Below are 141,268 nucleotides of genomic sequence, written 5' to 3' on the forward strand. Positions count from 1 at the left end.
GGTCTGACGTGATTGGTTGGTTCGTTCCATGGACAGTGCATAAGTTCCAGATCTCTGGTGTATTCTCTCACTTTTTCTCTCATATAAGTACTTGTTTTTACCCCTTTCTTCTTTGAAAATTCAAAAACACCGTTTTTAAGATGATTAGACTGGCAATACTGGCATATCTTGTCACCACTGTAACTGCAGTACCAGTAAGTATCTTCTGTTTGTATTTTAGACAGACATGTTATCGCACAACTTATATCTTGGAAATGACAGTTCATCTTGTTTTTTGTCTATTGTTTATACTTTTTTACTCAGTTCAGTGCGGAGCTCTAACCCCACGTTTCTTCCATGCACGTGTTCATCTGGCCCAGGTCACTGGAGGCCCAGTTCTTTCACAGCCTAAACAAAGAGGAGACCTACCGGCCCAAAAAGACCCATCTGTGCAAACCTCTGCCACAAAACCTGGGCCTCAAGTAGTGGTTCAGATCCATCCCAGTGTGCAGCAACCCCAGCCTATACTACCTCAGCAACAGGATGCCCAGGGTGGGGGTCAGTTCCTGTTTCCCTTTCAGCCCCACGCTTGGGGACCACAACTGATGATGCCTTTCCACCCCAACACTCAGAGTCCTGCTCAGCCTGGACCTCTGCCTCAGCAACCTCAGGTGAGACACACAGGCTTGACTTAGTCATTCATGAGAAAGATGTTATTGTGTTTGATTTAAAAAAAAAAAGTATTGTTTGAGCGTTATAGAAATAGCATTGTGTTTACTCATTCTTTTACAGTATGTTTTGCCCTATGGATACTTCCCTGCGTTTTCACCACAGCAAGGGAATCAGATGGTAAGACAAAGCTGTATGTGTGGTCTGATTGTGTACATGTTACTGTAAAGGTACAGTTTCTTGATAGTGCAATAATTTGTGAAATATCTGTTGGTTTTCATCCAAAACCAAACATAATTAAGTTGAAACGTTTGGCCCTGAAGCATTCTTTGTTCATTTGCCACATCTACTGTAGGGATTTTTTTTTTCTGAAGTTCCGCTGTCAAAATATTTATCTTATTTATCAAACCAAAACTGCTTGTATCTATCCTTCAGTCTTCTCCTCCCAGGATTTTGATTTGTTGGGTAAACCTCTGACATCAAAACGAACCCTTTGACTCGATCAGATAGAGCTTGAGTTATGACTCCAGGAGGCTGCAATATTCAAAGAAGACTGTTGATTTATAACCGGGAAAAGAGATTTATTGACAATATATTGTATACTGTAATAGATTTTTTCCCTGACGTGTCATCAAGTTCATTTCAGCAGAATGGTCTCTAAACAATCTTTTGTCTAGAACAGCTACACAAACATAATTTTAGATTTATAATTCTGTTACTGTAGATTTCACTTACAAGTGCAGGAAATAGTTTATATAAAATATAATTTATTATAAATTAGTCATGAAAAGTCATAGAAATTATAAATAATTTAAAAATAGATATAGTATATTATAAATAGTAATGTAAATTAAGAAACATGAATGAATATACTGTTTGAATTTAATGTGACTTGTTTGCTCGTCTTCAGTTCTCCCCCTATGGAATGCCAGTGTTTTTCCAGCCACCCGTCTACCCACACTTCCCTGCTCCAACCGGCCCAGTAGAAACAGTCATGCCTCCCTCCCAACCTGAAGCACCAGCCCAGAATCCCCTGCCCGAGGAGCAGCCACAGCAGGTACCAGAGCAGGCCTGACCCTGCAGCTGCGTTTGGTTCCTCCTGTTTGTTCAAGAAGCAGGTCATGCTTTTAGATAGTATCTGTAAGATGAGGTGTTGAAAGGTATATTTTCTGTACCCACAGACTCCTCAATTTATCTGGATTCCACAACCAAGGGTAAAACAATAATATAATATTATTGATATTATTTGATCAATATCATGATACTGTACATTCTATGTTTGCAGTTCATTTTGTTTGAACGATGTCACTCAGTGGAATGACTCATTCTTGCGTTTACCTCCTAGGACCCTGTGTTTGGGGGACTGAGCTCTGAGGAACTTGAGGTGAGGCAACCAAGATCTTAATCAAGCCTTGTTAGTAATTGCAAAAAAGGAATTCACTGAACTCAATGCACTCATTGACACCCATCTGTGTTTTCTTTCCCTTGCTTTTCTCTCTCTCTTTCACCCTCTATCTGCCTTGTCTTCACTCTCTATTTATTTCAAAGATGGCAGACAGAATGGGACAGATAGGTTTATTTATGCCCAATATACAAGGGACAAACGTGGCCAAATCTCAGGCCCGGCAGGTGGCCCCAGCCAGTCTGCCTACAGGCACCATGGCCGTTAACCCGGGTCTGCAAAGCTTTAGTTTACCCTCTCCTGCCTTCATACCCACCATGGCAGCCTCACATGGGGGCCTCCCCACCAGACAGGCCACCTATCCTGGGGTAACCATTGGAGAGGTTCCCCTCCCTGGAGCCCTGCCGGACCCTCAGGCTGTACCAGTTGGTCTAGAAGCAGCCATCTTCCCAGCAGTGGTCGAGCCCAACTATCAATCAGTCGAGCCCACCGCCACATATTCAGGCATTTCTCCACCGCTCATTGAATCTGAAGTATACCTCCTCCCTGAGACCACGCCCACTGCGAAGTTTGCCGTGGAGACCAACACAGACCTCTATCCTTGAAGAAAAACATCTGAACAAGTAGATTTGTATGGAAACATAAGGGAATTTGATGTTAAAATATGTGTTGAGTTTTAGTGATACTGTAGTAATTGTAATGAGTATACTGTGTAACATTAGAGAGGTTTTGCTTGATGAAAGTTGTATTTCTTATGTTATTATTAAATGTTAGGAATTATAATAAATACAAAAGAAGAAATTCTTCAAGATTACACCTTTCTGATAAATGTCTTCTTTCTTGCATCTGTTTGAATGTCTGTGGCCTGAATGATGTACAGCATTTAAAACTTAACAAAAGAAAAACACAATGGCATATGAAAAAGATGTACTGCCCAATCAATCCTCTTGAGGACATGATATGTATGAATCCCACCCCCCAGGTAGAGCACTTTGAGATTAAGTACAGATGAAGATGATTGAAGAAGGAGATAACAAAATAAAACCACACATTCCTTTCCTGGTGTGTAAAACCTTTAATTATATGTTTCTCAGAACAAGGTTAATTTCATTGAAAAGAACCTCTATGCAAAATTATGAGGGTGGAGGGTATGTGCACTGCATATTAACCCCCCATGGTTTTGGAATGCAATGTCTCACATAGTAGGTTTATTTCTTGAATATGTCAGTGCTCAGTGAGTCAAAAACATTTAAGGTCGCTATATGTGAAAGGCTTTCAGTTGGTCATTGCTCAAAAATGTTAGGGAGACCACTATTTCAAAATTACCAAACTATGCTAGGTCCTTATGCTCATTAGAGGTCTATCCACGTGTGAAAACAGTTTTTCTCCTCTTGTCCCTAATCATTTATATCATGTCACATCTTGTGCATGTTTACAACAACTGATAGCATTGCTTCCCTCTAGGAGCCATCTAATAAAACACAGGATGAGGGACAGACCATAATTAATCTTTATCTCTATCTTTGGAGATCTTCCCTATTGATAAATTTCAGCTGCCAAAGCACATTTTTGCACAATTCAAAGTAAAAGCTTGGCAAGGAACCAAGGCCTGTCAAGCAGTTTTAGAGTGTTCTTTTGTTTCAGAAGAGAATAAAAAGGAGAGGACCTTTCCACTGTCATCACACTCCTCCTCAAGCATCCTGCGATAACCGTGTGCCTCTACACATCCAAAGGTAATGTAGGAGAACTCTCAAAGTTATGTCAATTGCAATCTTAAACAATGTGTGCTTGGTACATTTGGTAAACTTTGATACAGATTTAAAATATATAATGTCTCTGTTGTGTGTCATGGTACTCCTTCTAAAATTGTATTTTTGTGCAGATTCATTCAAAATGAAATCATTCCTTCTGCTGGCCTTTGTCATTGGGACTGCCATCTGCGTCCCTGTGAGTTCTCAATCCCGATAAAGAATCATTCAGAAATATTCGGTTTGCATTAATGGACATTGGTTTGATAGGAACAGGCAGTGTGAGGTTGACATTTATTTTTTTCATCTTTCAGCAAATGATGTTCATGGAGTTTGACATGCACCATGCACCTGCCCAGGTAAGAGAGGACTAACACTGGGATGTAGTGTATAAAGAATGCAGAGTGACTGTCATGGTGGGGATAATACATATTTTCATTTCCCTAAAATTGCACACCTAAACATTTTATATTCTCACCTCAAAACAGTAGTTACTCCATGACAAGGATCTGTTATTAAGCTTTCTCCAACAAAACAGAAAGAACAATTTGATACTCTGAAATTCACAGGAAATGATACACTTCAACTAAGTCTATCTGATTGATGTGTGTGATGATATGCCAATGTAAAGAGACAATTTAAAATGTTCTCAATCCCCAGGCCCTCCAAGCTGTTCCTGCTGGAGCAGGACCTGCCAGTCTGGAAGTGGCAAGTCTATAGTCCTCCTGGCTTCTTTCATTGGCTAGAATACAACTCTTTCATTAGCTAGAATACAACTGTCTTCACTTACTGTAAGCCATTTTCAAACCTGGTATGGTAACCCATCATTTATATTTTACAGCTCCTCCCTGTCAATGCTGCCCAACAGCCTGCCCGCGCACCTGTGAGTAACTATGGCAACATACCGTAGAGCCATAAGAAAGTTTCCCTCATCACGACAGAAAGCTTTCAGTGCGACAAAATGTGCATTTAATAATTAGGGCCGAAAGTTTTTCAACATCCATAAATGTGCTGAATTGAAGTTGGTAGTGAAAGCGATGTTTCTGTGGTTGTGTGTGAACGCGTCCTCTGGGTGGTCTTCATCCACAGACTCGTGGGTTTATCAAGCAGGAGATCCCCCAGCCCCTTGGTAGAGAGAGCATTGAGATCGTAAGTTCTGATGTGCTGTGCATGTACAGTAAAGGACAGACTATTGGTGTCCTTGGTCACCTGTATGTAATGTGTCTCCTCTCCTCTGCCCTCCCCTCTTCTCTTCTCCCATCCTCTCCTCTCCTCTAGTTCCACCCCTTCGGTTTCGCCCAGGCTGCCCCTGTTGCCCCTGTTGCCCCTGCAGCCCCTGTTGCCCCTGCAGCCCCTGCTGCTCGAGTAAGACTCTCATTTCTAGTCTCTAACATAGGGTGTCTCCTAGCTAATATACAGCTGATGATATTCATGCAGAAACACTGCACAGTGTTAGTCCAGTCTTTTATGTAAAAGTGTATGGTATGGGACCATTGCTCCTTACAGAAGTGTTGATTGGTTCATTTGTGACGTGTGTCGTTACAGGCTCCCAGACGTAAGTCTGATGATGATGAGGAAGACGATGAATAAAGATGTGAGTCCCGCAGGCACACACACACACACATACCTGGCATTGAAACCTTTCTGGCTCAGTCAGTGAAATCTTCTTTGTTGTATTAATTTTTTTTTCTTTTTCTGCTGTTCAGATGACAAATGACTGGTGATTGATCAACTGCGCCCCCTATCGAAACAAGACTGGAAATGTGTCCTTCTAATGCTGCTTTTATTTCCATAAAGTAATGCGGTTAATGCAGATATTAAACCAAAGCTAATTAAAATGGTCAAATGGTGCTTAAAACCTGGATTAGCTATTGTATAACCAATGTTTTTTGTATGGCAAGTTTGTTATTGATCTGATCGGTAATAAAACTTTTATCAACTTATCCCTTTGTGTTTGAGTAATATTGTGACAACAAACCCACGCACACAGATAAGAAAATACACACACATACATATATATATACACATAGAGATTGTGTGGAAAAAACGTATGTCCTTCTCCACTATAACGGTGTGACCATCAGCTTAGGTACCTTTAAGCCTCAGAGAGACTTTGCTAATATCTCTGTGTCTGAACTGGTCATTTTCATGCCGAGGTGTTAAATTCTCTCTCCAATCAGCTGGTTGTCTAATATTCATAAACCCAGCACCTAAACTGATGGTTGCATTGTTCTTGTGGAGACGGACATAACTTTCTTCCACAAGCGTCTATGTCTGTACAGTGCTCTCACCATAGTCCACCTAGTCTGTAACGAAACACATTTATGGACTGCAAAGCTGCCGTGAATGAGAAAGCATGAGAAACATTTCCCCAGGGCACTCACCTCTATGTATGCCTTCCTGATTTCTTCTGGGTGAAATTTAATTCTATATATGTGCTCCAGTATGATGCAGAGTAAGGCTGAAATGAGCCTGTGATACACATAATCAGCTGGGCACTGCTATTACTGAGACAGCCTACCTGACCACTGATCATTTACTAAAGCTCAGGACTAGACACCCACACTCAGTCGCAGGGTGGTGCCAATGTAAGGCCAACACCGATTGGCTGAGAATTCAGCCAGAACTATTTAAAAGCCCATGTTTCGGTGGACATAGGAATAGACCTACCGAACCTGTCTTCTTCAGAACCTGTACCAATAGTACTGCAGGTGATGTACTGAAAATAGAACCTAGCTTTTAGAACAAGGCCTTTATTTGAAATGCTTCAGAGATTTTTGAAAAAAAAAAGAAGCTGCACTGTGTTTGGTGACATGATCTTTGCTGATATTTTTTATGTTGATTCATGATGTTGATTAGGTTTCTTGTGATTGTGTCGTAGTGAATCCTGTGACCATGAAGCTGCTCATCCTGTGTATCTGCCTGACCAGCTCCATATCGGCTGTCCCGGTAAGTTTGACAAGATCAATAATACTACTAGCATCATTATAAATGAGTATATACTAACAATAATATTAAAGCCTCTCAACTCATCAACGTATACCATGTTATCAACTTAATATGTTCTGTTACATCAACAATGTAATTCATATTTGGGGCCAGATATCCATCAACAGAACCATACGCTGGGGTATCACGGCCGACCTACCTATCAGTCATCACGGAGATGAATGAACACAAATACAAAATTGTTTTTGTTTGACTGTAAACCTTGTGTCTTTTCAGCTTCCCTCTTTCTTTCACTTCATGCCTCACTTTGGGCCCAGACAGGCTGGCCCACCCACACAGGTACGGCAACAGGTACACTTGCTGGAGGTTGTCTAATTCTGTGTTCACATTCAACAGCAGATTCAATCGTTTTAGACCGTCCATCTCAACATGAATCTTTATCCTGTAGCGTTTTTCATATTATTTTAAAAGTTGAATTGTGATAACATCCCTTCTCTCAATCTGCAGGGGACGGATGTCTTTCCAGCAGGCCAGCCCATGCAGCCAGACATGAACGGGGCCATCAGCATGGAAATTGTACGCTGTCATCTTTCTTACACTGTATTTTATGTAGATGATGCACATACAGTATAAGCTCTACTCCATGGGCCCTGTCTATTCTGTTGATTCAACTTTGACTAGATGAGGTTGACTGGCAATCATTCCTCTAAAATGAGAGGTTTGTAGATATGAATTGCTGTAGGATACCCCTCATCCAATAACATAAAAGTTAATTGGGCTATGTAATGATTACTTACACTGAACCATCAAATGAGATTGGCATGCAAACTTGGTCATTGAATCAAGCTCTCTCCAAACAGGTGTTTCCAGGCAGATTCCCTGGATCTACAGGTGGACAAATGAATGGACAGGTGTGTAGCTGTTAACTGTTGGTTCTATTTTTTATTTTATTAAAGATTTTAATCTTCTGTATTTCTCTGTCTGCCATCCTTTCCTTCTCAGGCTTTTCTCAAGTACTCAGTACCTAAGGCACCGGGTCGAAAAAGTGTGGAAATTGTAAGTGTTTCTTGTTCTCAACGCAGAATTATATGGTGTAAGATGGAGTGAACCTCTTCAATTACAGGGGAAGTTAAAACCACAGGCACCGATGAAGATGTGTTCAGTCACAGCGGACAGCTACAGTTGTGTGATGTTAAGTGGGTTGCAGCTCGGCTGGGTGTCTGTGTGTGAAAATTAAACAACCACTGTGATGTCTTACTGCGGTACTGATCATGATGTGGTGCATGATGTGGAACGAGGTTTAACATTATAATTATTATTTTTTCTTTTAATTTTTCAGTACTACCCCTTTGACTTCACACAACAGCAGGTGAGTGTTTGAATTCAAGACATATTTATAACCTAATTTCAATATCTTCACATTTTAATATCTAAATATGAGCTCCTTATCTTCTTCAGATGCCTAACATCCCACAGCTGTTCCCTTATGATAACTCTCCCCAAACCGTGCCCCAGCAAGATCCCATAGTAAGTCTTACCCGTTTTTGCTATAATCTTATTTGTAAATGACAATACAACTTACAGTACTCTAACATACCACCCAGTCTTGTCACAAATGAAACAAAACATTTGACATACATAACTAAACTGGGGAGTTTTATCAGATCAGAAATTTCCAAGGAACAGAGAAAGGAAGATAGCGTTTTTAGGGGATTCAAAGTGTCCTCAGACCCATGTGTACTCTGCTGTTTGCAGGTGCCACCCTATGAGGCCAGACTTCCTCATGCCCAAGATCCTTTGCAGCCAGCCCAGCAGGAACAGCCACAACGGAGAGGCCAGGTAGGATCAAATGTACTTGCAGTACCTGTGGTCAATGTTATGTCCATATGTCCTGTATATGACAATCTACAAAGGAAAAATACTTGACATTTATGCATGCTATACAGATGTTACAGAACTCACTCAGCAAAAATGAACACATTCTTCAACACGGTCAAATGAATAGCTGTAGAACATATCTCATCAAAGGTCACATGACAAATGTTGCTCAATTTAACAATAACATTTTCGACACTATACAGGTGCCTATGCATCCGTAGGATGGGAATGAATTGTAAGTCAAATCGAATTACTTACTGTAAGTCGCTCTGGATAAGAGTGTCTGCTAAATGACTAAATGTACACTTCACATACAAATAGAAGTAACATGACAGTAACATCCCAAAAGCCCCTGGGAACTAACAACCACATTCTTTCATTTGTTCTTGTAGTGACTCGCAGGATCCAGAGTGCAGCGCTACAAAGAGACGAGTCATCTAGATATGTGTTTGTTTCTCATTCATCTGTTTGCAAAATGTCTATGGATGGAGTAATAATGTAGAGTCAGCTGCCTTGATAGGCTGTATAATTTATTCTGTGTAGGAGTAATCTGATTTCATACAAGGATAGAGAACTGATATACTGCACAGTAGAACACAATGTGTCTTATGTATTGTATTGTAAGTAGTGGTTTCTGCTGTGTGCTGCATTTAAATGTTCCCCTATTAGTAATGAAGGCAATTAAAATGTTTACAAGCAACCATTTCAGCTGTCTTTTTCATTTGTTTTAATATCATTGACACGGACCGTCTTGTAGATGATGTAAACATTTATTTCATGCAGTAGCGTTATGGTTGATGAAGTTTGGTAAAACCGACTGTAACAGTAACATTGCTTGAGTGGAAATATCAAATCTCTTACTCATATCTCGTACATGATTTGTATAGCAGGGGGTTGTTACAGTACAGTACTTAAAGAACTAGCTAACTAAAAGCAAAAGCAAGCAAAAAAACAGATTTAATATAATGGCTTTTTGGCTCTTGGAAGCCGTATTCCATGGATTTTCCTGCAACAGAAACCAAATGTTAACATGTTTTTCATCAAAATGAAACTAGCTTTAAGGTTCCCTTGCATGCTGATAGAAACAGTAAACATTAATGGGGAGGTTCCAATCCGGTCTTTAAGTAGGTATCACATAGATACATCCAGTGTCATACCTTTGCAGACAGAATACTGTTGTGATCTAGTCATCCTGGTCCTCGTCTTCTCCTGCAGGGGCCGGGGCCTGTAACAACACGTCCTTAGTGACAACAAGCTCTCTCACTTGGTCTCTCTTCAAAGAGAGACAGATAGACAGCAGGCGCCATCTTTCTACCCCATTTATGTGTGTGTGTGTGTGTGTGTGTGTGTGTGTGTGTACCAGCCCTAGTCAAAGTCCTCCCTTCAGTCAAAATTTAAAGCCAACCAATCCATCCGTTTGGTCCAAAACTCCCATTCCATATTAGCCAAAACAATACTATCAAACATTCATAGATTTTCTAATTTACACAATGGGTCTTTCATCTTTCCTAGAGGAAAGGTTCAGCACACGAGACTCAGTTATCCTTATCCACATGCAGAGTCTGTAATTGTCAGTTAACTTACATGAGCTTCTGGAGCCACAGGGGCCATTGGAACTATAGCCTGTCTGCCACCAAATGGAAAGATCTGTGGGAGGGAATGGAGAAAAGATTTGTCGAGTAAAACCCACATCACCAACAATGACAACTCTCCCCATAGTAGATTACAAATTACTCTGTATATTTTATTGGTTCTCTACCAGGTCAGGGGCGTATCTTACCAGCTCATAGCTAGCTCTTCCAGGTAGATGAGGCACTTCCTGTCTGATGAAGCCTTGGGATGGGAAGCCCTGTCAAACAAGAGGAGAAACATAAAAAACTAATACAATCACTTACTCTTCAAATTTTAACTGTAACTCTTTTCATCAACAACACACTTACGATGTTAGGCTGCTGCTGGCCTCCGAAAGGAAGGAGCTGAAATGGAGGATGAAAGAAAGATAGATGTGAGGTTCTGTAGAATGTCATCTGATTTATAATAATGTCATGTGATACTCACAAATTCCAACTCGTACTGTGCTAGATTCCCAGGTACTGCTTGCTAAATGTGAAATGAAGGTCAACATGACTGTGTTAATGTGATGAAGAAGTGCAGGCTTGAATATTACCTTTGTTTTTGTTTTGTTTTTCTCTTTTGCAGTTTCAATTGTAAGGTCTAAATCCTAGCATTAGATGAAGTAACTTAATTTTACTGTATTTTATTTTAGCTACACACATTTTATTGTGTGTAGCTTAGTTCCAGTGTGACTTACTTGAGTCTGTGGTACCACGTAGCGCTCAAATCCTCTGTAATGCCGGGCCTAGGAAAAGAAGTAGGCACACCAAATGTGATTATCCATACACTCCATTAGACTTTACAAACGTTCTACTGTAGAATAATCTACTTGTACTTACAGGGACACTGAGTGCTATGCCAGCAATGCATGCCAGAAGAACTGCGATGAAAGACTTCATGGTGACTTGGTGATTGATTCTACAAATGGGAAGGACATCTGATTAATGTCAAGAGAACAACTTGTTGTATAACGTTGCTAAACAAAATGCCATGTAAAATATGTGGCAAAAATGTAATTTCTGAACAAAAGAACCTTACTATAATCAGACTTCCAAACACTCCTAAAATCCAGATTAGTAGTTACAGAACATACAGTACCTGTGAGATGTTCACTGAAAAGATTCTGTTGATGAAGTCTGTGGAACACACTCCTATTTATCTAAATGATTGGGTTTCAATTTCATCCAGTAACGATGAGACAGCAAATAAAATCTGCATTATATTGTATCATGTCAGCAAGTTCATATAGTCATCAACGAGAATCACATATCCCACAATAGTTTTGAATGAATTAAGAAAATTATAGGTTCAAATCCTGTGTTATGGATTCCTTGCTGACATTGCAAGACTTGAAGTTTAAACCAAAACCTCTGTGTTGATAAGACATGTATTGTGCATATCCTATTTTTATTTCACTACAGTGTTTACTGTTATCTTACAGTAAGGGTTTGTACACGATGACAGCCATGTAGGTATATCTGCAATGAAAAGCTACAGTGAATGTTCTTAATTTGGCTAGTAACCTAAGGAGCCCCTATAAATGTGAACCTTGCCATCCTGTTGGAGAACACAGCCATACTGTTAGGCCACCTGACACTTAAATGCAAAAGATTAAGCCCCATTTGTTAATTTGAATTTACTCTCCTTAAGCTTGGAGTACAAAGTACAGATATACAAAGGGAGCTCCATTTAAGGCTGAGCTGTCATGACCAACTAACCTTAAGACAATGAGACAACATCTGCTTGTCAGACGAAAAGCAGAAAACTGAGAGATGCCAATATGATGATCAAATATAACTGATAATAAACTCTCATGAGGTTTCAGAATATCTGATAAGATGCTAATCTATCCTCCACCGAAAACACTGAGCACAGCATTTTCTGAAGTGGCAGAGGAACAATTAAGAATATTGTTCCTGGTTTGAAATTATGAAACTCATTCTTTCATTGTTTATCTGATCTGGAACCTCAGAACCACCCAACCTGCTTCCAACATTCCATATCACCTGGGGCAGTAGCGATACCCATCGAACAAGCCCAAACGAACCAGCGGGCTAGAAAACCCAAACCTAGACGCCAGTATGGGGGGGTGGGGTTAAGCTGTTAGTCTGTGTTGAGAACTTTGAGACATTCTTGCCCTAAATTGTCTGGCTGCTTCCAAGTCCAACAACACACATCAGTCACATAGCCATCAGGCAATAAGTCAATGCAACAGCTCAGGCTTTTTTTGGGAGGGGTTGACTTTTGGGGAGAGGGGGCGTGAGGTAGAGAGGACCTCAGGTGTGAGTGGCCGGGGAAGGCAGGGGGGGGGAAGGTGGGGGCAGGGGGGGGCGGGCGGGAGGGTATGTGCTACAGTAAGCATTCTTGTGTGTAATTAAACATAATGGGGGGCATTAAGCCTTCACGTCTTGCCTTACTTTTGAAGACTAAGGACATTTCATCAAACGACAGAGGCTTGCACATGTCACTGGAACACAATGATGTGATTGGCTGTCTCACGATGGTAGAGCAGTATAAAATGGCAACTATACAGAGACAAGAAATAGTTCACTTCTTCTCTACAGCCAGAGACCTCTGCAGCTGCTCTTACTACCAAGAAAAAGGTGAGAATTGTCATCCCATATTCTTTTGACTGATGCTTAAACTTGTGTTCAGTACTTTGAACCTACTATTAACCCAATTGAGTCGACTGGGGTTCAATGATATTTCATACTGTACTGTACTGTACATTGGGGTGGAATAAATCTGTTTAAATTTGCAAATATACTTATTAGTCTTTTTTTTTAAGATCATCATGATGAAACCAGTGGTGTTCCTGATGTGCTTGTTGGGCTCAACCTTTGCTGCACCTGTAAGTATTGTGGCAACCCTTTTAGAAGTTTAACTGTATACATTGTATATATTGTATATATATTCAGCTAAAAGTAAGACCACCTCTTTCCAATTCCACACAATGTCCTATATGTTACTCAGCTGTTACATCTGCTGAATCAAACCAATTCCCTGTTTTACTAGGCTCCTGAAAGCGGAAGCAATGAGGTAAAAAATAAAACTTTCCTGTGCAGAAATCCCTCCCGCTCACCTCCCAGCACTATATGCCAAACTGTCTCAGTTATGATATTCTCATGTCAGAAATGACTCAATAGCCTTAATTACATGTCTGCTGTCACGCCTTCTGGGTTTTTCCAGCAGGTTGCAGCACATGCCAACATGGCTCTGAGGATGATGGAGTTCTACAGAATGTACGGTTCCCTTCAGCAACAGGTTAGACGTCCTCCATGTTTTTTTTCTTCCGTTTAAGAACTTGAACAGTTAAGACACTTGACTTGTGTGGAACGTGTGAGTGTCCAGGGGGTTCATTAAATGGACAGAGATAACACAACATGTATCTTTCTTGAAAGACGCAACACAGATGAAGTATTCATAATATGTATTGTTCTTTCCTGTAGGGTGTTGGAGCAGCAGAAAACCCTGCCTTCCCTGCTGTTCCCGTGAGAAACCTCTTACGTCCTTTCACAAAAGAAGCATAGAACAAAAGACCACATTACACACTTTTGCCACAGAACTTTATAAAACCTACCCCTTTTATTTTTGTATTTTCTTGGTAAGATTACCATTATATTTCTTGGAAGATTTCCATTACTCAAAGGTACTGTTAAAGCAAATCCATACATACTTCTAAAGCAAACTCACTACAATGTGTCCATGAATCCAAAAGCTTTTTCTTCATTCATGAAAGTATAGGAGCGTTGGCAGGGGCCGACCTTCTAGAGCACATGCAGCACGATGTGTCCTTACAGTGTGAACAGTGTTGGAGGTTGAAAAGGGGGGCTTGATCACGGTGTCTCTCCTGCAGGGGAACGCAGCAGCAGCTCCTCCGCCCAGCTTCTTCATGCCGCCTCCCATGCCAGCCGGGTCCGACGAGGAGGGAGCGGTGAGTGCGCTCTTCTCACAGGGTTACATTCCACTTGATGAGATGAATTAGGCCCGTTGACGACATTTCTAAAGCGGTACATCAGGATGGTCCTCGTCCTGCTTTAAGGGAGGAAGGAGCGTGTGTCCGTATGAATGTGTGCACCTGTGTGCTGAATGTGGACGTGTGTGTGTGCGCGGGGCGCTCACGCATCTCTTCTCATGCCTTCCGTGTCTGTTCTCCAGCCCCAGTATGCCTATGGGTATGGTTTACCAGCGGGCGCAGCCCCAGCTGCCCCCCTGAACTCTGACGAGGTGGGAGAGGATGCCGCTGGCGCAGAGGCAGAGGCTGCCGAAGCCGAGGCCGAGCCCGCTGCGGCGGAGGCCGAGCCCGCCGCAGCGGAGGCCGAGCCCGCCGCAGAAGCCGCCGTCCCGGAGGCCGCAGCTCCCGTGGACGTGGTGCCCGCTCTCCCTGAGGTCTCCATGGACATTGCCGTTGCCGTCCCCGCCGGCGCTGACATCGGCGCCGCCGTGGATGCCGCCACCGCTGATGCTGTCGACTTCGCCGCCGCGGCCGCCGCCTCCTTCGATCCAGCCCTCGTCCCACAGGGGTCACCAATTGCCGTGGATATCGACACCACCGTGCTGGCGGTGGACACCCCTGCATTGGTGTAATTGCCACAGTTTCCAACCTGGGTGTGCTTCCCTGATGAAGTCATGACGACAATCAAAAACATCTGTGAAAAAAAGGGTTTGGAGGAAGGAGATGTTTGTGTGTCCCGGCTACTTCTGCTGGGAAGGAAAATATGTTTGTTTTGAAATTGGTCTGTGTGGAAAGAATGAGCCTGGACTGTCTTTGTCAAACACCACTGATTCAGTCTTTATCTTGTGTTCTTTTTTCATTCTTAATAAAATAAATCTTGCTGAGATACTGCATCTGATCTTGGTTTTTATTAACTCTCATCTGACACCTCCTAAACATCAAATCTGGTTCTCAGGTTTAAAACCTGTGGCTTTACAACTCCTCTATGTTGTTCAACAAGGAAGCCATAGAGTGCACTGTCTATGCATTCATAGTTGCCTCTAACCACAGATTTAGGTTCAGATCTTATTTAATCCCATTACTGATGGTAGTACACATTATGGTGGTGTAATCTGATCTCCAACAAGTGGGTAAAGGCTGAACAACTTGTCTGGCTTGTTTTAATAGGATCAGAGGGATATGAGAGGTTGCTGACAAGGCAGAGGGGGTGGCAGTGGAGCAAAGCCGGCCCTCACAGGGGATTAATCTTCATCTGTTCTACTCCTGATGAAGAACTCTAGGTGAGCTAGCACACAGATGAGGTGATGCTGCAGACACACCTGGCTCAGAGAGCATTTTCTATACTCTTCTCTCATAATTTTGGAGGTCTTGATAATGACTTGAATACACACTTCCTAGAGCATTCTCTCATTTTATAGCTTTAGATGTTGGATAAGAGGGTGAATTCAATTCAAGAGGTTGAGTAAGATGTTGATGTTGAACAAAAGTACCCCTTTGACCAAGATATGACAGCAACACTGGAATAACATAATAAGCATGGGAACAGGGTTCAATAGGTCTTCAAGAAAGTAATAAGTCATATTACTTTGAAAGTGAAACTATCACTTTGACCAAATTGTGACAACACAATACTGGAATAAAATAATAATGAGCATGGGAACAGGTTTTAATATGTCTGCAATAGGATTTGCTCTGAAATGTAATTCATTCCCAGGAAAGATACATTATATATTTTGGATGAAAGACCTGTTCAGTGTATCCACAGTTACACATTTAAAAGGAGTCAAATGATTTGCTCCCACTAGCAGTGTGTAATGGCTCTCTCTAGTACCAGAGGAGGGTGTAGGAGGATATGAGCACTCTCTAATCTACTTATGTTGGTCAGGGTCAGATGTGTCTCTACGACACTATATTACACAATGCTTGGAAGCAAGGACGTATTTTTATTATGATATGATCATCTAATTGGGGCTGTGAATGTTTTTTTGGATTGTGTTTAGAGTTGGTACACAAAGGTCATTTTCTAAGATTGCCTAGCTGAAGGACTATGGACCGTACAATACGTTAAATAAAGGTGAGTATTGTACATCATTGGTTAGAGTTAAGAAAAAGTTGTTTCTGTGCAATTATGTGATGTGCATCAACAATGACTTCTGTATTTGTTCATTTTCATGTGGGAAGCTTGGTGAGTGGTTATTCCTTGATAGTAATTGGCTTGATTATCCTGTAGAGTACATTATCATACTATTGCAGTGTTTGGAAGTGGTTTCAAAATGTCTGAGATACTGCTGGGTTTGATTGAACAGAACTTGTTACGTTTATATTTGGAAGGCTGGATCGTAAATCTGCAGTCATGGCAACCACATCGAGCACCAGGCGCTACCTGTCTGTGTCGTCTCGTGTCACCTCAGAGATGAACACTGACACAGAGGGGGACAGCACGGAGGATGATGTGTAAACAACAACACACCAGGACACACACTCTCATTCTACATGGTCAAGACCATAGGTGGAGGTTTAGTGGTCACACACTTCCCTACCAATGTCAAGTGACCATTTTAATGTCCCCTCCCCAAAATTTGCCGCAGGGCAGGGTTTCTGTTCACATATAGGATGATTGCAATTTTTGAACCAACCAATCAGGGGTGTTTTTGGACCACTTGGTGTCCTAGGCGAAAACTCTAAAGGAATCTACTGTATTTAGATATTTTTAGTCCAGGTGGGGGTGGGGTGCCCCCAATTGGTGCTGGCCCCCTTGCAGGTGGTGCCGGAGGCATCCTAGAAATACCACTCCCTCCAATTTTTCAAACCAATTCTTCACCCTTGGTCTGATTACGAATGTTACAGAATGTTCTTTTATTGTTAAATTTCAGTTATATGTTTCAGGATTCAGTTAGAAATTGTTGTTTTTCAGAGATCCGCAGCCTCCTGGCCCAGGTCGTCTGTTCAATGTCAACAACAGCAATAACAATGAGGGGTATGTACAGTATGTTATAATATAATGATAATACATTTAAACATTTCATGAGTGAGCTTCATTTAAACCGATTTCAATGTACTTTCCCCAGAGAAGAGAAAACAAAGAAGAAAAAAGAGAAGAAAGAAAAAAAGGAGAAAAAAGAGTAACAGGCTATTTCTGATTACTTTACCAACAACTTAGTTTAACATTTAAATACATGTGATGCTGTGACCCATTCACATGTGTCTCAATGGTTTTCTCAGGAAGAAGGAGAAGAAAGAGAAGAAAAAGGAGAAAAAGGAAAAAGAGGAAAAGGAAAGAGAAAAGGAGCAAGAGAAGGAAAAGGAGAAGGAAAGAGAGAAGGAAAAGGAGAAGGAAAGAGAGAAGGAAAAGGCGAAGTATGTGTAGCATATGAACACATCAGTGTTATATTGACACCATATATAAATCGTTTTCCATAATTCAGTGCTCTTTTCTGGCAGGCCCAAGGAGGTGTTTGTCATTAACCCTGCAGGCAGTTTGTACTACAACTGGCTATTTGTCATCGCAATGCCAGTCATGTACAACTGGACAATGATTATTGCAAGGTAGCCTCTTAAATTATTGAAAGCACGCATATCTAACATGACTGGTAAAGGTGTAAGCATGTGCTTGTCTACACCACTCCAATCATACTAGTGTTTCGCTCTTCAAGGGCCTGTTTTGAGGAACTCCAGCATGACTACCTTCTCACCTGGATGATTCTGGACTACTGCTCTGATGTCCTGTACCTGGCTGACATGGCCTTCAGGGCCAGGACAGGTGAGGGGGAAAAGCACCGTCCCATCGCAGATGTTAAAACCAGTCTGGATTCTGTTTCAATATAAAATGTCCAAACATCACGGTGCCTGTATTGAACTTATTCTAAAAAGCTGTGCAGTGATCAGTACCTTAGAATCACAGAGTTTATTGATTCCTTCGACCTCATGTGCGTTGAAGCTGTCGATTTTGTGTGTGACCCTGACTTTTGTGTTCTCAGGTTACCTGGAACAAGGCCTTCTGGTGAAGGATAAGAATCTGCTGCGTCAGCGCTACTTCAGCAGCCTACAGTTCCGTGTGGATGTTGTGTCCATGCTCCCCACAGACGTCTTCTACTTGTACCTGGGGCTGGACTACCCGGAGATCCGCATCAACAAGTTGCTGCGCATCAACCGCATGATGGAATTCTTTACCCGTACCGAGACCAAGACCAACTACCCCAACATCTTCCGTATCTCTAACCTGGTCATGTACATCATCATCATCATCCACTGGAACGCCTGCCTCTACTATTCCTTCTCCAAGTCCATCGGCTTCGGATCGGACGCCTGGGTCTACCCTGCCCTGGATGACCCAGACGAGCCGGAGTTCGGGGAGCCCATGAGGAAATACGCCTTCAGCCTCTACTGGTCCACCCTGACGCTGACCACCATCGGGGAGACGCCGTCCCCGGCCCTGGACTCCGAGTTCCTGTTCCACGTGGTGGACTTCTTGGTTGGGGTCCTGATCTTCGCCACCATCGTGGGCAACATCGGCTCCATGATCACCAACATGAACGCTGCCCAGACCCAGTTCCAGTCCCGCATCGACAACATCAAGCAATACATGCAGGTGGGACCATGGATACGATTTCAACTCAACGCCTAATATTAATGGCACATGTGCATTCCATGTTGGTATGTCAGTATTGTATGAATATGATGTATGAAACCTGAAGCAACCTGAATACTATCTGTTTCCTGACAGGTGCGTAAGGTCAGTAAGGAACTGGAGGACCGTGTCATTAAGTGGTTTGACTACCTGTGGAACAATGGGAAGGCTCAGAACGAGAGGGAGGTGTTGAGGTACCTGCCAGACAAGCTGAGGGCAGAGATCGCCATCAACGTCCACCTGGATACGCTGAAGAAGGTGCGCATCTTTGCCGACTGCGAAGCGGGCCTGCTGATTGAGCTGGTGTTGAAACTGCGACCCCAGGTGTTCAGCCCGGGGGACTTCATCTGTAAGAAGGGTGACATCGGACGCGAGATGTACATCATCAAGGAGGGCAAGCTGGCGGTCGTGGCCGACGACGGCGTCACACAGTTCGTCGTCCTGGGCGACGGAAGTGTCTTTGGCGAGATCAGCATCCTCAACATCAAGGGCAGCAAGGCAGGGAACCGGAGGACTGCCAACATCCGGAGCATTGGCTACTCTGACCTCTTCATCCTGTCCAAAGATGACCTGATGGAGGCCATGACGGAGTACCCGGAGGCAAAGGTCATTCTGGAGGACAAGGGCAGACAGATCCTGCTAAAGGACGGCCTCCTGGATCTGGACCCATCCAACATCATGCCCGACACTAAGGACCTGGAGGAGAAGGTCGACCGCATGTACAGCACCATGGAGCTGATGCAGATGAAGCTGAAAAAGCTGCTGGGAGACTACACCATCACAGACCAGGCCCTTGTGGATCGCATCGCCATGATGGAGCGACTGACCGGAGAGGAGGCGGAGGAGGAGGACGAGCAAGGGGAAGGGGAGGAGACAAAAGCAGAGGCGGCAGAAGAGAAAAAAGAGGAAGGAGTTGTGGAGGAGAAAAAGGAAGGAGAGGCAGAAGAGGAGAAAAAAGAAGAGGAGATGGATGAGAAGGAAGAGGCAAAAAAAGATTAAGAGGATAAAAAAACAGAGGAGAAGTAGAAGAAAGGGAGAATTTTTTGGGGAAGGAAGTAGCAATCTTCTTTCTAGCCTGAATAGAACTTTGTAAGACAAAAATAAATCTATGTCAACAGGGAATATAGCTGACTTTCTTTGTAAGAGTGTCTTCCATCGGACAATGGAGTAAGACAGAGACTGAAAAACACCAGAAAGTCAGATGAGAGTCAGAAAGAATCCTTCCAGTAGATAGATAAATGTAAACCAATACAACAGTGGTGGGGAATATTGTTCAAGTACAACTTGGGAAATGCCATCATTCGATTAAAAACTGAAAATATTTTGTTTTTTGTTCTCTGTTTTTGTTCAAATTAATCATGCTTGATCTGTGTGTGAATCTGTGTAAATCCCAGCTCAGTAATCATTGTGCCATGCAAACAGTGACAGACCCACTCTTCTGATGATGCAACTCTATCATGCAGTACATGTGTTCTTCCACAGGGTTGTGGTAGAGGGCAGCTTTATTTTCATCCTTCTCTCGGTTTTATTGATAAGTGTTGCATGCTGGAAATGTTATCAAGTAGTACAATGAAGCACAACTAGAGTATTGATCAAACTAAACACATATGTTTTATTTTATGCTCATAGCAGCCTGTACTGTACAATGAGATGTCATACCCAAGGCTAGATCGGGGACATTTTGCCTTGAGCAATCTGTTTTGTCCTTTACCTTTATAACCCTGTTTTGTCAGTGAACCACACACAGACATACAGTCTTTCTCTGTCAAAATCAGTCAGTCCCATGTTATCTGAGGCTTCAGTATTGAAAGGCATTGTGCGTCATGGGCTATTCAGATCGGCGGTCTCAAAGATAACACTTCAGACCTTTTCCTGTCAGGCTCTCATCTCAGCTTCCCTTTTAAAATTCCTACATATCTTTCCTGATTGCTGGCCCAGCTGTTGTGTTCTGTAAAATTCTCCCTATGCGCTTTGTGCCAGAGGAAAAGTTGAAAGGAGTGTGCCTTGTACTTCAAGATGAAAGGCAGCATTTCAAGCTTCTTGTAGGATGCTTCTTCTTTTGCTCCGTTCATGGTAATAGTGTCCATTGTTGTGTCTCGCTCTCACTTCCATTTTGGCAATTCTCTGTGATTTATTGTTGAGGGATTGGAGAGGGATCAGTTGATTGGAGCAAGAGAGAATACAATTTAGAAAACAATTACTGGGGATGACAGCCTTGACATAGGCCATTCAATTTTGTGTCATGTTTAAAATTTCACAGGAAAAGCCCAATACACATCTCATTAATTATACTCTCTTCGTCCACAATTGCCCTGTCATTCTTCATGGAGACACATGCAACCCGCAGGTTTCCAGACATTACCCCAATTGTGTGTGGTAATAAAGATGCAGGCGTGCATGCCATTCTTCAGTCCACTTCCTCCTCCCTCACGTGTGTTTCTTTGACTGGAGGACAAACATGAGTCTTTCTATGGAGTACAAAAAGTAATCTCTCCAGAGACACAGTTATCTGATTACATTCCCACTGAAAAAGAGGAGGAATAGAGGACAGTGCTGGCCTTCTCACTATCAGACCTCCCCATCTGATCCATGTATGTATTCTGGTGAAAAGCTTTCATTTAAAGTAACCGGAAAACCTTAAAACATGGATTTGAATCTGAGATTTCCTTCTTCTTCTTTGTCTTCACAAAACCCCTTTTCACTTTTCTCAGATATGAGATGTATTATTGATTTTGTTGGAACAAACTAGGCGCTTCTCTGCTGGATTCTTGAATCGATTGTATTTTAAACAGAGCTGGTGGCCCACCTACCTGCTCTACTGTTGTGGTAGTCAAGCAGATGGATGTCACATGTCAAACTTTATATGCATGCTAGCTTTGGAAGTTCACCTTACATGCCTCCATAGCCTGCTACTGTATACTTTAACACTGCCGAAGGGCTGGGTTTTGTGTTGTGTGGTAATCAAACCAAGGTCCGGGCAGACCCCTGTGGTGCAAACTGAGGAAGTAGGGAAGTGATTTCTTTAGAAAAAAGGAAATTTCCCAAAGGGCAAGAACTGTTGGCGGGGAACAGCACTGGCACACACAGGCTTTGTTCAATAGGTAAAAGAAAGATATTAACCACACACACACGCACACAGCATATTAGTTAATTTGGCTGATATCAAATATGAGTTTCAGTTATTTTGAACCTTCACCCATTCTCAGGTGGAGTTCAGTGTGGGAAGCTACAGTAGGCCTACAGAACAAAACACCAAGGGAGAAATCGTCCTTTTCCTTGAAAACCCAGAGTGACAACCATGAAATCTCTCGCCATGCTGCTGTCACTCACATTTAACAGAGCATTTCTGAGAGGGAGGATGGAAACCGTCAGATTGGCCCAAGGCCTCCTCCACGGGTCATTCTAGGTGTACCAGCAGGTGCAATTTGCAGAAGTGACGGGAGCATTGATTGGATCTCATTTCACACACCACTAGGTTGTTACCACCAGTAAGCACAGACAAGTATATCAAATCCAGACACATTTGTGGAAGGTGGTTTGGAAAAACATGTGCGTGCTTGTGATCTGTGTAACTGTATGTGTTTTGTCGATTACTGTTTAAAACGGTATCCACATTGAACGTTCTTTGAGGAATGTTCTTGCAAATGTTCTTGTTTTCGAAATAATATCCACTAAAATAACATTAAATTTATCACATATACAGTTTAGACATTACTAGTGTTTTAAATGACTATTGCAACTGGAAATGGCAGAATGTTTATGTAATATCTACCTAGGCTTACAGAAGCCCATTATCAGCAACCATCAGTCCTGTGTTCCAACAATACATTGAGTTTGCTAATCCAAGTTTATTGTTTTAAAAGGCTAATTTAACATTTGAAAACAATCTTGCAGTTACAGCTGAAAACGACTGTGCTGATTTAAGAAGCAATAAGACTGCTCTTCTGTAGACTAGTTGTGTATCTGCAGCAGCAATTGTGAGTTCGATTACAGGCACAAAATGAAAAAAATAAAAAAAACTTTCTTCTGAAACTCAACAGGCAATTATTGTTCTGAGAAATTAAGGTTATTCCATGCAAGACATTGGTAAGAAGAATACTGAAGATTTTGTACAACACTGTGTACTAATCCCTTCACACAGCGCAAACTGTCTCCAAGCAGAATAGAAAGAGGAGTGGATGGGCACGGTGTCCAACTAAGCAGGGGGACACATGTTGCTTTGGCAAAACATGTATGTCTGAGTTTTAAAGAAAAAGTTATCAGATTGGCCAATAAAAAAGAAAAGATCATGAGGGGCAAAAGAACACCGATACTGGACAGATAATTTTTTTTAAGGGTTATGGACACCTGAGTTTGAGGTGTTTAGATGACAAAAGACAGTTCATGAATATCAGACCAAATGAAAAGATGCTGGTGGAGTATTTGATGCCATCTGTCAAGCGTGGTGGAAGCAATGTGATCATCTGGGGGTGCTGTGGTGGTGATGAAGAGGGAGATTTGTACAGGGTAAAAGGGATCTTGAAGAAGGAAAGGTATCACTCTATTTTCCAATGCCATGCCAAGCCTATCCAACTTGTGGGAGGTGACATGGAATTTGACATCACACTGTTGAAATGATGAAGATGGGTTATGATGGATTTATCAGGTTTAAAATTAAACTCTCATCCATCTTTTCAGTATATTTTATATTACTGGAAACCATATGTTAAGCTGTTGACTGATTATTATTAATACCACAAACCGGTAGAAGATATTAAGACCAAAGTGTGAAGATCTGGATATTAGGGGCTGAGGAATGCGGGAAAAGACTAGTTGTAGATATCCTTCTTCCTTCGCAAGTAAGAGGCCCCTGGCTATAAATTAAGTTGCATGTTTATGACCCTACGCCCACACTCTTGTCTGCAGCTGCAGGGTACTGGGACAGTACCACTAGCCGTACATTTGGAGAATTGTTGTTGTATTAAAAAAACACCTGTAATCTGAATCCCCAGGACAATGGACCAATTGCAGATCATTTTAACAAATTGAAGAAAAAAAAATGCCAAAGGTCTGCAAATCTGTAATTTCTTTTTTTTTACAAAGGCAATGTAGACATTTTACTATTTCAATTTCAAATTATTATTTCTGACCAATTTCCTTGTTGTGATGTACAGAACGGAAAGCACTTGTTGTTCATCACCCACCAATTAAATGTTCAAAAACCTGATGAATCTTTAATGAACTCATTAAGTTTGAGTTTAAGTATACAGGCTGCACAACCAGCCTGTCTTTTTATGTTGGCACAGACAAGAGCAGGTAGGAAGGAAGGGGAAGCCCAAGAAGAGAATAAGCTTGTCCTTAATAAAGGCCACGGGAGACATTTAACAGCATGTCCAAATTCCCTACGCTGCAGGATTAATCTCTTTCTCTAACAGACACGAGAAGAGCCCGCAGCACATGTTCTGTTTGCTCCTTGGCACACGAGCAGACACCCTCTTGAGCGGCTCATTAGCCTCATTCCACATAGTCCGGGCTGGAAGACTGCAAGGTAGCCCGCCTACAGGGGACCAGTCTGGGGTTCGTAAGGTTGTGTGTGCGCTCCATACAAACTCAGACACAAACTCCTCTTGAGACCTACTTAGCATATATCTCAGCCACCCCGTGTGAGCATGTGTGAATGACTGTGACAGCGTTTCACTGCCTTAATTAGAACAGTGGGCTTACTGCAGTATAATAGATCCACCAAGGTCTCTTATAACAACACCCACTTAAACCATATTTTCCAGCTTGTTGATGTAACCATTGATTCTACATGGTTCCCTTCCACTCCTCACCACATTTCTGCAGCTCTTTTTGTTTCGTTTTTACAAAAAAAAACTTTTGTTGCTATTATTGTGCCGAGCACAGTGTGATTGGACATTAATGTTGTATTGATGTGGAAGAACACATTTGATGTAAGCAATAAGAGGAAATAGCCTTTTTAGATTTGCTCAAAATATAGGTCTATATTGTCAGAAGGATTGAGGAGGATATCTCTGTTGTAAAAGATCTTATGGTGAAACAACATCTAACAATATCTTCCAGAAGAGAAGCAATAAAAAAGCTAACAATCATAATATTATTAATGGGAAACTACATTTAATCTTTTCAGAAATGCTATGTTGTGTGGGTCACCCATCTAATCTATCAATCATTACAAAGTCATTCAACAAAGCAATTTCATTTGGTTTTTTGTTCTCTTGACATACTCGTTAGGAAAGATTTAGAAACACACATACATATCAAATTCAAGTTTTTTTACTGCCTGTCTTCAGCCATTTCCACCAGCAAATCCTTTCCTGAAGCTAATTCCTCTGGCCATGCTTTTGTTTTTTCCTTACTTGACCCATGATGACCTATACAATCCTCTTCTTCTCCGGTGCGGTGGACCGGTCTGGGATGCCAGTTAATTGATCTTACTGAGCTGGTCAGAGCCAAGGCCTTGAGCCAGTGAGTGAAATACATTTCTGTGCTTGGCACATTGTTTTTGTCACCCTTAATTAACTGCCAGAACCTGTGAGTTCACCCAGCTCAACTCTTCAGACTCCTACGCTAGGGAAGGTACCAAGGTTACTGTGAGATCTTGCTGTGACAGAAAAAGATACAAAATGACAGGATGTGATTGAAGAGCATGTGTTGTCCATTTAAGTGGACATTTATTTGGGGATGTCTGTGAGCTCTACACAAACTGGGGCAGGCATACTGCATGGATATTGTATCACCTTCTGCACCCTCTACCCTGCTGACCTGTGCTCTGTCTGTGTCATTCTGGGTCATGTAGTCTGGCAATACCCCAGGCCTTTTGTCCCATCCTCTAAGGGATGGTACAACCTGAACACACTCGAAAAGGGTTAGCTCTGTTGTCTGTTTAATCAATCAGTGCCCACTCGATCTGCAAAAGAAAAAATGCTGACATGGGTAATGTGACACCATACAATCTCTCTGTTCATTTATCGATTTCACTTTGTGTGTACACGTTGGGTCATGATGTTGACTCATCTAGCAGTGAGGGCTCCACTCATATTTAACCAGCAAGGGTTAGAATCAATAAATGAATACATAAATGGATGTGGAGTACATTTCTATGGATAATTCTCAATTTGAAATACATCTGACCTCCAGCAGCCTACCAATTTGTTACCTCAATACCCGAATGTTTAATGTTGATCATGATATTAGTATCACAGTATTGGACCACCTTAATTAACCCCAATGTTTGGTCCACCTTAATTAGCATTAATTTCTAGACTTTCTACTCTGCCAAGAATGACATATTATTATGACAGTAGACATCAAAGGCCACCAGAGTCAAATTAAATTAAATTGTGTAATGTGTGAGCACACTTTCGACAGGCTGATCATGCATGGTGCATACCTGCAGGTGTAAATGTAGAGTATCAAAGAGGCTCTGTTGTATGGGCAGCATGCCAGATCTACATACAGCGTGTAATCGGTTTCTAGGCATGTAATACATACCTCACACACGTCTCTCCCTCCTCTCTTACTGGAACTTGGCCTGTTATTGCCAGTTCACCATATAAGTCAGCACCAGCTCCCTGCAGTCTGATGCAGCCAGGAAGCCTCATGTGGTGTTTCCATCTTAAAGTCTGAGGGTATTGGACCAGTAGAAGACAAGGTGGTGTTGGTGTGTAAATGTGGACTTAATGGAGTTTGAAAATGCTGTTGTGACAAACAGCATCATCTGATAACCCAAAGGATTGGAGGTATAGACGGTTACTTGTGCATTCCAGAAGTGTTTCTGGAAACCCTTTTGAGTGGCTTCCTCTTTGGTTTCGGGAAGTTGAGGAGGGTCTTATTCCTCATGATGTTCTTGGCATTGATCCTTCAGTGTAGGCAGTGGTTCCAGCAGGCAGGAAGAATTGCACATAAGATGAACAGATAAACAAAGCGCTTCCAGGAAATCTGGATTGAGTTTTTCTAGTGTAGAAGCACATTGTAGGATGGTGAGGGTGATCATAGGAGAGAGTAGGGAGATGTAGGGGCTTTCTATGTGGTGCTCCCTGATGTATGACTTTGCTGCTTCATATTCTCACCATGCGCACACAAGAATGAGCAAATTATGAACATGTTCATATCAATAATTCATCATTGCCACTGTTTACATGTTATCATTTGTTTTGTAGAAGAGCATCACATTTTTATAATGCTTACATTTTGAATGCAACTAAAGGAAATGTGCATAACACATTCAAATAAAGACAGTGGATAGAAAAACAACCTATGGATACATGAAACACGGCTAGCACTGGCATCATTTAAATATCCCTGAAGGCTAAACGATCACACTACACCAGCCTGCTCTGCATTTCAATCAGCTTGAGGGATGAGAGGATGCACAGGGACCATGAACCCCGACCCATCAAGTAGCTCTCCAGTAGTTTTTTTTATCAGAATTACTCATAACAGGAATCAAGTTATAAATTGCAGAAACCTTTATCCTTTGCAGTACACAGTGTTGATGCCACTAATAGTAAGGGTTAAACAGTAGAGAAACACTTCCTTCTGCAATTTGTCTTTAAAGGCACTATAACATGATTATGGAAGCACTTGTAACAGTAGAAGGACATTCTGAAAGAATGTTCCAGACGAAATGTCAGACAAAGGTTCTCTGGGCCATGAAAACCTTGCCTTGTTCAGCCGTATACATTCTTATCGGTACACTCTGAAGATGGATTGCTGGCCCATCCCTACACAAAGCTTGACATACAGAAACTCCCATGGTGTTTCCTGGGCTTAATTGCTCCTTTGTCTGATGGATATTCATTTTGATAGAAGGGTCTGTGGGACCACAGGATATGAAAAGATATGCAAATGTAGATACATTGCAGATAGTTCTGTTTGACACATAGGGTAGGTAGTAAGACTGATGCAATATTAAAAGGGGTTGATGTGTCTTCTTGGAAGGAGACACTCATTGGTTAAGATGTGGATGGGGTATGACTTTCTCTTAAGAGTTCATTAGCCTAAATAAACATAAGTGGTGGGGTGTGCTATCCTGCTATTTTACACCTATGGAGAGTCTTACACTCAGAATGCTAAAAATGTCATGTCTGAACTGTGAGGAATTGTGTTTGTTGACGTTAGATCAACATCAGAATATTTTCATCTGTTTGTGGTTTTGTGCCAAACCGAAATCGAGACCAACCTGTTCACATTCTGTTGCAAACAGTTTTTTTTTCCTTTAGAAAAAAAAGAAACCATGACTCTAACGGATTGATTAATTAGCAGAGGGATGCTGTTGCTCTAACCTATATTTGTTCCCCACTAAGTTTAAAAACGGCAGCCGGCCAAAATCAATCAAATTCTCGCTTTATCTGTGCCATTGGTGCGTCACAGAGTACATTGGCCGTTGCTCTGGACCGCGCGCCTGTCTGCATTTAATAGGAGAGTAGAGGGACTACACTGTGGAAACTTGCTCCACGTCTTCATATCGCAAAGATATATCGTATTTTTATTCGAAGAAGTCTGAAAGATATGCATCCAGACTTATTCAGTTGGATCGAAAAGGAAAATAGTACTTTATACGTGGAGTAGAGGGCAGTGGAAAAGGTGCAGACTTACCCTTGTTCGGCTGCAGCCTGTAGCCAAAAAGCAGTGGCATTCTCGGAACTGTTTTCGCGGGGATAATTAGTAATATTATTTTAAAAACATAACTATCTGTTACAAAGTAAACTAGGAACCAGAATGGCTGCGGTGCACAACGGATCGAATATCACGGGGAACTATACCAATCAGTTTGTTCAACCTCCCTGGCGCGTGGCGTTGTGGTCGGTAGCCTACAGCTCCGTCCTAACCGTTGCGGTCTTCGGGAATTTAATTGTAATTTGGATCATTCTTGCCCACAAACGAATGCGGACAGTCACAAATTATTTCCTTTTAAATTTGGCGTTTTCAGACGCATCCATGGCTGCCTTCAATACTTTGATCAACTTTATTTACGCTTCCCACGGAGAATGGTACTTCGGAGAAGCTTATTGCAAATTCCACAACTTCTTTCCAGTAACTGCCGTGTTTGCCAGCATATATTCCATGACAGCAATCGCCGTTGACAGGTATTGGGGATGCAATTGAAATCAATCTGAAGTCATACATTTGCCTGTTGAAATACTGTAACTTTTTTCAGTTGGTAAATTCCAATGGTTCAACACATATTGGAGCTCATAATGTGTGTTAATATGTGTGTTAATCAGCTCTTACTTAAAATATCGATTTTTTTCTTTCGCTTACGTGTTATTAATAGACATCAGTGAATCAGGCTGCCATTTTCCCTCTAATTCGCCTCGCAGATGTTTACTTCCCCATTCACTCCATTTAGTTATCTGGCTACACTAACAGCAAGGGATTGAAAAAGAGGGGGGAGTTAGTGTGTGTGTGGTGGTGGGGAGGAGGGGTAGTTGCAGTGCATGTTCTAAGCAAAAGCAAGAATCAAGGTGTATGTCCCCTCGAAACAGAAACAACCCAGACCCTCTTCAACCTCCACACAATGATGTAGCTCGTTCAGGGAAAACCAAAAACACCTCTGGCCAATGACTGATCCAAACTCCCAACCCAGACAGCTTGGATAAAACTAATTAATGCCATTTGACAAATTGGCTGGCTCCCGCACCATTGGTGTTCAATCTCAGGCTCTGATAAGTTATTTATGGCAACTCCAGGGGGCGACACCAGAGAGGCCTGAGCACATCCATTTTGATGATGGAGGCCCTAGTGGGCTGTAATGTTATTGTGCATCCGTTTCACATCACTTCACTGGAGGAATGGGTTTTTCTCAATATGCATGTTAATATAGCCACTTTACCATAATGTGGGCCTTATGTATATGGATGCAGATGTGGAATCTCCCCAGTCGCGATGCGCTGCATTAGTATTGTACTGGTTGAAGTTTTGAGAATGAAGCTTCCAGAGATCGAAAACTATAGATCTGTTTTATGAATGTGTTGTCTTTGAGGAAATGGGGAAAGTCTTGTATGGAAAAATTAGAATAATCTCTGGTGTGTCACTTTCTCCATTTCCTCCTCCTACGGTATCATGTAGTGGGATGATTCAAACATGTTCCTCCATGATTATATATTTACCAGTAAATTCAATTCAACTTTTGAAACCCACATCCTCAGAAGTCATCTTTGTGAGAGCGAAAGTGTTTGTGTGTGTAGGAGTGCACACGCTGTGTGTGGAGAGAGCCTGCAGTGGGTGTACACAGGCCAAGGATGTGTGACTTGAATTGAGAGATTTTCCACAATTCCATGAGAAACACGATGGCCTCTCCTCTGAGCTAGTAGGTGTCCAGTCCCCCCTCTCAGAAAACCCTTTTTCTATACAGCTTATGTCCTTCCATCGCGTTCTGGTTTGGGGACCACATTGTCCCCTTCATGTCATCACCCTGGAAACCAGACAAAAATAATACCTATGATTTGACCTACATATTGTGACCTTGAGTCTCGGACTTTGTTGCCAAAATGTGGCGCGGTTCTGTTGACATCTTGAAAATGGCAGAGGTTCTACGGTTCAAGGCTGTTTCTCGAACGCTTCCTCAAATACTCGCTGCAGCTTCCCCTCTATATCTCTGTTTACACCGGACCTGCCGAACAGACTTCCTGTTGGCTGTCGGATCAAAAACTGATAATGTGTGACATCAACCAGACTAGGTCCCCAATACGTGTGTGCACAAGTACAAACTTGCTGCGTGTGACAGCTGCCTGCCTGTCTGTCTGAGGTGTGGTTATTTTTTGATAGTTGGATTGATTCGATTTACACACACACACAAAACCTTTTCCTCCTTCTCCTTACCTTTAGGAGTTAGTGTGTAAGTAGCTTATTTTTATTGTATAATGTGTAAATATTGTATATCTTTTTATAATGATAACTCTAAATTCCCCCAAAAAATTGATCACAAAAAAGAATGGAAGGGAAATGTGTAAATGACTTGGTTCTGTATTTGTACATTTCTAACTGTTTCTAAATATGTTTAAAGGTTTCCCCCATGTACATAGGCTGTGTTTCCGAGTGTCCGCTTCATGTACGTATGCCATTTCATTATTTTGAGTACACGCATGCAGACAGAGTAGAGACATCAAAATAACCTTTAAAGCCAGTCCAGTACCCTCAACAAGCTGAGAGCTCGGGCAGATGGCTGGTGTATAATTGATTCTGAATGAAACAAGTGATTCCTGTCCAGTCTCCCATCCTGGACTGAGGAGTGCCACTTAATATAAATAACAATTAATTACTGGAGGCGTTTAGGGAAGTCTGTGGGTATGTCTTGTAGTGAGCGCCCATCATTGAGGTGAGGAGGTTCTGAATACCCTCAGACAGTCATGAGGAGTGTAGTCTAAGTATGCCTGCGTTTCAATTAGCATCCTTTACTATCTACTCTGGACAGTCCATCAGTGTGGGATGTACCAGAGGATGGAATTCATTCATCAGGGTAATAGCATATCTCCTTCCCTAGCTCACCGTGTAGGCAGGGTAATCTGTGCCTGATTTGCAGGCTCTATTGTTCAAATCAGCCTGGGATTTCTCGAAATCCCTTGTTGATATGAATGAAGCAAGATAACCAAGTAGAGTGAATAGGATGTGAAAGTGAATTTTCTGTGAAGCAAACTAAATTATAAGGAAACAATGACAGCCTGATGTACATTGGCTACTTTTCCCCTTTAGGGGTTTAGATGGATTTTTGAAGAGTGAGCGAATTGTCTCTTTAGGTAAGGAGAAAAATTGGCTCTTTATTTCTTTTATTGAATTATTTTACAAATCGGTTCGAGAGCTCCACCTAACAGTTTATATGACAACTGTAAATATGTGAAAAGTTGTCCTCTCATTTTAGATGAAAGTGGGGAAAAATATTTTTTGCTTCATAAAGAAGAAGTGTTAGACCACTGACCCGTATCCTCTGAACTTTGAACCCTGTGATCTCTGACCTGCACAGGTACATGGCCATCATCCATCCCTTGAAGCCTCGCCTGTCGGCCACTGCCACCAAGGTGGTGATCGTGTGTATCTGGGCTCTGGCTGTGGCCCTGGCCTTCCCTCTCTGCTTCTACTCCACCCTCCGCAGGATGCCTCGCAGGACCATTTGCTACGTGGCCTGGCCTCGACCCGCGGACGACTCATTCATGTGAAGGGCCACACACACCAATACAACCACACACACGCACACATGCAGACACACACACACACCAACACACAGAAACACACACAATACCTCTCCCATTATTTCTGATCTTAGTTTCACCGGTCATACTATAAGTCTCTACTAATCCTTTCATCCACTCTCCTTCCCTCGCCTCACTACTCATATGTCTTTGATACTAGACCAGATGTATAATGCTGTGTTGACCTGCCTAAATTTGTTATCAGTTTGATTTATGTCACACTGTTCTCCTCCCAGCTCCTCCAATTGCCGTAAGATTATACTGAACCAAATACTGCTTTCGTTGATTGGCCGTGTTTAACCGTTTGTGTGCAGGTACCACATCATCGTGATGGTGCTGGTGTACCTGCTGCCCCTAGTGGTGATGGGCATCACCTACACCATCGTGGGCGTGACCTTGTGGGGAGGAGAGATCCCTGGGGACTCTTCAGACAACTACCACGGACAGCTCAGAGCCAAGAGGAAGGTGAGAGTAGAGTCCTTCTGTAAGACATGATGGAGAAGAAGACAGAAAGGAAAAATATTTGAGTGGATACCTTAAATTGTTCCCGGTAATTAAGGAGAGTTTTGGTAGGAGTTTTTAAAACCTTCTACCTTCTTGTTCAGTGTGGCAGGAGATATTCAGGGGAGCTGTCTCTGGCAACAATAATATTTCCATGTCACGAGCAAACAACTCTGACCAAGGTTAAGGTCTGTCAGAGAAAACAAATGGTGCCAACGCTCAGAAAGACAGCCCAATCTGAGGTGATACCTGAATAGACCTGGTGCCCCAGCCCCACCCCACCCGCAAGGGACCATGAATACGTGGCTTAGTTTGCTTAGACCTGCCTGCTCTTTGTCCTCAATAAACCCGTACGCTCTGCCACAATTAGTTTTTTGAATGTTTTCTCTGTGTTTTCTGAATGTAGACTCCCATGTACGCTGGGAGTTTGCTCACCCCCCCACCACTCCAGTCCAAATGGCAGGAGACGGCATAACACCTGGCTGGGCACTGATGCTGACAGGAAGCCTGCTGTGGAGACCGAAAACCTATGCAATATCCATTTAGATCCAAACCAAAAGAACTCGGTGTTTGTTTTTGGTGTCATTTGGATCCATCCCAGTGGTCTCATGGCTGTGGTTAATTGCAAAGTGTGCTCTTCTTAGTGAAGTGAGCTCTGTTCAGCGATGCTTGCTCTTCTTTGAGAAGTTTGTTCTTTTTAGCGAAGTGTAGGGTGTTCGAAGCATGTTCTGGTACAGTCGTCATGGTTATTTTTTCTGTGGTGCTGTGGTTCAACTCAATTTAATTAGCTCTGATTTAGGGCCCCTGCCATTATGCTGTCATTGCCAGTGGCATTGAGTATTGACCAAGCTTGAAACCTCTTGTCATTAATGAATACTTCAGAATACAGGGAGGCTCCTTATACTCCCATGCAGAGTAAATGAGCCTGCCTGGATCAATAATAGACCGAGTAGATCCCAGTACATGGTGTGTCTGTGATGTGCGTGCATTCGTATGCGTTGCAGCAATTTTAGAGCATCTCTGTTTTTCTCTTTCATTCCCTTTTCCCCTTTAATCTCCTGGTGCATCTTGATCTTCATGTTGTTGCGGTATGTTTGTTTTTCCCACTGCCATGCCTGAAAAGGAGTTTTTTTTATGAGTGCTGCACTCATAAAAAGGGACAGTCGCTACAAATTAAAAGTGGGTCAGAACATTTCGCGTCCTGTCTGTACACAGCCTCTCCTCCCTCCATATCCCTGGTGTAACCATACTGGGTTTTGAACGAGTGAGAGTCGACTGTGAATGTCCTTCCCCCCCGGGGATAATGTCCCAGGTAGCGTAAGGTTAGGTGTTGCTGACCCCGCTCAGAATCTGTTAGGGGAGAGAGCCCAGGCCTTGAGCACTACTGTCACAGATAATATAGATACTGAGACTATAAAGGCTTAGTGTCACTTTCATCGTCCACGGCCAATTTTCCGAGCATCATGTTTTTCAGTAGAATGCTCTTAGAGCACAGGGCACTGAGCAGATCCGTTTGATGTGGACAGTGGTGTTGTTGCAAAAATTATAGCGTATTAGATAGGGCTGTCAAGTGATCATTTGTTGTCTTTGTTTGCCAAGTAGCTGGGCACAGACACAGGCTGAAAAACCTGGCCACAGTGACACAACCATGCTGAATGACTCTTTTTAGAATTCACAGTAAAACTAAGTGGTCGGGTCCCTGGATGTGTGCTTGAACGATTATCTGGGAGGGTCCTGGAAGAAAATTTAAGCAAGCTGAATTTATAGGCAGAAAATAGAATAATGATCGAGTGTATCAGGGCTCTACTTTGTTTAGTAGAGTCAGCCTCAGCTTGTCCTCTCTGCTCCCTGCAGGGTTGTAACAGGGCTTGGTGTGGGCAGGTTGTAACAGGGCTTGGTGTGGGCAGGTTGTAACAGGGCTTGGTGTGGGCAGGTTGTAACAGGGCTTGTTGTGGGCAGGTTGTAGCAGGGCTTGGTGTGGGCAGGTTGTAACAGGGCTTGGTGTGGGCAGGTTGTAACAGGGCTTGGTGTGGGCAGGTTGTAACAGGGCTTGGTGTGGGCAGGTTGTAACAGGGCTTGGTGGTGGCAGGTTGTAACAGGGCTTGGTGTGGACAGGTTTTAACAGGGCTTGGTGTTCAGGTTGGAAGAAAGCAGCAAGCCATCGAGAAGCAAGTCTCCTGACCATTATTATCTCTTATCGTTTTCACATTTAACGGATTCAGTAGTGAGCTCCATTGTTTTCTGTTTAATCCATTCTGTGACAATCTCTGACAAGTAGAATCTATTAATGTTTGGCCCTACAACGGCTTTTCCCTGGGAAGAACCCATCTATGACCATGTACCAGACAGATGACTCGTGCTGCTCTGTATGGGGACTTGCACGCTCAGTCTCTCAGCAGACAAAATGTGTATGCATGTTATTGTGTGTGCTGGTCTCTGTATTGTCTTTTAGAGTGTTATTGCTAGGTTACCTGAGAGGACCTGATTTTGTCTGAAAATCCAGTAAATCAGTTTGAATCCTGGAGGCATACGTGTGACAATGCTAGAGCCAGCTGAAGTGTGGTGATATGAGGCAGAACTGCAGGCACCACTGTTACAATCCAACTTGTGCTGCAGAATGTAAACAAGCTTTGTTATAGCGCGGCTGGTATGTGATTGACATCACGGCACAGAAGTATAACAGCCTGCATGTTCTTGAGAGACATTTGAGGTTTCTGGCAGGCTGAATTGTGTGCAGTGTGCACAATTCACGCTTCCCTCAAAATCAGTTACTGAAAAGTGTATGGTGTTTTGAAAGACGTGCTAATACAGGTCTGACAGGCACTTTCAGTACTCCGCCTGTTGCTACCTACGGTATCAAATCATTTTTTTACTTTTGTGTCCAGGGTGTAGATGAGACATGGGGAAGCCATGGTTTGTGTTGCTGATAGAACTCTGTTATGTCGTGGGTACTCTTAAAAGCAGCACAGAGAAATGTAGGGTATGTGGGTTCTTATAATGATTGACGGGAAGCAGCTTTTGATTTCTGCTAATATTGGTACAACCATGACAACAATCTGAAAGGCCTTTGTAGTAAGGTCTGAGTGGGTTGGGGGTCTTGAATATTTATATATCTCATTTCTGCCCAAGAAAACAAATCAAATGTTCTCCCCCATTTCTTACAGTCTCAGGGCTTTGTTTTTAGTGGCTCATCTTCTTCCAGTTACATTTACATTTACATTTAGTCATTTAGCAGACGCTCTTATCCAGAGCGACTTACATTAAGTACAGGGACATTCCCCCGAGGCAAGTAGGGTGAAGTGCCTTGCCCAAGGACACAACGTCAGTTGGCATGACCGGGAATCGAACTGGCGACCTTCGGATTACTAGCCCGACTCCCTCACCGCTCAGCCACCTGACTCCCTGTTGTTCCAGTTGTCCTGAAACTAATAGTTAGTCATTTACTGCATAATGATGCATTATAAATCCAATGAAGTGGCCATGCCCTAAGACCAGCCTTCGTGGTTGCTGCATGATTCAACATCAATTAGATACATTCAAATTGTCATTAGAGACAGATTTTCAGCAGAAGACAAATTTTGTTCCTCCCCTACTGCTCTGCTCAAATGTTGTTGTTATTATTCTTTTCATCCTTAATGGATGTCTAACGGGTTATTAAAATGTATATCTCTCAGGAACTAAAAAGCAAGAATTTGATTGAGAATATGTTGACGAAAAAAAGGAGCAATACACAGCAGTGGAAGCACACTTTGTGCGTTGTCTCGGAAAGGAAGATACCGTTTTTAAGGTTTGATACAACCGACACTTCTCTTAAAGATGCTACAAGGTTACTGTGTAAATAATTGTTGTGAATATATGGTATTCTCAAGGATCCTTCAACAAATTCAAAGTAATCTTAAATGGCCTATTTGTTTCTCTGTAGACCTACAGTAAATAGTTATACGTGGGAGTTTCATCAACCTGGCCATTTACATTTTCCTCATGTCTCTAGCTCTTGTTGTCCCTGAGAGCACAGTCATACTGTAAGAACCAGGAAACAAGGTTTCACATTGGGTCTTTGAAACAAAAGGACCATATGACTTGACAGCTTCCCTCTGAGAACTCTCTAAGCCTGCTGTTTTTCAGTGCTATAAAAGACTATCTGAATTCTGCTTTTATCCCAAGTGACATGGACAAATAATTTTCCTTTTTAACACTGCAGGTATGTGTAACTAAAGTGTTTTCAAAGATAACAGCTTGATTTTCTTTATCAAAGCACTTCCATTGGAGGTTGTTAAGGTGTACTGATTGGCTCTCTGTGGATTTCTTCCATCCTTAGAGAAAGCCCAGCAGGTAGCCATCATCCCTACGTGTGTGATAACCTGTTGGACCAGAGAGCTCTGTCACAGCCTGGGTGTGATTACCCAGTGATAGAGTGACTCCAGATGAGCCAACGTGCAGAGCCGTCACAGCACGTAATCAGCTTAATATTCCCAGTTTCCCCAGTGTGACCATCACAGTCCACAGTGCACAGTCCTCCTGCAGCAGCACTAAGGAAATGCTGTTTTTCCAGCTGTTTTCCAACTAACGACAATGATCAAACAAATGTTTGGGTAAGAGTGCTTCCTGGACTCTAAATGAGTTTATTTGAGGTGCTCTTTGGAATGGGGATAGTGTGTAACAACAATGATGATGATTGTTTTTCTGAAAGGCAGTGTGTTTAATTTGTTTGGTATTTTACTCTATGTTGCCACATTGCATATGTGTGCTTGATGCAATACCTGTGATTTCCAAAGGGTGATTTCCTTGTTGTGGAAAAAAAGCTCAACTTTTGAGTGTGTATGGATGCGCAAGGCCAATCAGAGCACAAATGTACAAAAAAGTCCCGCACAGTAGTCTCAGTATGTGGCACAACAATGTAGAGAATGTCCACCCTGTGCTGCCAGGTACGCTGCACTGAGAATGCAGCATTATGCCGTGTTCTCATTAAAGCATTTTTTTTGTGTGTGTACACAGGATGGGTGTGCTGCATTGTGGTGAGGTCTGTAAAAATATGGTGTTGTGAGAACATAGAGGTGTGAGTGTGTGGCTGGTCGGGGAAGGGTGTGGTTGGGGCTGGTTGGAGAAGGGTGTGGTTGGGGCTGGTTGGAGAAGGGTGTGGTTGGGGCTGGTTGGAGAAGGGCGGGGTTGGGGCTGGTCGGGGAAGGGCGTGGTTGGGGCTGGTCGGGTAAGGGCGGGGTTGGGGCTGGTCGGGGAAGGGCGGGGTTGGGGCTGGTTGGAGGAGGGCGGGGTTGGGGCTGGTCGGGGAAGGTCGGGGTTGGGGCTGGTCGGGGAAGGGCGGGGTTGGGGCTGGTGACGTGAGGGCATGGCCTGAGAGCAGACATGCATGTGTTTGTTTTACTTAGTGGTCGATAAGGGCCCCCTGGGTGTTATTTCCAGAGCAAGGATCAATACAAGGGAAGCCATTTACTGTGTTGAGTGAGTCTGCTGACACATTTTAGCAAACTCAGTCGTTTTGTCCGCTGGTTTTTAGGGGGCGACCAGCTTAATTCAATGCTTTTCATACCCTTTTCAGACAACAAGACAGATATGCAAAGTTTCACATTTTGTTTGAGGGTATAACAGTAACAATACGTTATATCTGTACATCTGTAGCTGGCATTTATAGCAGTAATTTGTAAGGTATAGAATTCTTTGAATTATGTCAATGCATCTTTTTGTTTATGACATTTTAATGAAATCCCCTAAGTACAGTATCTCCAATCAGGCGTTACTTTTCCAATGAAAAAACACTTAGCTTCCAACCTTCCATTCTTGTGGATAAAGGCTAATGTTTGATCTGCTGCAGTTTTTTGTACTGCCCTTTTGAAAGGGTTTTCTTTTTTTATCCACAGCGAAGATGAAGAGAAGGGATGAGTCAACACTATTAGCAGTCTGTCAGGTAACTGCGGAGCCAGGAAGAGCTAGATTAGATAGACAGATGGACAGACAAAGGCAGGAAGGATATTTTGAAGCGTTCTTTTGAGCACCATGGCTGAATAGGTGTTTTACTGAAAGTGCTCCTTTGCTCAAAGAGCATTGCACACAGAGCGTACATCACATGCCTGATCCCGCCTCTACATCATATAATACTGAATATACCCAATTGGCATTATGGTTGAATCTAAATCCATTATAATCACATACCACAAATATACTGTCGAAGTTTGGTGTGCATACCATAGATGACTCACAAGTTTTATTTGAATCAGCCTGTGACATCAAAATCTCTCAGATGTCTGTGCTGGTTCAGGGCACAGCCCACCTAATTTCCTGTAGCCAGGGGCAGCGCTCAACCTTTCATGCTGCTGTTGCTTCCAAGTCAGTAAAAATGTGCATTGTGTTCTCGGCATATTGTATAAAATGGGCACTATCTAGTAAACACTAACTAGACTGTAAAATACATGCATGTCAGTTTTAACCACAATTTTGTCAGTTTGGGATTGGGGAATTTCCTGTTTTCTCTTACCATTCCACAGTGAGATATTGCACGGAAAAGTATATGGACAAAGTTGATGAGGTAAAAGTAATGCTAAACGATGCAGTAGTTGAATTAGGTCATATGAAAGGGTTTTCTTTATGTATGAAATGTTGGCTACCTAACTAACAGCAAGACAATATAAAGTGAGTACTTAGTTTCAGTAGAGACGCAGTGAATTCGATATACATGTTAATGAATTAACGTGCATAAATTCAATCACTTGACAACAATCATTATCCAGGTGGTCCGATACAATAGCATCATGTTTCAGAACTAGACTGAGAGACTGAAAAGAGACTGAATCAGTTAGCTAACATGACGTCTGTATCATCAATTTCTCGGTACGCATACATGAACCGTTACACCCCTTATATATATTTACTGTTAAGTCTCTCAATGTTTCCTTCTTCTTCCAGCTCTCTTGTTTCTCTCTCAGACCTGTCAGCTTATATGGACTAATAAAACAAATCCTTCTCACTGGATCGCCCACCCATAGACTCTATGTCCTCAAAGACATTTAGCTGCTAACCTAGCCCATTGTATAAAGTACATGGATGTGTGTGTGTGTGTTTGGTACCTGTACACTACATAACCTGTGACAGGATGTGGGAGGCAGTCCCCATGTCACCTCTGAAGGTGGTTGGTCTGAAGAAGAGCATTGTGCCGTGCTCTGGATGTGGCTGGGCTGCTCTCGGGATTTCGCTGTGGTATTTGTCTACCTCGGGGTATGCACACAGCAGCCTAGATACGTAGGAAGGGAGACTGTAATTGGTGGAATGTGAAACCTGCCATATGTGGACTTCCAGTAAATACCTCATCAGTCAATTATGGGCTAACTAGAGCTGTTTGGTGTGTGCATGTGCACGAGCTATAGAGTTGGTAGCTTCCCAAAACCAAAGGCTTGGAGACTTTTTCCAGGATTTCTACTGTGTATGCTCTCTGATGTTTTCATGGACAGTTGGCCTGACATGTAGTCTGTACTGTCAATTATTTTTTAGAACAGTAATATGGAAACTGTCTGAAGTCCTATGTTGTCACTTGATAAGTTACCAGAGTTAACAAGACCATCATGACCATGAGATTAAAACGTCCCATCTTTTGTCAACACAATTGACAACACCTCGGTGCACCATTTTCTGACAGCAACAGTCCAGGCAATCTGAAAGAAGACCAGATAAGATGACTTACAGATGATAGAGGAACTCTCTGTTCAGCTCAACTGATTTATTTGTATGCCAGACCTCAACTTCTATCCCTATCTATGCGGAAGCAACGCCTGGCAGAAATATGCTTTGTTTGGCTTGTGCAAGACTCAAGTCTCTCTTTCAAGCACGATTATTATAGTTTTTTTATAGCTTCGCCGTTTGGAAGAGAGTCCAATTTGGACAGGAGATGAGACACAGATGCCGGGCCCACCCCCTGAGACGGCCTTGAGATTCGGAAAGTCTTTTCCGAATAGTTACTCCGAGAGCAAAAGTGAAGGGTCTGACCTGTTCAGCTGCTTGGCCAGCACTGCACGGCCTGCCAGCTGGTTCTCCTGAGGTCGATGAGGGAAGGGGGAGTGGGGGATGGGCAAATGGGGGACTATTTAACAGAGAAATGTATAGTGCTTTCAAGTACCTGAATCTCAAGTGGATAGGGTGGGAGGGGAGGGGGAGTTTGGGGGTGGACTTTCAACAGAGAAATATTTATAATGCTTGCCTGATCTCCTCAAGTGGACCGAAATGGGGGAGTAGGTAGAGGGGGTGCTCTCAGGAGGGAGGGTAGACTATTCAACAGGAGGATATTTCTAATGCTCTCATTTATAAAAATATATAATTTCTGTTTGGAAGAATGAAGCCAAGTGACAACTTTGCAGCCCATCTGTCCGAAAATAGTCCTGCTCTCTGCTCCACTTGTCTCCAAGGTCGGTCCTTCATTTCCTCACCATTGTCTAAGTGCAACTGCCTGACGTTCACTTATTAAGGGGGCGTCCACTTTTTACCTCAGAGCCCACGGGGGGCCCTGTCCCCTGCAGACCCTCCTACACAGAACAGCAGTGGAATCAGAATTATCCCCATCGTTTGATGCGGATGAGCAGTAGGGGGTCATCCTCCCAGAGACATGAGGCTTCGTCTCTGTTTAGAAGCGGCCTGTGGGGTGAGGTGGAGGGGTCATTTGGTCTGCTGGTAACAGCTTGCTGTATAGCATGCTGTATAATCACATACTGTATATAACATGCTGTATACTTGTTTACTTTATATTGTTTCTGTGAATCAAAATACGTGTTTGTTTTTTTATGTGGATTGTGTTGTATGTTTGGTTGCAACATTGCCTACACAGAGAAATGGTCAGCTACTTTGACAAGGGAGATGCCTTTGCCACATCTTGATGAGTTCTGTTTAAGGTTGCTCGAATCCCATTAGAACTGAGCAGGCCACATATTGACAGTTTATTGATTCTTTACGGTTTTTGGTTCTGTCATCACGACGGCCACTCAATTATCTGCGCATCGTTGAAATGATTGACACTGTTGAACCATAATCAATCTTTCAATCCATCATTCTAATCTCTCCAAACTGAGTGTTGAAGCCTGTCTTTCTTATCATCGATAGAAAAGATGCACGCAGCATATAATAAAACAATACCTTAGTCATTCTTATATTTTTACTCATTTTGAACTAACAGGCAGAAACTGAATGGTAACATTTCATCTGACTTTTGTCCACCCAGTTTGTCAGAATTTTAGTTATATGTTCCTATCAAATTCATATCAAAATTAAGGAAAATATCATATTGTCTAGAATAATAGTACATAAATATAATCAAAAACTAAACTGGAGAACATGATGTAGACATGACATCACAGGACGCTGTTTTGTAAGTAAGTCAGCGTTAGCTCCAGAAGCAGTGACATGTAAACACAGTTTAACTTCATTTACTCCAGTGAAACCTACTCGTAAAATGTCTTACTGCCTTGTACTCAAAAGAAGTTCTGGTCTCGTTTTATAGGCCTGTATTCCAGCCCTCACACGTCTCTGTGGTGTCATTTACAGTCTCACCCTCACGGTGGCTTGTTCTACCAGATATCCAGTTGAGATTGTCTCACCCCCTGCTGACCCCCTGATGCACTGGTCAATGTGTTGTATGTGGCAACAGACTGGCCTCCAAGTGACATCAGTAATCATTTCTTGCCATGGTGTACAGCGTGTCAAGGCACAACCATTTCACATTTCAAGAAAACTTTTCTTATTAGGTTTGGTGTGCATTTATTTTGTAATCCTCAAGGTACTCGCTGGAGATACTTCTCTGGTTCTCCCTGCTGGTTCCTCACCCATTGTCCCCTGTGTTTTGTGGTAGGTGGTGAAGATGATGATCATCGTGGTGGTGACCTTCGCCCTCTGTTGGCTGCCGTACCACGTCTACTTCATCGTGACGGGCCTCATCAAGTACCTGAACAGGTGGAAGTCCATCCAGCAGGTGTACCTGTCAGTGCTGTGGCTGGCCATGAGCTCCACCATGTACAACCCCATCATCTACTGCTGTCTGAATAGCAGGTAGGCTAAACACACAGATCAGAACATAGTTGAGTGCACAGATAAAAAGCTTTCTTGGTGTCTTTTAACCAACAGAATGTTGCCTCATCTTGCTTTTGAAAATGAAAGGCTGTGTTCACAGTTCAGAAGGCGCCCCTCTAGCAAAGTGGTCCAATAACTCTTGCTGATTCTTTAAATCTACTCTGTGATTCATGCAATTCATAAACATGCTCTCAAGTGGGACATTATTGGGTGGATTATTATTATTGTTAGACAATCCAGTAATTTTGTGTGATACTTGTGACTACACAAACACACATAATTTTCTGAGTGAATACATTTTTCCATGGCCGTGAGCATTGTTTCTGCAAAACTGAACGTAGCATGACCATAAAACAACAAGAAAGAGACATGGGGCAGCTTTAAGCACCCTGCATGGTTTGGGGATTGGTGTATGGCAGTGCATGAAAGGTGATTTGCAAATAAGGCAATTAGGGATTCATGGTAATTAACTGAAGTGCAGGGTGCCTCTTTCTCCAGAGTAAGCACAGCTCTTATGGGGGACGTACAATGTGTTTGCCTCCTCTCTGACACTTGACGCTAGTCGTGGGGAAAAATACATCAGTCCCCATTAAATGCCCATGAAGGCTCATGCCATTGTCCACACACAGTAGGGGCAAGTTGGGAAGCTGCTGCCAACATACTTTTGTGGACTCGACTGTGTCAGCTTTAACGGAAAAGTGGGATTGCCACCCATTTCTCTCCTCTCTCTTTATCTGTCTCTCTGTTATTGCCTCTCTCTCTCTCTCTCTCTCTCTCTCTCTCTCTCTCTCTCTCTCTCTCTCTCTCTCTCTCTCTCTGTCTCTGTCTCTGTCTCTGTCTCTCTCTCTCTGTCTCTCTCTCATCACCTCTCTGTCTCTCATCACCTCTCTGTCTCTCATCACCTCTCTGTCTCTCATCACCTCTCTTGCTTGAGTGGCAGCTCGGATCTAAGATGGATTCGAGAGACCGCAGATAGAGTGCGGCTAGTTTGGTTTGTAAACGTTTTAGATCAACACTTGTATTATTGTTTTTGTTGATTTTATGTAAAGCACTTTGAGCTGCAATTCTTGTATGAAAAGTGCTACATAAATAAAGTCTTACTTACTTGCTCTCTCCCGTCAACGCTCGATCACGACCATCTTCCGCTGCCCCCCTCCCCCCAGGTTCCGGGCGGGGTTCAAGAGGGCATTCCGCTGGTGCCCGTTCGTCCAGGTGTCCAGTTACGACGAGCTGGAGCTGCGGACGACCCGCCTGCACCCGGCGAGGCAGAGCAGCATGTACACCCTGTCCCGCATGGACACCAACACCGTGGTGGTGTACGACCCCGCCGAGGGCGACGCCGGGAGGGGCGGGGCTGTCCAGAACCACGCCGCCGCCGACAGGAAGAAGATCCACGTGGCGGTGCGCCGCGACGACTGCAACGGGAATGGGAGAGCGGTCAAGGCCGGAGTCGCCCCCACTGTGGAGGCCGAGGAGTTCTCCTGAAAGAGAAGCGAGCACGCTCACACACACGCACACAGACACATACTCACGTATAATTAGACACACAAACAGAAACACACTCAGGATAGTGGTGAACCAAGTGCTGTACCAAGTTGTATCAAGACAACTAATGATCAATGTTTCCAAACAGAACGCACACCCAAGTAAACATCAGAAACATGAGAATTGAATCTAGTTCACCGGAACAGGTTCATTGTAGTAGACTTTGTGAACACCATCATTTTAGTTCATCTCAAGTACTGTTAAGCAAGGTCGCCGTGACGTGCCACAGCTCTGCGGTTTGTCTTGCTTGGTTTGTGTTGTAGTGGTTTCATCTTTGCTGTTATCACTTGAGGGTTTCTCCCATATCCCTCATTGAGGGATCAGGCCCTCATCACAGCGCCACTCAACCTTGGAACTGATTAGCATCTGAAAGGTCGTGGACTGTGGCACTTAGCGAGGGCACACAAAAAAATTATCCTTCTTGGACCGATTATTTAGTTTATTTCTTGAGCAGATTCCACAGTTTACATGGTCACGCCAGTGCTGTGTACATGGTCCACCATACATGGTCATTGGTTTGACCTCTTCTTTTGCGTGATACTGTGATAATGTGGTCATGTATCAATGTCTACAGCCACTTGGAGACTTGGAATGCCAGTGATTGAACTTGCATGAAAAGGTGTAATTAAGTTTATGTGACGTGTGTGCTGTTACGGGTTTGTTGCCCATTCATTTTCCTGTCAGACCCAGTCAACATGTAGTACAGCTGACAAAAACACAAGGTTATTGTCATGCTGTATAGGCCATTTTGATCTGATTCATGATGCCTGGCTGGGCATTATCTTAAATCGGGACTGTTGTGGTGTTGTCTGTGTGTTTGAAGCACAGCAAATAGCTTTCCATGTGGACATGTAATAACAGTGCAAATCCGGTAACAGCAAAGTGAGTGTGAAAAGGGTTGTACATAAAAGGACAAATCTGTCAAATTCGTTAACATTACTTTGATGATGGCTTACGACGGCACGTGAACTAGCAACAATGTGTGAATGTAAATGTGTGAATTTCACACCCCTCTGTAAAACCACGATTGCCTGAGTTTCCGCAGAGCTCCAGCTAAGTGTGTATTTACATAGCTGAAGAACAATGACTGTAAGTTTCATTGTAACTATGGCAAGGAAAGTGTTTTTCCCTCTTTGGAGAGAGTGTGTGTGTGTCTCCCCCCCATCCCAGGTTAATCTTACAGCCAGGTTTCTCCATCATGTGCTAAATGCGGCACCCACCAGCCCTTCAGCTCTTGTCATGTTTGGTCTGAATGCCAAACAGACACAGTGTTTATGCGTGTTTATTTCCATGGCCTTAGAGGAGTGGGAGAAGGGGGGGTAGTGCAGCATGAACTAGCTTTACACTTGTCAGACAGTCCAATGGGGTCTCCCAGTCATCCCTACAGGGCAGAGATCACTCCTAGCCTGGGGTGACAAATGTGAACCCCCCCCCACACACACACACACACACACACAAACACATCCCTCAGGGCCAGCCAAGTGTTCTGTTGAATCATAGACAGATTCCAGAATCGAAGTGTAACGGATTTATATATTTTTTCCAGATGACTGACCTCCACCTGTGGCCATTCCTTCTTTGTGCCTTAAAGAAAACAGGAGGATGGGTTTGTGGTGGTGGTGGGGATTTGTGTTATTTGTGCTTGTTGGTTGTCATGGAAACAATTGAATGTTTGTGAGGTCACGCTAGGATCTGTAGCTCGTCAAGAGTCCTGTTTTAATTTGTGGCCTCTGACAGATTGTAGGAACATAATTAGGTTGAGAGTGATACCTCATTTATTTTAAAAGCATAGATTTGTATTTGGAAGCCTACAATTAGACAGTGTTCTGTAGCCATTCAACAACCCACATTGTTTAACTGTACATGTGAACTTTGATAGATATGAATGTTTTAGTGGATCAATAGTGATTTGTGCAAACGCTTGTTTTACAGTATCAGAAACACATGTTTAGAGCCTCTCACCTTACAGGAAGCATGCCCTCTGAGGGGCATTGCTAATATATGATATGTATATATTTATTTTCACATAGGAGTTATAGTGCCAGAGAGAAATATATTGTGTGTACTCAGACAGTTGAGTTCCTTAGTCGTTGGTAGGCAAACTAAGTGTGCCAATAGAATGTTTAAAGACTTCATGAAAGTATTTATACAATTATATTAACTTAAATTATTATTTCAATATTGCAAGTATACTTGCTATAAAGCAACTATTTATCATTTCATACCAAAAAAGTTTTGCCATCTATGCTGCTATGTTATGCTAAGTGTTGTCAATCTGTATGATGTGCTATTTGTTTCTAAAAACAAAGAAATGCCTCTGAAAAGGCAAGTTGTAACGTGATGTCATGTTGTGGTGTGCTCAGTAGAGATTTGCGTTCCTGTGTTACCTGTTCGATAACATGCTTTGTGTTAGTGGACAAGAAGGAAGAGCAATGTCTCTATTGTTGTGTTATTGTATTGCAGGAAAATCACCAAAAATACATTTATAACACATCTGCCAACTTTCTGGAGTTCTACACTATAAACTGTAAATTTCTTTTAAATAATGGATGAACTGTCTGAACCCAAAAGTTTAATATAAAACACGGGGATCAAAATTGAATATGTTAATGCTGTTTGGAATCCTAAATAGTTCTTTTTTGACTGGACAAAGTTATGTTCTGCACCTTCTGTTGGGCCCCCTTAAGTTGTGATGTATGGTAGAATATCATAACTGTGCTGGCTGTCATCTTACTACAGTAGGTCTCCATACTAGTGACCAGAAATGTTTTACATTGGAAAGATTATCCTGTTATCAGTTTTTAGCTTCAATTCAAACATCTGTCTTTGCTTTTAACACCATCATGGTCTACTCAAACTAAGAACATTATATTTATGTCCACTTTTAAAGTGAATAAAACTGTTCTAAAAAGTCATATATTTATGTATTTAAAAGGCACAATGTATCGCTTGTATCTAATGCAAATGCGCTGTGTATGCTTCTGTGTTCAGTAACTTCAAGAAAGGCCCTTTCAATTAATCAAATGTTGTACATTGTGATGAATTTTGTTATCACAAAAGGAAAAACGTTTTTTTTTTAATAAGTTTTAAGTATTTTGTAACTGTGTGGACTGTTGTAACTGTTGATCTGTTGTTTTTAAGTGGTCCTGTAAATAAAAGGTTTTCTGCTCCACCGAATAGTCCCAGCCTTTTCCTGAACATTACTAAGCACAAACTCGCCTGTGCTTCTTTCATTATGGTAGACTCAAGCAACCGCAATTTTCCTAGATTGTCTGTAGGATTAAACTAGCAATGCATCAGCCCAGCACCTACAACAAAAGACAACCAATTTTCCTCATGTGTGCTTTGTACCCGAAGCAGGCATGCATGTGTCAGGAGAAACGCAGCATTAGTCAAGCCTTGTTGTCCAATTAGAGACAGCTCGGATGTCACTAATCTGTGAACCCGTGTGAAAATGTCTCCGGACTTTATTCCGAGGATTTGCAAGTCCTCTTTGAGATTGCAAAGTTTGTAGCAGAAACACTGTTGTACTTTTCTGAAATAGTGGGTTGAAAGCTGCATTTATTTACTGTCTTTCCATCAAACAATTTCCTCAGAATCAGAGTACTATTTTGTGCCTTTGGGCTAATAGTGCACATTAGAGCTACTTGGCAGAAGTACGATTACATTCATTACTCTTCTGTGGTGTGTCAACAAACACCTGAACATTTCATTCTGAAGAAGTCTCAGACATAACGGAACTCATTGCTTTAAGCTTTCTCTCTGGTTAGGCATTTAAAAATGGAAGCCACATGCAGGGTTGAAGACTGCTGTCGTTACTGTATGTTTTGACCATTACTCAAGCATGAATGTATATCGTACTAATGCGGCAAGTCAGGGGCATGCTGTTTATCACTAGCTTGGTGTGTTGTCTTACCACTGGTTATTGGTTTGCTATTGCGCTTCATTTAATCCATTCAACTAATGAGCCAGAGTAGGCTGTACATATTTTCAGCCAATTTGTTTCTTCCTGCTGGGATGGTTCTCTGAGGGTGGGAATGCCCAGGATTGGCACAGCCAGCACGGACATACTGTATGTTTGACTATGGGCCCTCCCAGACAAGCTTAGAACAAACATTTGACTCAGAATGGCGGTACTTTTGTAGATTTGTTGTCAGATACAAGTTCAAAAGCTCACAGCCTGAAAGATAAGAGTTGTTCTCTCCTCAGAAAGACGGGGTGGACTCCTCCCAATAGATAAGCTCATGTCATGTCTGTCTCTACGGAGACTGCTGTACTCGCAGACATGGTGGGAGCAGACCACTGCTGAGTGGACTGGCCTTGTCAGGTTTAAGGAACAGTTCTGTAGATGCTGTTTTCCCCAGCCCATGTTTAGTAAAGACCCAGCCTTTGCCATTTTACTTCAGAAGCTCACTCTTATGATATATTGATACTATCAATAATGAAAGCTTTTCCTTTGTCGGATGGTCCAGAAGTGTGAACTCCCTGATCAATAGTAGCTCATGGTATAAAAGCCAACATGGCTTCATTTTAGTGAAAGCTCTTAGAAGCGGGGTGTGACGTTCAACATCAAAGCCCCTGCTATAAAAAGCCATTCATTCTTCTCTAGCCTAGAGTACAATGGTGCTAAAAGTGCAATTTATTTTGCTGTTTTGAACTTCCTACATATGTCATAGCTATTCATCCTTTCCTATCACCTTCTAGATCCTCATACTGTGTAGCCTTTTACAAGGGGCTGTTAAAATCCAATCACAAAACCTTTTCTCTTATGTCCATTCCTTGCATCTTTACTTCTACCCACAATTGGAAAAAGATTGCCTCCGTATTGACTTGAAGCGTTGTCTGAATGCATGACAGACTAATGTTTACATAACCGTTCTGCACCATCCCAGAAGTCACAAAATCACACCGGAGTGTGTCCACTGCTCCCTGAGCCAGACCAATACTGAGGGGGGATTTTCTGAACAATACATACAATCCAAAAGTTCAATTTGATCTTGGCAGCTGTCTGAGTAGGGAAGCAGCAACAAATATCACTTCTCAGTAAATGCACCTGGCGTGTGCACCCCCAGATATAGAAGTCATAAATCAAACATGGGTTCCTATCAAATTGTACCCATGAATCCAGAAACGTGATACCTAAAGAAAACACTGATTTTTCTAATATTAGTCTCGCCAAAAAGTACTTGAACTCCTCCATGATAATATAATGTATTCACATGACATGCTTGTACAGTATGTGGGTATAATTATCACAATGTGAAGATGTACAACTTTTGAATCCTATACTGTACCTGTCAGCTTTGTAACATTTCATTGGAATGGTGTCTTTCAAAATTAACAATATATTGTTTAACAGAATATGTTTGTAGTTCTCCTAATTTATGTTTTAAACCAATACCGTGCCCTATGTGATATAAAATTGGTAAGAAATAAAAATGGATATTCGTTAGAGATCAAAGAAAGTCATACCATGTAACCAGCACTCTAAAAGTAAACTTTGACTTTTTACTTTGACTTGTCTTTTTCATACGTTTGCATAATGCACTGTAACAGTATTTCCATTCAAGTTTAGAATCTGGTTATGTTATCTAACCATATCCAGGAATCTCTGTCTGTCTGTTCAAGTTTTGTTTTACGATTATGTTAGCAAACTGGACCTGAAGGAAGTTGAATATAAGGAAATGTCAAAACCAATGATAATCGAGTGAAAGAGTCAATATCATATGCACACTCCACGTTCTGATAGCAGGCTTTCTGTACCTACTTGGCTCCACCAACAGTGGCTCACTGAAACACATGGGTGATAGCAGTCCCCTGAACCTACCAGTAGATGTGGGGGGATAACCCCTATTCAGTCCAATCAGGTGCTTGAAGATCAGGAAAGGAATATGCTCTACACTTGAACAGTGTAATTTGCATTCAGTCCCCATCATACAACATTTTCGAATTTGCATAACTTTCCTCCTAGACATCAAGACACACTGTCTACGGAGGAGGGGTGGCAGCTGTGAGGCTATGATGATTATTTAACATTAAGGCTCATACTTTGAAAGGTCGGATACCAGCCTTATGAATGCATTGCCTGCATCATCCTAAATCATGAATTTCCAAGTTACATCATAAACAGAACATTTAACTCTATTGAACGTGATTATCTTCCTTGCATGTGTTGGTTTTCTTTTGTGCGGATATTGGCTCCATATAAAACCGTATAAAAAGAGTCCAACGTGTTAACTAAATCTTTATTTACTCAGAGCCGCAGTCGCAGATATGTGGTGAAGGGATTTTGCTCAGCTCAAACTACACAAACAACAAACCCACTGCAAAATCTATATGTGCTGGTAGACTGATGCTGTTCTATTCAACACTGTTGTAGTTCAGTGGATGTCCACCATGATGTCACACACAATGACACAAAAATCTCTCTCACCCCCCCCCCCTCCCACACATACACACACACAGTCTCTCTCTCTGTCTCTCTCATACACGCACACACTGTCTGTCTTTCCCCCAAGTCTGTCTCGCCCCCAGTCTGTCTTACCTCCAGTCTGTCTTACCCCCTCTCTGTCTTACCCCAAATCTGTCTTACCTACCAGTCTGTCTTACCCCCAGTCTGTCTTACCCCCTCTCTGTCTTACCCCAAATCTGTCTTACCTACCAGTCTGTCTTACCCCAAATCTGTCTTAACTCCCAGTCTGTCTTACCTCCCCACTTGTCTTACCTCCCAGTCTGTCTTACCTCCCCACTTGTCTTACCTCCCAGTCTGTCTTACCTCCCCACTTGTCTTACCTCCCAGTATGTCTTACCTCCCCACTTGTCTTACCTCCCAGTTGGTCTTACTTCCCTGCCATGTGTGCACTGGAAGATGGCAGAAGATAACAGCTTTCCTAACAGGGTACCTTTCCCAGTCTCACGGTAGTTATTCAGAGGATGTGTGTATAAAAGCCTTGGGGAGCGTGTGTTTGATGACTTAGTCCAGAGTGGTGAAGATGTGGGTACAGTCAGCTACAGTATCTGCTTTCTTTACCTTTCCTATGTGGAGGGATTTCAGTTGTTTCAGTCCCTTGTCCCTCTGCTTCCCTCTTAAAGTTGAACTGGGGGTTTAGGAGGAGATGACCACACCACACCTCCAATCTGCCACCTTGTCTAAGCATCTGGTCATCATGCAAATAACACACTTGATACAGCTAATCCAATGCGTAACTCAGTCAGTAGCCTACTATAAATACAACCTTTTTAAACCTGGCAATGATGTGTCTTTACATTTGCATGGAAGAACTTGCAGGTCTTGCTCCCAACTTTTATTTCACGGAATTATATCTGTTTTGCTGTATCCATATCCAGCTGTTAGTGTGGTCTTGAGAATTACTGTAGGAACGTATTTTTTTCTGGTATCCTTTTGAGAGTGTGTTTGCGTATGATGTGTGGACGTATGCGTACGAACATTGGTAGTTTGAGTTCGAAAATTATTGACAGACAGAATGGCTATCCAAAATTAGACTTTGCTGACCTTCAGTTGTGACAAGTGCCAACCTGGTATTCTATTTCTTTTTTATTACCTGGGTATTGTGGCATTGTTTAAACCCAACATGTACTGTAATTATGGCACCAGCTCATTGTTCCGAATTATCGAAGGGATTCATTGCTCATTTTGCTATTAATAGTGCAGTGTTGCCACCGTTAGAAACTGAAAGGCCTCATTTACATTGATTGATTATCTTCCCCCAAAAAATTGAGTGTGTTCTGCAAGGGCTCCACACCGTATTCATTTCATAGGAAGATTAATTATTCACACAGTTCGGCAGAGCAGTTTTTATCACTGTCTACTTTGGTAATTACGTTTGGGAACGTTGAGAAATTCTGATGTCAAACGCTGTCATTGGGAAGAAGAAGACAAAGTCTGTCATGATACTGACAACAGGCAGCACTAGGTGTGTGTGTGTGTGTGTGCGTGTGTGTGTGTGTGTTGAAGCGTGTGTGCATGCTTGTGTTGTCTCAGAGGTGACAGGATCCAGATTACTCCGAGTGAAATGTGTGATTCAACTCCTAATGGTGAGAACTTGCATCTTAAAACCCTGTGGGTGTTGGCTGACGAGAGAGATGAATGAACTGAAGTGCTTGCCTCAGCCTGTCACATGGTTACCCATTAGACCACCGCAGAAAGCCTTCGGATGACATGAATCAGGTCTCTTGACAGGCCTTCTGTAAATGTCTACTCTTGCAAGTTAAATATGGAAAACATGTTTCAGTTATATGAGTCAACTGACCTTCATTGGTGTGTGAAGGACCTTCAGAGTGTCGCTCGTTCACCTTCCTACTGTGAGGATGCTGAATACAAAAGCCTGGATTGCAGTGGCTTGGAGTTGCTTTAGCCACCTGAAGTAGCAAGGTTTAGTCAACTGCAGTAACATACAGTTGCATGGTCTACTGTCTACTAAAGCTGGGTATGTGTGTGTGTGTTTGCATTTACCGAAGACTTTTTTGAAGAATTGCCCCAGAGTAGCTGTGTGTATGGGGAAAGGGGGGTTACTATGCCTGTGTAACAACCACAAGGTGCATTTCAAGCATGGTTATTTAATGTTTCAAGAATCATGTGGATGCTATTTGCCCAGGGTTGACTGCCCACACTTCTGGAAAAACAATAATCTAAGACAAACCTATAACATGGCACCATTCAAAAAACAATTTCCGTACACACACACAGACGTGGTTTGTTCCCTCTTGCTTGCATTAACTGAAGAGAGGCCCTCAGAGAAATGGCGAATAGATTTTCATGTCCTCCATGGTTCGCGGTTATCTATCCATTGAGCCATTGAGCCCTGCCATCACACAACCTCACTGCTCTGTCTGCTTTGCTTCACTTTTTCTGCTTTGCTTCTTTCTGGAATCAATATCCAATCCCATTGGATGGGTGGGTGTAGTTTGTTTAATCTCTTTCCTGCGTGGGAGTCTAGTACAAGTAAAATGCTCAACGACACATTTTCACAATGAGATTCATTGAAGAGTTTTTACTTACTCAATAACAGAGACATTGCTCTGGGCAACGGAGGCTCGGGAAATCAATTCAAAAGCGTCTAATCATCTTGTTGTTCCGGGTCTAGTTTATTTCAGTTCCCTGGAGACTGAGAGTAGACTACTCAAAGAGGGTCTTGATTTATACACATCGTCCACTCCACATGGCCAGGTCACTCAGACTGTCTGAGGGTTCAGCCTGCAGGTGAGGTCTGGAAGGTCCTCATACATACACTAATCAACCCTCCAGGTGTGGGCCCAAGAGCTCATCAGCACCTCACTTTTCCCCAATGCAGTCTAGAAGTGTGAACCTTTCACCTGACGAGCATGACCAAGAATACTCACAGCATAGCGGAGATGCATGTCATGCCAGCCCCTCCCCAATGTGGTGCCGTATGTATGTCGTGGCTTTGACTAGCCTCCGTAGCAGAGATGATTTGGCTTGGATCTCACGAAGATGACTGGTAGCGTTTGGTGTTTAGGAGGGAAACTGAAGAAGACATGGGATCGCAGAGTCTGTGAGTCGTTAGATGACAGGGGTAGACCTGAACCTTGTGTGAGCCCTGGCCTCGGTACGAACATTATGGCTGGCCCCAAGGGAGCTGCCTACACTTCCGAATACTTCAGGGAACATTTCCCATCATCTATGATGCAAGCCATTTCAACTACTGTTGATGTACCAAGCAATTTTCCCCAACTGCAATCCCTTCTTTATCTCAGCTACAAGCCTTTCCTCAAGGAAAACCATGTTTCTCATTGCTTGGAGTGAAAGCTTGATCATGCATTAGTGATTTCAGAGGTCGCCCAGGGACAGAACCCCAGGACGCTTGAGTTAACTGAAGCCTGCTTTTCTGGATTACAATTCTATGCTAAACAGATCTCTGACATATGGCCAAAAGCAGAGCATCTGCTTCTATCAGGCTTCCTTCACCGAGTGATCAAAGAGATCCTTGGGTTTCATCCTGCCTAGCAATTTGCTCGCTAGTGGAAGTCAAAAAATATTATGATGCCGAGTGAATACCGATGGATCCCCTTTGGAAAAACCTTTCTCTCCTCTACCGTTCTGCCCATATTTTCTCCACAATTTATTTTATTATTGCTGTTATATCATGGAACTTCATGGTCAAGGACGGAACATCTCTGCCTTGTGGGGGTGATAAAAACCACAGCTCTTTCTCTCCACTCCATTGTTAAAGGCCTCCTCAGAGAGCCAGGAGTCAGTGAACTCCTGACCTGGAGCATACAAATGGACAGTTGTCCCAAATACTGGTAAGAAGGACAAGAAACCAGTTGGGATCAAAATATGAAGGACGCATCAAATATGGCCCGACACGGTGTTGTCTTTGGCTATCTTCGTTTCTTATTAATATGATTTTCAAGATTAGCTACATTTGGCTGAAGTGGAATTATGTCTACATAGCTGGTTGTTATCATGCATTTCATTTTTCTGTTTTATAACAAAGTATAAGTGAACACACAGCCACCACTGTCACAGGACTGTGCACTGGTCTCAACATTGGTCTCCATGCCTTATCTAACACTCTCCTGCATCCTTGAATCTAAGCTTTTCAAAATAGAGGATCTTGCCCAGCTCTTTCAGCCCCATCTTAAAACAAGACACAGCATCAGACTTCCATAATCGCAAAATAAGTTTTTTTGGTCAACAAATACCCTACACACTAGCCAATCAAATCAAATCAAATGTATTTGTATAGACCTTTTTACACGCAAGCATGTCACAGAGGGCTTCACATACGCCCATAGAACTGCCCCTCAACAAACCTAAACCCTCAAGGAAGACAAGGAAAAACTCCCAGAAAAACTCCCAACAGGAGAAAAAATTTAAGAAACCTTGGGAGGAGCAATTCAGAGAGGGATCCCCTCCTCCAGAGACGGTTGGTGAGAAAGAGGAGCAGAACATAGGCTAAACATAGTCATACAGTGTCAATGGGTTTTGAAACACCAAAATCCATTGTTCAACTTTATAAATGTAGGACAGGACCTGGAGACTCGCTGTTGGCCGTCATGGAGACTGGTTTCCGGTTGACGACCTGGTCCAGCGTTGGTCGACCGACGACCAGGCAGGGGCTGAAAGCTCAAACCCCCCACACCACAAGGGATGTGTGTGTGTGGGGGGGGGGGAGGGACAGAGAGAGGAAAGCAGGGATTAGAGAATTCCAGGAGCAGCTAACAGTTACAGTCATAATAGAATGAGATCCCCACCGGTCAAGTGTGGACTAGTGCAGCAATTCAACAGAGCAAAAAGGGGTATGTCATTGATTTCTAATCAGTTTGTGGTTAAAGTGATACTGAAACATGAGTAGACAAGTCATGTGTTATTGTTTTCAAAGCTCTGGGAAGCTCTGTGAGATATCCAGCTCCCCTGGCTTGCTGTTGTTTGGAAGTCAGATACTCTCACAAGGTTTTCGTCTCTGGTTATTGTGGAAAAGTACAACTGGCCACGCCGTCTAAGTAGAAACTGAAACAGGAGAGCTAAATCTTTTTTGAAATGAGAGAACTAGAGTGGTGTCCTTGAAGCTGGACAATAGCCCTGATTATGTTTGCAAAGGAGGATTTGTAGTTTTCCAGCAGGTAATGGACCTCTGCGGACTGTGTGTTGATCAGAGCAGAGCCCTCGGGGCTGTAGCCAGCAGCAGGTGAACATCAAACTGAATACCTAGTTTGAATCTGTCTCTTTAGCTGTAGAGAAATACATGTTATTTACCTGTTTTTTCCCCTCGACATTCTTATTTTATGGGAGTGTCCTGTCATATGAATGAATAAAGGATAAAGTCATGGGCATAATACTTCCTGACACTTTGACCTTGATGGGTTGCATTTTTATGTTGTCTACCCCGATGAAGCATTCTGGCATCTAGGTTTGGCTGTTGCCAGTTTGAGAGATTCCTGATGGAATTGCCTCAATTCTAGCTACAGTACTAAGTCTGTGTCCTCCCGTGTCTGTAAAATGTGATTCTGGTTTCTTTGTGCACCTATGTTGACCCAGTCCACACCTTTCATTACAATCACATCTATTGATGAGAGTATACACACTGTGGTTGTACGTTCAGCCTCGCTTGCGACTCTAACCTTGTGATGCCAGAACTGCAAAACTAACAAAGTCAAGAAGAACAAACACAAATATCCTTTCTAGGTTTATGATTAGATCCATCCATGTGCCATCCAATCTCAGTCCTGGCCATTAACGATCACATTTGAGTGGTTGTAATTGGACAAGGCATAACATTAAATTACATAGATTTAGTACTGAAGCAAATTTCTAAAAGTGTGCTTCTAGCCTTGCAATCAAACATGGAAAATGAAAGAAACATTGATTATAGCTACAGCTTTACAATTTTCCAAGCTTTAACATTTTTCATTAGCTGAAACATTTTGAATATGCACTATAATGTTCTTTGACACCAATTATTATGTGGGTATTCGGAGGATTAAAAGATCGTCTCTACTCTATAAAACCTTAATGGCATGTATAATCAGAAGACTACAGAGGGGATTTATGTCCTGTTGATGTCCTTTCCAGAGGGGAAAACAATGGCAACCTACACTGCTGTAACCAGAACAGACTCGGATCCAAGTGCAGAGGTATTTAACGGGGAAGTCCAGGAACAGGCAAAAGTCGGTACACAGGCAAACAGGGCAATATAGGTATTTCAAAATCGTGGTCGGAAGACAGGCAAATGGTCGTTCAGAGACACGGACAAAACTGAATGTAACAAGGCTCAGACTGACTATTTAATAAAAGAGTACGGAGGCATGACAACTGTTCAGAACGATACTTTTCAGTCGCAGTATGCTTTTACAAGACAGATGACCCCTGCCAATCCAGTTATCAACATTAAGTCCCATTTTACAGAGAGGTAATCCATAGAAACATGATTACAGTTTGTTTGTGAGTACCTCAACCCCCTTTTATTTTAATCTGCTCTCTTCTTCAGAATAATGTGTCCTAATTAGAGGAAGATGCTTCTCAGGATAAGGCTCTCGGCATAGACGTGCACTTAATCAGTTCTTGAGAAGTTCTTGTGTCCCTGCCGGCCAGATCAAATCAAGACGATGTTTCAGGATGCTTAGCGAGAGCTGGATCTGAGTACCCCCTCTCCCCTTTCAAAGATACACACACATGCAATCACTCAGGAACACCATTGTGCACGCACACACTTTCAAGCAAATGCAATGTAGTAGGTGCACACACAACAGAATACATTCTCATCACACGCACACACACATGTTATTCCAATGAAAGCCCCATAAAAAAATCTTAAGCAATTCAAATCTTGTTTGAGATCATATTCCTCATCCTCTCCTCTCTGACACTTCTTCTTGAGTCTGTATGTCACTGATTAAAACAGGGATCCCAGTTCCTTGAGTCATTGGCTTCCTTGCAGCCAGGGCCACTCGACAGCTGTTCAGTCTGTGATTAGGAACAGTGTTTGATAACTTCAGCAGAGCCATGCACTGAAACAATAAACCCTTCTTATCACTTATCACTACCATTAAGTGACTATTGGAAATGGTGTCTTCTTAGTTCATGTTTTTCATCTTATAATGTGTGTGAGTTTGTGGTGCCATACTCCTAAATTGATTGACGTTAGAAAACATTCACAGCTGCCCTTTGACCTTTTTTTTCTGTTAAACCTGCAGAAATGTGTTTTTTGTTGTGTTGGTTCATAAAGACACTTAGTCATTTAGTAGATGCTCTTATCCAGAGCGACTTACAGTAAGTACAGGGACGTTTCCCAGAGGCAAGTAGGGTGAAGTGCCTTGCCACAACGTCATTTCGCATGGCCAGGAATCGAACCAGCAACCTTCTGATTAATAGTCCGATTCCCTAACCGCTCAGCCATCTGACCTCCCTAGTAGAGAATAGAGAATAGAGAAAAAAGCAATGGAGTGTCCTGTCCTGTTAGCCTTGAGGTATGTACGTCAACACTTCTCACCGGTCACAAAAGTACTTTCATGTTAACTCTGACTCAATCTCTATGTCATTAAAAGCTTGCTCTATTGTTTCATAAGCCTCTTCAGTCATTCCGAATAAGTGAAGTCTCATTGACATTAACATCAGGTGTGGCAAAATTCATATATAAAATCATGTTTCAATTTCACAGGTTTATCGTTGGAAACGTTAGAAATAGTCAGGGCCTGATGAACACTGTTGAATCACATGAAGGATATGACTGCATGTTGGTCTGGAATGGTTAAAGTCCTAGAAGCTCTGAGAGGGCAAGAAGGGCAAAGCACTTCCATGTTCACTCTCAGACCTGATCGATATGTTATTAAAAGCTTACTCCATTGATTCATAAGCAGCTTTTCTGTCTCCTAATACAAGTCAGGTCTCAACGACTACACATTGAAATGTAATTTTAGCATCAGATGAGACAGAACTAAAAACATAACCACATTATTGCAAATATTCAATATTCAATCCTCAAACTATTGGTAAATAAGCCTCTAAATGTATCCTTAATTCCCCATGTGTTGCCTGTTTCATTTGGATCTGATCTTATCGCTCCACCTCTCTGGGAGTCACATAGGTGATCATTAAGTCGTCTAGATATTGATGTTTTACATTTCCCTGTTTTTTCTCCTATAGATCCACTATAAATAGGCCACTAGAACTGATTGGGTTGCATAGTTCAACACTATGAATGTGCGCTTGTGACAGGCTTGCATTGCTTTACAACACTGGTGTTGTAATGATATATCATAATAATAATAATAATAATAATAATCATGCTAAGGTGTCTGAGAGGACAGGGTTTATGTCAAGAGATCAGGCAACACGAATCATCATCATATCTGATGGATGCATGCACATTTTAATCCCCCTCTATTACCTTACTCATTAGTATTGCTATGGCAATTTATCTTTGTGTCTTTAAATATATTTGCTTTGTTAATAATGAAGGAAATTCACCAGTTTATAGTTGTGTGGTAGAGAGCCATTCCATTTCCAAACCAATTACTCCTTACATACAGAAACCACATATTGACATTGACTTGACATGCACACTTAATCCTGACGTCATGTGGTCATGTAGTTACCATATAATCAATGGGGCGGGGGCATCGTTTAAGTATGACTCACCTCTGAGATCTATATCTATAAATACATAATTTTCCTTTTCTATGCTTCACTAGGAGGTGCAAGGAACCTCATTGTTAGACTGACAATTTTGCCCCACATATGACAGGATCAATTGGAAGCAAATTTGTTTTATTTAAAAAGAACTGACAAACTTAAGAGTATTCAGTAGTCAAGTACTGTCATGCATTTCTATGTCAGATAAAGTCCAGCTTTATTTTGTTTTAAAGAAGCACACACTATTAAGTAGTAAATGTATGACTTGGTGTTCAGCTGCCATCCTCTTTCCCAGGTAAAAACAAGCTTTGTTTTATTTCAGGGAAATCAAAAAGGACTGCTTAACGATAGACACTGTACTAGTTCATGAACCACTTGGGCATGAACTAGGACAGGGCAACCCAACCTTCCAATTCCCACCACCCTGCTAGGCTCTCACTTCACGCCCACCCGTGACTTTACAACTCCTCCATGGAACATAGTCCCCAAAATACACTGCACACCTTTACAGTACATAACACAATGTCCCACGCACACTCCAGCCTACACTGACATAATGTCAAGCTAGCCCTCACTTTGTGATGCTCTGCAAAACCTAATAGTCCCGCCCAGCAGGAGTTTGACTTCAAGGGTGCCTTTTTGGAGGTTTAGACTGTGGGAAGCCCAATTACTCGCTGGCCACATACACACCTCCCACACAACAGTTATATCCTGGTAACAATAGCATGCAAATATGACAATCTGCAGACGTATGGAAACCACCCCCCAGGTTCTAGGCTTTTGGACCAACCTCCAACTCCATATGGCAGAGCTTGTGGGAAAACCGCCAGGCCAACAAGCAGGTAATTCTTATGGTGGCGGCTGCCCATTTAGACAAGGGTTGTTGCATGTGCTCCTTAACCCACGCTACTCTCCCCCTCAGTTGGAATGTGTTCCTCCACACATGTTCCCTTCACAAAGTTGAAATACTACATCAAAACGCTTGTTTTCAAATAGCAGTCATTTTGATCCTAACAGTAAATAGTCAGTACAGCACATAATCTAGCACCACAAGCAGACAGTTCATCAGGCCCATTTTGTTGATGCTGATGTGAAAGTCCTTCAACAGGCACTGTGTCCCTGCTGGCATTTCAATGGGTATCTCTCTCTATGTCTGTCCATCTGTCTGTCTCTCAGTCTTCCCTCCCTCTATCTTCTATTCCCCATACCTTTTAAAGACGCCTCCCGTCGAGGTCTTTATCACATTGCGCCCTCCTGAGTGTTGCTGTATCTGATAACCGGAGCTGGAATAGTGAAAAAGGTCACTCTTGGCTGTCTACTGTCGATAAACCAAGTGTGAGGAAAGTCCCGCAGTGCTGCAGAATGGGGCAGGTCAGGTGTGTATATGAGGACATGTATTAGCTGTTAGCACCAGCACGCTTCTACAAGGTTTAGAGTGCACTGCAGGAACCTGTGTTATAAATAACAACTTCGCTGAAAAAAAACTAAATTTGGAAAATCCAAAGGTGCATCGCTGTCTTGCTACATATTAGATATGCAAGTAAGGTTACCGGTACTGTCTAAGCAAGGCCTTATTATGTTGGTGAAAGGGATGTGGAGATCCAGAGAAACAAAGCCTTAACATAGCCATGCTCCCTGCTGGAGTCATTACAGACATACATCTCATTGATTACTGTACACAGAACCATGCTATTTATTTGTGTATTATTTATTTGTGTATTACAGACTATTTGAATCTCTAATAAACACATACACATACGCACAGGCTCACACAGACAAAAACAACAACACTTGGCTAACAAACTGAGAGTGAAGAGGGAACATAAATGTGTTACTGGGGGGTCAGATGGCTGAGCGGTTAGGGAATTGGGCTATTAATCAGAAGTTTGCCGGTTCGATTACTGGCCGTGCAAAAAGACGTTGTGTCCTTGGGCAAGGCACTTCACCCTACTTGCCTTGGGGGGAATGTCCCTGTACTTACTGTAAGTCGCTCTGGATAAGAGCGTCTGCTAAATGACTAAATGTAAATGCACTGTAATGCCTACTTTACCCACAAGGGGACAGTAACACAGATGCAAATGTAGAACAAGTGAATAAAATGCAGATGAAAAACACAATTATTCCCTGTGGTTTGTAATCTCTGGTACAAGTGATTCCTTCGGAGTATGTGTTATATATCAGACTATATACCTCTCTCAGAACACTCCTGGAGTCTACAAGAGCTGATTTTCTGACAGGTCTATTTGTGATGCATTGGTCATCATCGTTGGAATCACTGGCATTATCATGTCTCACTCTGAAATATTGCACACATACACACACACGCGCAATTGCTTTTCAATCAGCAAGGCCTTTGAACACAAAGCAGCTCAGGTCACACCGTCCTCTAAGGGGCGTCCAATTTCAGCTCTTTTTACCTCCAAGGAGGGCAGTTACCCTCTCATTCACCCTGCAGCTCAGCCCCACGCTTCAAACACATTCAGTTCTGAGGACTGATTTAACATTGTGCCAAATCACTGTGTTCCATGGAAACTCACACGTGTACACACACACACACACACACACACCCAAAGCCATTCATCTCCTGGCTGAGCTGCCATCTGTCGCCAGAGTGTCCAATCTTGAAAGATGACAGAGCCCACAAGAAAGATGACAGGGCCTATTACAAACAGTGAACCAGCCGTTCCTCCCCCTGCAAAAGTTACTCCTAAATTATACATGGAAGATAGGGTGACTAATAGGCCTGAAGCACACTAATAGTGTCTTAAAGGTTGGCCATTTACTTTTTTTAATGACTTATAACCTTTAAAGGTGTATTCATGAGGGGGCCAGACAGTTTAAGTGACATCCCACCCTTTCAAACAAGGAGTGGTTGAGGTGCGGGGGTGGGCAGACTAATTATGAACGCCCTGTTGAGAGGACACGGTCTGCCTGACCTTCTAAGAAGGAAGAATACCTCGAAACAGTTCTACCTCACAAAACTGTCTGTGTCTCAATTGTGTTTTGTGAGAAAGAGACAGAGAGAGAGAGAGAGAGAGAGAGAGAGAGAGAGAGAGAGAGAGAGAGAGAGAGAGAGAGAGAGAGAGAGAGAGAGAGTGGGTGTTTGTTAACACTCGATATATGCATGTGTACGTCATCTAAATTGTTTCTCCACAAGGGTGTGCTTGATCGTCAGAAAAGGTCACATAGCAAAACACCTTCACCTCCGTGCCCTTCTCAGATAGGAAAAGTTGAACTTTCACACCCAGTTCTTCATTTCCACACAGCTGGGTGCCCGTGTACAAAGCCACTTAATTGACCTATCCACACGGCACAGGCAGGGGCACAAGCTTTACCACAGAGCTCCTTCAAATGGGAACACCATCGCTAATCCCTGGTAATTGGCATAGGAGCCCACCAGGAGGAGAGCAGGATATTTGGGAAAGGCTCTGTGACAGACACCTGTGGGTAACATCAATGGTTTAGCCCAGGGTGAGAGAAAATGGCTTTATCACACCTGCCCCCATGCTCTACAGTCTATCTCAGTGACTCATATAGCACACATGGAAATGGTGACTAGTGAGTTTCGGTGATCTGTTTTTCGGCTGAAAATGGTTTCTATCACACAAGTGGTCAATAAGATTTCTGAATGTTCATTGTGTGTACTTATGTTGAAATCCATGGGTCTTTACCATAACACAGTATTTTCATTTTTTGAATCTTCACTTAAGTTGTAAATTTATGGAATCAAGCGACACCTAACCCGGATGGTGTCTTAAACTGTCTAAAAGTAAGGACTAGAGGATGAGCCTCCAGCAAAAATAGCTATTGTGGGTTTTTGGAGACTTGCTATCAGACCGTTGCATATTTATTAGCATACGTTTGTATACAGCTGTACATTTGCCAAGGGAATTTATTCATTATTTATTTAGGAGAATGTGACAAGAGTCTTGGGTGAATCCACGTAATTCCGTCCAAACAGAAATGGGGGCTCATTCGACAACTGTGGCAACAGACTACTATTAGGTGCCACTGCTTGCAGTCAATCACGATTACGCACGTCGTTTAAGTCCCCTCAACCGGCACCAAACTCTGAGCTGGCCATATGCTAACATCTCATTTGTGGGGACGACAAACCTGGTGAGACTCCCTTCGACTCATACATTAATTCTGTATATATCTGTATATATTAAAACGCGGAGAGAGAGGAAGTGCGATAGATGCTGGGGTGGGGAGCCGCGTGACTGATGGCACAAGGCTGACAACCACCAGACTATACCATTGTTTGGATGTAGACCAGGACTCAGCAGCTCCGTTTATTTACTTCAAGATTAAATTATTTTTAATATAATAGGTTTTCTGTACACGTATCGACGGTAACGTGCGCTCCGGGGATTTGCGTAAACTGGCATCATGCGTAATTTGACACTCTACGTAGACAACAACATTTGTTGAAAGCATATCAACAACATATGATGTTCAGTTCTGAACATAAAATAGCAACGGAGACATTGAATGACTTAACCCGTATTTGCGTCCCAGTGCGTATTTTGGGGGTTTGTACCAATGGGACTTGTTGCTTCCACATCGACTGCATTTGAATAGGCTATTTGATTGAAAACACGTGAATAATGGAGGCGACACACAACGGATCCAACACAACAAGGAATTTAACGAATCAATTCGTTCAACCCCCGTGGCGTATTGCGTTATGGTCAGTAGCATACAGCTCCGTGCTAGCCGTGGCGGTTTTTGGAAACTTAATTGTGATCTGGATCATATTGGCTCACAAGCGGATGAGAACCGTGACGAACTATTTCCTGCTCAACTTGGCTTTCTCTGACGCTTCGATGGCTGCGTTTAACACGCTAATAAATTTTATTTATGCTGCCCATGGCGAGTGGTACTTTGGTGAAGCCTACTGCAAGTTCCACAACTTCTTCCCTGTCACCGCAGTTTTCGCAAGTATCTACTCGATGACAGCAATTGCTTACGACAGGTGAGTTGGGGACACTAAACAAGTACAATGAATACATAGGCCTATGTTATCATAAGTGTGTAAACTGATCATTGTTATGATTGAGCCATAGTAACTCACATAGTCTTAGAGATCATTCATATTACGATTTCCACATTACCCTGGATGATGTATAAGTATGCTGGCTCCAGACAGTGACCACAATAGAAATGAAACTCACTCTTAGGACTGACTCTTGCACAAGTGAGTGAGAGTACAGCCAATCCCTTCTGAGTTGTTTGGTGAAAAGATATCTGGTGACAGAACTAGAAAACCAGCCAGAGCTGATCCCCAGTGTTGATCTCTGATCTTCTGACATCTAAACCCTGTGAACTCAGGTACATGGCCATCATCCATCCCTTGAAGCCTCGCCTGTCGGCCACTGCCACCAAGGTGGTGATCGTGTGTATCTGGGCTCTGGCTGTGGCCCTGGCCTTCCCTCTCTGCTTCTACTCCACCCTCCGCAGGATGCCTCGCAGGACCATTTGCTACGTGGCCTGGCCTCGACCCGCGGACGACTCCTTCATGTGAGGGGGCACACACACATGCAGACACATACGCACCAACACACGCCTGCTCAAAAGCACTTCATTATAACTGAATAGCAGATTGTGAAATTATCACCATCACCCCAGTAATAAATGGGTGTGGGGTCAGTTCAATCAGGAGAGACCTGGGATGATTACATAATAATAAATGTACTATGGTGTTTGGAGCTTGAACCCCACGGGGAATTATATAGATCAACGGCGCCTGCCCAACGCCCGAAGAAGAATCCCCCACAGAGTCCAGACACTGGTGGCGGCAGCTGACGACCAATCAAGCCGAAGACTGAGACAGGAACCAGGTGGCGACGGGGTGGTGGAGGGTCGCGCACTTGATAGCATGAACAAACTACACAGGGAGAGAACCATATTTAAAGGCACGGATCATGTGACGCTAATAATTGATAAGTGGGAGCGCTAATCGACCTGAACCCCAGTGACCGCCCGACCAGAGAACGGGGGAAGGTAGGGTGTTCTTAGCGGGGGGAATGAGTAGTGAACACTACGATTAAGCCCGAGTGCAGGGATTGGTCTTGCCTGACTGAACTTGCGCAAGCTTCATATGGCTGAGCGGTTAGGGAGTCGGGCTATTAAACAGAAGGTTGTTGGTTCGATTCTGTCCGCGTCAATTGATGTTGTGTCCTTGGGCCCTACTGATAAACTATCAGATTTGCTGTCAAGAATGTTAATCCTATGCCAATGGAAATACACTGACCATACTTACTGTTTGTGTGCAGGTACCACATCATCGTGATGGTGTTGGTGTACCTGCTGCCCCTAGTGGTGATGGGCATCACCTACACCATCGTGGGCGTGACCTTGTGGGGAGGAGAGATCCCTGGGGACTCTTCAGACAACTACCACGGACAGCTCAGAGCCAAGAGGAAGGTGCGACACCGCTACACACCATGTGACCTCATCTTTGATTTATTTTAATCCCGCAACCATCTAGGGAACATTGTATTTTTATTTAGTTTGATTCATTGTATGTCTGTCCAGTGATGCCCCAATTGAAAGCGAAAGAAATGGTTTTAGAGTAAAAAACGAATTCTAGTGAATCATAAAATGCATTATGTCATAACGGCCATGGTGCATATTCAGCCATGGGAACCACAAACTCAGTCAGGTTATGTGGGGATTAAATCCTTCACAACTCGCATGATCAACATCTATCTTTTAATCTGTAGGATTAACAAATCAAATATCATCCTCATAAATGCCTGAGACCACAGGGTGCTCTCTGGGATTATATGGGAACACCTATCTACAGTGCCAGGGGAGGTCCTTATTGAAAACTCAGATTCATTCAGATTATTCTCTGACCTGATTACAGCAGGTCAGAGATCCTGCGTTCAGGAGATTTAGATAGTTTGATACTTGAATATGGTGATAAGGTATTGCAGATGCAGTCATGTGTGTGTGCACATGTGAATGGACAGAACATCTGAAACACCAACCCCATTTTAAGATGTTTTGATACTTCTTGGATCACAGTCAAAACGTTTCTGATGTATTATTAAAGAAACCTCCAAAAAGGTCATCCTGGTTTGTTTTACATTCCACTCTGGGTGCCTGTTTAATTTCGTTCATTTTCCAGAGAAATCATTTTAGTTCTGGAGACAATCAGCATTATTTCATAGGAAAGAGTTTAAACAATCCAAGGGACAGCTCATCATGAAATAAATGGTCTCCCGGGTTGGAGATGAGAGGTCTTTATTACCCAGTAATGGTCACCCCTCTCAGGTGTGACACAGCTGGTGGAGGTTGATAACAGAGCCTCATCTGTCTGCCCCCAAGCCCCACACAAGCTCCTCACCAGCCCGCCGTCATCACACCTGATGAGCAGCTGTGGAGGCCTCGTCAGCGGCCCACCTTTCCTTCTCTTTGTGTCGGCCTTTGTCAGACGAGGGGGCGAGAGCTAACCATCATGCACTGCTCTCTTGTCTCATTAGAGCCAGATGTGTCATCCACACAAACCTGGCAGTTTCCTTCACTTTGATGCACACTAAATATATCACTATGAAGGAAGGAGTCCATCCTGGAGGTGGGTGGAATGTTCCGGGCAGGAAAGTGGTATTGCGTATTTTTTCTAAATCTGCTATATTGGTTGGGATTCTGAAAGGACTGCTAGTAATAACAGTCCTTTTATAAAGTGGCCCTGCTAGTCATTGTGCACACTGCCTCTCCCCAGTCCAGTCCAGGAGTTCCTCTTTGGTCTAACGGTTAGATGTTTGGATTCCTGTATGGCAGTTAGATTCCCTCCTGTTGCACGCAGGTGAAACCTCACACCTTGAAGGCGCTATGAGGAAGGTTTTTCAGGTGACCATGGTTCACTTTCTAGTCCCAGATCATGCTTTTGAATGGCTGCTCCCTGCGACTCGCCAGAAAACAATCAGTGTCATCTCTAATCAGGTGTTTAGAGGGAAAATTGGATCGACAGACGGCAATCACGGCCAAATCCACAGGGTCACTTGTTCACTGGCAGTTCAGGCATGATGAAGTGGGAACAGCAGATGGTTAATGGGCCCTCTCCAGAGATAAAAAGAAACCTTCCTCACAGAAAAAAAAACTATCTTTGTAAGTGAAATCTCAAAACCCCAAACCACCATTACATATTCAGAACTCGTAGACAACAAGACCTGAGAAGGAATACGAGTATGTGTCATTGGCCACAACAATACAGCACATTGCTGCTAGGGGAGAGATTGGAAGATTTTGTGGGGATCTTTGGGGACTTAAAGATGCAATCAGCCCATTGCTGTCTCTGAAAGCACTGGATCCTGGAGATGAAGGTCTCATTGTCCTAAAGTGATATTGGTTTCTTATCACATGAATGTGTCTGGTAGAGGAACGGCTCAGTGTCTTATAATTCTGTAGTGATTCTAGTGTGTGTTTTGGAAGCATTTTAAGAATGGTTATAGTTGGCATGTATGTGTTGTGGGTGCAAGTTAGCCTTCATGGGTTATCTGAAGGACAGTTTGTGATTGCGGTTTTTAACACACAAATACAGTATATGTATTAAAGAAAAAGCTATGGTTCCTGTCCTAAAAAAATATTGTTAATGGTGTTACAGAGAGACTTAAAATAGCCACCTGTCAACTGAAAGGTTGACGTTTCCCACATTGGTCTCAAGTACTTTCAACCCCACACAGACCTGGCCTAAGACAATGCGAGGCTGTGATACACAGCGTGTGACGACAGTGTGTCGCACGCTGTTGGTGATAGTCACCAACCATCTGTAGAATTCTCTTTTTATCCGAAAACCTGTCTTGTGCACTGCATTACTCATAAAGGAACATGCTCTCTGGGTGATGTGTCACTGACCATTTCTGCCTTTCTACTTGATGGTTATTTTTTCAGCTTTTCTTTCCATTTGTATTCTGGTTTTAAAATCCAGACTGCATTTGAGTTTTGACTGGCAGGGGGAGGGCAGCTATTTTGGTGGTGTGAGAGGTGTCATCATAGGCAGTGTGGCTGTGTGCATGAGTGTGTGTGTGTCCACAGGTCCCTCTTTGTCTTCAGCTCATGTTAATTTTAGGGGACCAATTGGGGAAGCAATGTTCTTCACCTGTTTGTTTCCCTCTAAATGTATCTTCTCAACTCTCTCACAAACAAGCATACATATTACACACATTTCACTCATTCTGTGGTAGGTGGTGAAGATGATGATCATCGTGGTGGTGACCTTCGCCCTCTGTTGGCTGCCGTACCACGTCTACTTCATCGTGACGGGCCTCATCAAGTACCTGAACAGGTGGAAGTCCATCCAGCAGGTGTACCTGTCAGTGCTGTGGCTGGCCATGAGCTCCACCATGTACAACCCCATCATCTACTGCTGTCTGAATAGCAGGTAGGCTAAACACACACACACACACCTATATAAAGCGACTAAAGCAAAGTTTCGCATTCTGCATGTCAACATAGTTTCAGTTGACCATGTCTACATCTGTGATACAGTACCGGGATAATAAAGAAATCAGTGTTTTGTATTTACTCATCTTCTCGCATTTGATTTTGTGACAACCCATGGAAGAGTTTGTCTCCGTTTGGGTCCCAGGTTCCGGGCGGGCTTCAAGCGAGCATTCCGCTGGTGCCCGTTCGTGCACGTGTCCAGTTACGACGACCTGGAGCTGCAGATGACCCGACTCCGCCCTGGCAACCAGAGCAGCATGTGCACGCTGTCGCGTATGGAGACCAGTATCAGCAGCCACCGTAGCAAGAAGAAGAAGAGCCCTGCCTCCCACACCAATGGAGAGGCCGCCGCTGCTGAATGCTCTGACCCAACCGTGGTCAGATCTAGCCTGTCAGCAACCCCGAGGATCCAAAGGAGCAGTTCTCCTGAGAGACGGACGAGGTCAGAGGTTAACACATGGGGAGAGGTCAATACTGGGGGCAAGGTTAGAGAGAGATCAACACTGGGTCTGTGGACCAGTGGATTCAGTATTAACACCATGGTGGTAGTTGCAGGATCTTTACTGCCCTCTACTGTGCTGTAATCGTTAGTGTTGGTCGTATTATGTTTCCGAATCACGTCTAAAAAACACAGCGCTTTGATTCAACTATTAGTACTAGAGATTGTCTGTGTGTTACTGAATCTTAACCAGTCTCTTCTTCTGTTCAAACTCACAATGTGTTTCTGCGGATCTTTAAAACCTAGTTTGCATAAGTATTGATTCTAATTAGTAGTGATGATATCGACTTAAGCGGTTTGTTACAGTAAGTGCATACGAATGTAGTAAACGATGATGCCTTTAACTTCCATATATCCACAGGTATTGTTTTGGCTATGGCAGGTGTACTGCATCAGACCCACATAAGAATCTCTCCCTAGTCAGTACAGAGTCAGAGACAGAGTCATCTTTTCTAGAACATATAGTTAGAAGGAAGAATTACAAGGTTTCTTATGTGGATCATGAACGTCATACTGTAAATCTGTTTATTTTGGCTGATCATTGGCTGCTGGACTGATTGACAACAATGCCGACTGTGCGTCCTGGGGTGGACTTTAACCTCGAGGCACCGGACTGAAAATATATTAAATGCCTTAACGTCCATCAGCAATTTCCTGAAGTGAAAGAACATGGCATCACAAATGAAAAAGAATTGACAAAAAGACCAAAAAGAAACATCATGTCCGTTGTTTCTGTTATTGGTAGGCAGGCTAGAAATTATCTTTCAGCTGAATTTAAATTATTTGAAGCTGTAACAATAATATTGTCACAAAAGTGTCACTTTTCTGAGAACACAGACTCATTTTCTTGTGTGTGAGTAAGGACCTGTAAATGTAACCTGGTATCACACCTTTTTGTGCTTGTGATACCAGATTGGTAAATGGCATAATTGGATGCTATCTGGTTGTAATTTATTATTTATTCTGTATTCATTGAGAGGTGCATTTAAAGTGTACATAAACTGTGACCTGCTTCAGTGCATGTGCCTAAACATGCGCACATACATATACACCATTGTGCATTCCATAAGGATGAAAATAACAGTGCATTACTGTACAGTATAAAAGGATTATGACAGTGTTGAGGTATTAACCACAATATAAAAGCTTTTTTATATTGCGCAAAGAGATTATGCAAGGGCCTGGCTTCTCATTAAACATGACTGTGTCATGTTCTCCAACTCTCCAGTGTCAATCACTTGGTCAACTCGCCCCCTCATCCCCTCCTCTCACTCTCTTACATCTATAACCTATTTTGTATAAAGCATACACCCAGTGTTTTTAGCTAACTGCACATTTGTCCATCAATTAAGTAAATGCAAATACCTTTGGGGGGGTTTCCAATATGTTTTTGTTCCAATAACTTAAGTGTTTTACTTTCAGTTTTTTTGGGTTAAATACTGAGCTGTTAGGTATGTGTTCATGTATTGACCTGCTAGATTTAGATTTGTTTGTATTGCTGGTTGGCTTTTGTGGATTCAAAATATGTGATTGTCTGGCTTTTTCTTGTACAAATAATGTTCAACAAATTATTGAAACAATCCTTAATCTATTTAATTTTTCTACTCTGGCCATTATGAGGCTGTGTGCTGAAAATGTGGTGTGGGTAAGGGCATGTTGAATAGCCTACCTTTAGACTTATATAGTACATGTGAGTGCTTGCCTTAATTCTTCTTAATAAACTTTGGCTCAAATCCTGTCAAGGTTTGGGGGATCACAAACTTGCCTGAACATCACCGTAGGCTGGTGCATAACACCTTATGTTAAAGAGATATATCCTGGCTCTTAACCAATCAGTTTACCAGACGAAATATAAACTCTGTTATATGTGTCTTTTTACAACAATGTGATTCTAACAGAACATGATTGCTTGAAAGCAATCATATTGTATACAAATATTGTGATAACATGTTATTTACATTAGTAAGTGTAGTTCAGTATGTTAACCATAATGGTGCATATGTAATTAAACAAGCCTCTTTTGTCAGCAATAGGAGATTAAATGATCCACTGATTGTGGAGACATTCTACCTTCTACAATTATATCCTTATCCTTAGGTAGTGCTGCCAGGCCAGCAGTTATGAAGCTAGTCTAATAAACATGTTGAAGAGTTGGTACAGCCCTCCCACTGCATACTTTCCATTCCCTTCCTGTGGGACATGCCAGTAAGCGAAGCTTCCTCTCTCTGTCTCTCTCTCTTATCCTTCTTTGGCCTGTTGTTTCAACTCTTTCTTACACTCACTGTGTATGTCTCTCTTGCTGTCTCACTCAGGTTTTCTCTCACTGCCTCTGTTTCTTTCTCTCACACAACCACAAACACAGATTCCCACTTACATAAAGACCTAGTTGAATGATGCTGTATATGGTAGTACCAAATTTCAACTTAATGTGTCTTAAAGAGATAATGTACACTTCTTGATGGGTAAGCCATGACATTTATTCTGCAGACAAACAACGTAAGGTACAACACAAATGTAACTTCCTGTTTACTTTAGTAATTGAATGTCTCCACTGCTAGCATGAGGAGGAACATGGATGAATGCAGGTGAAGGCTGAGGCAAAATATTTATTTATTTATGAAAACAGGGAAGCTTTATCTATGTATTTCTCTCTTTTTTCCTTTCTCTCTCTGTGGTCAGACTTGGTAAGATGCAATACTCAGGGAGGCAGAAAGAGACAAAGCCATCAGGTGGAACGCTTTGCTGGTTAGCCATTGTGGAGTGGAGCTTGGAACTGTAGTAGGTCTGAGAGGGAGGAGACGTACAAAAGGATACATTGTTTTTGAAACGGTAAACATTCTGTAACATCATCATACATGCAGCTAACCACAGTGTATACTGTGGGAGAAATCAAAGATTTCCTATGTGCTTATGTTGATCACAATCAGTGAAACCACTATTGCTATTATTATCTCAAATATCATTTACATTTACATTTAGTCATTTAGCAGACGCTCTTATCCAGAGCGACTTACAGTAAGTACAGGGACATTCCCCCGAGGCAAGCAGGGTGAAGTGCCTTGCCCAAGGACACAACGTCAGTTGGCATGACCGGGAATCGAACTGGCAACCTTCGGATTACTAGTCCGACTCCCTCACCGCTCAGCCACCTGACTCCCCTATATACTTTAGGCTGAAGGACAGCCTTTCATGGCCCAGGGGGAGACTAGTCTGGGGGTTGAGAGAACCACTACACTTTACATCAGCCTAGATTCTAAGACTTCTTATAATGGAAGATTGTTTTAAAATACTGTAGCTGTCGTTTCAACGATTGTCTGGCGGTTGAACACCAGACAATTTAATTTAATCTTAATTTTCTCTATTCAAAATAAAAGCCTTCACGCCTTAGAGAGACTTGCAAATACCTCTGTGTGACTGAGTTGGTCATTATTCTTGTCTCGGGGGGGGGGGCATTACTGTCTTTCCAATCAGTTGATTGTCTAATACTTAAAACTCAGAAGCTGAACTTATAGTGACACCGTTCCAGTGTAGACAGACATAAAACACATTCCGTCATTCTTGGACAAAGATGGTAAGAGAATAGACAGGAAATGTGGCATTAAGGCCTCAGCCACTTTCGCTCTAAAGGGGCCTTAGTCACTAGGGCAATAAATATGAACAATTTCTTCCACAATACTGGTGACAGCCTTACCTTGGAAAGTTGTATTGACAGTCATGGTTGCTTTCATTCTTTAAACTGCTCAAGACAATCAAAGTGTAGCTGTTATCGTCGTCAGTAACCTTCTTCACCTCCTCTACCTGGAACACTTCTGCTGGAGACAGCAGCCAGGAGCCAACATCACTTGGCTGACATGCGCTCTTATACAGGTCAATGGCCGAGCAGGTGGTGATCTTAAACACGGTTTCAGACTCTTCAACTACATTAGAAAGATTTTCTTCGGCAGAGACAAAGCTGCCGAATCTGACCTTTGACCCTACGACTGCTGTGTACACCGTCTCAGATCCATGAAATAAAGTCTGGCACTTTGTGGGTTTCAAAACCTGGAAGGAATCCATTAGCAGGAAGTGAAAAGACTTGAACTGGAAGTCCTTGATGTAGACATTGGCATTTCCACCCAGAGTCTCAACTCCCTTTGTGAAACTGTCACGGAAGCCTTTATTGTGTCCATAAATCGCCAACGCTTTGGTGTGCATTTCATCTCCTCCTGGTATTGGTTTTGTACAGGCTTCTTGTTGCCAGGCTGAGCTGAGCTCAGCGGTGGCAAGCTCCCGTTCCAACAACTCCCTGATAACTACCTGGAACATCTCGTCCCGGCAGTTTTTATACTGGTCGTCCACTGCATTGGGTGCCATGTCCAGATCTTTAGACTCAATCATCTGTTGAGGTTTGGAATGTAGACATATTTACTTTAGCAAACTATACACCCTGGGTTTTCTGTGGTACCATCAGTGTATTTATTTGTTATTTGTAACACAGGTACAAGTACCTTGTACAAGTACAGGTACAATACATTGGAATTCTGTGTAGGAGGATCTAAATCTTAATTCCTAATAAAGAAATTCAAATCTTACGTGAGCAGTATTCTTAAAAACAATATATACACTATATCTACTACATATATATAATTGTTTAACTTTTTTTCCCAAAAGCCTTATAATCCCATGTGAAAGTTGTTACTTTACCTTAAGTGTAGCAATCAGGAAAAATACAAGAGTCAGTTCACTCATTTTGCCAGCAATGTCGTACTTTTCTGTTTTGGAATAAGACAATATTAAAAACAGTTAAAATCCATTCAGAGTGTTTTTACAGTGCAACACACATTCACCCAATCCCTTGGTAATTCACACACACACACACACACACACACACACACATAGAGTATACACACCAAACAAACTATATCCAGAAATTGAAATGGCCCGTGTACGTCTTCTCTAGAAGGATCAATAAGAGAGGAGCAGGATAGTATTACTTTGATGGAAAATAGATTGTTTTACCCCTGAAACGACTCCCTCTCTAGACAATCCTGACCCAGATGAGATACAGTAACATAGTTCTGAAAACTTTGGACTGCAAATCGTTTGAGAGGAAAAGAAAGAATATCCAGATTTAAAAACATACCGTTGGAAATGTTGTAGTGCTGTTAATGAAATCACTCGGAACAAGAAAGTAAATCAGAGTTTCCTGCAGGCTTCATGAGCTGTTCCCCCTATTTTCCTCTTCACTCCCTTGTGCAGGAAACCAAGCCCCTTATCTTGGCAACACAATCATTTTTCTTCCCCTGAAGGAAATAACATAGTGTTTTTTTCCATGAGCTTGGTGTTGACCAGTTTTGCTAACCCAAGATCTGGCTGTCAATTGTGATTTGTGCATTCAGGATTATTTTACAGGCACAGTGGGATTTTCTCAACATTGTCTTTGGCAGACTTTTGCAACATCAGTGTTGCATACCTCAGGAGCTAAGTACTGTTGAGTCGGTCAGAATCACAGACAGTACTTCACTTTTAAGGAAAACTCTTTTGAGTGTTAGAAAACTGATTACGATGATTGTGATGATTAGTGAGGGCATATCACAAGGACTAATTTATTAAAAACCATGCTCCAGCTTCATTTACATTTTATTTAAACCCAACATCCTTAAATGTATTACATGGAACACTAATTTTTACAGACAAAGAAAATAATATTTTGTATTTAAAATGTGTATATCAAAATACTGTTGCTCAATAACAATATGATAATCATTAGTGTTGAATCACAAGGTGTCCTTCTGAGGAATTTCTGATGATTGACTACCCTCTAGGGGTAACACAGAACAACAAATATTGGGTGATGAGTCATGATGGGAGAAGAAATGTGTGTTTTACCAGATTATAGTTTTTGGCAGAGTACCCAAAGGACAAATCTCTGACCACTGATTATTCAATTTAAAGGATAACAGGATGGGAAAATGTAGATGGTGAATGTCAGAGCTGCACAATGTTGTTTACACATGGGTGACTAATATAATTCCCACAATGAAATCCATCTTAATCTTAAAGTGATCTGGGTGCAGTTTTTCTCAGTTGCTTTCATACCTACATTTGTCAGATCACAATTGAAACTTGTTCAACCTCCACATCTTCAAAAAAATGAATGCATCATAAAAGCAATAACTTATTCTTATGAACAAATTGCTATTGATTTTGTACATTAATGCAAATGTATATTCATGCAAATGAATTTAGCCTACAATTGTCTGCTGTGTCCTACATTATCAATTGTTTATGTCATGTTTATCAATGTATATAGGTTTTTTGTTGAATAGTCTTACCCCATCATTGTCATAAAAACCTTGAGGTTTCTGTTTCTCCTATATTGAATCAGGCTATTCAGGTAACGCAAAAAAACTCATACTCTGAACTACTACTATGACATGTTTTGATCCATGAGGCTTTGAAAGAGGGACATTTCAGATGCTCCTCATCTGTACATCCATTGTAAATCCGTTTGTCACCACAAACAATACCACTGCACTGTTTTTATCATTCAGAGGACCTGCATTGTTTTGATGAACAAACAATTGGATGATGTATAGCTTTCACATTCCCTCTGCTCCTTGTACAGGTGAAGCAACTCTCTCATGACAAACTCCACCCATCGTTTCATTACAGGCTCTCAGATTACAACAGAGCTGAAAAACAGCACGCAACTTTCAAGTGCAAAGAAGATTCATGTATGTAACTATGTATTTTTTGTTTTATTTAGTTTACACATTGCTACGGTGTTCATGTCAGCTGCAAGTGTGTTTAGAGATTCAATAGACAGGACATCAGCAGCAACAGCATAGCCCCATCATTTGGCAAAGAGTTGGAGGAACCAGTTAGCCTCTCAGGCCTGAAGAAAAAACAAGGTTTGCATGAGAAAGTAGGCTACAAACAGTGCAAATCTGTTTTAGAAAGTTTGATCATGTATTGGTACTACATTACCTTAGGTATGAACATTCATGTCTCTGATACTTTCCTCTGATAGGTTTCAAAGTGATGGATGTCCTTTCTTCGTGTGTGAGAATTTCCACATTGGTTACCTTAAATTTCTCATATGGAGGGATTATCATCTCAATGTCTCTTAGACAAGAATAATCATTCACATCAGTTGCTTGACATGACACCATCTTGAACTCAGTGGTGCAAAAGCCTTCCATGAAAGCACCTGCCCAGTGGTAGGCACCCAAACGTACAACTGAGTTCACTTTTGTCATTTTAAAGTTGGTGTGAGATCCACTTATGACGTTGAAACAGCCGTTTGTCTTATTCAGCCTTCTAAGGGCATCTGTCAATAGAAAGTGCAGAGATTTGTAGCGAAAGTCACTTTTATAAATGTCAGCATTAGCTCCTTTGGTCCTTTGGCATTGAATTTATAATAGAAGATAAAGTTGCTTGTGAAAACTGCAAGTACAATACTGTGCTCCTCTTGGGCTCCTGGTATCTGCTTACTACACCTTTTCCCATCTTTCCAAGCTTCCAAGTAATCCGAGTCTGCTTGCAGTTATTTTTCCATCAATCCTCCTGGTTCCAGAACTTTCTGAAGCATTCCCTCTCCACAGTTGAGATACTGGTCATCAAATGAGTTCAGCTCCATTGTCATGCCTGCTTGAGTAGCAGAGTGCAAGGCTGTTGTTTGAGCCTTGGTTACTCTACCAGCCTGACACAAGTGGGAAAGGGATAGCGCACATGAATCACACGTCCTTTACAAAAACGTGGTGCATGCTTAAACAATGTAGCAATCATTGGTGATTCCAACTTATGAATGTATATCTTAATAATGCTATTGTATTCCCTTCAGGCTGATTTGTTTGTTTCTGTGGCATTTGTTTTAGCTATAATAAAATGAGACAAAAATGCATACATGCAAAGGATCCCTTCTACTCACCGCCATGCTCATGATGATAATCAGAATGTGGTGTTTCATAGAAACACCCATGACAGAGAAACGGTGTCTCAACAGCCTATTACTAGAAGACTCTGAAAAAAAGCATCTCCTAAACGAACACGTGTAAATGTAAGCTAATGTAAATGCTGCAGTCCCTGTGCTCTGCTCAGACTGGTATGAAGTGATCCAGAAAGCTGAATAAGAGGTGTGGATGTCCAAACGTTACAGCAGCTTGGATCACACCGTAGAAAGACAGGACAATATGGAAGTTTAAGACACAGATTAAGTTACTGGTTTGCATTATGATATGATACATGAATAGTAAGTAATGTAATAGTCACGACTGGTTGTACGATGATAAAGAAAACAGGTTTGATTACAATATGGGTGACGAAAACAAGTTTATCTGACAAATATTTTGCTTCTTAACATTTTCTACCACCTTTTCCCTATTGGAAAGGGATCAGCAAAGCTGAACTTTGTGTACTATCTTCCCAGTGGTCTTTCTTTATCAAGACTTGATAGATAGACATGAATTCATATCACTGCATAGTTAGACTATAGAACTAGTGCAAAATCTGAATGAACTGCAACAACAGTTGCTCATTTTGAGCTCTCTGAACTGTTAGACTACTCTACAGACCGACATGGGCCAATTCAGTATATTAAAGTAGGATGACATGATAAATAGAAAATACAGGTCAGGTTACATAGGTCTTTTGCTATTGAGCAACTGAGAAAAGTCACAGGATTTTAAGCCTTCCTTAATACTCAGAAATAGAAGTACCAGTGTGTACTTAAAATTGCACAAACGCTTGTCTTTGGAGGGGGGTGGAGATACCCTTTTGATAGACAACTGTGTACCCTTAAGTTAAACCATTGCAAACAGTTACACATAATGTATAAAAAGACTCGGGAGTAACGAGTAGTCTCAGAGAGTGATTCGTTCATTTTCTGGTGGCCTACATAAAAAAAAAAGTAAGGGGCCCCTAGCTCTCGATGCTAGTTTACCCATTTAGGATTGGTTTCAAACTTAGCAAACATCTGGAAAAACTATTCTATGAAAAAGCTAGTATGAGCCACGTTCGAGAATCGAACAACAATTATTGGGGGAGATAGTTTTGGAAATGTTGACTGGAGTTAGGTTATAGAATAAAAACGACCGGACGAGTCGGGTAGCAAATCGGAAATGCAATACCACCTACATCCACCGCGGCCGTATTTCCCCAAGAAGGTTTAGTTAGACTCACTTTTTAGCCACTACCATATCGGCTTATCTTGTCTATGTAGGCTAGAACATAACTTGTCGTTTCCACATATACATACAATTAATAATTAACCAATTTACAGCAGTAAGCTATAAACATTTATATAAGCAATCCCCTCTCCATCCACGACTTCCTTATCTTCAACACACACACGCACACACACACACACACACACACACACCGACACTAAGAATCACTTTCATTTTCTGAGCATTCTAGGTCTGTCAACAAAACAGATAGTAACTGCCCTCAACAGTGCTGCTCACACCTTATGTTTGTCGTGCACAAAACCGGTTGATTGTGTTTGAGTTTCTGTTCCGAGTAAACCATAGCCTAATCAAGGTTCATTTTCGTTTCTTGCTTTGTTGCTGTCTTTAAATGCGGAAAAATATAGAGGCAGTTATCTTCAGAGCTCATTCAGACTGTGGAAACTGAACAGTGCACCTACTTCAATATTTTGAATAGACTTTAAATTATGTTTTCATGGGGAGAAGACACTAATTATGGCTTCGGTTTAAGGAAGTTGGATGGTTCAAATCCAATCAATCAGAATCATTTTATTAATTTCACAAATTTAAGATCAGATGTTAGGGACCTCTCCGCAGGTCAAAGCGTGGTCGCGTTCGTCAGGACTGATGGAAAAGCGTCGATTGTTCGGATTCGAGAGGACCAAGATGGAAGAAGGTCCACAGGAAAATTGAGTAGGCTTACGTTTTTTTGCCTTCATCTAGATACTCTATCATGCTATGTAAATACTGTATATGTTGATGACAATGATAGTGTGTCCCTGAAAAAAGGTAGGTAATTGACATTGTAGGCCTATCTATCCTTAGGGAGTGTGAACTGTGAGGAGAAGATTCATGCAGTGAGTTGTGGTGACGATTTTGCTGTTTTACTGTCTGAGGAAGGCAAGGTTCTAATCATGGACTCATCTAACATTGTCAGGTCAGTATGTTTGTGAGTCTGAAAGGAAAGTCCTTTATACTATATAATAGCCTACTCACCATTTAAATGAATACAGATGACACTATAGATACTGTAAATCCATATTCACTTAAATGGTGTGGCACCACACTTGTATTCTGTCTTCTTCAGGCCTCTAAAGGAACTGTGCAACACTCAAGTGAATCAAGTTGCTTGTGGGGACCAGCATTCAATTGCCCTCACACAAGGTAAAGAATATACTATAATTTTATTGGAGACCCATCAATGTAGGACTACAAATATTCCTCACATACACCCTGCCTCAATTCATTCAACATTTCTAGTTTGGTATAATGCATTTAAATTACTAGTGTAGTGCTCGTGTCCATGGTGTGGCAGGTGATTACAACAATGGTTAGTTGATTCAATGACACACAAACACACGCACACAGATTCCTGGAATTATAGTTTTATAGTCTTACCCATGATGCCCATGCCCGTGATGCAGCTAGTGATAAAAATGTTGGTTAGTGACAGTATGCCCAATTTTCTTTTGAATTGCCAATTGAAAAATTGTCCAGCAAGTAGGCCCAGCAATACACCTACCACATTTAATCTTCATACTGTGTTGTGTGTGAATGTTTGGATGACCAATTTGCGCTTGCAAGAAATAACTATACCCGTGTTAATGTTGAGCAGCCTTTTCAATTACCATTGGGAGCTGAGACTAAGGGTACTTTTTGATTGGATGAGGGTTTATTGAAATCCATGGCTGCATCCCTTGATACAATGCATCTACATGCCTATTTATTTTTCGCAAAAGCAAAAATTAATTCAAACTTCACACACTTCACTGCATGTCCTTGGGTCCAGAGCCATACAATTGCTACATGTCAACTTCACACAGTGCCAGATTCGAAAGATAATCAAGCAACAGACACACACAGAGATTCCTGGTATAATAGTATGATATTTACCACAAAAAATTTGGTCATAGGAATACTTGTAATGTACGTGTAATGGTGAGAATAGTTGCTAACGTCTCACTCCTCTTTAGATGGGCAGGTATTTACATGGGGAATGAACACTTTTGGCCAGCTGGGTTTGGACCTGGGTACAGATGGACACCGCCCCCCCCAGGTCCTGCACTCTTTGTCAGGACTTCCCTTGATCCAGGTCACCAGTGGGGGGGACCACTGCATCGCCCTCTCAGTTTCTGGAGCTGTGTTCACCTGGGGCAGGAACAGCTGTGGCCAGCTGGGGCTAGGGGACACCACTGGTAGTATTGACATGAAAATGATTACTTCTCACACTCTGTTTGCAGTGAGTGTGTAGAGGTCATACACACATACATGGCCAATAGTATGTGGACACCTCACTGAATGTGAACATTCCAAAATCATGGGCATTAATATGGATTGGTTTCTAGAATTGCCTTCACCTTTCTGGGCCAGCCTTTCAATAGACATTTATGTGGAATTTGCTTCCATTCAGCCACAAAAACATAAGAGAGATTGGAGTTTGGTGATTAGACCTTCCTTGCAGATGCTGGTCAGGTGTCTGCATACTTTTTGGTCATGTAGCATCTGCCGTGAATATTGTTAATAGAAACGTTAAGTCATTTTTTGCCTAACAGAAAATCTGTTTGTGTTACTTTCTAGACAGACATGTCCCAACTCCTGTCACATTGCTTGACAGAAAGAAGACAGTTTCCATCTCTTGTGGAAAAGATCATACTGTCATTTTGACAAAGGTTGTATTCTCTGAGAACCCCCCCCCCCTTCTGCACTATTTGAAACAAATTCAGTATTTATTTATATCCCCCAACAACATAATTTAAATTGCAAGATATAGTTAATCATAATCTAAGTAGTATTTTGTCTGCCCATAGGGAGGTGTGGTGTTCACATTTGGTGGCGGTCGGTATGGGCAGCTGGGTCACAACACTCAGACAGATGAACACCGACCTCGGGTGGTGGCAGAACTCTGGGGGTCAAAGGTCACTCAGGTAGCTTGTGGAAGGTACGCAACACTCCTTACATGATCCTTTATAATACCAAGCACTGAGTAGTAACATTTATATTACAGTGTTTAGAACATGCCGCACAGATTGAGCAATGTAGTAAGAAAAATCTGACCTCTAATGTTGGATTATATCAATACATTATAATACCAGAGGGGTTTCACTTTAGCTTTGTTACTTCTGTGCAACATTAGACATCACACGCTGGCATTTGTGGGCTCCGCCAAGGTATATTCTTTTGGACATGGAGAGCACGGGCAGCTTGGAAATGGAATCCTGACTGACCAGTCTGTGCCTTTGCCAGTACAGATATCACAGGGTATGCATTTTTGGTAGAATCTAAACTTTATTAACTGTTAAAACTAAGACTTCCAGAGCACCACCTGATTTTGATACCAATAGCATAATGATAATGCATCAATCCACTGACAATTATTTTACTTTTCAGAGAGTGATGACCAGAAAATCAAACGTATATTTGCAGGAGGAAACCATTCATTTGCAATGACCACTTCTGCACAGGTATTAAAAATAGAAATAAAAATTGTCAACAATATTTGGTATACCAGATCATTATTGCTGCTTCGTAATGTACATTATAATCAAATGTTGCTTAAATATAAAGGGTGTCATTAAGGTGAGACAGAAAACATTGGTTGACGGAAGGGTCGACGAATGGATCTCTAAATGTGACACAAAATCTTGGAAAAGAATACAGAAGTAAGAGCCATTTAAAAACTCAAAATAACTATTCATGCTATAGAAAATGAACAACCAACACTCAAACAGAAACTTATCAGTGTTTTGAGGTGACGGGTTGCTCACCTGGTAGAGTGCGTATTGCATAAGTTAAAGATCCCATGACATGCTGTTTTTAGATGCTTTATATAGGCCTTAGTGGTCCACTAATACTGTATCTGAAATCTATTTCCTGAAATTCAGCCTTGGTGCAGAATTACAGGTACTATGAGCAGTCCCACAATGAGTTTTCCTCAGGACGCGCTGTTTCTGTAGCTTTAAATGCTGTGAGGAAGAAAGAGGCGGGGCTAACTGCCATGTTTCGGTCTTTTGCAAGCCATGATGTCTCGAGGGAAAACCAATGTCGCGCTCACACGGTCGTAGCTCGTTTTTTCATTGGTGGTCCAAATTCTCTGTGCGGGCAAAGCAGAGAAAGGGGATGTAAACTTCAAAACCGAGCGTTTGAGCTCTCATTTTCTCAAAGGCGGAGAAGAATACCCAGGAATACCTTTTGAAATTTCTAGCCACTGGGGGACCAAAGGCAGGCTAGGGGAACTCATATTAATGTTAAATAACCTCCTAAAGTGAAGTTTTCATGTCATGGGACCTTTAAGCCTTTCTGCAGGGGCCTGGATTCAATATCCAGGGACCATGGTCATTTCCAGTATGTCCTCCCCTGTCTCTCTCCTACATTTCCTGCCCTAATACTGTCACTATCTCTCATATATGTACAGTATATAATAACATAATTTAATGTGTCAACTACATTTAAATTAACGCAATCTTTTCAGGGAAATCAAGGCAATGTTCTCCTCTTCATCCTGTCTAAATCAAAGTTTCCTAGACAGAAGGTTAGTGTCCTTACTTGCATTCTTCCATTCAATCTTACTCTTCATTTTATTTATTGTATTGTTTAAAACTATTAGTTTTATCATTCCATGATGATTCATTTCTATTATGATTGTATTAGCAGCAACAAGCACTACCAAACCTCTTCAAAATATAGTGGCCTGGACTTGTCACTTGCAAGAAAGGTTTTGAAGAAGCTGGCGAAAAAGGAGAAAGTGTTGGCTGAGGTATTTTGGGAAAAATATGACCTTAAATGTTTAATGGTAATCCAAGTCAGCCTTTAATATTTATTTGTTTACCTGAACTGACCTGTACTCTGGTGGTTGATAACTCAATTAAATCTAGACATACTGTAACCCCCTTCCCTCTAGATTAAAACTGTGGTCCTGCACTCACTGCTCCCTACCCTGAACGAGAACCCCTTTAGTGTGGAGAGCCTGAGAGTGTACCTTGTCCTCTCAGAGCTCCTAAGGGCCACAGTTAAGCCAAACCAGGTCACAGACATAGAGCTCACTGTGGCCGTCGCGGCCGCCATCTTAAGACTGCACCCCAACAAGCTCCAGATCCTGGGTGAGGTCATTCTCAATCGACCAAAAATCTACATGATGGTTATGAGGAAACATCTCTCTGTTTAGTGTTTTAAATGTATACTAAAGCAAATTTGTTGAGTTAATCAAGTTTTCTTTTCAATGTTCTTGTATTTTTAATATATGTCTTTCTATTGACCCTTTATTGTTATAATCTGTCATTCTATTGTGAATTTAGCTTCTGCATTAAACAGTAAATCCCCCCCCCCCCCCCCACCCACATGGTAGGAGACTTGTGGTCTTCACTGAAGCCATCTACTCTGGTCAAGCAGATAAAGGTGTGGAAGGACACCCTGTCATTCATTCTGAGGAAACTCAGTATTACTTCCCACAGAACAGGAGTCAAAGACCTTCTCGATGTGCTCCAGCATCTTTTCACAGTCAGTGTACACAGCCAATACTCCTACCGCCTTTACTCAGAATGCCATTGATGGGTCATTTTCAGTTTGGGATTTCTCTTTCTGCAACTTTGTAGGCAACCCAGAAGGCTGGAGGGACACTTAACATTCCAGTCAGTGCCTTTTGTATGGAGGACGTTGTATTCAGTTTCCAATACCTGCAGGAAGATGTGAAACGTTGGCGTTTGTGGTCAAAAAAGAAGGTAAATATTTTACAATACATTTGTACAATGTACACATTGAGCAGATGCTTTTATCCAAACATACATACATACATACATTAAAATAGGGCAGATAAATTGAACCAAGCAAGCTATTTGTATTAGAATGTACTATACTGTAATAGATGAGATAGCGAAAACAACATTAATCTTCATTATTGTGTTTATGGTAGAGAACATAAGAGATCTTGGTTGTCAGATTTTAAAATATTGTGTTTTTGTTTTTAGAAATTGGATGGGATGTCATTACCCATCGTTTGCCGTTACCCATTTGTGATGAATCCGCAAAGCAAGCAATTGGTTCTGAATGTTGCTGCCTATCTCTCACAGGTAAGTCAGTCATGCTTCTCAGGATATAAGGCTTTTGTTTGACCGGATGCTCCATCACAGCTCTGATGTCATACAGTATGAGGACTGATGGGTAAATATGAAGGATTAAAATAGTGTGAATTGATTGCAGGGACAACTTGAAACCAACCATGAGAATGGGATGTGGCCTTTTGGAATACCCCAGCCTTCCTCCTCTCTCTATTTTGAGTTGAGGCTGAGAAGAGCATCACTCATTGAAGACACCTTCAGAGAACTGAATGTTGCAGATCCCAGTATTTTCAAGAAGCACCTTGTAGTAAATACGCCTGATTATTTACTCGGCACAAAATCTTAAAACAAGAGGTGTCTATGGCTCTCCAACAGAAGGGAGGGATGATAGAATTGTGGATTAACGAAGATGTTATGCACCGCTTTAATTCTCTCAGGTGTATTTTGATGGCGACTCACAGTTGTCAGATGTGTACAGAAGGGACTTCTTCCTCCACGTGTTAGATAGCCTGCTGGACCCTGATTCTAAGATGTTCATGTACAATCACACCAAAACGCTGGCCTGGTTTCCTGCGATGGTAAGGCCTCACTTTCAGAACAGATAGCCTACAGTGGGTTTCATGGTCTGTCTTTCACCTCTGTGTCATCATTAGCTCCCTCTTCCGAACATTTCTTACCTGATATCATGAAAGATCTTGCAGACTGCAGCAACATAATATACTGATTTTTTTAATGGTACTTTGAGGTCACTTGAATTAATTAACTTAATTATTATTATTTGTGAATACATTTTGCAGTTTATAAAAACATTTTTATTAACAGCCCATACTAGAAGAGAAGAGGTACTTCTTGTTTGGGGTTCTCTGTGGGCTGGCCTTACACGGCAACATGGTTGTACACCTGCCCTTCCCATTGGCCCTTTTTAAAAAGCTATTGAACAGAAAGCCCTCCTTGGAGGATCTGATAGACTTCAGCTCTGATGGACAGTAAGTTAACAAAGTCCTCTCTTATCAAATACTGGTAATGTAGAAGAGATACTGTAGGAATAAATGTTTAACTCTTGATTACTTAACTCTAATTTGAGATATATTTGATGTATTTAAAGGATTTTGAAGGACATCCTAGACTACCCTGATGATGTTGTTGAAAACTTGGACATGACATTCACAGTGAGTATTGTAATTGTGACTGTACAGCTGTGGCCATAAAGTATTGGGAGCGACATACATTTTGTGTTTGCAAAGCTTGCTGGGCCTTGGCATAATATGACTGCTAACATAATTTCAGTAAGTCATATCATCAGTGCAGGGGAAAGTGTGAACTAGTTCTAGCCAAGTGAAATCACTATCATTCTGATTGGATTTTAAGAGCAGATTGACTGCTGTAAAAGGGGGGACTATTTGCATATATTGAAAATGTTTGCCCCCCCAAAAAATATGAAATGTATCCTATTGTATTCTATAGAAACATGTGAAAACATTTCCTAAAATCCTGAACCAGCAAACTTTGCAAAACACAACATTTATCATTACCAAAACGTATGGCCACGCCTGTAGGTTAAAATAGTATCATAATAGTAGCTGCGTAATTTAAATCGATATATTTACATAATCTCACTGCGTAATCCCATTTATGTAATTACATTTTGGTGTTTAAAAAAAATATATATATTTTCATGAAGAAATGACGATACAAATTGTGATGATTTTGCCAGTCAGATTATTATTATTTTTTTTTTTTACAGGAACATTATCTTATTTAAAATAACTATAACCGCTAAACAGTCTTCATTGTTTCCTTTATACGCAATAACAGGTGATATGGGACAACACAAGGGTTGAACTTGATTCCAAAGAACCAGAGAAATTGGTCACAGGTGAAAACAAGTAAGGTTATGAAAAAGAACCTCACAAAATAAGGCTTAAGTAAAATTCTCAAAAGAATGATAAATTATAACTTTTTCTGTTCTTGGTAAAAATATCTGGATACCATACATTACCATTGCCAGGATGGAGTTTTCAGAGGCCTATGTGAACCTCGTCTTCAACAAATCAGTGGAGGGTGTGTTTGCAGAGTTCCGGCGTGGCTTCTTTACTGTGTGTGAAGAGGATGCGGCCTTGCTCTTCAGGCCTGAGGAACTGAGAGCGGTCATGGTTGGCTCTGAGAACTACGATTGGGAGAAACTCAAACAGGTCCTCATACCTCTAAAGCGGGATAAGCAATAGATTTATAGGTTTCATGATGCTGTCATGGTCAGCTATGCTAATTATGATCTGTGTAGAACGTTGAGTATATGTTTTTTCCTCCCAATTTTAGAACACCGTTTACGAAGGAATGTACAATGCAGTCCATCCAACCATTGTTATATTTTGGGAGGTGTTTGAAGAACTATCCGAAGAGAAAAAGAGAGCTTTCCTATGTAAGTACAATAAGACTGCAATATGACTCTGACTCAGTTTAATATGAGTTATACATAGTTTAATTAATAATGTGTATTCAGAAGAGCTTTGTTGCTGCTTTAGAGCTACGGTGCCTGTCAAAAGTATGGAAACACCTAGCCTTTCATCAATATATGCACCAGTTTTCTTTTTTTAATGCCAGATTTCAGTCAATCAAGGTCTGTAAGGCATTTAACTTACATGTATATATAACCTGAGTTCTCCAAATATTGCTAAAGGTGACACGGTTAAATTACCTACTTTGGTTGCATATAAACAATAGGTACATGTCTGAAAAATGATAAAAGACTAGGTGTTTCCAAACTTTTGACCGGCACCGTTTTCCAGATCCACAAACTGTACAAAGGTTCAGAATATTTTTCATATTGTAGCCATATCTGTCTCTCTCTTTGCCAGTGTTCCTTACAGGTTGTCTTCGGGTGCCCATCTTGGGTATGGGCCAGATCCGAATGCGGGTCCAAAACCTAGCAAACTCTTCCGAACACCATTTCCCAGAAGCTCTGACCTGCCACTCTCTACTACTGCTCCCCATGTACCGCTCCAAGGAGATACTGCAGGCCAGACTCATAGAGGCGCTCTGTCACAACAGAGGCTTCTGGAGGGACTAATCCTGCACCACAACACCCAAGTACATTCTGACATTATTTCTTTGTTTCTCAGCTTTAAACATGTGACTTGCTGTAGTTGTGCTCCTATACACCTGTGATATAATCATATCTGGTTCATTGTATGTGCCTGTAAGGAATTTCAAGGCATGGCTAAAACATTTCTGTATCCATTCAGACCCATCTAGAGACATAATGAATGTAATGCAATAAAAATGAGCCCTTATCTTACCCGTGTCTCAATGCTCTCAGGCTTTCTGAAAATGAAACCACAGGTGGACTATTTCGGCATTTTCTTTCGTTAGTTGAATGAACCAGTGACCATATACTTTTTCTGCGGCCAGGTTTATTACATCATCCTGCTACGCTCTGTCTTAGAGCACTGACGAATATCATAACAGAGAAAGTAAAACATATAATATAATGGAATGAAGACAGATGGGAATTATTGGAGTGAGAAAAGCTAAAATCACAAACGGATAAAAATAACAAAAGGCAAAACAAACAATGCATAGAAACAGACTGGTGAGAAATAAAACTGTAGCCCACAATTTTACAATTATCAATAACACTGTTTTTTTTTTTTACAGTTAACCAGATAACATTCAACTTTAAACACTGAGAAAGAGATGGTGGGAAACAAACAACAACAAAAAAGATGGTGGCCTTATTTGCTGACGCTGACATATACTTAAGTGATCTACCAACCTTCTACACTTAAACAAAATAATGCATATTAATATCATAGAATAGAGTCCTTTTATATTACATAGCTACCCAATTTCAATGCAATTACATTTGTGCTTCATACAATTGTGAAACTATATAAGTATAAAGCAAAAAGTTGGACCAGCTAGTAACTAATTGTGGGTCAAGGCTGAGAGGTAGGGATGAACACACCCTCCTCAGATTATTAAACAAATGTAAGCCTACAGTTGACTCATTGTCAAAGAACAGTGAACCACTAATAAGCAATATTGGACATCCTGTCCAGAAAAGAAAACGGGAAAAAAGGAAAATATTATGGCTCTCTAAACTCGTAATCTCTGCTGTGTTCGACATCCAACTACCACAATCACTCAGGTAGTGGTTAATAATGTTAATAGCAATAATATTTGTAACTTTAATTGATATGTACATATACAGGAACATTTGCAGTATATAGTTTTGCTTTGTATTCTTGCTTTTCTGACTTGATTTTTAAATTTTATTTTAAGTACACTTGAAAATAAAATGTGGATTTATCTTCTTTAGGAAAACACACAAACAGACCTCACACACGCACATACTTAAACTCATGGAGTTTTAGAAAAGAAAGTAAAGTCCCACAATACAATGTTTTAAATACCCCCCCCCCACACACACACACAAAACAGCATCTGTGAAGCACTGTGTACCACATTTCTAGTGCTACCCTTACCAAATATCAGTCACCACATGGCTGTTCACACCCAGACAGAAAAGAAGGGAGACGCTCTCTAAAGTTCTTCTGTTTGAAAGGTGAAAGGATGAGCTGCATCCGTCTTCACAGTGAGACTACTTAGGAAGAGGTCAAGAATGTGGACGTTGGAGTGAGGAAGAGTGAAAATTGAGTGACTTAGAAATGGGAGTGAGTCAGAGATGGAGTGGGTGGAGGGAGAGAGAGGGCAGAGCTGATCTAGGGGCATCTATTTGGTGTCTGTCGTAATAATCAAGGCATGAAGCAGGTTACCCTGTCCAGTTCTGTCCTACCGTTTGTCTGTAGCAGCCCAAACACACGCAATATACACAGAGATGCTGGGGCAATCCATTATCTCATCTGGAAGGTAGGGGCGTAGATAAAACAGGGGGGATGCCCCAATATGCCCTCACCCCCCTTTGGTGAAATAAAGGATGTCTTGCCATGTCTGGATAAGTCCATTTAGCTGGGGGAGGGGAGGGTTGGTTTGAATCAGAAGATGTCAGGGCACATGTCCCAGTTGCCCTGGTCCTTAGCCTCCCAGTAACCCCCCTTGTAGACGTGCATGGTCTCTCCCGAGACAGGGTCCTCGAACCTCTCGAACCACAGTGCCTGGTAGTTGTCCTGGTGGGAGCCTGGAGAGAACAAACCAGAAGCTGTAGAGGTGGCGACGTGTAGACTGTGACGCCACTGGGATAAGATGGGGGTATCTTCCTGGTGCGAGATGCTAATCCAGGAAGTCATACTGGTACTACTCATACTGGTTCTAAATAGTAGTACTGGTTCTAAATCCTAGTACACAGCAATCATTGCTGCTGGAGGAGCTGCAAAGAAGGTAGAGACCAACACAGGAACAACACAAAACAGAGAAAAGGACTACGGGGAAGGGGGAGTAGGGCTGAGTGGGAGAAAGCAAGAGAGAAAAGAGAACTGGACTGGTGTTACTTGCTTTTGACCGTAGATCCATTAGGGGCTTCAGAGCCTTCCACTGAAGGACAAGATGGATAGATGAGGGGGAGAATATTGGTGAAGAGGAACTAAAATGGCATGATGATGGCCTGGGGCCTCATTTATAAAAGATTAACATCAAGAAGTGGCATATAAACAAAACACAAAGTGCTTATGGAAAAAGAAATTCTGATTTAAAAGCGTGCACACACTCCTTTCACGCTGGAAATGTAGTATATCATACCGTTCTCCTCATCATTTCTGAAAATACATTTCAGAATGTGCCAGCAGGCCTATTGTTTAATAATTAGAGATCTAATTATATTCTCAAAACATATGAGGTTCTTTTGCAATAACTAATATCTTTGTTTGTATTTATTATCCTAAATGTGTTCACTCAGGGTACTCTTCATATATACATATATGACAGAGATACCCAGACCATAATATTTATTCTACACAATGGTAGGCTTAGGCTACCAATTTCAAAGTGTTTCTCAAGTTTCATCCTACTGCTGTAGGCCCGTAAGAAGGACCACAGTCTACTATCAAGTCATTCTTTTTGTAAATCCCAAAGTTTGCGCCTTCTTTTGTACACAACATTCCTAAATGAGGCCCCTGGTGTTGGACTGTGCATGAGTGTGTATGTATGTATGTAGGTGCCCTAAATAATACTTGCTTTGAAAAGGAGAGCTGGGTGGCCCTTGGGAAGCTGCAGCGATAAAGTGGGAAAAAATGTAAATGTGTAAAAAGGTTTCTATTTAATTATGAAAAATTAATAAAGGAGATCGATAGACATATAGACACGCAGACAGACAGACAGACACATAGACTGATAGAGCTACTTGCATGCAACAGGTGTGTGAGGGGGAGAGTCTTCTGTATCAGCTGAACAAGAAAAGGGGGAAAAAGAGACGTCTAACCGTATGTTTCTCAACCCCCCCAAACCAAAACACATGCAAATGTGATGCAAAACATGTCACTATATTACTAGTAGTACTGATATGGGATACATTGTAGCTGCTTCCTAACTACTGCATGCTCAACTGTAGAAGACAGAGAATTTGATGGAATAATGGCATCACCAACTAGAACTATCTACTGTATTTAAAACGGAATAATAAGTGTATGTAATACTTATATGTAGAGTTTAGATAGAGGAAGAGAGAACCAAGTGTGTGTTTAAGTGCGAGGGGAGCAGATGCAGAGGTACTTGCTTTGGTCTGAAGCCTCGCTGGCCTCCGTGCCAACCTCCACTGTGTCGGCTAAATGGAACGTAAACGTGGATAGGGGATGGGGGGAAAATGAGGGGACAAAATGATAACGATGAGATGGGCCTTGAAGGATGGGCATGAATGACCAAGTCTATATACTTACCTTGTGGTACATACGTGTGTGTGTGCGTGTGGTTAAGGAAAGGTAGAGTAAGAGGGAAAGGAGGAGGAGGAGGAAGAGAGGAGTACTTGCTTTTGTGAGGTGAGTCAGTAAAGGAATCCTCATTGACAGCTTGGGGGGGGGGGGGAAAGACAGACAAACAGGTGAACGACAGACTGACAGACAGACAGACACTCCCTCCCTCTTCCCCCCCATCCTCTCTCTCTGTTCTCTCTGTCTCTTACCCTCCTCGGGTGGGATGGCCGTCTTGGCCGCCTCCCTCTCCCTCTCCCTCCGCACGATGCGCTGCTTTTCCTCCAGCCTCTGCTTCTCTGTGTTGGCCTCGTCCCACCGTCCATCCTCCATCAGCCTCTGGTCGGGCCGGTGGCGGCTGTCGGTGGGGGCTATGCCCTCCTCAGCCTCGTTAAGGCTCAACGCTAGGGTGGAGAAGTAGTACATGGTCTCCGCTCCCTCACTGTGGGGAGGGAGAAAGTGAGGGTTGGGTAGTGAGACGGGAACAAAAAAATTAATAAAAAAAGAGAGAAATATCAAGTGTCATCAAGGCACTGTAATCTCATGGCCTTTTCATGGTCAAAAGGATTAATCGCTCTCCTGCGGGGGGGACTTCGTCTGTACTCACGGTAGCTCGTTCTTCTTCCACAGCTCGCGGGCCTTCAGGGTCTGGTAGACCGTCTTCTGTTTGCCCTCAGCGCCATTCTCCCCCCCCTTGCTGCTCTGCATCACCCTGGAGAACTCCATCCTCTCATCCCAGGTGCCTGACAGCACAAAGTGGGCCTTGCCCTCCTTGTCGGTAACCACCCCAGTTACCTGGGGAAGACAGAGAGTGAGGGGGAATGGTGTGTGTGTGTGTGTGTGTGTGTGAGAGAGAGACTTGTAGTTCTCTGTGTGTGTGTGTGTGTGTGTGTGTGTGTGTGTGTTAAAGAATAGAAGTGTCGGTTCTGAGTGAGTGAGGGAGGTCAGAGCCTCACCTTCCTGGCCACGTCTCTGGAGAAGTAGCTGTAGGGGGCAAACTTGAGGTGACAGCGGTCTCCAGTGGTATGGTTCACCACATCTATCTCTCCTGACTGACACAGGAAGCAAGAGGGAGAAAAAAGAGAGATTACAGAAAAGGGGTAGGAAGGGAGAACGAGTATTGTCATGTAATTGCAGTACTGCAGTAATTGGCTGAGTTTTGGGGAGTGGCTGTACCTGGTCGATCCACAGCTTGCCTACGATAATGTTGTGAACTGTGGTGGTGACTTTCTTCCACGAGTAGTGATTGTTGCTCTTCTCAAATATGCACTGGATGGAACCTGAGGAGGGACAAAAGAGGGTGGTCAACGCACCGACGTGACAGTCTTGAAAAAATAGAGGGAACTACTCTGAACACAGGCATGCAGTTGGCAGGCACTCTGAAGTCCTACCGAGGGGCATGATGGAGAGGTATTTGCCCCTGAACTTGCTGGCAAGTGAGATCTCTTGTCTAAGGGTCCAGCCTTTTTCAGAGATGGCATGATGGGCTGCTGCAGGTGGATGATGGCTCACCTGGCACCAGGTGACCGGAAAAATACAGTGACGAGTCAAAGCGTTTACAGTTTATATATGTCAAAAACGACAACTTGATTCCATAGAGTGATATTGCGGTGTACATTGCACTACTGTAATTGAAACGTTATTGACAGACTGTAGTTGAAGAACTGACACTATTCTGACACTGACACTGTCTTTGTCTACTATTTATTAATTAGCTAGCTACAGTTATTGAGATAGTTATTGTTATACTGTTTTTGAGTAACTGTTGTACCGTAATGTTCTTTTTTGTTCAACATTTAACTTAACTGTACCACTGAAATACTGTAAAACTATGAAAAAAACTTTTCAAAACGTAAAACTTGATCTTCTGCTCTAATTTGTATGCACTGTTTGTACATCCTTTTTTAGTGTCTGCTCAAGGAAGTAATGTATGTGTACGATGTTATGTGGGTCAGCCACTAGAGGGCATATTGGAAGCCTGTAGAATTCAGAAGGAGCCGTGTCTGCGTCTTAGTTTTAGCACCACAGACAAAGAACAGCTCCACCTGACTGCTGTCACTCTGCAGTCTGTCCTCTGGCATCATAATGTTCCTAGTTCCTCATACACTCTTGTTCTTCTCTCCTTCTCTTTTGACATTTCCTGCCCTACTTTCTTTTTTCTCTCTCCTTCATCCACTCTAATTCAAACTTCTCTATCCTCCTCCCTTAACCCTTTCTTCTCCCTCCCTTTCTCTTCCAGCCTCCTTCCTCCTCTTCCCTTCCCACCTGCCTCACCTGTTCGCAGAGCGAGCGGTAGCCACTCTCCTTCAGGCGGTCCAGCTCAAAGGTCTCTCCCAGCAGGGGGTTGAAGGGCTTGCCCGTGCGGTACACTGTGGTGGAGTAGGAGGACACAGTGAAGGCCGCCACGTAGCACATCTGCTCCTGAGAGCTCTGGCACTTGGCGCCCTTGTCCAGCAGCTCGTAGTACTCCAGGTCCTCAGACAGGCGCTGGAGCATGGAGAGGGGCTCGTTGAAGTTCACCTGAGGAGGAGGAGGAGGGGTGGAAGGCACAGGAGAGAGAGAGACAGAGACACACAGAGAGAGAGAAAGAGAGAGAGAGGAATTGGGGGAAAGCAGGTGGTGTAAGGTATGAGAGTGGGTGTAGAAAGATGGAGATGAATTTGAAAATGAACAGAGAACATTTGTCAGATTTGTCTTTGCGTTTGTTTTTGCTGTTGTTCCACCCCACCCAGTGGTGCTTCTTACAGGCATGGGGATCTTCGACAGCTCCTTGCCAATGCAGTTCTTCATGATGCTCCAGAGGTTGAGGGAGTAGTTTGGCTTGTCTGGGATATGGCTTCGCCTCTTTCTCACTGGCTCCACCTCCTGAGAATGTGGAGACTCAGGGTTGGATGCCAGGGACTGCTCATCAAGCTGTGAAGGAAGGACAAACACATTATTGGTGAGTAACGTCCACAATAAAAAATACACAATACTGTGTTTTTGTTGTACACATTTAGGATAATAAATACAAACAAAGATATTAGTTATTGCAAAAGAACCTCATATGTTTTGAGAATATAATTAGATCTCTAATTTATGTTGTCATCGATTAACAAGGGAATCTACAAAAAAAAGGATTCAAGTATATATTGGAAACAATTGGCTTCCTGACAACATGGTGGAGGTGAAACCCAAGGGAAGATTTGAGCTTGACTTACTGACTGATCATCCATTCCCATCTCGCTGCTGAAACCACTGGCGTTACTGCCCGACCTTCTGAGAGGAGGAACAAGAGTGGGATGTTAGTTCTGTAGGAGACAGGAAGGGAGTGGGAGAGACGCGGAAAGGAGCAGACCTGTGGTACTTGGGGTCGGCCGGGACGGTGATGTACTCTGCCGGGTCCTCCATGGCGTCAAAGAACTCATTCTCATCGTCCTCGTCGCTGGCGTCCCCCTTCCCCGAGCCCGACCCTGAGAGAGAGCGAGAGCCGTCAGTAAACAGCAGAGAACTCTGGAAGTCTCCGCTAGCACATTCCTCGAACAGAGTGGTCTGGTGATATCGAGCTCAGAAAGGTCAGGCACGGTTCGTCAGGACATTACCCTTGCTGTCTATGTCAGGATTACTGAGGGAAGGGGGCAGTACTGTGGCCCCCCTGAAGGCTCTCTCCAGGTGGTTGTGCTGTTTAGCCAGCTGCTCCAGGGTCTGCTCCAGCCTCATCCTCTGGTCCCTCTCTGCCTGCAGAGCCTTCTGCCAATGCTTACTGTGGCTCTGGGCCAGGGCCAGGAAGTCTCGGCAAGCCTGGTGAGGAGAGGGATATGTCTGGTGTTCATAAGCTGAACAAGGCATGGCACATAAAACATTGGATGAAATCTCAAGACGAAACTTTGAAGTTTGCGTCCTTCCAGGTGACTTACGTTGATCATGGCGTTGGAGGTGATGCGGAACAGCGTGGCCCTCTCTGTTACCTGCCGGATTTTATCTCCCGCCTCTCCTCCCACGCGCACGCCCTCCAGCTCTGAAAGGGATCTAGGACAGTAGAGAACAGATCCTACTGAACTAGCACATTTGTGGTATGTGCGCTGCTGTTACACCGGGTAGAGAACACATCTCTGCCATGCTCTGGGAAGGGACCACACCCTACAGTTCCACATGCTACAGTGCTGTAGGTATTTCTGGTCCGTGAGTGACCCCTGACCTCTGCAGTGCCGAGCCGTGCTTGGCGATGAGGTCGTTGCAGGTGCTGAGGTCCTCCACCTTGCTGCCCAGGGTGCGTAGCGTGGACTGGACCGCCGAGTTCCGGGAGCCACCGCCTTGTCCTGCAGTGGGGGGCGACGTGGGACACTCGTCTCCGGAGTCATCTGAGGGGTGGAAGAGATGAGAGCATCCAGAAAAAGACTAAACTGTTATTTATACCTCCTTACTCCTCCCTCCACCACCTGATCCTTCCTTCGCCATCCATCCCCTGCTTCCCCTCTCACCCCCACCCTCCCACTTCTTTCTCCCCCCGCCCTCACCAGACTCGGCCTGCATGCAGACTGCCTTGGCCTTGGCCAGCTCCAGGGCGGTGATCCAACGCTGGCGCTCCACCTCTGTGCTGGCTTTCAGGTGGTAGGTCTGTGCCCCGCCATTGGAGATGACAAAGTTGCAAGAGTCCTCCACTGCGATGTTGGCTGTGGCCAGGTTAATGGTGCCCCGGCATGTGTGGCCCATCTCTGCCTGGGTTCTGGACGAAGGGGAAGGACAAGGTTATCTGATGTCAATCCCATTGCGTGGGCTACATGAATCCCAGTCGCCTCTAGCAACCTATTGAACATCTAGGCTACATTTAAGAACCGACTAATGTTTCACAAGATTGTTAAATGAAACATATAAAATGTAATGCCCTTTGTTCGACAACCACTCCTCACCTTCCATTTCCAATCCCACAGTGAGATTTGGACTCTGATCTAAGACTATTTAATTGCATCAGCTGAGAAAGCAGCTTGCAAGGCCAATTTAAAATCTCTTACCAAATGCCTATTTGTCTGATTACATTAAATCTGGCGTTGCCCCAACTGTAGCAGTTTTAACCTGATATAAACAGAGTATTAATACAATAACTAATTATTTCAGGTATTGTGGCAGTAACCTTAAAAATGTATAAGTCATAGCCATTTCTCCCTCCTAGGGATTCAAAACTCACAATCCAAAAATACCTATCTATTGTTCAAACTTCTAATATTCAAGTTTACAAAGATGCATTAATGTCACTTGCAATGACCAAAACAATTTGCCATGACTACTTCCAAGAACTTAGAAGCCAAGCATTTGAGAGCCAAAATTCCATACAGAAAAAAGATCTAGAAATAGGAATATGGCAGATGCAGAATTAATGAGTACCATGTAGGCTTATCACTTGATCTTAAAACAGATGGACCAACAGTGCTATTTACAGACATGCAAACACACACACACAGTGTTAGGATACATTAATTATTGACGGAGCCCAGAGGGGTGATGGGGTATGGCTCCAAACCTGATTAAGCAAACAGGCCAGGAGCCAGGATTTCATTTCTCACAGGTTGGCAAACACACAGATTCACACTCTTCTGGGGAATACTGAAGACTGTGTGATGTTGTTACATACCAGCGAGTTTGAAATCCTACAGCAGTACACACACAACTAATTACATTACATTTACATTTAGTCATTTAGCAGACGCTATTATACAGAGCGACTTACAGAAAGTACAGGGACATTCCCCCCGAAGCAAGTAGGGTGAAGTGACTTGCCCAAGGACACAACGTCATTTGGCACGGCTGGGAATCGAACTGGTAACCTTCAGATTACTAGCCTGACTCCCTCACCACTCAGCCATCTGACTCCCTCCAATTACAATGGCACCATTATAAGTACAAGTATAACCCAAAATTTGACTGTGTCCCATTATATATTTATTTTGACTGTCTTGACTTGCCATTGTCCTGACCGACCACAGGGTTGTCCCTGTAAAAGGGAGACAAGAGTGTTGCTTGCATCATCCTTACCTGTAGTACGAGAGGAGACCGTTGCTCAAGACAAACCATCTCCGCTGGTAACCCTTGATGTAATTGGTCCATTTGAAAAGCCAGCCTTTGTACGTGTCTCCGGGGGTCGGAGTGGGCGCCTTGGGCTCCGACATCACCAAAGGCCCAAGCTTGGCGGTGTCAGGTTGGACCTGAAGAAACAGGCAGCCGAAGATCACACTGACAATTCAGCAACAACTTTCAAAGCCTGCAGAGCGGTTTATGAAAGATAGCCCCCAAGGTTGATTAGACAGCGCTATATGCTACATCATGTGTTAGCAGCAGGTCAATTACTCACAGGTGGTGAAAACAGAGAAATATTGTATGTTGTAGCCCAAATGTAAGTCTATTAGACAAGCAACCAAGAGGTTGTTGGTTCAAAGCCCACCTAAAGGCTACTGTAAACAATGGATTCATTGGGAGGCTATTGCCTACTGACCGGTGAGCAAGACTAATGGAAATTCTGGCTAAATAAATCCTTTATATTATTTTATTGTGTTGACAGTATGACATTGCCAATGTATTTATCATTAGCTACGTCTATGCGGGATACTATTAGGTTGATAAATGCAACTTCCACACACAGTTGTCAAGCTAAGAAAGCTCAATCGACTAAAATTTGCTGTGCTAACTAACAAGATAGACATGCAGTTGAGATCAGGTTATCTGCTAATCTCTGAGCTGGATGAGAACCTGCAGACTCGTGAGTTAGCAAGCTAGATATGAGTAAACAACCCCTTCGCTTTAACATTAACCATAATGACAGACATCTGTTATCTAGCCATTGGACTACAACACACAATATGTCGTAAAGTCACTACATTTCTATGCTTTACAGTGCAAACTAACACAAGCAAACGGTAGATTGTTAGAGGCCTAACAACTAGCTAGCTCTAGCTAGTAGGCTAACACTAAGCACATCCTCATGTAGTTCATTGACTTCGGACTTACGACAATTACAGGCGGCGGTGGGTCCATGTTTGCTATCAAGCTAGCAGCAAAACAAATACATCTTACAATATCAATAAATAAATAAAAATATTTGATAATAGTAAATACAAATGATACCAACCTTGAACACTTTCGCTGGCTAGATACCTAACCAATAACAAATAAACTGGCGGTATATCCTTAGAATACAATCAGCCCTTGCTAGTTTGACAGCTCGCTCCTGTCAATATCGGTCACTCACTCAATTGTGGAAAGCCTCAAATCTTTGATGTTTCCAGCTAGCTATTGTGCTAGCTGACAACCTTCGTTTTCAGGTCTGCAGGTTTCTGGTGTGTATCACCATCTAATTGACTGACAACATAGCTAGTGTAACAGACATTTGTTTAATTACAGGTTTCGAAACATATCCTGCATCCATCATTACATACCTTTAAAGTACCGGTGTGCCGTCAGAGTCATTTACAAATAGGCTACACTGATCAGTGCATCCGTTGTAGTAATTACCAAAATAAGAGTCTTTCAACACTGATACAAGCACAGTGATACGCTATAAAAGAGAATGGCTTTGCTATTTTTTTGCCATTATTCGAATCTAACGAAAATACGCATTATTTAGTCATAGGCACTTTCATTGGTAATAATGTGCAATACTTTAGTTGCGCATCATGCGCATCAAGGCTCTTATTGCTGTTGATTGCGGCTTCTTTTTGTCCAATTAAACACATTTCTATTAGGTGTACACTACAGATGTGCCATATTCGAGGCAGATATAAAACTAACACAATAGTGTCGGAATTTAAATTCAAATATACTTAGAACTAAACTTTGAAATGTGTTTTCTCATCCTATAGATGTACACAACCTCTCAACTTTCTTAACGTCACTGCACTTTATAATAAAAAAAAGTCCGTAAGAAAAAATAGTGCCATAGGCTTGTGTTTATTTTCCAACATAAACATTATTTTCCACTTAACTAGACAGTTAAATATGCGTAGATAGCTGGCACTAGCTATGCAGTGTTTGTTGCAGCGATGTGCTAAAGTGTAAAATCATTCGTTTGTGTAAAAGGCCACTGATGATCACTCCGCTTACGACGAGAGAAGGTGGCTGACATTCGGTCGACTTGCAGGACTGAGTGAGTGAAGTGAATTCCTAAAGAATATCAAAGCATTCACACTTCTCGTCTCCACCCTATTTGGATTTATCTAATTTGAGTTATTATCCTGGCTTAGAGAATGAGCCAATAACGACAAACGGCTTCCACATTTTCTGAAGCACGCACTGAGGTAATTAATTATTTAGCTGCCTACTCAAACTAGCTAGCTAGCTTCTCTATAATGTTCTAAGATAACACTAGGCTAGCTGGCTCAGCTTTCCATTTGTCGTGGTTTTCTCCAGGACCGTGCCTAACTAGCTAGACTAGTTTAGCACTTTACGACTCTGCTAGCCTGCAACAGTGTCGAAACAAGCTAGCAGTTTATTACCAACCAGAACAGTGTTTACTTCTTGTCAGCCTGCTAGCAATCCGCAATGACAAGTCGGCCTAACTGCGTTGGTGTAGCTAGTCTACCTACCCAGTAGTAAGTACCGATAGCCAAACGGTAGCCGACAAGCTGACTTTGTGGTAGTTTAGCTAGTTCGCTAGCTCAGCAACTAGCTGTGCAACGTTAACTCTTTAGCATAGAGCTAACAAAGTGGCAAGCGAGCTAGCCCTTCTAAGCTGGATGGCTAGTTAGCTTCTCGCTAACTAGCTGGTGATGGGACGTCACCCCTGTTTTTCGCGGGGATGGGGGTCAGGAGTTGCTATGGTGACATCGGGTTTTCGGGGAATCTAGATGGATATCTAGCTAGCCAAGATTCATGTACATATATTAGTTATTAGCTTAATTGTTTGGGCAAACCAATAACTATTTATTCAGGGAAAAGTTATTCTGTAGTGTGCTATAGTTTTAATAAAATATTTGCTCGTGCGACGTACAGTACCGTTTGTTGCAAAGTTTCTTAGCGGGGGGCAAGGTGTTGTCATGACATTCACTGGTTACTCTCAAGTTAGTTTGTAATAGCATCTGACTGACTGTGCTGTGGTAGAAAGGTCGCGCTTGACTGTGTCGTTGTGGAGGGAATTTGTGATTATTTCCCGGGAATCATCCTACCGGCTACCAGCGTTCATTTAAACAGAAACTCATTTTGAAAAACGGTACTCACAAGGTTAGTCTTCAAGAACCATTGGCAACTCGTGATCTCCCCAGTCTTCAAGGAAGTATTAGGCCTAATTGTGTCTTTTAAGACGGTTAACTATCCTCACTATAGGTAAAATAACGTTAGCAGACATTGTCTCACATGTGACCTTAAAATGCTAGATTAATCGACTACAATCACTGTACTGCTTGTCTGGAAAAAACCTCACGTGCTGTGGTTTATGATAATCCACATTACCATTGAAGTTACAGTAGCCTATGTGTGCGAATTCTATCCGCAAAATTTGTTCTGCCTTCTTCAGACTTGAATTGTAGCTTTTTATGGTGTCATATTTTCAGCAAAATATGTATTTGGTCTGTGGGCCTGTTTTTGTAAGTTCATTAATTTTTTCATATTTCTTTGTGTGAAGGTACTTAAATATGTGTTCTCGAGCTTTTCTCTGTGTTGACTAATGTCATTGTGAACTGAACAGGTGGTGAGCGGTAGGCATGGCAACAGGGGGAACTCCATTTGATGACTGCTCAGAGCAAGAGCTTCACAACTGGACGGTTACAAACAGCAGCCTGGAGGACAGGCTCAACAACATGGTACGCAGAGCTTATTAACATTGAAATGCTAGAAGTAAGATCCTTCACAGGATTTTGAATGGCTTAAAAAACAAACAAACAAACCCTTCACCTCCGTTGCTGATCAGGACTGGGGCGTCCAGCAGAAGAGGGCAAACCGGTCCTCAGAGAAAAACAGGAAGAAGTTCTCAGGCATGGCCGAGACGGCGCGGCTGACTAACGACATCTCGCCGGAGTCTACCCCTGGGGCCGGGCGGCGAAGGGCGCGAACCCCTCACTCCTTCCCCCACATCAAGTACACCACCCAAATGTCTGTACCGGACCAGGCAGAGCTGGACCGGCTACGGCAGAGGATCAACTTCACCGACCTGGACGAGGTGAGAGCCACAGGAAGGATGCGCTGGATCCTTCACCTGCACAACAGTATTTCGCCTCTGATTTTGTTGACTTCAAGCTTTAAGTCACTATGCATTGACAGTAAGATAGAATGACTTCTGTGTCCCCCTCTATACACTTTTTCCCTATATCCAGAGGAGCATCGGTAGTGACTCCCAAGGCCGTGTTACAGCCGCCAACAACCAGAGGCAGCTGGCTGAGAACAAGAAGCCTTTCAACTTCCTGCCGTTGCACGTTAACACCAACAAGAGCAAGGACAAGCTTCTCCTGCCCTCTTCCTCGGCCCCTGCCACCCCCGCGGTGGCTAAGAAGCAGAGCCTCAGCTTCAGGGGAACCTTAACCCTGGCTAAAGAGACCCCTGGTCGGGACCGCGGGCCGGAGAGAGGGCCCCCCAGGGAGGATGGGCGTGAAGGGCCTGGTATTGACAGCAGCCAGGTAACGCAGATTGCACATGCTGAACTTTTGGCCACTTTTCTTGTTTTGTAGCCCTCCAAAAGCCATTTAAGTTCCAGCTGACATACAGTACCGACGTCTGGAATAGCCATATTTTCATGTCAGTCCAGTCATGTAAAAAGGTATTTTTCTTGCATGGACAGTAACATTTTATACATGTCTCACAACCATTCCCCAGTGTGCACTCCCTCTTGTGGAAACTAGAGCGGGGATTGGAAAAAGATACAGAGAAAGAAATAGAAAAGGAGAGCGCAAGAGATGATGCAGGCAGTGCGTATTTAGGGCAATTTATAAATATGCCACCCCTGGTGCGGAGTGAGTTTGGCATCGTCCTCGCTCGCTCTGCCCTCCTTTAAACCAGTCTGTACACTGGCTGAGGATCTTTGCTCCTCTCACAAGACCTCTCTCTCCCTCCGTCTCTTTCTCACCACTCATTCGCTCTTTTCGCTCGCTCGTGCACACACACGTCCTCTATAACGGTCACACCACACCGCACTCATGATATGGGTCTCTGGCGACGACACTCTTAATCTTGTTCGTTTTACGACACACAAACCTGACCTACCCACCCACCCCGGCGGTGACCCCAGGTGGTGAGCAAGCTGGTGCAGATCCGGGAGTACATCAGCAAGGCCAGCTCCATGAGGGACGACCTGGTGGAGAAGAAGGACGTGCCAGCCAACGTGGAGCGCCTCTCTCACCTCATCTGCCACCTCAAGGAGCAGGAGAAGTCCTACCTGCGCTTCCTCCAAAAGATGCTGGTCAGTTGTCTATTTTATAGATACGTGTTTGTGTATAAATGTGTATATTATAAACATACACACTTCTCTTGCTGTTGATTAATACCCCTTACTGTTGGTTAATTCGATTGGCTGTCTGTATTCATTTTTTTTTTTTTTTTGCGAGTACGATGTTTGCAGACTAGTGTTGTTTACATCGTCGAGCCTGCGTCAGCTGTGACTCAGCTTTGTGCCTTTACACATGCCTCTTGGTTCTAGACTGCTTGCCAGGGTGTTGTTGTGGAAGAGCTCCGTTACACAGGTCGTGGCTGGGATGTATTTTTAATGCCTGCGTTCCTGTGTGTTCCTGAAACGCACACTGCATCCGACAGACAGACATGCCAGCCTGGTCTCCTGTTCCCTTAGGTGGAAAAAACTGGGACATGAGACTCTTGCTTTTACCTCAGTGCTGCAGGGCATGTGTGCTCAGTGTGCGTTGCGAGGGTTCATGCGTGGTGTTCAGACCCAGTCTGCGAGGACACGTAGACCTGTGTTTAAATGTGCTGTGGCGCTCCCCTGCTCCCCCCTGCAGGCCAGAGAGAACCAAGAGGACGAGGAGGGGACTCTGGACTCAGCCGTGGGCTCAGGCTCCCTGGCAGAGAGCACCTCCCTCAACATTGAGGTGCGCTCCTCCGACGTGTCCAACGCCACTGTAAGCAACGCACACACACACACTAGCCAAATGCTTTAAACACATACTGTAGCCAAATGCGTTCCTATTCTTGCATGCATACTCACACCCATGCATACAGACACACTGGTCTGTTTATCCGATCATCTTTAAGATTGTTCTGTCGTTGTGTGTGTGTGTGTGTGTGGTCCAGGGCGGCGGTGCGTCCAGCCGGGGCGAGCAGAAGGAGGAACTGGAGAACCTGCGCAAGCAGCACGAGCTGCTGAAGAAGATGCTGGAACAGCAGGAGCAGCTGAGGGCCCTGCAGGGCCGCCAGGCCGCTCTGCTCACCATGCAGCACAGCGCCGAGCACGCCATCGCCGCCATGGACGACACAGGTCTTTATTCTGTTTAACTGACACACTCATACACACATGAACAAACATATGAGCTTGCATTCATGTGTCGTTCTCCGCCCCATCGCAGCAGTGGTGACGGAGACCACTGGCAGCGTGTCGGGCCTGAGCATCACCTCGGAGCTCAACGACGAGCTCAACGACCTCATCCAGAGGTTCCACAACCAGCTCCACGACACCCAGGTACAGGACATAAACCCTGCTAGAACTGCTGGAAACCCGTTATCCACCTTAAGCTTGTTGATGGCAACAAGAGATCACGGCAACAAGCGAAACTCAGACATCTTTGTTTCTCTGTGAAACTGTATTTAGTGAAAGACACTGTGTATCCAGACAATGTTTTATTGTACTAAAATAGTTCAGATTTGTCCTACTGATAACATGTGTTTGTGTGTGTCTCTTCCCCCAGACCAAGGCGGTCCCAGACAACCGTCGCCAGGCCGAAAGCCTCTCCCTGTCCAGGGAAGTGTCTCGGTCGCGGGCCTCCCAGCCCCCTCCTCCTCCCTCGTCCCGCGCCTCCCTCCTGTCCTCCTCCCCCCTCACCACCTCCTCCCTGCCCCACGGCTCCGCGGCTAGCGCCAAGCTCACCAAGCTGCAGGAGCTGCAGGACAAGAAGCAGACCATGGACAAGATCCTGCAGGAGCTGCACTCTCTCCGGGACCAGACGCTCAACAACAACTCTTGTAAGACCCCAGGCGAGGGCTGGGGGCCGCATGGTGGGGCTGTTCTATTCGTAGTCCTGAGGGGAGCATTAAGAAGTGGTAATAAGCCTGCTGTGTCCTGTATCCCCAGGTCGAGGCCTTCCCGTGCCCAGCCAGCGCAGCCTGAGTCTGGCAGCGGGCTCGTCAGACCGCCCCTCTGCTCTCTGCTCCAACGGGAGCTCCGCCTCCTTCCACACCGCACACCAGGACACCTCCAACTCTGCAGACAAACTCAGGTACGCGCCACACGTGCCATGGCTAGATACATTACACTTGCTCTGATTTGCAGCAGGTACATTTAGTCAGGTAGCCTCCCGTTAGTTGGTAGCTACAGTAAACATGGTGGAACAGCTAAAAGTTTGAAAGTGGGGCTGTATTTTGCTCAAAAGGATTCCAACATCGGCATGTTCAACAAAGTGTTTTGTATTTAGTTATAGTTCAAGTTGAAATTGACTTTCTTTAATGTCGTCATTTGATTTAGGTTTTTATAAGGCACCACAACAGTTTTAAAAGTACTGCTTTAGCACCATTATCAGAAAACTCAAGCCATACCCAATCCTAAACAGGACCAGCGCCAGACACATCAGACTGATATAGAACAAAATCCTCCTTCCCTATCTCTCCCCTCTGTGTTGATCCACAGAAAGCTGAAGGAGGTTCACAAGCGTCTGAACGAGCTGCGGGAGCTGGTGCAGTACTACGAGCAGACGTCCGACATGATGGTGGACACCGTCAACGAGAACGTGAAGGAGGAGGACGAGGAGGACGAGGAGGACGAGACTGAAGACGGCTCCATGTTCGAGGCCATGTTCGACTCGGAGCAGGAGAACCGGCCGCCCGTCACCAACATCAGAAACCCTCAGCACAGCGGGAACTGGACCGACATGAACAGCCTGACCGACGGACGAGGAGGAGGAGGGAGAGTAAGAGGAGGGACCAACAACCGTGACGGCAGACTGAACACTGAGTGCGAGATCAATAACCGCTCTGCTGCTAACCTCCGAAGCCTCAACATCCCCTCTGTCATAGGTAGGACAGATGCACTGATGCACACACTGGGAGACAGACTCTCTCTGTCTCTCTCAATCTCTCTCTCTCTCTCTATTCCCCACTCTGACTCACACACACCTTGGCACATTGTGTGACCAACCATCTTTCTCACACACACACACGTTTGGCTGAACACTCCACTCTGCCACCCTCAGAGTGCCAGTACAACCAAGACCGGCCCTACGACCATCCCAAGGACGACAACGAGGAGGAGGAGGAGGAGGACGAGGGTCTGGAGGCCGAGGAGGGGGCCCGTGGAGGCAGGCGCAGGGGGCGGCCCAGTGACGGGTCTGGCTCCAGCCGCAGGAGCAGCCTGGTTGGGGATGACGCCGACTTCGCCCAGAAGGTCCACCGCCTGCAAACGGCCAAGCAGAAGCTACGACAGCTGCAGGAGCTGGTGGCCATGGTGCAGGTGAAGGAGGGAGGCAGACACAGAGAGACTGATGGATAGATACATGGATAAGTGTCATTGTGTGATGGCTAATTGACCACCCATTGCTGAGCTGTTTTCTCGCCTCTCTCTCCTGGTCTCAGAGTGATGACACGGACGCCACCACAGCCAATGAGGACGAGGCTCTGCACCAGCAACCCAACAACACCAGACACACTGCACCTGGGGGAGGGGGGGGCGTGGGACCCAAGACGCCCCGAGAGGTCAGCCTGTCTGACAAGGCTAGGTATGGGCACCACACACACACACACATTCTTTCTGGATCATGATCACGTGGATCATCTGTGACTGTGCCAATGACGAGTGGTTGTGATTGATCAGGGAGAAGCTGTACGAGGAGAAGCTGCGTCAGCAGCAGCAGGAGCTCAAGCAGCTCCACGAGGAGCGTCAGAGACTGCTGGAGATCCAGGGCAAGATCCAGGACCTTCAGTGGGCTTGCCCCGACCTCCAGGTAATACACACACACACACCACAGTGGTACTGCAGCACACTGTACAAATACTTATTTCACTATTTCACACAATTAACACAGTCTTTCCCTCCCTCCCTCTCCAGTCATCCATGTCCAGCACGATGAGTCAGCAGGGCCCTGTGATGAGGAACCTCCCGGGAGCGGCCTCCACCCCGACGCCGCAGCCCAGCGGCACCGCCCCCAAAGCCAGCGCTGCCACGCTCAAGCCCACCGCCGAGGCTGCCAGCGCCTCAGTCACGGACAACGAGGTGAGCCTCGTCCCAGTTAGCACACATCAAGAACGCGCACCTCATTTCTAACACCATTAACAGGACATGACCACACACCATCTCCTGCATATCTGAACCATCCTCCACCTCCTCCCCCTTTCCCCCCCCCTCCTCCTTTTCCTCTTCTCCCCTCCCCCCCGCACCCCCTTCTCCCTCTAGCAGCTGTGGTCGGAAATGCGTCGCCACCAGATCCTGCGTGAGGAGCTGCGTCAGCGCAGGAAGCACCTGGAGTCTCTGATGGCCGAGCACCAGCGCCGCAGCAGCGGCCCCGACCATGCCTCAGAGGCCCCCGAGCCCCACGCCGCCTCCCAGGCCCTCAGCAGGGACGAGAGGTAGAACGGAGGAGGGCGCTGGCATGACAACTCAATCCACTGTTCCTGTTCCCGAGGAACATTCGGCCCATTATGGATTTGGAATAGGTCTATTTATATCCAAAAGCCATATTTATAGTTATTTACCTCTGTAAGACTGACATATGGCATATTTTGTAGACATTGCTGGAACTGTGTTAACCCTCCCCCTTCCCCCCCCACTGATCAATACATCCAACTGATTGATTGGGCGTTTCATGTTTGATCTTTCCAGAACCATGGCAACCTGGGGTGGCTCCACCCCCTGCCAGCTGGACGAGGATGAGGACGGCTACCCGTCCGAGATGGGAGCTGAAGAAGAAGAAGAAGAGGAGGATGAGGAAGAGGTGGACGGGGCTGAGAGTAGCTCCAGCGATGACGTCCATATCTACTCTAACAGCTGGAACCAGCGCAGCCACAGCACCAGGAAGAACATGACCAGGTTAGAGCTCACAGCCCACCTGACTGGGTGTACCTGGAGTCACCTCCAGCGCTCGCCTCTGGGGTTTCTCACACGGTTGATGATGCCAAAGCAGCAAATCAGGCACCAACTCTTGTCTTTTACTCTCCATCTCTCCATCCCCGTCCTCCTCTCGTCTCTCCAGCAACCTGAAGCCTCCTCAGCCGTTCTCCGACAGCACGGGCCGTCCGTCTCCAAGGGCCAGAGCCAGGGCCAAGCAGCAGCTCCAGGCCCAGGGCCTCCAGCAGCCCGGGCCAGCAGCAGCCGCAGCAGCCGCAGCAGCAGGAGGGCCAGGGAGCTCTAGGCGCCAGGAGAACCTGCGCTGGGCCTCAGAGCTCTCCTTCTCTGAGGGCTCGCGCCACTGGCAGGACCAGGTCACCCAGCTGCAAAGACAACTGGACTTCAGCACCAGCATGTGTCAGACACTGCTGCAAGACCAGCAGGTGGGTGCACACGCAGACACATCCATGCAGGTCCCGCACATGTCTTTTTCCCCAAGGGTCTTTGTCAGGCGTGCTTTGCGATGTCACTAGTGATGTATATTGACGTGTGGGGCAGATGTGGAATTCATGGTCGTTCTCAAGTGAAAATGCCAGCGCTGTCATCCCTTTGAGCTCTGCTTCTCGCCAGTCTGTTGCAGCCTGTCAGATCTGGTTCAGACATTGGACAGGTGAATGAATAGAATGAATTCCATTCATTCTGTCTAACTCCCTCCTGTCCGCCCTCCATCTCCATTTCTGCAGACGCTGTCCTACATGCTGCAGACCCTGCTGACGGGCCAGTACAGCGTGCTGCCCAACAACCTGGCCTCTCCCCAGGTCCACCTGGTCATGCACCAGCTCAACCACTGCTACAGTCAGCTGGCCTGGCAGCAGAGCAACGTCCAGAGGTACACACACACACACACACACACACAGTGCAAGCTCATGGTCCCAGCACTCATTTAGAAGGCAGTCAGCATTTGTAAAAATGTTTAAATGTGTGTAATATAGATGGTTAACATAGTTATGTTAATAACTGAAATGTCACATTTGATTTGAATCTCTGTCATTGTGACTGTGTAGTGTGATTGTAAGGTGTGTCCTGTGTGCCCCCTCCTCTGCCAGGCTGAAGCAGGTGCTGAGTGAGCTCATCCAGCAGCAGCAGCAGCCTGTGTCGTCAGGTCAGCAGGCCCAGTCCTCCCCCCAGACCTCCTCCCAGGACTGTCGTCCTCCCCCCTCCAGCTCCCCCAGCCTCTTCCTGCCCTTCGCCTCCCTGGCGCCGCCTCCCTCCTCGGGAAACGCTTTCTACCTGCCTGGTCTGGCCCCCGCCTTCTCCCCCCTCCCCGTCGGTATGAAAACGTGCAGACACGCACACACCGTTCACTCACCAGCCTCACACACACATGCACACTGTTCAGTCACATGCACCACACACACAGTGACCTTAACCTAGCTTTTGACTGAGCCTGTGCACTGGAGGATGAAATATATTATAAGATTTGATGCACTGGATGTGAAATGAATAGTGATTTACAGAAGATTGAGTAGTGTTTAAGTGCTGACTTAACAAAGATAATTTGTTTTTGTGTGAATGAACTATTTCTAATATTCATCCAAACCCTGTTGTGTCTCCTATGTCTGTCAGGGTTTAACTTGAACCCCCTCTTCCCATCCATGCCTGGGGACTTCCCTCAAGCTGAGGGTGCTCAGGCCAGCCCCGACCAGGTGCACCTCCAGCTGGACCCCAACACCTCAGCCAGGACCGAGTACATGAGCTTCCCCCCTCCCCTGCAACGCTCGCCGCTAAACACCTCCACAGAGAAAAGGTAGCGTGTGCCTGTGTGTTCACGGGGATGAGTGTCTGGCTGTGTGTCACGGCGCATTGTAAACAGCACGTGTTGATATGATGCCGTGTCCCCTGGTCCCCCTCACCTGCTGTCTGTGCTCCAGGCCTGCGAGGCAGAGAGAACCTGGCTGGCTCAACACCTCCCTGCCAGCCAACACCACCACCTCCCACAGCCACCACCCTCCAGCCAACAACACCTCCCTCCACAACCGGCTGCAACCCCAGGACTCGCCCTCCCTTTCCCACCCCCACCCCATGAGCTTCGACCCCCAGGGCTCCCAGGAGAGCTTCAGCAGCCTCGCGGACCCTGTGGACCCCACCACCGTCACCAAGACCTTCAGGGCGGGGCGCAAGGCCTCGGCCCAGGCCAGCCTGGCATCCAGGGACAAGACGCCAACCTCCAAGGGACGCCGGCGCAGGAGCAAGGGACAGCCCAAGAACACAGGTACGGGAACAGACATCCCAAGACCTTTTCACACTGCGTGGAAGCATTTCTACGAGTCCAACAGCTTAAACATTAAACCTGTTTTCACAATCTAGTCATCCCCAGACAGGTAGGCCCAGGATGTAAGGGCTTTCAAGTCCCAGTTCCTTAGTCGGACTGTTTGCGTTATGTCGGCGATGTAGGGCCACGCTGTGTCGCTTGACGTCGTGTCCACCTGTCCCCAGGGCGAGAGAGTGACAGTGTGTCCAGCGCTGCAGACCTCGTCCAGCAGAGGGCGCTGAAGCCCCGTCCCAGGGACCTGAACCAGAACCTGCTAGACAGACTGACGCAGGAAAAGCTGGACAGCAAGACCAAACCTGGCAACAAGCCCAACGACCTCTCCTCAGGTAAAGGTCTAGGTAAAGGTCTGGGGGAGAGGGATGGCCATGGTTGGTCGTGTACTTCCTAGTGGGAAATATTTGAAGAATCCCACTTTCTCCACAGAAAACCCTGAACTGGGTTTTCTTTACGTTGTCAGTCCAACCCAAAGGAGTCCATTTATTTTCAGATGCATGCTCTGTGTGTTAGTTAAAGTTTTATCCTTATTTAAGTTTGTGTCCTCGTGTTTGTGTTCCACGCCTGTTTTGGTGTTTTAATTAAAGATTTGGGGGTTTCTTTTGTCACTTTTTGTCTTTACTTTGTCCGATTCTTCACAGCCTATGCTTGGAGAACACCCTTCCTGTCTAACAGAATAGCATGCACTGAAGCACCAGGTAAACTCACCCTGCATCCCCTAGCATGTCTAGCAAGATTTCCATTACCCCGACAGAGCTAGGCGACCACTTGCTTATCTGCCTGGGCTTTTACAGTTCATTTAATTATTATTTCTTAAATGTGCCATTCACACGTAGGCATGCGCTGTTTCTAACTGACACTCACACAAGAACCCTCATCTCTGATTTACCTGGGTTCCATTTGTACCTCAAAGACTAGATGCATGACACAGAACTCTTTGCTGTTAAATGTTCATTTTGATCCCCCGATAAGAAAGGCTCACCATGATTAGTTAATATATTTTAAGGAGTTTAGGCATGATAATATTGTCTCTGTTTTTGCTTTTTTTCCAATCTCTCTTTCTTTTCCTATCACTTTCTCCATCTCTCTATCCCTGTCTTTCTCCTTCTTCCTCTCTCTCTCTCTGTCCCTCATGTCAGATGCCAGCAGTGACTTCTCCCTGTTTGAAGCCCTGAGGGAGACCATCTACTCTGAGGTGGCCACTCTCATCTCCCAGAACGAGTCCCGACCCCACTTCCTCATTGAGCTGTTCCATGAACTGCAGCTGCTCAATACCGACTACCTGCGCCAGAGGGCGCTCTACTCCCTGCAGGTTGGTACCGTCAGTTCCCCACTGGGTCTCCTATTTTTGTGAGAACAGTAGTTACAGTAACCCTTCAGAGACCGCTGTGAAGTTGCTTAACCTCCTGTACCTGTGTGTCCCGTCCTCCAGGACATCGTGACCAGGCACCTGACGGAGAAGAGCGCGGCCAAGGACCAGGCCTCGTCTCTGGGACCCGCGGCCTGGGCTGGGGGCTCCCAGTCGGAGCTCACGCCCAGCGAGAGTCTGGCCACCAGCGATGCGGTGGGATTCCATTTGTCTTTTCCTTTCCTTTCGCCATACATCCCTCCATTTACATGTAGTCATTTAGCAGACGCTCTTATCCAGAGCCACTTACAGTAAATACAGGGACATTCCCCCTGAGACAAGTAGGGTGAAGTGCCTTGCCCAAGGAAACAATGTCATTTTGTTCTGCCGGGAATCGAACCGGCCACCTTCTGATTAATGGCCCGATTCCCTAACCGCTCAGCCAGCTGACATTTCCTGTCAGCCTCTCTGTTATCCATTCCTCTCCGATCTCTCTCATTCTCTCTCTGTGTCTTTTGTTCCTCCTCTCCGTCTCCATGGGATCTGAATCCCTCCTGTCAGTGTTGAGGAGCGGTGTCTGATCTGAATCCCTCCTGTCAGGTCTGGTGAGGAGCGTGTCTGTGGCTTCGAACCTCCCTGACAGAACCCAGACGTGTGTTCCTTTGTTCTGTGCCACGCTCCCTGGGGTTCCGCTAATTGGAAGTGCCGCCTTTTGTCTCTCTAAATAACCTGACTTTGTTCTGGCGTGATGGATGAAGCGTTCGGATTCCGTCCACAGGAGACCACCATTGTCCCTGCTCAATGTTACCGCTAATTCCTCTCGTCTTGACGCATCCATCATGGGAGTTTTGAGCTTGTGGTTTCAAGGAGAGGTGGTGGGCGGCAGGGCCGTGGGCGTGTATCTTGATAAATCTCCTGTTTTCCTCCACAATGTGGTGGAGGATGACGGATGAAGGCCTATTGTCTGGAAGGTGTCAGGGCTCAGAAGTCGGGATTGCGCTGTGCTTCGTGTGACTAGATTGAAACCTGTTACATTTGGATCTTTCGTAGGGGTATTGCCCACGTCACTGATTAAGCAGGACAGATTCCCTCCCCGGGGTGCCTCCAGAGAGAAGTTCTGTCATCCTCTTGTTCTACGGCCTCTCTCTATACGTGTGTGTGTGTGTGTGACAGATGTGTGTCTGTCTTCCCTTCAGGAGGAGGGCTCAGAGAAGAACGTGAGGATCAAGCCAGAGTCCAACCGGAGGAGGAATGTGGGAGAGCGTGTGGACGATGACGACAGCAGCATGTCCACCTCCTCCAACCTGGAGCCTTTTGCCAACGATGACCTAGGTAGAGGGCGGGCACACGCCAGGACCTGGGTTCATTTCCCCAGCATCCATATCATGTGCTTCGCTTAATGGCTATGGAGAGCGAGAGCTGAGCTGGAGATTACACTAATGTCCCTTTTGTTCCCTCGCTTGCTGTCTTTGTCTCTCGCTCGCTGTCTCCCTCTGATCCTCTTTGTTTCCGTTTTTCTTTCCGTTTCATTTTCCCACCATCTCCCTTACCTTTCTCCCTTACCTTTCTTTGTCTAATTCCTCTAAATACCCCCTCCTCTCATTGTCCTTCTCTTCCCCTCCCTGCCTCTCCATGCTGTCCTGTTAGGTAACACGGTGATTCACTTAGACAAAGCTCTGGCCAGAATGAGAGAGTACGACCGCATGAAGTCTGAGTTTAACCCCTGCAACGCCCCTGCTGCTACTATCACTAATGCAGACGCCGCCTATGGCCCAGAGGCCTGTAGGGCTGAGCGTATTCCTGCTAGCGCTGCTCAGCTACTAGAAGGTACCAGGGCTTGTCTGAATCCTCCCGTCCTTGTGTCCTTCCTAAGTGGTGCGGGTGGCACCACTGCAGCTAATCTTGTTTTAATTACACTAACCCTTACCCACATATGAGACCTGTTGATGATGATGAGTGTGTGTGTGTGTGTGTGCAGGGGCGGGCGACGTGCGCTGCCCCCAGATCGATACCCAGCAGCTGGACCGACAGATCAAAGCCATCATGACGGAGGTCATCCCCTTCCTCAAGGTTGGAGAGGACACCAGTCACACACATCTTAATAGTATCTCTCTCACTCTCTCACTCACTGTCTCTCTCTCTCTCTCTCTCTCTCTCTCTCTCTCTCTCTCTCCAGGAGCACATGGAGGAGGTGTGCTCCCTGCAGCTTCTGCAGGCTGTGAGGCGCATGGTCCTCACCCTCACCCAGCAGAACGACGAGAGCAAGGAATTTGTACGCTTCTTCCATCGCCAGCTGGGAGGCATCTTGCAGGTAGGAACCGCAATACACACAACAGCAGCAGCTACGTTGTGGGTGGCTAGCTACGGTTTCTGTTCAAAAAGTAGTCTTTGTCGGCCTACTTGAATAAAACGACTCACAAAGTTGTGTGCCAAAAGGATGTTTGCAGACCTCATGTCTTTCCGACTACTTACAGGAGCATTTATTGCGAGGGCAAATAATTTTTGTGGTGCAACCTGTTTTCTTTTATCTAAAAAAGGATCGCTAATTACTGCACTGCATGTGTTTTTTGTGAACTTGCAAACCTTATAATTATATAATCGTCTATAAACGTTAGAATCGTGCGCTGTAGCACCGCTGTCCCAATGACGACAAATATTGCCACATCGAGTTGGATTAGATTAATTAATTATAGAGCATAATAGGAAACAAAATAAAGGTTTCTATAGTCAAACAATATATATTGTCATATCACTCAGCCCTACCAGAAGCAGGTAGGAAGCACAACACCAGCAGGCCAGTCTCTCTAGATTTGGAGGACATGATATCTGAAGTGCAGCGGACAGCAGTCCATGGAGTCCCATAACAGACCGGTTCTGCCCTCCCTCCCTCCCTCCACCCCCAGGACTCCTTGGGTAAGTTTGCGGGACGTACCCTGAAGGACTGTGGCGAGGACCTGCTGGTGGAGATCTCTGAGATCCTGTTCAACGAGCTGGCCTTCTTCAGGCTCATGCAGGACCTGGACAGTAACGGAGGCGGCCCCATGGGGGGGCCCAGACACAGACCCAAGAAGACGGCCGAGCAGAACAACACCAAACACTTCCACCCACCTGAGGTGAGAGGAGTGCGTGTGTGTGTCATTCTCTGAGGAGGCTTTGGATTGCGTACTAAAATATGACTGTGTCCCATCAGGAAAAAGAAGGAACCGGTGAAAAGTGTGCTTCCCCCGTGTATCTGGATGAGGACAAGGTACGTGCCGTTTCCAACTACACATTCTCACTGCACACTGTCCTGGTGGAAGGCATCCCTCACGAGAGAGAAAAAAAAGAAGTACTCAGAAGGAGCAATTCAGAATTGTTCCTCTTTGAAAGTTTAGGTTGGTTATAGGTGCTGATCTGTGAATCATCACTTCTTAACAAATCCAATTTGGATCTGATCTGGAGAGGTGAAGGGGTACACCTGTGACTGTTCATGTGGAGAGGTGAAGGGGTACACCTGTGACTGTTCATGTGGAGAGGTGAAGGGATGGTCCGTCCTGACTGTGCTCTGCCCCCACCTGCAGGACCAGGACGAGTCAGAAGTGAGCGGCCGGTCTCTCCTGGCAGAGAGGGACCAGCAGGGGGAGGTGAGCGGGAGCAGCGTGGCCTCAGAGGAAGAGGAGGAAGAAGAAGATGGAGAGGGACTTCCCCTTTCTATTAGTGCGTAAATGACCAATGGGGCTTTTTTTTTAATTGATTTTAAATATGATTATTGTGTATAATTGTATGATTTAAATATGTTTTTGTGTGTGTGTGGTGGCAGGCTTGTCCAAGGCAGAGACCCAGGCTCTGACTAACTACGGGAGCGGGGAGGATGAGAATGAGGTGGAGGAGATGGAGGAGTTTGAGGCCGGCCCTGTAGACGTCCAGACCTCCCTGCAGGCCAGCCACGACGCACTGGCAGAGACGCAGGTCCCGCTTTACACGCATCTTTCCGTCTCACACACACACACACATACTCTCCCCACATGCACACAATTATGCATCTAAGACGCTCCCTCATACATGCACAAACAGATTGTGAACACTTGTAAATACCCACAATTGTCATCACACTTTTCTGTGTTCTCTGTGTATTTCAGATGGTGAATGGACAAACACCTGATGGTGTCAGGGAGACAAAGTCAGACCAGGAAAGCTCAGAAAGTAATGATGGTAAGACCCATGTTCCATGGCCAAATTCACCTCAGGCAACGATGTACATTGTATAAGTTGCCATCGCATGATGGAAGCCATGTTTCTTTAGCCCCTGATTGTCAAATAACCTTGATTCTTCCCTGAACCTTCCTCCTCCCCCTTCACTGTCCTCCCGTGTCCGTCCATCTGCCCCCTCCTGCCCCACAGTGAAGAGCAGCAAGTCAGAGTCCATAGAAGTGGTGGACTCTCCAGAGGAGGAGCGGGTGGAGGCTGGGGCTCAGGCCCAGCGCCAGGGCCCTGAGGGGGGGAGCCCCGTCCATGGGGGTGCTCCCACCTCCATGACCAAGCCGCCCTCCCACTCCGGCAGCAGCAACAGCAGCAGTCCCAACACTGAGTCACCTGTCATGGTCAATGCAGATGTGAGCCCGCTAAACGTTTCAGCTGGGTTTCATGGTTGAAACTTAACAATGATGCATGCTATGTGGTAGCCTCAAAATAATTTTAAAGAATGTATCCATCAATTTAATAGGGCTCTTTTAAATGTTACGTATGAGGCCTTACAGTTGAGTTGTATACTTGTGCAACCTTCTCTTAATGTATACCCTTTGACCCATTAAAGAGGTAATGACTGCTGAGCAGCACTTTATCCAAGTCTTCACTCTGAAGAAGTTAGAAACTGACCCGTTAACTGACAGTTACCTAATGGGTTGTCTTAAACAGGAGGTGGGGTCTGGAAACACCAGTCAGAAATCTGATGAGGACGACTTTGTCAAAGTGGAGGACCTGCCTTTACAGCTTACCGTTGTGTGTGAGGTCAGTGATGCTTCGAGGCAAACCCATCTTGAAATGACTGTGCTGCTGGGTGCAGTAAATGGTCTTAACACATGCTGGTTATACCCCAGCCGTTGTTAGGTCTAAACCAGCGTGTGTGTGTTAGGTCTAAACCAGCGTGTGTGTGTGTGTGTGTGTGTGTTAGGTCTAAACCAGCGTGTGTGTGTGTTAGGTCTAAACCAGCGCGTGTGTGTGTTAGGTCTAAACCAGCGTGTGTGTGTTAGGTCTAAACCAGCGTGTGTGTGTTAGGTCTAAACCAGCGTGTGTGTGTTAGGTCTAAACCAGCGTGTGTTCCATGTCAAGGAGCAGCTTCAGAAGAGGATGGTGGAGGAACAGCAAAGCAACAACCTGTCAGCAGAGATCCTCAATGGTAATACAGACACACTGACCAGCCTCGTGGGCAGCGAACTGGCCCTCAAAGAACCAGGTGTGTTATACTGTGTGCCAGACCTTATAGACTGCGTAGTGCTATTTTAAACCTCAACCACACTCACTTTACATACTTGGACATGCATGACATTTAGTAACACACTATTGACCAGGCTTTGTCTTCTTGAGTAAGCAATTTAGTGAACTTGTACAGGATGTTTCGCTCAGTGGTTTGGTCATTTGACTACAGAGCAGGTCACAAGTTTAAATTCCTCTTTGTCACTTTGGTTAAGTGTCTGCTAAATTTGTACATGATTAGATGTTGAATGACTGTTTATACTTGTAGACCAGTCCAAGTACAATATTTAAATGTATTATTTTCTATTTTCTTTCTCCCTCTCTTAGAAACAGTTGGTGCACAAAGTGCATGAAAGCACTACCGCTTTTGACTACTATGGAAACACTAAGCTGGCATAATTTCTGCACCCTAAAATTCCATATTCTTGAAACCTAGCTTGAAACATCAGAACAACTTTGTTTCCTTTTTTTCTGAATGTGTCGTTATTTGTTGCTGGTTTGGGATTTGTGGGAAGGTTGTGTTGGGGAGGGGCTGGCTTTATGCTGTGTTATGGATAACGTTTTTGAACGTTTTGTTTGAACCGTTAGTTTTGCAACTTGTTGAGAATTGCCTTAGTCCTGTCTAGGGGATATTTAATGATCAGTTTGAAACATTGTCATTTTAATCATTTTATATTTGGTGTCTCAGCCTTATTTCATAAAACCAGTTGCAGAAAATGGTACCCAAATGTTCCTGCATGTGACCCTTGAACTTGGAGAACTAGAGGAAGCTTGTAGTCCATGTACAGAACATTGCAGGAAGATCGGAGCTGAGTACATGCATCTGGAGCTTGTTGGGGAAATGTATGCACTCTTTTTTTTCTTTTTCAAATCTTCTTTTTACCTTTTAAAGCCATGATTTCCATATTATAAAATTGTTGACTACTGTATGAAGTTTAAAAAAATAAAAACAATGAAACTTTTGACAGCAGTTGTTTGTCTTGTGTGTAAAGCACAACCAACCATAAGAGATGCACCATCATATAAGTGTATACTGTATACACTCTGTATACACACTGCTGCATGTCTGCTGGCTGTTCCACCCTAGCCTCCCTGTGCGGCACTCCCATTCATCCCTCTGAAAGCACCCTCCCTTCTCCCAGAACACCTCCCTCCATCCCACCAGCTTTCCTCTCAGACACTGCAGGAAACAATAGTTTCCATGACCGCGGTGGCCCCCACGCTTTCTCCAAATGCACCCACAATCCTACCAGCCACAAAGCTCAGTGACCGGGGTTCGTGCGTCTTAAGTCTAAAATTCTGAACGTGAAATTTAAGGTCTTAAACTGCCAGATTTTCATCAGAGGTCTTAAATTTCATTTAGTCAGGTCTAAAAAGTATTGAGTCGTAGCCTACAAAGCGGAGCTCAAGTCCAGGGTTCGAAATACGGGGGGGCAAGGTCAAACTTCAAAAAATCATTTGTAACCTTCCATCCTGTAATCTTCCTCAGTCCTACTCTCACACCATGCTCCTATTAGCCATGGACTCCCATAACTCTTTTGAAAAATACTATTCTGTACGTTTTTTTCCATATCAAAATATGGAGATTTAAACCTATACAATTTCTATATAAATACATAATTTCAATAACACATCCATAACATTTGATTTAATTGTTTATTTGGAAAAAAGTTTTTTAAAAGGACAATTTTATTATTCGCTAAATCATATTTTTGGAAATGCAATTGTCAGTGACAGGAAGAACAAAGGTCATACATAGCTTAGTGCAACTGAGATGCTATTTCTGCAATGGCCCCAATCCCAAAACTGTCTGTATGCACCCACTAACCACCTCACCCAGAAAACATAATAACAAACATAAATCCAAAAACTCCAGTTCAAGACTTTTTCATATACTCGTGTACAAACATTGAAAAAATGCATAAGCAGTTGAAAGGAAGTAAAGCTAGTGCTTGGTTACGAGGTGATCATTGGTTCTCAAAGGTAAGTCATTGTGCAAAGACTTAGCAATGCACCAGAAGGCCACTCTGTGCAATTAGAGCGTTTAAAACCTGATCCCGTTTCTGTTTTGAGGACATTTACCACGGCATGCAGGGATTTGGACAGTCACGAATGTACGACTCCAGTTTCCCCTTGGACACCTCCATGAGTGTAGTATAGGTGGTCAACTGCAGAGACCAGAAGACCAGCCAGAGAAGGAAATCAAAACGGTCACAAATGGGACTTGGTCTGTATTATGACTTTTTTTTACATTGCTTTAGGTAAATCAATGCACTGGAAGTACATTGGAAATCTTAGTGTGGGATTACCTTGTTTAGGACTGGTTTTGTGGACAGCACATCATAAACAGTCTTCGGTGAGATATTCTGGAAAGATATGAAAAAGGCCAAAAAGGTGTTAACACTGGGGGACCGTTTAACAGACTTCCTCATCTTCTGCTTCATGTTGACGTGTGGCAGGCTGTACTCACTGCCTGCATGGTCTGGTTCATGCACTTCATGGCTGGAGTTCTGCGGTCATCTAGAAAGAGGGGCTCCTTCCAATGGTCGTAGTTGGTCTCCAGGACGTACCAACGGCCCTGCTTCAGGTCAATCCTTACAGAGACAAGATCAACACCATGCTATAAATGACACCAACAGACACAGATAAGGACTACACCATCTTGGAAGTGCATCTCTGAATTGATATTGGAAATGTCATTATGGATATTGTACATTACTTGTCAAGGTATCTGCAAAATTTCCCTTTTGACAGTTCCTTGCCGACATATTTCCGCTTCAATACTGTTAGAACTGTGCACTTCTAGTCTTTGATATCTTCAGCACTTCTTGTACATTGCTTAAAGCACATGCTTAAAAGATATTAATATAAAAGGTAAATCTGTCCACTCACTCCAACACATCCAGGCTCAGGAGTCTGGACCTGGTGATGATGCAGCCCTGGCCTGTCTGGTTTCCCCCCAGTATGAAGTAGGCTGGGGCCAGGAGCTGGGTCAGGGACAGCCTATTCTTAGCATCCTCGTAGCTACATACACAGAAAATGAGGAGTATAGCTCAGAGATAAAGCATTTGACTGCAGATCAAAAGGCCAGAGGTTCAGCTCCAGTCCAAATCCCCCCAGCACGTCATTTTAGATGAAAGCGTCTTCTTCGTACATACATCAAAAGGGAACAAGGATGCAATCTCATTTGATAGTCTTATTCTTTAGGCCTACGTGTCATCCTTTTAGCTTAGTGTGCCGTTTCATCCGGCTCACCATGTCCATGTAAGGTACCGTTCATGCCTGGCCTGTTTCACCATCAGACTCTTTACACCCTATTTACACAGCTTCACATTATGTTCATAGCAGGATGCAGGAACAGGATTTATTTGGCTAACTGTGAGCGTATACAGGCACCTGGTGGCATTCTCCAGGACAGAGCGAGTAAGGAAACTCATCCACATCCCGTCACGCTTTCCCAAGATCCACTCCAGGATCCCTAGCAAAGAAACAGAGGGGTGATCATCGCCTGTCTCAAGTTTCATTTAGCATTTAGCATTTGCGTTTTGCATTGAAAAACTCACCGATGTATCCTCCATCCAGGCTAAAACGCTCATTCATGGTCAGTGTGAAAGTATGCTTAATGAAGAAAAGGAGAATGGATTTCAAATAGTATTCAAGCCCCACATGTAACCAATTTGCATTTAACATTATTACTAACTGGAAAATAGAATGTTATGAGTGTTTGTCATCTCAATCCCACTTCTATTGATAGAAAGCTAAAACCTACCGGTTTGATCCCGGTCAACATGCCCACATATCCAGCAAAGTTTGTGGACTTGAAAACAGTCTTATTATCCCTCGTGAAGTCAATGTTGACCACCAAAGGCTTGAGCTTCTCTGTGATCATCCACGACCTATTCTTCAAATCCCAGCTGGGAGACAGAGAGCCCAACATGAATCATAGCCATCTGTTTGATACATGTGTGTCTACCGTAAACCTCATTTTACAACATCAGTGAACAATTGTCAACTAGATGTAATAGAAGCTTTCAATATATTTACTGTCTTACCCCATGAATAACCCAAAATCTAGATTCCTTCCATGGATTAGATTACCTGGATGAACAAAAAGAAGAGACCAAGAGTATTTGACGATAAGTGTACTCCAAGATACAAACAGACGCACATCCAGTCCATTTGATCACGTTCCATGTCAACAGGATTTGCATCATCAACCTACCGTCACTGTCTTCAGCCACAAGTGAAGTACAAACAGTGAACACTTCATAGAAGATGTTGAACAGCACCACCTCACCTACAGGAGAGGAAACAGATTTAAAAAGCAGAAGAGAGAGAGGGTAGAATGTTTAAAATAGAGATAATTATGAGAGCAAGTATGAAACCAAAAATAAAGTTGTGGCTTTATTACCAAGAGGGAGTCCAGAGGCAGTTGCAATTCCTTTGAGTTCATCCCTGAAGGGGTAGGGGAGTGTGCTTGCCACCAAGGGCTAAAAAGAACATAAAACCGTAACCACAGATGACATGGCTATCAAGTCAGTCAACAAGGCATTTAGGAAGTAAACATCTCCAAGGTTTCATGCAGGACAAAGTACTATGATAATCAGACACACTCACCAAACCTATGTCAACCATTTCAATCAATTTCCCGCTTGGAACAAAAGCGTTAGCCAAATCCCTGATGGCCTGGATCATGTCAACCAGCTAAAAGAAATGACACCCAATTTCAGAAAAATAAACTGGTCTTATGGAATGTGAGCAATTGGAATCTGAAATCTAATGTGAAATTCTTACATCTGCCTTTTTGTCCGTGATTATTGCAGTCCATCTGTCACTAGGGTGTAGATCAAGATCTACTGTGTACCAGGTGACTCCTCCTTTAAACCTTTTAAATGGAATGGGAAGTAAATAATTGAACTTTGCTGCTGCAAAGTGATATAGTATACATGCATAAATGCTGATCCAGCGTAACAACTTATCTTCTCACTTCAGTCAATGTGTCATCTTTAAGTAATATACTTACGTTGGGCCTTTAGGTGGGTACATGTTCTTTTGGCATTCTTCCGTATACTGTAACAATTCAATCAGTACAATTTTATATTACAAAAACCTAGATCTCTTACGTAATGAAACAACACAACAGTGACACTCCCACTGGGCTAGTTAAAGTTAGCAAGAAAGCTAGCGTCTAAGAGAAGAAATTGTTTGTTATTTTAAAGACACTTACTGGAGGTATAAACTGGCCACACACTGCCGTTAACAGGGACACCAAGAAAAGCCAATTTAGCTGTCCCATTTTTCAGTTGTTATCCGAGATTTGGTCTGAATTTACAAGTGACTTGTGGTTATGTTTAGTCAATGCGGAAGTGCTGTTTTCCTCGTGATTTGACAGTGTCGGAACGTACCACTTGATCTAAAGGGGCGAGTACACCATACAGGTTCAAAATGCTCAAAGTCCTTAGACGGGGCACAGGCTGGTTTAGATCTTTAATCTATCGAATGTCAACTGTCTTAGTTATAGGAACTGCGTGAAGCTAAAACGGCGGCTATAATAAAATCATAGGATGGAGGAGTTACGCAATCTTCCCCTTTGCTTGAAAGTCCCAGGGTGGAAGTGAAAACAAGTGCACATGACCATCAATTAAGCAAAAACGTCTGTCCCAATGGGGTAAAGGTCTGTCAGGTCTTAATGCATTACGGTCTGTACGGAAGTGTAGTAACTCCGCTTTTGTTTAAACCAATCTGAAATATCACTGGGCTTTGGTTAAATGCCACTAAATACTTTTTAAGGGTTTAATGAATATAATGAGTAGCTCCACGTCAATTAATCACACCCAGAGCGTACACTGTGTACTTTTGACCAAATAAGATTTATTCATCCAAAAATGTACATTGTAATGTATGTTTTACATTTTACATAAATGTTCTGTCTGACATTAAAAAATTAAAAACGAAGCAAAAATATTTTAATAAATGCAAACTGGAAATTTGAAGACATGTTGATCATCCAAGTAGTTATGAATGTTCACTTGCAGTATCTGTCTGCTTTCATTTTGGCTCTCCTGTGGACAAAAAAATAAACAGACTTTCATTCATTCGATTGGCAAGGCCTGTCCCTCAAATCAATATACATGTCATTTTAAACTAAAACAAACCAACACATTGGTAGTGTTTCTTACCTGTCTAACAAGGATTCATGAAACTTCCCATCTGTTCTTGCTTTCTTCAGTGTGATGCTATCCTCCTCATTCACCCTCAGTCGACGATCCTGGAAGCTCTGAAACTTTTTTCTGTAAATCAAAACACCACATTTTTTTGTGTCAATGTGATAACCATTGTAAGTGGTACACATTCATCTCTGGCACACGCAACCAACCAAACAAGAACGGACGTGCAAAACAGACTAACTAACCTTCACATAAGCAGAGACTTACAAACTACACACTCACTGAAAAAATACACATTTAGAAATACAAGCTTGTGTGCAGACTTCAAACTGAGGAATTGCCAACTCTGAGACCTACTTCTGCATCACTCTTATAAAATACCCCCTATTATTCAGCTAGAATGAGTTCATAATGACTTTGCCGAGATTGGCACTCTCAGTGACTGAACATAAACCTGACTTATCACTGCAAAACACAGCTTCATCAATAACAAATGTGTCTGGGACAACGCATGCTATTTTGAGCTTATTTCCATCGCAATAAACAACCTGAATGGTGAATGAACACTGAGCGCAACGGTGCTATGGACAAACAAGTGATTTTATCAGGCACTTTAACAGCATTTAGGGTCGAGTTAGCACTAGGTATTCTGGCAGTGCTTTATGATTCTCAAACAGCACTCTGTTCCGCAAGAACATTCTGGATGCTGAGCACTAGATCAAGGCTTGGGCTCAAGGGCAGCTGTTATCATCGTGTCAATGTGATGACTCAATTTCCCTGCTGTTCAACCCACCCCTCTGAAAAACACAATGAAGAAAAAGTGGAGTAGGAGAGAATAGAAGAAAAAAAAGAAGAAAAAAAAAAAAGACACAAGCCGGCCTCACATGTAGTGCCTGGGAGTGTAATGGACCAGAAAAGGCCACAGGCGGCGTCTTTCGGAGGGTGGGGAGGTCACCCACCTTCCCATATTACTCCCACAACATCAATCCCTTCCTTGCCTGTAACATGCCCTGGATTGATGGGGTGACAGACTTACTGCCCCATTCCCTCTCCGCCTCCGTGTCTGGGCTGGTCATTTAGCTGTCAGATTTGTGGAGCAGGGAGGTTACCAGGCCGTTGGGATGAAAACGGCTGTCAAGACTACTAAAGGTCACCCGGCACCTACCTCCTCTCCTCAACACAAAATGCCACAACCACCCTTGTGTATTTTAACACTGGAAATTGTAACTAAACCCCATAATATTATTTCATAACAGATTGAACATCTTAAAAACAAAATTCAAGGCGAGATAACCAGCCTGTATACAAACGTCTTTTTGTCTTTCCAACATACATTTTCTGATGATGATATTGAAACTTGAGAGACATAAGTATGCACACACACCTGTCACCAGAGGTACTACAGAGGGTATGGGTCTACAACCCAGCTTAAGGTCCAACCCTTTTCAGAGCCAGGGAAAGGACGTCGTAGTTTACGTACACATAATTGATCTCACAGTTCTTCACGTTGCCCCGGTCCTCATCTGCAATGTCATCGTTATGCTTGACCTCCCTCTCTGCGCATGAACGGATCTGTTTTAGTATCCAGATGGAGAGAAAGAGAGATAGAGTGAGGGAAGTAACAGCGAGGAAGAGAGAGAGGACCAGAGAGAGAAACAGACAGAAACAGAGAAAGAGAAAAAAAGGATTATATGCATTCTGGAACCCTTTCCAAAGAATTTGTATTTGTGTGAGGGGGAGTGAGTGTGTGTGTGTATCAGTGTGTGAACCAACACAATATGAACCCCTCACCTTTACCATCTCCTCCTCCCCTGCCATCTTGCTCTTGGCCTCAATGTCACCACTCTCACTGTAGGAGATGAAACAGCTATTGGCAGCCATGAGAGCCATTTTACCCTAAAAGGGAGGAAAGAAATGAGGACAAAGAAGAAATGATGAGTACATAACATGCCAAAATTCCACTGACAGTAAACATCTGCATATGCTGTGTCTGCTAGGATGAAGACAAGACACTTAATTCTAGATGCATCTCAGAAAGAGCATCCTGTGAGGGAAATGTTCATTTAAAAACATCCTGTCTCCTGGTCTCCATTATGACTTATTCGGAAAGGACCAAAATGTAAATTAACAGCAAGTTTGTACGACTCACATCCTGGAAGACTGGCTCCCACTGTTCCCTGGAGCCAATAGCATCTGAGCGCCCCACCACTACGCCATCAGAGTTTATGCCCAGGTACTTGCCGTAGCCAGACTTCAGGGCGACCCTGAGATAAACAAGACGAACTGTTATAATAGAACGAGATACTGTCAGGCAATTATTTCTCATTGCCTCAAAATAAAAGCCCTGTTGCTTGGCATTCAAACAATCCAGATTCAAACTCTGAATGAACAACTCTGCAGACTGCACATGGAAAAGAAGGGTATTGTTCAGAAGAGGCTTTACATGGGCCTTGGTTAGTTCTCACTTTAACCTACCTCGAGTCTGACAGCTTGATGGCGGTGAACTGCTCTGGTGGGTCTGGTCCATCATCATCTGAAGCAAATTCAAAGACAATATATCCCTTTTAAGAGTCACATCTCTGGAGTATACTAATCTGACTGACGTTCTATTCAGAGGAGGTTGAAAGGGTTTCCCAATCAGGTCTCTTTTTTATGTCTTCAGATTTGTATTTAATGAGGGACCTGGACGGAGAGATAAGAAAATAAAAACACCCTAGCGGCTGCTTTAGCATTCCGTGCGTCACCTCGTCTCATGGAAATGAACTTGAAAGAGAAAGCGGTCGCTGTGCTAAAACGAGCCATTTAATCTCCCATGTATTGAAAGGTATAATAATGATGTGTCATTCTTTTCTGATTTGGACATCGTGCATAATTTCTTCACACAGTGGGCGTACCCTTGAGACTATGTGAGCCTTCATGTCTTCCTAACAAGCGAGGGTGATTAATATCTTATAACCTTAAACCGATGATGCTCTTGAAAACATATGCGCAGCCACACAAAGACAAAGCTCTCTAGGCAATTGCCAAACATGCTCGATCAATGCACAACTTGAATCCAAATGGCCTTCTCATCTAAAAAATATGAACTTCCGGGTAGGTTCCAGTGCAAAGTGGTGGTGGTTTCTAACTTTTTCCTTGCAAAAAAAAAGGTAAAAGGCCTTTCCCCTCTTTTTAAATGGATGATTGAATCCCTCACTGTAGTCCATACAAAGATTTCCCAGAAAGGAAGGATGAATCGTATCTCCCTTTGTCTCTGTAGAGCTTACAGTATCCCTCTCTCATCTCTCTTCAAGCCTGTGGGTATGCAGAGGAGAGGGACAACTAGGGAACTAGTCTCTCGGTCAAATAGTGAACTAGATGAATTCCAAGTTCAGAGATTCCGTACTTTTTTTTTTAAATCTTTGGACATATTATTTTACAGAACACTTCTCCCCTGAAGGCAGATAATCAGGTGGAAACTACTGTGCTTGTCACAAACACCAGTTGGCCCTTACTGCTATTCTTTGGGATAGAAAGCCATTGCAGGACAATGGCCGGACATGAGACTAGGTTGATCATTCCCTCTGCACCTATCATGTGCCCCAATCATAAGTGAAAAGGACAAGAGAAAGAGGCAGAGAGAGTCAGGCAGATACAGAGAGGGAAAAAATAAGAATAGGGAAAGAATGGAAGAGGGAAACGGAGAGGGAAAACAGAGAAAGAGAAAACCAGAACAGACAAGCCTAGCCTTCTCTCTAGTGGCCACAGCCTCTGCATTCTGAAACAGAGAGGCACTGTGCGGTAACTCACAAGTAAGAGAAGCCGACTGTGCTCCTCTGCTGTGGAATAGACACCATTAATCACCCTGGTCTGTAGGCTTCAATTGATGATCTTAAATAACATGCCTCAGAGGTCAAAGAATAGATTAATGGCTCGAGTGTGTGTTTGTGTGTGTGTGTTATCTGGAAAGCATAGCAGGCATGTATTGCTAATGGATTTAGGAACAATAGTGTCCACTTTTTCCCCCAGTACCCACTCTGATAGAATGTCATTCCTTATTGATTTTGAGGAGCACCAACAAATAGCCTGCCACTTAGTACGAAATGTGTTTTCTTTTTTAAGTGTGCAATGCACCTCAATGCCGTGGTCATAGAACAGCAGCAAATATAGTCGGAATAAACATTTACGGAGGCAATTTTTTTTCTTCTTCCTTCAAAAATTAATGAACAGTAAAAACATTGCTTCCATTTTGCCAGACTACGCACCCTAACAGAACATGATGTCCATTACTGCTCAATTATTTTCGTTTCCCAGCATGGGGATATCAGGAAACTGCCCCCCCAGAGAGCCTCTTCTATTCTCCTCTTAGAATTATAAATTCTTAACAATTACTGGCTCCATTTACTGTGCAATTAAAGGAGGCTTACTGAATCTGTGGCAGTAATTTCTACTGACTCAGTATGAGACTTTCTCAAAAATAATACAGTAAAAATTTAGAAGCCTCTGAGGCATCACTTAAGGCCCATTTCCCTTGCCTGTTTAAATAGCGGGGGTTAGACAAAGTGGAATGATTTAAACCTTTAAGGGATAATTTCGAAACTAGAGAATCCTCTAAGTGTACAATAAATGTGAAGAATAGTTTGAGAGTTTATGTAAAAGCAGTAAACACGTTTGATCATGGATAATATTGTAGAATGTAACTGGAATTTAACTTTCCTGCACTGTATCCTGTGGACACATGGAGACATTGACAACGACTTTGGTCTTTCAATTATGCAAAAAGCACTTGTATTGAGTATTTTAATGTAAATATTTCACACTTGAAGTTGTACATAGAACTATGAACTAGAGCCCGACCGATATATCGGCGGGCCGATATTATCGGCCAATATTGGAAATGTTCCAAACTATCGGTATCGGCATTTATAATGGCCGATAAATGAATATTAATGTTTTTTTAATTGTGTTTTTGTTCAGAGGACTTTAAGTTTCATATCTTGAGTTTGTATTGTTATACATTTTATTTATTAGAAACTGCATTAACATATTATTTTAGTGAGGAAATAACAGGAGTCAGATGGCTGAGCAGTTAGGGAATCGGGCTATTAATCAGAAGGTTGCTGGTTCGATTCCCGGCCAAGTCGAATGACGTTGTGTCCTTGGGAAGGCACTTAACCCTACTTGCCTCGGGGGATGTCCCTTTACTTAGTCGCTCTGGATAAGAACTTCTGCTAAAAGTGACTAAATGTAAACTACAAATAACTACTGTTAGGGAAATCAGTTTGTTTTGTTACGCGTTTCTGGATTTTGTAAAATATTTTTTAATATCGGATTTTTAAATGACCAAATATTTGTATCGGTATCGGCCTTAAAAATCCTTTATCGGTCGGGCTCTAATATGAACTGCTGTCTTTACGAATGTACGTTATCGTGAAGCTCACATAATAAGGAGTGATGTGGATTACACAGTTGCAAGCATAGTCCACATCACATGGTCTAATCCTTTACCTTTGTGTGGAGCGCCAACAGTGAACAGGCCAGTGTCCAGGGCATGGATGTAGGAATGACTGTGCATCTCTATAGCAACAGTTCCTGAGATTTCTCCAAAGCTGCTGACGCACCACCATCCACCTGTAGGTGTAAGTATAGGTGATAAAGATGTACCGTAAATGATCTCAACACCTTCGCAGACATTTCATATCTGGCTGTAGAACGGGGGAATGGCAGTTACCACAGGAGAATCGGCCACATACCAACAATGTCAACTTTCCCTTCTCCATCTTCTCTTTTCCTCTTCTTGTCTTTATTCTTTTTCTTTTTTCTGCATGGAAGACAGTACAGTTACACACGCGCGCACACACGCACGCATACACACACACTCAAACACACACACACACACAAACATCAGCTCTAAAGTCTAAGCTCCTCGCTACTTAGCTATGCATTCTGTGTGAAAGCATGACTTTAACCACGATAGCTATTGTATGTAGCTATCTAGGTAGCCTGCATGCTAAAAAAAAAAACTCTAAAATATGTTTTGCATCTGGGTCTCCACTTTAATAAATTACTCACCCTTTGTTCTGACCCTTCAATACGAGTTTAGTAGATTTTACATGCGAATATTCAGCCATTTCTTCAGCCTTTAGCTAGATAGCACCCACCAACCAGCACGACAACAACATCCGTAAGTACGGTGGCCGTGAGGTTCCAATTAATTTCAAACTAGAACAGCGTCACCCTCTGGTGATCCTGCCATAAATGTATGTAGCCTACATATTGGCATGAACGTAAGCATATCCATATATCCTACGTAGCCTACATAGGCACAGTCCTCATAAAGTTAATGCGTAAAACATGAAACGTGGAATAAGATATGTAAACCTACAAACTCTCATTTGTATTGTTGTTGAGTTTGTTTTACTGTGGTTGAGTGAGTCGGTGATGGTTTTGTGAGGGAAACTGACACAACATTCACACAAACCCTACACACACGTATGTACGCACACACACACCCACACCCCCCCCCCTGCCCCCCCCCCCCCCCACACACACACACACACTAACTCCCCCAGACCATACTGGCAGTGTAGGAGTGAGTGACTGTCTCCTGGCCTTCCTTCTTGCTAGTCTGGCTCGCGTCTCAGTAGACTGTGGGTCTGCAGTCTCTGACCAGCCGACTACAGTAAATTATAGCCCAGACCTTATTGGCTCTGTGTCGTATTCACTAACGCAAGGATTGTGGGTATGAGCACAGTGTGCACATGCATGTGTACACACAGACTGCTTAGACCTTCTCACACACACACAAACACATTATGAATTTATATACAACATACTGATAATTCTCACTCTGTTTTTTTCTCTTTTGCACACATTCCTCTTTCAGTCTCTTGAAGCTAACCACATGAACCTGAGAGGGGAAGGTGACAGGGGCATGCTCAAATAATGTTTATGCTAATGATGCCCTATTATAGAGCAATGGCCCAATCAGGAAGCAAATGGCGGGAGGTAATAAATCATTGGCTGACATTGTCAGGAAGTCAACTAAATGCGACATAAAGCTTCGTCAAAACATTATGCTAGACAGAGATCTACCTCCACACTGCACCAAAACCCACACAAAAAGGGCTGACATGGTTCACTGAAGTCTACAGAAAACCTTCCGGTAAAGAGGTAAGAGTATTCTGGAAGGTGGGTTGGCTGGCTGACTTAAGTGTCCACAGTATGCTTGGAGATGATGAAGACATTTGCTTTGAAGTTTGTGCATCTAATCATTTACAGTTTGAGTCTGGGGAGTGAGTAGCATTCTCAAATGCCAATCCCTACTTCATCTGCAAACACATTGTTACCATTATTTTACATTTTGGCTGATTCAGCACTACTTAAATAAGCATCCAAGTTTGGATCCGTTTTTTTTATCTATAATGTTCACAAAAAAGCTTTCTCGAACGAATACAGTTAAAAGATGTGTTGGGGAGAAGCAGAGTAGAATCTACGCTGAGATGTGACCTTCTGTCCTTGTTAAAAGGCCTTTTGGCTAATAACTCCCTGTACCCCATTAGTTGCCTCTTAACTGTGAAAAATAGCATTTATCTTCCATTATGTGTGGCTGAGACTCAAAACTATGGAGAGACAACTCTCTTTTTCTCAATTCACAAGACTTTGGATATGAACAACACTGCGGCCAAAATATGTAAAGATGTCCCACTCTCTCTCTTTCCCAATATCTCTCTTTCTCTCCTCCCTCCATCTCGCTAGCTCTCTCAATATCTCTCAATGCAGGGTCACTCAAACTCAATTGGGTAACACTCGAGTGATGTGGGGTGAAGTCATGACAGCACTGAGCAGGTGTCTCTTCTTCAGTGACAGCGCACAGCGACGGTGCCTTATAGCCGTACTCTCACTTTGTCAATGTCACAGAGGGCCAAACGCATAGCATTCATGTAAGTTCTCAAATGGGTGGGGGTCTTTGAAATAGGAGATATCAGAGAGACCAAGACGGATTCGATAACCTAACATTTAGGATGATGTCTCATAGGAGGCCCTCTGGTTAAAAATGACATAATGATGTCATTTCTTCCTACGTTTTTAAGGGTGAGGTTTGAAGGAGACGTTAATCTAATTGACGAACGTGTAAGACAGGTGGCTATTTCTTCTAGTGAAAAGGTGATAGTTTACATTTTCCCCCCAAAAAGAATTGAGTCAACTGAAAGCAGACTGAACAAAGTACAATTTGAATACATGCAAGTGTTTGTGTTGGTACACAATGCTGGTGTGACTAATGTCCTCAACCCTCCTGTTACTCATACAGTTTAGAAATGGATTAACTGTGAAAACAGTGTTTTTCAGGTGAGTACTTTTCACATAGTGGACTGGTCTTTCGTAATACTCAGTTTCATGGGGCTCTGAGTTTGGAAATTGACTATAGTCTTAAGTATTTTATAGCAATTTTGCAGGAGGATACGGCTGAGAGGAGTTTAGTGAATGGATAAACACCCATGAAATGCCCTTTCAGCGCCTAGTTTGAGGTAACAGACAAGCTTTCCTGTTCCAGTTCACCAAAGAGAGGATGAGAGGAGGGACATAGAGGTGAGGGGCTTACTTACACCTCCCGGTGAGGAAACACAGGCCCTGGCCTGAAGGATGTCAATGCAGGGTGTTTGGTTGTTACAAGGAGAAAATAAAGGTGTGTAAAGGTGCGTATTGGTAGGGGACTACACGTGCTTACCGGGCATACAATCCTCACCAAAGCATTTCTGCCTATTTTTAAAGCGAGACATGAAACAGAAATATGTAATTGTTGATCAATCTACTACTATTGGATAGTAGTGGTACATCAACTATCGTTTAAACTTTTGGTTTTGGAGAAATTAAAATATGTGAAATAATGGGTTTTCAATGTTCTGCCATGCCAGATAGTGTTCATTGGCAGGGTTCAATATACAGCCGGTCCTCTGTAATTACAAACTCTCAGCGGTGATGAAACTAGTCATTTTGGTGCCCAATGAAAATACAAATTTTTCAAAAACCTCCCGGCTTGTGTTTTATCTGTTTAGGGAAAATGATACTGCAGCGGAACTGCTGTGTGTGCTGTCAGTCTGAGGACAATCCTTCAGTGGGCATCTTCCAATCACAGATGGAAAGCTGTATGAAGCATCAAATCATTATAATTTTTCATATCTTATCGTATGGATGCACAGACTCTGGCTCTTACCTCATCTTCTCAGTCTGGCCCTCACACCTGCATGCATAAACACACACACAAACACACACCTCTTGTCTCAACGGCAGCTGCATGCTGAGAGAGTCTCTGCTCACTGTTGGCACACACTTAAATTTTCTCATCACGGCACCTCGGCTCCCTCGCCCGCTCCTTCTGTCACTCTCTCCACCTTACCGCCTCCTTTCATCCCCCCTTCCATCTTTTCCCTATAACCCTGTACAGTTCCTTCAGTGCCCATCCCTTCACAGACCTTGGGGCTCCATCACTCCATCACTGCTGACTGTTAAAAGAGACACATTTGTCTCTCAAATGAGGCCTACCCTGCAGATTGGGCAAAGTTGTTTTACAGCAGGAATGACTCATCGTCTCCTGGACTTCCACATGCAGCCACTGGGGGGCGTAATGCACTCATGGATGTCCATCATGGTCTTAGGCACATCCACATTGGTCTGCACGACAACACATTCTGTCATGTCTGTGTGCCATTGCTAGTTTTAGGAAGTAATTCGAAATAAATAAATTAAACACTTTTGAGTGCTTTTTTTGTAGGTCACACAACCTGAGGAGATTGGATAATGTTAGTTTACCGGTAACTTGAATTGGTGGAAGAGGGTTTTAAAGTTTTATTTTTTTTAATTTTCAACTCTTGCCGGGTTTTATAAATGTACTTCCTAATGCACATACAAGAGAGTCTGTTCCAAAGACACAAATGTTATGTGGCACTGTCTCAACTTCTACTTAGAATCATCTCCCAAACCCATGTCCAGTGTTGGATAGATAGAACCACAGGTGCATTTGTCAAGCAGGATGACTTGTTTTTGTGCAATCTGTGTATTCCAGTGCCTAAAATCTAAAAATTCCCCCTTTTCCATATCGTCAAACATAATGCTCAAGCTGTTTGTCCCATTACGCAGTTGCTGAACAGCATTCAGGCTAAGATGTTTCTCCTAGAGTGAAGGCAAGGTTGAATAATTTAAAATCCTGTATATTTTTAAACCATTCCATACATTTATAATGCATTGAGATGTGAATCATATTCCAGCTGCCACGAGACTGGCATACTGTTAATCTTTCAGTGTCTGCCTCCACCCATGGGCACACACACATTCACAAACATTTAGTTTATTCTTATTCAGCAGACTCTTGTATCCAAAGTGATGTATGAATGGTGAAAATCGAAAGTACAGTAGGAGATAAAATATCAGAAGTGTATTTTTCAATATTTTGATGGTCAGAGTGAAGTCTATGTTTACTATCCACATCGCAAAGAACACACACACACCTACACACAAATATATCCTTCTCCTGTTCTCACTGTTTCTGTCTCTCGAAAGCACACACACTTCTAGAGCGAGAGAGCCCCTGGAATGTGAAGGACTACCACGGAGTGAGATTAGCTCCTGCTCTCTTTATTTCTCTACTGGTTCTCTACTTTCTTTATACTCTCATCTGCAATTGCCGTAGGCTACTTTAAGTCATATCACCGTGACAATGGAACGCTCCAGCAGGAGCCCATCGTTAATAGATGTATCCGACTCTATGAAGAAGAAGGTGACAGAGAATGTGTACAGACTGAGCCTTACTATGGAAAGAAAAAGAGTGTCAACTTTGAAAAAAAAGATAAGAGGGGAAATTGAAAATCTGTAATCTAGGATGAAAGAGAGGAGGAGAACGAGGGAGTAGGATGAGGGAAAGGAAGTTGGAAAGTGGAGCATAATCTCTCTGAATTATAAATGCTCCAAACAAAGCCACGGAGAGCGATTTGAGAAGGGAAGGTAATTGCGGGAGAGAGATCCAACCTGACATAATAGGGAGTCAGCTGAAATCAGTGCCTTATATGTTAAGCGGTGTGTACTTTATGCCTTGTAGCTGCTTAAATCCTTCCTGTGGCGCGTTTAGATACAGCACAGATATACTGCATAATGAGGATCAACTAAACAGCGAAAACAGTGAAAGTTAAAAAAGGTCAGGGTTGGAAACAGATAGTTTGGTGAGATGAAGGAAAGTATCCCTCGTAAGATACTTATTAACAGTGTGTTAATAATAAAATACAAATATTTGTAAGGGTTAGAGTTAATAACATTTGCATTTACATTTAGTCATTTAGCAGACGCTCTTATCCAGAGCGACTTACAGTAAGTACAGGGACATTCCCCCGAGGCAAGTAGGGTGAAGTGCCTTGCCCAAGGACACAACGTCATTTGACACGGCCAGGAATTGAACCAGCGACCTTCTGATTACTAGCCCGATTCTCTAACCGCTCAGCCATCTGACTCCCTAATAAGTCTGAGACCTTTATTAAATGTTTATTAACGTTAATATGTGTTACTTAATATGACTAATTTAGAAAGGCCTTATTACATAACTACACTTATTACAAGCACCTGGAATAAGGAGATAAGAAGTGTTACTAAAACCATAATTATAACTGGATGAATTGTCTTGTCCAGTCTTACTGTATCAGGAGCACGCATACAGACATGTGCTGATTCCTACTGAAGTTCAGCTGCTGTGCATATGTGTGAGTGTTCTCTAGGTTTGTCATTGCGATTGGCAGGTCCTCCTCCCAGAGCACACACACGTAATGTCCCGGACTCTGTTTGTTGAGGAGGTGCAGTTTCCTGGGGCCATGAGACCATGGGATTTTACATAGAGATGCACAGGCTCAGGCTCTGAGAAACACACCAGGACATTAGCATCAAGGATTAGGCTCAAAATATTCTCACTATTCCTCCTTCACCATCCTAAAACAGCTAAGTTCTACTGTAGTCTCTGAAGTTGAATGCTCTGTGTGACTCTCAACCAGTGGTACTCAACAAATGCATACTGGGTCATATTGGCCAACAAAGTGTATCGTTCCAGTCCCCTCTTAAACCCTAATCCCATGGAAATTGTGTCGGGATTATACACAAAAGACGCATTTCGGACATGGATTAGCATGTCTGGATTAGCAAAACCATGTAATGGAGGCTCTCAAAGAAGCACCATCTTGTTCTGACACATTAAAACGATTCATGCCTCTTTTTCTTTTTTAAACCAACACACATTACTCATCTTCAAGTCTGGGCACCCAGATAATTTCTTGGAGGGATTTTTTTTTTCTTTGCTGGCGTATCAGAGAGAGACAGATGTGTGAGTCTCGAGTCTTAATAATCAGCCTCACAGGCAGATCTTTGCGCTTGACAGTGGGCTCTAATCAACAGAGAGCGGGATCAAATACGTCCTCCATTTGCATTTTAGACATCTTCGAAAAGAAGCAAGAGAGATATAGTGGATGTGCATTGTTGAGGCCCTTTCGCTTCTTTTCTCGCACATCATTGATGCATCACCCTCTGCACAGTCTGTTACACATGCATTAACAAAACACGTTGTTGTAAATGCGAGACTACTCTGTCATATTACATTTCCCTCAGCTCTACCGGCTTCTGTTCTGTTTACCATCTGTCTGTTTCTTCTAACCCTTTCTTTGTGTAAAAACCAACACCAAATGCACGTCCTGTGGCGTCGATGTATAATGTATTGACACACACAGATTTGCTTTTCTAAGAGGAGCCATATCTCCTCTCAAATTTGGGGAGCTTAGGGAATGCCCCTGGGCCGCCACGCTGCTTCTTAATCCCCAGATCTGAGAGACAACACTTTGCTCCAGGGAGAGAGAATCAAGAGGCTAAAGGTGTTATACTTTCAAGCATTTTCTCTCTCGTGTCACATAGTGGAGGACTTGGAACATGGCCACTCCTGATCCAGGTGAATACTACTCGATCACCATCGAACCAAGCTACACTTTGATAACAAAACTGTATAAAAAAAAATCTAACATTAAACACATTATACAACCAAAATGTTTCATCCTAAATATTTAATAAAGATGAGAGTTTGTTCGTATTACCCCGACTCGGCACAAAACAAGGGATGGAGGTATTTTGATTTGCGTGTGCTAGTGGGTTCAAGTCCTAGCATATGACCCAGCACTGGAAATCACAGCTGGGACAGAGACACAAATCAGTGGAGCAGTGAGGAGATGGTGGCATTCATCAATGATAGATGGAACTCAGTCCCAGCAGCCCTCTGGCTGAGGAGATTCAGTACAACATGGAAATACTGAGTACAGTACACACACACACACACACATGTATGCACATGCACGCACATGCACACCATACATACACACACGCTTCAGTTCATCTCTTTTTATATTAAAAAACCAAGACATTTTTGCCACAACTCAATCAGAGAAAGTCTCCACTCATGCAGTGGTACGAGGTAAACGATTCCATCACGAACACCAGCTTAGAGACTACAGCCAATGGGACAAACTGGATCATCGAATTCTGTCAAAATGCAAGAAGCTCCCTATACTGGCATCTCTTTTACCGTAAAGAGTGGGGTTTTAATGGTACCCTCCGGGATGCAAAAAACCCAAAACATTTACGTAATACCTCCTCCCCATCTGAGAACACCACTTCACATAGAACATAGGTTTACAATGGATTGTTCGGAGACACAAACAAAGGTTCAAAATCCCTTTCCTTCTCAGGGAAGAGAAGTTGAGCTGCTGCCACAGAGCACCAGAAGAGCCCTGGGTCATTTTAAACAAATCAATTCTTGTCTCCTGGCTCCATAAACACACCAGGCTATGAATATTCTGAGCAGGTTCTGAGCAGCGGTTGGTCGAGACCTTGCTCAGAGGACACCCAGAGGGCCAGATAGAGCCAATGAAATCCCGTTGTGTGGGTCAGCGGTCATTGTGATGCAAGTGCACATTTCTCATTAACATCTACTGTGGCCTGACAGCATGACACTCTGGCTTCATGGTGAGGTGACTCTGTCTGAAATCCCTGTCTGTTAGGATATTTTGAACTGCAGCAGCACTGTCTATCAGAAAACAAACTGAATCATATGGTATGAAGACCATAATGCCAAGATCACCCTATAGAGAACTGAAAACATGTTGCCTTTATTGAAAGTTAACACAAAGGTCAGATTCATAACTTTTAACTTTAAAGGGCAGAAGACTCTCTCCCCAACACACATAATCCCCTCCCCACAAACACACACACTCACTTTCTCTCACAGCCACTGTACAACTCCACAGAGCATATGCCATGATTACCTCAGTCTTCACAGATGTCCTGGGCATCTTCAAGACTCCACCCCCTTGACAGCCCGAGTCAACAAACACACATGACTAGCTTGTCTCTATTCTCTAGATTAATTGGCAATCAGGCTCCAGATGTCTGCCTGCCTTCATGCCTGCCTCTCATTCTGCCTCTTTGCCTGCCTCTATCTCTCACCCCATCCGTCTACCCTTGTCTTTCCCCTCCAGTCCCCCATTTGTAACCTTTCAGGATGCTAATGGCACAGTTGAGAAATGAGGGATGAAAGAGAGAGAGAGAGAGTGGCAAGGTGAAAAGGAGAAAGAAGATACACACAGCCAGAGTACAAGAAGAGATAGAGAAATGAAAGAAGAGTGGTAAAAAGAAAAAAGAGGGAGGTTGTTTGAAATGAGCTGGGCAGTGGTAAAAAAGGCAAGGTTACATGGGTTAAGTAGACATTACCCATTTAGCAGATGCTTTTATCCAAAGTGACATACAAATGGTCCACATACACCACGGCAAATCAAGGATCAGAAGTGCACAATTATAACATCATTTCGGTGATCAAGGAACGATCTGTATTTACGTGGCACAGTATAAAGCAATCACATCTCAGCTACCAGGCATGGTGCAACAATATTCCCAACTCTTAACTACAGTGCAACAATAACATTATTACACAGAACAGTGCAGCAAAAACATATTTCCTGAAGTGCAACATCAAACAATTGTGGGTGCCGTCTCTTACACAGTGGTACTAAAAGGATTTCAAAGACAGCATGCAAAGAAAATACGAATTCCCAGGTATTACATGAGCAGTTTACTATTATGAGAGCCAACTAGTGGACCCATGTGCACAACACAATGAGCTCAGGAGAGCAGGAGGGTTTATTGAAGGTCGGGGTGGTAGAGGGACGGGGGCTAGGCCGAAGTGGAGGGTGTGGGACCGGTTGGCAGGGTGGCAAGGCAGAATGGGCAGGCAGGTGGCGGGTCGGCAGGTAGACAGCAAGCAGACAGCCAACAGACAGCAAAGAGACAATGAGCGGGTGGTTCAGGTTTGATGGTTCTTTGGAACACTGGAAAGAACAGAATTAGAACCCTCAGAAGACAAATAGTGCATTGAAGACGAGGGATAAGGCCCGACAAGGTGTCCATTATCAGGAATGAATGGATGACGCGGAGGGCAGAATTGTCTGACATGCAGCTGAGGCCACCATTGTGGATTGTAGTCCCGAATGACCTCAGCCACTGGAGGGGGACATATCTTCCATCCAGCACCTAGCCTCTTGTGGTGTCACAGTCTCCAGTATCACCAAATAATTCCTGTGGTTCTAAAAAAGGGCTGAGCAAGGAAAACAAAATTGGCAGTGCTCACTTATGAGTAATACTCTTCCCCTGAATGTTCCCCAAGCCACTTCTCTACTCGCCTGTGTAATAAGACACAAAGCATACCCTCCCAAATAAAAGTGAATAACTAAACAGAGCTGCAAATCTCTTGTTAAGTATGTTCCAGTAAAACAATTAGACTGCCAAGATTTCTCAGCAGTTAGACTAGATCTAGGCTTCAGGTGCACATTCCTTTCTGTTCTGGAACAATGAACACCTATCAACTAGGAATCTTTGTGTGCGTGTGTGTGCATGTGTGTCCATGTGAATGTGTGTGTGTGTGTGTGTGTGTGTGTGAGGACCATACACTTCAGCTGCTGGCTTATGTAAGGAGGTTGAACATAAATGGCAGAGAGGCTGAGAAGGGAGTCAGTCTCTTTTCCAGACTGCCACTCTACTGTTCATTTGTTCTTCATACAGGAAAAGAACTGCCGTGCTGGTAACACCAACGTAGCAGTCTCACCCTCTGGTCTATTTAGCCCTGATAATAACTTTTTTCTACCTACAATGAGGCTAAAACTGGAGAAATCTTTACTCTGTGTCACACAGTACGTTCCTATCTATGGGAAACAAGTTTCTAACCTTATCTCATGATATTACAGGGAAGAGCTATATTGTGGGTCCCGCAGCCATAAGTCATGCCTGGAGCTTAGTGTTTTTCCTGTTCAGATTATGTGCCCAGAGAAACTCCAGGTAGTACTCACTACCCTTTAAGTGTTTCATTTCGCAAATCAAAATATGGTCAGTTTGCAGATTGATGAGAGGTTTTCCCCAACATATAATTGCAGAGAGTTGACAGGATCTCCATCTATTCTGAGAGGTGGACACAGCCCACTCTGTCTGGCATACCGACTCCACACATTCATCTCTGACAAACAGTAGTGATGGACTCCAACTTAGGCTCAACTTACCATGCCTCTACCCACTCATCTGCCATCGATTGGCCCATCTCTCAATCAATCGGGTCATCATTTTTAAGACAAACGTAAAGTTGTGGTGGGAGGTTTGCAGTGATATTTATTGTTGTGGTTGTGAGTTGAATCCAGACCTGAATGTGGCCTGGGATAGAGGAATATAGTCACTGATTTATGATCAAGAAAGTAATCTGTTACAGGGATATTCTGGATATTCTGATCATCGTGTATCATGATGTTCCTAATAACATGTTGGAATAGCAGGTTCATATTGGTACCGGAGTCATAAGACAAGGAGAACTGCTTTTCTCATGAGTGTCAGTAGAACCATACCATGAATTTCCATGACACTGCATGCTGAAAGTAACTAATTGTAACTTAAGGTATCATTTATTTACCATCATAGTTTACATTGAATGATAATATAAACATTAGAATTCATTTTACATGTACATTTGTTTGAATTTTATTACATGTGGTACTCATGAAAGAAAGCTTCTGTGTTCAGTAGGGTGGCATTTGACACAAGGATTTCCAGGCATGAGGCCTAAATAGTTTTCTTGTTTACCTGTGATGGATGAAAATAGCTTGAGAGCGTGGCCGTCAAACCTCACCCCTCCAGGGCTGAGGAGCAGCACAGCAGCCCCAGAAGGTTTATCTGAGCGACCTGTTCGGGTCACAGAGCCCCTGGAAGGTCACGTTTCACAGAGCGCCTCTGGCAGATCGCCATAACCGCACACCGCAGCTGCAAATGCCACCTTTCTGTTCCCCTGATAGAATGGGTCTCCTGTCACACATCATGTGTTTATATTCATTGTGTCCCCAGCAGGGTAATGAAGGGGATGGCGTGAAGTTAGGGTGACAGATGTCCATTTTCAGGTTCTTGTTTTGGTGCAGAAAATCCAATTTGCAGCGGTAAGCATATGCAGATATGTTATTATCGTTTTTCATTTTAGCTGTGTGAGACTGGTTCTGAAGCACAACTTGGAGATAAACAAGTTGCAGAAACTGGCAGAAAACGGTAATTGCTCTACTGAGAAAGCACTGTATATGTTTTTATTAAATATGTATATCCACAAAGATACCTGCATAGACATCCAACTTCCTGCAGCAATTTTAATAACATTTCACCCATCCCCATTACTGGGGAGGGTGCTACTCAAAGGTTACTTGACTGCAGACCAAAAGCTTGCAGGTGCAAATCCTCTGTATTGTACATCTCTTAAAGCATATGGTAACTACGTACATACATTATTATAACATTACTGAAATTGGCTGCTCCAGACCCCCAAAACAATATGGCCACCACAGATTTCCACCTAAAGAACCCATTTCGTCACTAGCTTCTTATTTACCATCCCACGGGTCTCATAACCATTGTCATGATTGGGCTGTATGAATGCGAAGCAGCAACTTAAAATTTGTTTAATAGTCTTACATTTATTCATGAGATTCCCAATAGAGTCTAGCAGACCTGTCAGTGTGGGAAACCTGCCAACTGGAAAAAAAAATTACTGCAAAATTCTGGGATTTCAAGCGCTGGGAAAACACTGCCTGTTAAGGTACAAAATAGTCTGTGAGAAGCTGGGGTGCTTTGTCTTGCAGGTCTTTTCCCTTCCCATGTGTGTACTCACATTACACTATTCCTGTGTGTTATTTGATTATATTAATCTTTACATTTGAAATAACAAAAACTCCATGACTGAGTTGAGTTGTACCATCTATTTCTGGGCTCTATGTCAGTAATAAACTGCATATTGTTGTTTTGGTGCAACAGAGGCTTCAGTGAGTGGAAGAGTCTATTCAGTGATACAGAATACTGTAGCAGGAACTGACAGAAAGCCTTAGTGTATGAACACTTCTGATCCCTGTATATGTGTGTCTGAATGTGTGTGTGTGTCTGAATGTGTGTGTGTGTGTGTCTGAATGTGTGTGTGTGTGTTTGTGTATGGG

At 43.5% G+C, this 141,268-nt stretch overlaps 10 protein-coding genes across 23 annotated transcripts; 6 read left to right on the forward strand and 4 right to left on the reverse strand.

The window, feature by feature from the left end:
- The first annotated feature begins 12,801 nt into the window (after positions 1–12,801).
- Positions 12,802–15,085, forward strand: LOC136956853 (antifreeze protein Maxi-like). Its single transcript, XM_067250870.1, has 7 exons — positions 12,802–12,842; positions 13,028–13,090; positions 13,255–13,278; positions 13,429–13,503; positions 13,689–13,730; positions 14,096–14,173; positions 14,398–15,085. The coding sequence occupies exons 2-7, from the start codon at positions 13,034–13,036 to the stop codon at positions 14,824–14,826; spliced, it is 705 nt and encodes a 234-aa protein (XP_067106971.1). The 5' UTR covers positions 12,802–12,842; positions 13,028–13,033; the 3' UTR covers positions 14,827–15,085.
- Positions 15,086–16,547: 1,462 nt separating this feature from the next.
- cnga1a (cyclic nucleotide gated channel subunit alpha 1a) lies at positions 16,548–19,847 on the forward strand. Its single transcript, XM_067250272.1, is given in 7 exon segments — positions 16,548–16,648; positions 17,109–17,171; positions 17,417–17,551; positions 17,636–17,740; positions 17,848–17,954; positions 18,172–18,782; positions 18,918–19,847. Coding segments are annotated over 7 exon segments (2,052 nt in total).
- Positions 19,848–28,544: 8,697 nt separating this feature from the next.
- Positions 28,545–44,053, forward strand: LOC136956291 (neuromedin-K receptor-like). The gene is made up of 5 exons (XM_067250182.1): positions 28,545–28,912; positions 31,786–31,974; positions 32,326–32,476; positions 42,351–42,547; positions 43,732–44,053. The coding sequence occupies exons 1-5, from the start codon at positions 28,545–28,547 to the stop codon at positions 44,051–44,053; spliced, it is 1,227 nt and encodes a 408-aa protein (XP_067106283.1).
- Positions 44,054–63,838: 19,785 nt separating this feature from the next.
- On the forward strand, positions 63,839–69,167 carry LOC136956266 (neuromedin-K receptor-like). Its single transcript, XM_067250153.1, is given in 6 exon segments — positions 63,839–64,206; positions 64,563–64,751; positions 65,507–65,657; positions 68,423–68,619; positions 68,827–69,071; positions 69,074–69,167. Coding segments are annotated over 6 exon segments (1,188 nt in total). The 3' UTR covers positions 69,112–69,167.
- A 2,465-nt stretch (positions 69,168–71,632) lies between these two features.
- Positions 71,633–74,420, reverse strand: si:ch211-145b13.6 (GPI-linked NAD(P)(+)--arginine ADP-ribosyltransferase 1). 3 transcript variants are annotated; one of them, XM_067250508.1, is made up of 4 exons: positions 74,303–74,420; positions 73,864–73,931; positions 72,872–73,557; positions 71,633–71,964 (listed from the first exon to the last, which is right to left on the reverse strand). In XM_067250508.1, exons 2-4 carry the CDS (start codon positions 73,906–73,908, stop codon positions 71,856–71,858), a joined length of 840 nt encoding a protein of 279 aa, XP_067106609.1. In that variant the 5' UTR covers positions 73,909–73,931; positions 74,303–74,420; the 3' UTR covers positions 71,633–71,855. The 3 variants fall into 3 exon arrangements, with proteins under 3 accessions (XP_067106609.1, XP_067106610.1, XP_067106611.1); XM_067250509.1 differs by lacking the exon at positions 74,303–74,420 and adding an exon at positions 74,179–74,240; XM_067250510.1 differs by lacking the exon at positions 74,303–74,420 and adding an exon at positions 74,070–74,132.
- A 4,214-nt stretch (positions 74,421–78,634) lies between these two features.
- On the forward strand, positions 78,635–87,701 carry herc56.1 (HECT and RLD domain containing E3 ubiquitin protein ligase 56.1). 3 transcript variants are annotated; one of them, XM_067251013.1, is made up of 23 exons: positions 78,641–79,061; positions 79,194–79,305; positions 79,456–79,532; positions 80,342–80,563; positions 80,946–81,037; positions 81,176–81,306; positions 81,502–81,626; positions 81,756–81,829; positions 81,933–82,027; positions 82,837–82,896; positions 83,016–83,121; positions 83,266–83,464; positions 83,710–83,861; positions 83,957–84,082; positions 84,329–84,430; positions 84,561–84,725; positions 84,856–84,996; positions 85,241–85,404; positions 85,524–85,587; positions 86,234–86,304; positions 86,427–86,610; positions 86,735–86,837; positions 87,274–87,701. In XM_067251013.1, exons 1-23 carry the CDS (start codon positions 78,836–78,838, stop codon positions 87,483–87,485), a joined length of 3,003 nt encoding a protein of 1,000 aa, XP_067107114.1. In that variant the 5' UTR covers positions 78,641–78,835; the 3' UTR covers positions 87,486–87,701. The 3 variants fall into 3 exon arrangements, with proteins under 3 accessions (XP_067107116.1, XP_067107114.1, XP_067107115.1); XM_067251014.1 differs by having other exon boundaries at positions 83,019–83,121; XM_067251015.1 differs by lacking the exons at positions 86,735–86,837; positions 87,274–87,701 and having other exon boundaries at positions 78,635–79,061; positions 86,234–86,294; positions 86,427–86,599.
- Positions 87,702–87,822: 121 nt separating this feature from the next.
- LOC136956701 (oxysterol-binding protein 1-like) lies at positions 87,823–98,723 on the reverse strand. 4 transcript variants are annotated; one of them, XM_067250650.1, is made up of 18 exons: positions 98,375–98,626; positions 98,254–98,293; positions 97,285–97,454; positions 95,772–95,980; positions 95,453–95,615; positions 95,172–95,283; positions 94,857–95,055; positions 94,613–94,727; positions 94,476–94,533; positions 94,021–94,188; positions 93,550–93,795; positions 92,667–92,787; positions 92,452–92,555; positions 92,232–92,327; positions 91,883–92,070; positions 91,488–91,717; positions 89,870–89,908; positions 87,823–89,555 (listed from the first exon to the last, which is right to left on the reverse strand). In XM_067250650.1, the coding sequence occupies exons 2-18, from the start codon at positions 98,278–98,280 to the stop codon at positions 89,413–89,415; spliced, it is 2,388 nt and encodes a 795-aa protein (XP_067106751.1). In that variant the 5' UTR covers positions 98,281–98,293; positions 98,375–98,626; the 3' UTR covers positions 87,823–89,412. The 4 variants fall into 4 exon arrangements, with proteins under 4 accessions (XP_067106751.1, XP_067106755.1, XP_067106754.1 ...); XM_067250654.1 differs by lacking the exons at positions 98,254–98,293; positions 98,375–98,626 and adding an exon at positions 98,682–98,723; XM_067250653.1 differs by lacking the exon at positions 98,254–98,293.
- Positions 98,724–99,380: 657 nt separating this feature from the next.
- Positions 99,381–117,512, forward strand: pcm1 (pericentriolar material 1). 7 transcript variants are annotated; one of them, XM_067249991.1, is made up of 39 exons: positions 99,381–99,539; positions 100,925–101,039; positions 101,147–101,395; positions 101,550–101,849; positions 102,458–102,628; positions 103,179–103,298; positions 103,471–103,654; positions 103,743–103,855; positions 104,082–104,355; positions 104,465–104,609; positions 105,017–105,402; positions 105,579–105,835; positions 105,958–106,100; positions 106,196–106,325; positions 106,430–106,594; positions 106,775–106,947; positions 107,201–107,407; positions 107,571–107,868; positions 108,169–108,314; positions 108,532–108,755; positions 109,052–109,232; positions 109,357–109,697; positions 109,922–110,083; positions 110,393–110,449; positions 110,891–111,063; positions 111,184–111,315; positions 112,296–112,431; positions 112,747–112,926; positions 113,078–113,169; positions 113,276–113,410; positions 114,003–114,212; positions 114,290–114,346; positions 114,660–114,795; positions 114,899–115,047; positions 115,218–115,290; positions 115,480–115,691; positions 115,993–116,085; positions 116,407–116,530; positions 116,878–117,512. In XM_067249991.1, exons 2-39 carry the CDS (start codon positions 100,941–100,943, stop codon positions 116,901–116,903), a joined length of 6,453 nt encoding a protein of 2,150 aa, XP_067106092.1. In that variant the 5' UTR covers positions 99,381–99,539; positions 100,925–100,940; the 3' UTR covers positions 116,904–117,512. The 7 variants fall into 7 exon arrangements, with proteins under 7 accessions (XP_067106092.1, XP_067106095.1, XP_067106094.1 ...); XM_067249994.1 differs by having other exon boundaries at positions 116,413–116,530; XM_067249993.1 differs by having other exon boundaries at positions 106,778–106,947.
- A 675-nt stretch (positions 117,513–118,187) lies between these two features.
- asah1b (N-acylsphingosine amidohydrolase (acid ceramidase) 1b) lies at positions 118,188–121,919 on the reverse strand. The gene is made up of 14 exons (XM_067250138.1): positions 121,778–121,919; positions 121,574–121,620; positions 121,345–121,435; positions 121,168–121,254; positions 120,962–121,040; positions 120,773–120,847; positions 120,603–120,648; positions 120,320–120,464; positions 120,114–120,168; positions 119,947–120,028; positions 119,443–119,574; positions 119,021–119,144; positions 118,860–118,916; positions 118,188–118,718 (listed from the first exon to the last, which is right to left on the reverse strand). The coding sequence occupies exons 1-14, from the start codon at positions 121,844–121,846 to the stop codon at positions 118,629–118,631; spliced, it is 1,179 nt and encodes a 392-aa protein (XP_067106239.1). The 5' UTR covers positions 121,847–121,919; the 3' UTR covers positions 118,188–118,628.
- A 489-nt stretch (positions 121,920–122,408) lies between these two features.
- Positions 122,409–128,880, reverse strand: frg1 (FSHD region gene 1). The gene is made up of 9 exons (XM_067250559.1): positions 128,769–128,880; positions 128,450–128,517; positions 128,205–128,327; positions 125,193–125,250; positions 124,867–124,981; positions 124,509–124,613; positions 124,198–124,289; positions 122,730–122,840; positions 122,409–122,612 (listed from the first exon to the last, which is right to left on the reverse strand). Exons 1-9 carry the CDS (start codon positions 128,825–128,827, stop codon positions 122,576–122,578), a joined length of 768 nt encoding a protein of 255 aa, XP_067106660.1. The 5' UTR covers positions 128,828–128,880; the 3' UTR covers positions 122,409–122,575.
- Positions 128,881–141,268: the final 12,388 nt, after the last annotated feature.

The sequence above is a fragment of the Osmerus mordax genome, chromosome 14, assembly GCF_038355195.1.
Source record: "Osmerus mordax isolate fOsmMor3 chromosome 14, fOsmMor3.pri, whole genome shotgun sequence".
In the NCBI taxonomy this organism is placed as follows: Eukaryota; Metazoa; Chordata; class Actinopteri; order Osmeriformes; family Osmeridae; genus Osmerus; species Osmerus mordax.

What these genes read in the sequence shown, in the direction of transcription:
- LOC136956853 (XM_067250870.1), top strand. Translation starts at nt 13,034, where the DNA reads ATGATGAAACCAGTGGTGTTCCTGATGTGCTTGTTGGGCTCAACCTTT. An exon ending in ACGGTTCCCTTCAGCAACAG is followed by an intron (nt 13,504 to 13,688) that starts GTTAGACGTCCT and finishes TCTTTCCTGTAG; the next exon opens with GGTGTTGGAGCAGCAGAAAA. An exon ending in CTGCCTTCCCTGCTGTTCCC is followed by an intron (nt 13,731 to 14,095) that starts GTGAGAAACCTC and finishes TCTCTCCTGCAG; the next exon opens with GGGAACGCAGCAGCAGCTCC.
- LOC136956291 (XM_067250182.1), top strand. Translation starts at nt 28,545, where the DNA reads ATGGCTGCGGTGCACAACGGATCGAATATCACGGGGAACTATACCAAT. An exon ending in CCCGCGGACGACTCATTCAT is followed by an intron (nt 31,975 to 32,325) that starts GTGAAGGGCCAC and finishes GTTTGTGTGCAG; the next exon opens with GTACCACATCATCGTGATGG. An exon ending in TACTGCTGTCTGAATAGCAG is followed by an intron (nt 42,548 to 43,731) that starts GTAGGCTAAACA and finishes CCCTCCCCCCAG; the next exon opens with GTTCCGGGCGGGGTTCAAGA.
- si:ch211-145b13.6 (XM_067250508.1), bottom strand. Translation starts at nt 73,908, where the DNA reads ATGAGTGAACTGACTCTTGTATTTTTCCTGATTGCTACACTTAAG. An exon ending in TCCTGATTGCTACACTTAAG is followed by an intron (nt 73,558 to 73,863) that starts GTAAAGTAACAA and finishes AAACCTCAACAG; the next exon opens with ATGATTGAGTCTAAAGATCT. An exon ending in TGTCAATACAACTTTCCAAG is followed by an intron (nt 71,965 to 72,871) that starts GTAAGGCTGTCA and finishes CCTCCCTCTCAG; the next exon opens with ACCTACTACAGTTCCAAGCT.
- herc56.1 (XM_067251013.1), top strand. Translation starts at nt 78,836, where the DNA reads ATGTTTTCATGGGGAGAAGACACTAATTATGGCTTCGGTTTAAGGAAG. An exon ending in AAGGTCCACAGGAAAATTGA is followed by an intron (nt 79,062 to 79,193) that starts GTAGGCTTACGT and finishes ATCTATCCTTAG; the next exon opens with GGAGTGTGAACTGTGAGGAG. An exon ending in TCTTGGAAAAGAATACAGAA is followed by an intron (nt 82,028 to 82,836) that starts GTAAGAGCCATT and finishes CAATCTTTTCAG; the next exon opens with GGAAATCAAGGCAATGTTCT.
- LOC136956701 (XM_067250650.1), bottom strand. Translation starts at nt 98,280, where the DNA reads ATGGACCCACCGCCGCCTGTAATTGTC. An exon ending in GGTCTCCTCTCGTACTACAG is followed by an intron (nt 95,981 to 97,284) that starts GTAAGGATGATG and finishes CCCTTCGTCCAG; the next exon opens with AACCCAGGCAGAGATGGGCC. An exon ending in CTGCATGCAGGCCGAGTCTG is followed by an intron (nt 95,616 to 95,771) that starts GTGAGGGCGGGG and finishes TCCACCCCTCAG; the next exon opens with ATGACTCCGGAGACGAGTGT.
- pcm1 (XM_067249991.1), top strand. Translation starts at nt 100,941, where the DNA reads ATGGCAACAGGGGGAACTCCATTTGATGACTGCTCAGAGCAAGAGCTT. An exon ending in AACACCTCCACAGAGAAAAG is followed by an intron (nt 109,233 to 109,356) that starts GTAGCGTGTGCC and finishes TCTGTGCTCCAG; the next exon opens with GCCTGCGAGGCAGAGAGAAC. An exon ending in AGCATGCACTGAAGCACCAG is followed by an intron (nt 110,450 to 110,890) that starts GTAAACTCACCC and finishes CCCTCATGTCAG; the next exon opens with ATGCCAGCAGTGACTTCTCC.
- asah1b (XM_067250138.1), bottom strand. Translation starts at nt 121,846, where the DNA reads ATGGGACAGCTAAATTGGCTTTTCTTGGTGTCCCTGTTAACGGCAGTG. An exon ending in TGTTGACCGGGATCAAACCG is followed by an intron (nt 120,169 to 120,319) that starts GTAGGTTTTAGC and finishes TTCTTCATTAAG; the next exon opens with CATACTTTCACACTGACCAT. An exon ending in TGAACCAGACCATGCAGGCA is followed by an intron (nt 118,917 to 119,020) that starts GTGAGTACAGCC and finishes ATATCTTTCCAG; the next exon opens with AATATCTCACCGAAGACTGT.
- frg1 (XM_067250559.1), bottom strand. Translation starts at nt 128,827, where the DNA reads ATGGCTGAATATTCGCATGTAAAATCTACTAAACTCGTATTGAAGGGT. An exon ending in ATCAAGCTGTCAGACTCGAG is followed by an intron (nt 124,982 to 125,192) that starts GTAGGTTAAAGT and finishes TGTTTATCTCAG; the next exon opens with GGTCGCCCTGAAGTCTGGCT. An exon ending in AACTGTGAGATCAATTATGT is followed by an intron (nt 122,841 to 124,197) that starts GTACGTAAACTA and finishes TTTGATTTACAG; the next exon opens with AAAAAAGTTTCAGAGCTTCC.